Raw genomic sequence first — 144179 nt, forward strand, 5'->3', positions numbered from 1 at the left:
GCAAGTTTATAAATAACCATATTCATAATTATGCATGGTTTTGAACAATCGGGACGCGCTGCTTAAAAGAAACCAGATGCCATGAATTGCATATATAAAACAAGCAATGTTCTGCGCTGCTTGAATTAAACCACCTTGTTTGCCTTTGTTCACCAGCGAGCATTAATATCTGCATTTAGCCATACTGTTTAATTTCAAGCTGAAGTGCTCGACAAAAAACGATTGATTTTTAAAGTAAACACCAACGCGTTATCATGAAGTGCATCTTGAAAGATTAATGGAAACATCAGAAGTATGTAATTTTAAACATTTCCTGTGAAACGCTCAACCAAATCCATCATTTCTAAAGTAAATACTAGCGCATATACAGAGAAAGCTTTAACAGTTTAAGTGTTTACTTTCAAAGCATTTCTGGCTGCATCACGCTCCAAGCTGCCTTCACGCTCGAATGCTCGAGCTAATTGAACAATGCCACTCTGTCTGGCCTTCATGCTCGAGTGCTCTGACTAAGTGAATAATGCCGGTTAACTGCTCAAGTTAAATAAATAATGCCGCTTTTCACCTGAAAGCTAAAAATCAACATAAGTCCACAGAATACATGCAGGGATAACGCATGTGTGAAAGGAAGTGTTTAAACATCGGTAAACTAATAATTTCTTCTACAAAGGACTGTACCTTAATTTATTTCACCAGTTGCCTTCTCTATGGTCCAAACGAAGTAGAGTGTCAGTGCAAACAACACTGAAAAAGGACTACAGCAGATACAATAAAGAAACTACATTCACAAGGAAGTGAACACTTTTCTCTTAGGACATTTGGAACACACAGAAAGAGGACTAAAACTTACAACAACACTAAAAAAAAAAATTCTCAAGTACATAAGCAATAATAAAAGTTTATTATTTTATTCAAATTGTTATTTTAATTTATTGTTTTAGATTATTATTTTAAAATTTTGCGTATTTTTTAGGAAAATGTCGGACCAATCTATGTCATCACCACCTCCCTTTTTAGTGTCTCCAGGGGAGCCGTCTATACCATGGTTACAGTGGAAGAAATTATTTGTAACTTACCTTTTGGCCATCGGGGGAGACAAATATGGTCCTGTTAGACGACAAGCAATCCTTTTACATCATTTAGGAGTAGAAGGTAGAAGAATTTATGAAGAAATACCAGAAATATCATTAGGTATGGGAGATGGCCAACCTACTAACATATACGATATGTCCTTGCAAATGCTAGAATTACATTTTAAACCTAAAACAAATGTTGTGCTTGAACGTCATAAGTTTTTTTCAAGAAGCCAAAAAGATGGGGAAGATATAAAATCATACATATCAACCTTGAGAGGGTTAGCAGTAACATGTAAGTTTGAACAGCTAAACGATTCTTTAATTAGAGATCAATTGGTGCGTTGTGTAAATAATAAAAAAATAAGAGAAAAGCTGTTAACAAAAGAATATAGCTTAGATGAAGCAATTGGTATTGCAAAAGCAATGGAACATACAGACATATGGATAAAGGAAATGGATAAACCGGTTAATAGCTTCAAGCAAGAGAAAGTGGAACTTATTGAGAAAAAGAATGACAACAAAAGTGACGCAAAGACTAATATTGACATTAAGAGAATATCACCCCAGTCGTCTAAAACAAGTTATCAACCAAGAGAAATCAAATGTTTCAGATGTGGTGCTCCAGGGCATATAGCTACTAGTCTTAATTGCGCTGCAAGAGGGACATTATGTAGAAATTGTGGTAAGAGGGGACATTTCTCTAGGATGTGTCGAACAAAGGGGATTGGAAGAAATAAGATTCAAGAGGTAGAAGATGTCTGCGAATATGTCGACGATATCTTTTTAATGGTTAATGTAGATCATGAAGAAGTTCCGGTAAATGAGGTCAAAGAATTGTCCAATACTAATGTGAAAATGGAAAGTACGGATGAATTAGAAAAGCCACACTGTAACATTACGCTTGATGGAAGGGAGATTAGAATATTAGCAGATTCAGGAAGTTTATACACTCTTGTGTCAAAAAATTCCTTTGAAAAGAATTGGTCGGAAGATCATAATTTGTCTATATGCAAATCAGACATCCGTGCAGTGGGTTATGCTGGAAAAAGAATAGAAATTCTAGGAATGTGTTGGATGACTTTAAGGTTTAAGAATGAAGCAGTGAGGGGAAGAGTCTATATTACGGACTTTGGATCAGATCTCCTAGGATGGAGACATCAAAAAGATTTAAACATCATCATTGATCCAAACGCCAAAGAACCAGTTATGGTCTTAGAAAAAACAAATGTGCAAGATGTATCTGAGGACGGGGAATTGTTTGATAAATATCCCAATGTGTTTTCTTCTAGATTAGGATTGTTAAAGGGATTTTCACATAAGATTATTTTAAAGGACAATGCGAAATCAGTAGTCCACAAAGTAAGAAATGTACCTAATTTGATGCTAGAACCTCTACGTCAAGAAATTGATAATTTATTAAATCAAGGTATCATTGAGCCAATAGAGGCCTCTGAATGGTTGGCTCCGATTGTAATTGCGCCAAAAGATGGAAAAAAAATTCGCTTATGTATTGACTTACGCGATTTAAACAAAAATATTTGGGTAGATAGGGAGCCTTTACCGAACATATCTGAAATGCTATCAACTATGGGAAAGGGACAAGTTTTTAGCGTTTTAGATATGTCAGCAGCATATCATCAAATTAACTTGCATGAAGCATCCAGGCACTTAACTTCTTTCGCCACGCCCTTAGGTGCATTCAGATATAAAAGGATGCCATTTGGTCTAGCATCAGCTTCAGCTGTCTTTCAGAGGGCGATGAAGAGTATTTTTGGAGACATAAAAAATGTATGGTGTTTTCAAGATGACATTTTGATTGCAGGAAGAGATCATTCTGATCATGATAGATTATTTGAAGAGGTAATGAGAAGATTGGAAAAACACAATTTAACTATAAAGAGAGAAAAATGTCAGCTGAGAAAGGGTGTGGTTGATTATTTGGGGCACGAAATAAGTACAGAGGGGATAAAACCGAAAAGAAGTATTGTTAAGGCTGTGACTTTGGCACCAGAACCCAAGAATAAGGATGAATTGAGGTCATTTCTAGGTCTTGCAGAATATTGTTCAAAATATGTTAACAATTTTGCGGAAACTGTTGAGGCCTTAAGAGAAATTATGAAGAAAGGTGTCCCATTTGAATGGTCAGAGAAATGTAAAACAAGTTTCGAACTGGTAAAAAAGAAAATTTCTGAAGCACCCACGTTAGGACGGTTTGAAGTTGGTGGGAGAACGTTTTTAACCACAGATGCTAGCGGTGTTGGAATCGGGGCAGTGTTGTCTCAAGTAATTAAAGGTGAAGAAAAAATTATTGGGTTTGCAAGTAGAAGGCTGCAAGGCGCAGAGAGGTCATATTCAGTGATAGAGAGAGAAGCGTTAGCGTGTTGCTGGGGTATGTGTCATTTCAAATTTTATTTATGGGGTATCCCGTTCAAAGTACGAACTGACCACAAGCCCTTACTATATATCTTTAAAGGAGGGAAAGGTTTGGAAGGAAGTGTGACACCAAGAATCTCTAGATGGTTACTATCGGTCATGGAGTTTAACTATGAGGTGGAATATGTTAAGGGAGAAAAGAATGTGATTGCGGATTGTTTATCGAGGATGCCTTTGGAGGAAGATTTTGATGAAGTATGTGGTGATGTAAGTGGTGATGTATGTGGTAATGTAGGAGTGTCTGCTTTGTTGTCTGAAGATTGGAAGAGAGCTATGAAGAATGATCCGGTGTTGGAAAAGGTAAAGTTGAGAATTGTTCAGGGCTGGAATGTGCATGATTGCAAGGATTCAGATTTGATAGAATTCTTTAAAATTAAAGAGGAGTTAAGTCTTTGTGGTGACAATATTATGAGAAGATGGCAGATCATACCTCCAAAAGAGGTAAGGAAACAGATTTTGGAGATAATTCATGAGGGTCATCCAGGTCAAGGGATGTCTAAACGCAGGATTAGAGAATCGTTCTGGTGGCCGGGGATTGATAGTGAAGTTGAGGCCTTGGTGAAAGATTGTCAATTTTGTGTGAATAGTGACAAATCAAAGATTGTGCGTCAACCTCCTCTAGAATGTTCTAAGTTTCCGTCAAAACCTTGGGAAAAATTATCCATGGACTTTATCGGTCCGGTTAATAAATTAGGAATGAGGGATAGATTTATCTTAGTCCTAGTTGATTATCATTCCAAGTGGTTTGTAATACAGACCATGGGTGAAATTAGTACAAGTAATGTCATAAAATTTCTTGAAAAGGTTTTTCTGGAGGAAGGATTGCCAGGCAGTATTGTGACTGATAATGGGGTGCAGTTTGTATCTAGAGAGATGGTAGATTATTTGAACAAGTTGGGAATTGTACATGAGAGAGTGGCTCTTTTCAGACCACAGGCTAATGGTTTAGTGGAAAGAACTAATCGAATTGTTATGGAAAACATACAATTATCACTTGCTAATGGATTGTCATGGAGAGAAGAATTGAGAAAAATGATGTGGATGCACAGGATTACTCCACATTCTAGTACAGGAGTAGCTCCTTTTGTGTCACTTAAAGGAAGGGAGCCTGGGAAGAAAGAGTGTCCTGTATGGCTGTGCAAGAAGGAAAAGATATGGGTTGATCGGGAGGAAATGTTGAAAAAGGTGCAAGGGAATCAAGAAAGAATGAAAGGGTTATATGATTCCAGAAAAGGTGTAAAAACAGTCTGTGTTCAAAGAGGTGATTGGGTAGTAGTGCGGAAAAACGAATGGGTTCGAAAAGGAGAAAGCAAGTACCTTGGGCCTTTCCAAGTTAAAGGTGTGAGATCCAATGTTGTCGATTTGGAAGATGGCACAACTTGGAGTTTGGGGAATGTTTGTAAAGTACGCCAACCATAGAAACGTCAGTGACAATCTGGAGTTAAATAGATTTAGTCATGAAATTAGAGTTGTAATGTATTATCTTATGCTGTGTTTATTTTATCTTATCAATCTATGATTTTATTATTTGTTGTAAAAAAAGGAGATATGTAAAGATTTCTAGAGCTGATGTCATGGGATGGTTACTTAGCTACAAGAAGAATGTAAAGGAATGGAGGTTCCGAGGTTGGCCAGTTACTGAAGGAAAGAATTGATATGATGAAGATGCTTTATGCTGGGATGCTGAGTTAAGAATAAACCTGCTTAAATTACAAGAAACCTGTGAAGGCTCTTCTTTTCACTTAGCCCTTGCTATCTAACTAGGAAATTGAAGGTCTACAATCCAATATCCTCTCTGAGGTCAGGATCAAAAAAACTTCTCTCTGTTCCTAGAATATACAAAGCTCGTTCTGGTGGCAGGGCTTTTTCATACTTGTCTCCCTTGTTTTGGAACAGCCTTCCCCAATATCTTCGTACGGAAATGTCCTTTTTCCGTTTTAGAAAGCTCATGAAAACATTCCTCTTCCAGTTCTAGATAGTCCGCTGTTGCAAGCGCAGAGATACCCTTTTGGGTGATTCAGCGCTATATAAAATTATAAAATCAAATCAAATCAAATCAAGTACACAAGGACACACGTGCTTATGTCACATATTCCATGGCAGGATAGTCACCAAAGGGGGGGAATAGCCATTGACATGCCTTCCCAGGACAGGGATAGCCACTCACACTAACTGGAGCCTGTAGGGGATATAATGTTAGAAACATAGACTGGGGTTTGCTGGGTCCAAAGCCTCTCACCAAAGCTGCGGGAGCATCAAGCTGTCAGGTATCTTTGAGGGACGGGCAAGGGCATTAAAGGGCCGTAGTGCGTGACACAACATTTGCAGGGATACAGAAGGGTCCCAGCGGATCCACCAAAGGGACTACAGCGAAACATGTGACACAGAACCTCGTAGTCCGACACCATTACCGGTGTAAGTATCAAGGGCCACAGGTGGATAGCAGGGGCCGGTCGAAGGTTCGGCATGCAGGGTAGGTTGCGTAAGTTGTCACTTCACGAAAGGGTGCAGTGTCTAATAATGGGCACCATACACTTATTCCCTCAAACCCTTTGTGACACCATTTCTATGTGCACCAGGGATAAATTGAAAAGAACCATGAAATTGTCTTGTCACTGTGGTGAAGTAATGCACCCTAGAAGAAGACCACGAAGACCACACGGTGCAAATTAGCAACCAGTTGGGGACAGGTGAACTTCAGTGGTCTGAAATCACCCCCGGCTCCCGTGGCATGTAGCTCGCTCGGGGGAGGCGATGGAGCCTGCGGGCAGGAGGTTCATCTGCGCTATGCGTAAATTCACTGAGCAGAGATTTGGCTTTATTAAACATGGGTGCTACACGCCAAATTCACAGGGTGTTTTGAGGACGATGGGGTACATCTGTCCAGTATAAGCATGGACCTGTTTCTTGCTGGATAGGGGAGAGGCCCTATAAATAGCAAGTAGGAAATAGTAAGTAGGAATGCCAGCCTTGGTGGGGGCCCTGGCCGTGACGGTCGCCACACCCAGGTCTGTGGCGGAGTTACAAGGCAATCCAGAGGCGGAAAGGTACTCAGGGGTATCCTCTTCAGGAGCACAAAGGGTGGGTGTGTGAGTAAGAGGGTGGACCGATGGTTCACTGGAAGTAGGAGGGGCTATCCCCTCACCACAACCGCTAAGCACCAATTGGCTAAGGCCACAATGCAAGTTGGCCCATCAGGTGGTAGGCCGCAAGGGGCGACGTGCCTTTGGATCGCCTGTAAGATAACCCACCATGTTGGCATATTTTGTATGCTAATAAACCTGCAGCAATTTTTCCCACCAAAAAGTTGTCTTGTCTGATTATTTATGTTACATGTATGTTGCTGCGGGAGGGCTGGTGAGTGTTGCCGATATTGGCACTATGCCCGGGTTAAAGTGAAAGCGGGCGTCCGGGTTAAAGTGAAAGCAGGTGCCCGTGTTGTTGTTGAAAGCAGGCGCCCATATGCTGCCTGCAGTAAGAGAAACTCATTAATGAAAGTAGTGCTCACAGACTAAAGAAGGCGTACCGTGTAACAACCGAAGTAAAAGGGCCAGTTGCCATGGGAGGTCACAAATGAAGACAAGGCAGTACTAAGGAGGGACTAGCTAGTCTCTTTACTAATCAAAGTCAGCATCTACGAAGGACAATGAAACAAGCCAATGAAAAATATGAGCGGAGAGTGGTCGGAGCTTCTATTTCATACTCCACTACAACAGGTCTCGCAGAGCAGCACACACGTGCTGACTCAGGCTCGACCTAAAAAAAAAAAAAATAATAGATCTGTTTGCATATATAGGGAAAGACCAAGCAAAGGCTTTATCTCCCCACAAGCCTTGTTCCAAAAGGATAAACTCTGTGGCCACCATTGGGGAAAAAATGGGAAGGGGTTAATGAGGAGAATCAAGCAGATTATTTATGTTTAGAGGTCACGGAGAGGGACTAGAGATGTCAGCAATGTGTACTCCTCCGCTATCCTTAGTCTCATAAATTGTGAGTACCTGGTCAATGAACCCCCTTAGTTTCTTCTAATGTGAGTCTAGCACCCCCTCCCTCCCCTTGGTGTCTTCAATGATGTGGCAGATATTAATTCTATCTTTTCTATAATTATTTGTTTATTTTTATTTAGAGGGTTTTATAAAGCACGAACATGATCTAAATGAATCAGAGACCTGTACATAGGAAAAGATGGTTTTGGTTACAAATATAAGCACAATACAACTTTTAAGCCATCAACACAATGCGAGGGAGACATTGAATCAATTTTACTAACTCTGTGCCCAAGTACTTAGATTGAGGTGGTATGTTATGTTACGATGTCACTGCTGGTTGTGGTGATGGGCTAAGGCATCCAGTGATGTGTCCCCACCCAGATGTTGCATTTGACCCCTTCCCCACGGCCCGCATCTCGAAACTTTGATTTGCCTGCTGGCCCCCCTGGGGTGATATCTCTGCATCGTGATTTTTGTTTACCTGTGCCGTTCCAGAGGTTCAGGTGCGGCTGGATGGGGAGGGGCCTGCGGGCCCGACCTGCGACGTCCCCCGAGACCGGGCCTTCATTGGGGACTGAGTCCATGACGAGAAAATACGTAAGACATTTGCAGCAGCTGCGCACCATCCCTCTGCAGGCAAAACACCCCTCTGAGCGAGATGACCCCTTACCATTCACCTCCAGGGAACTTTTCCTATGCCGCCGCCAGCGATCTACCCCTTCGTCCTCTGGGAACTCTGAGACCCTGGTTCCTGGAGGAGGCAAGGAGGCTTTAACGGCGGCCTACCTCCTTCCGGGTAGCGGCATCACTATTTGACCCTGTAGCGCAGGGCCCCCCTAACACTGGGATCCTGCTCAAATGCCCAACACTCACTACTGCTGCTGGAAATGGGGAAGATCTGCGGACTTTGGAACTGTCCCTTCCACCTCTCCTCTCACCACTCTTGACCTGTGGCGTGCTGGAGGATGAGGCGGACGGCGTTTACCAGAAGCACCATAAGCGATGCTCTTGATGGAACTTTGATGATGCCCTGTGGGCGGAAACCATAACTGTCTGTACCTACCGCGGTGCCCGAGCAACCTTGGCTGATACCCGGTGGAGCTGTCCTATGCAGCTATAGAGGAGTTTGGCTCTGGTTCACCCCTCAGCCGGCACCTACCCAGCCGGACATCGGACATTGTGTTCCTCACCTTCCCGTTGCGTTTCCTACCTTGCATTCCTTACCCCTGTTTACCATTTCCCCTCTACCTTTTCTCTCCCCATAAGACGTGTGAACGCGCAAATCACTCACATTATTGTGTAATCTCATGTTTTTTTCTCCTATGTCTATACTTGGCTATGTAATTATGCAACCTGCAACTCGCTGATCCTCATGTAAAGAGCTCTGATACCTCCGGGTCTGGCCAGCTCTATGTAAAACTTTGCAAGTAAATAAAATAAATAAATAAATGTAAAGCTGATTGGTGACTAAGGAGCTGGACGAAGCCCATTTCCTGTTTCCTGTTCCAAGAGGCTACTATAATGATCTGCCATGACAAATGCAACATCTCTGTACCACACTCCCGGCCAACCTGATCTGTGACTGGGCTCTCACCTAGTAACAATGATAAAAAACATAATATTACTGAACTGCATTGGGTCCATTTGGTGACCGAATAGTCACAGCGGGAAGAATATGAAGATGAATTCTCAGTCCTTTAGGTCTCGTGCCCCGAAAAAAACTTATGGAAAAAACTGGGAATGTTGGGCATCCCAAACAACCTGTTGAATGCCATTAAAGAACTGTAAACAGATACCTGGTCCCAGGTGATAATAGGTGATGGCAGACGTGTAACAAGGAAAATAGACATCCACAATGGATTAAAACAGGAGTGTGTGTTAGCTCCAAGCCTCTTCAATTTGTATTTATCTGATCTTGAAGAAGGACTCAGTGAAGCGAACAGCCATCATCCAACGCTAGACAGAGAGGAAATCAGGTGCCTGCAGTGCGCTGATGACATAGTGCTTTTAGCAAAACCCCAATTCGGCTTTGAAGCAGCATGAATATATTAGCTATGTACATGGATCTGCACGGGTTAGAACTACATTTTTTCTAAAACAAAGGAGGTGCTTTTAGTGGATGCCAAATACAAAAAACATGCATGGTTTTTGGACAGAAAAAAAGTTGTGTCGTCGCCTCATACAAATATCTGGGATTTAAAATTGAGAGAAAACTGAGTTATAAGAATCAGCTCCTAGCAATGAGGGCCAAAGCCCAAAATCTCATTTATGGTTTCAAATTATGAAAAAGGAAATTATGCTGTCCATCCTACAGCCACTTACTACCTGTCCTGGCTGCACAATTAATGCCTTCTGTCACATATGGTTGCGAAATTATGAGGGGTCACAAAATCTCAATTATAATAACATCTAAACAAAGGTTTATAAGAACGTCTTCCTCATTCAGCAATCAGCACCACCGGCTCAAGTCCGACTCGAGTTAGGTTTGACCAATAAAATATTTAGGATTTAAAGTGCTTTTATTAAACTATGTGGAAGGCTCAGAGCATCCACAACCGACTCTTTTGAGCACCTGTGCTGGAAAGAAATAGAAGCTCAAAGAGAAAATAAAAAGCAGGGTTCCTGGGGCTGCTATTTAGCACAAGTTATTGAGGATCTTTCTGCTCAAGAAATTTGGAACTCCGGCATGGGGAAACTGGCCATAAGCAAAGCAATTAATCTGTCAACAAAACTCCTGTCTAACATAACAGATGAAAACAGCTTATAACAAAGACGTCATGCCTGGATGGTGATTAAGTCATATGGTACCAGGCATATCTATCAGCTTACTTCTCAATCAACTCAAAAAATCAATTCAGGAATTTATGCTTTGGTGTGTGGGAAACAAAGGATCTGACCCCCTCCTGTAAAGAACAGCACCAAACCCAAGACTGCAGATTGTGCAACTACAAACACGAATCATTAGCTCTTATTCTCTGTGCATGTCCGAAGTTATTAAAAGAAAGAAACACATTTATTAATATGAACATACGAACATGAAGAGAAGCTGTAACCACCTGGTTAGGCGGGTCTTCGATTCCTCTGGTATGCAGGGGGGTAACATTTATAAATATATATATAAAGGAAATGGGTTGTGTTCCAGAAGAAAATCAATCAATCTAAGAGACTGTTTTTATGATGAAGATGGATTTCATGATGAGGTCGATTGTCAGGGTTGCAGCACTTTATGGACTATATAATCTGGTCTTGATTTTATTGAGTGTAGAACAATGACCAAAGATTGTTACTAATGTTTTTCATAGGCCGTTTTAAATAATGCAAATTAAATTATATGGTGTAATGGTTTTAAAAGACCGAACATTTGAATACATTTGACTATGACTATGAAAGTTGTTGAATGGACAAAAGGGACAATTAATAGGTAATTGCTTCACTATCATGAAGACATTAATAATGGGATAGACTATTAAAAACAGTTTAAGCTTCTACTCACTTGTTTATTAAAGGCTACCTGAAAATTCCACAGTGAACACTTGCTCTCATGCTTTAAAGATTCTAAAAGATGGAGGCACTCAGTGTGTGAGTTAGAAAGGTCTCCCCCGCCCACCATTCACCAGCTACTTGTCCTTGAATAACCACTGACCATCTCAAGACAAGTTAAATCTCTCATTGATATGGATGAGGGAAAAGCTTCTAACACTACTGTTCTATCTAACACTGCGGAGCATCACATGAGTCTGTACAACAATGAGATAGATGCTAGTTTAGCCACCCTGAGGCTAGACTGTAAAGCTCTGGTAAGGTTACTCATGCAATGTGGGTAGGGGTTTGTTGGGAGGGCTGTTTGGGCGACTATTAGTAGATCATGTGTGACACAGGGTTTTGTTAGCTAAAATACTTCTGATCTGACAGAAAAGCTTAGTGGAAAGAGGAGGGTCAAACTGCAGACACAACACATTTGACTGGGGTAAGCCCGGGATGTAAGATTAGACGCGTCACAAGGCCCGACTGGTGATTGCATAACTCAATAAGAATAAGGTGGATATTGCATTAATTGAGGCGGTACATGCTGCTTCTGTTGCGGTTAATCATTTTTCCAAAATTTGGAGCCCATACCTCTATTTCTATTCCTCAGTCATTAGGGAAAGTACTAAGTACTAAGATCGCCCCGAGCCTCGGAAAACTCCACCGTGCTGAAAGGGCATACTAGAGCCCTCTCTGAGACAAAAATAGACTTTAAAGGTTGAACTCACATGCCTTTCACAAATATCTCTCAGGAATAAGGCCAACTTCTTACAAACGAGTTATGACTTCTTAAGGGGCGAATGGAATCTCTTCACTCTTTGCAGGATCACCTCGATAAATTTGTTGCCTTATCCAGTATCTGAAATTAACTTTCTCAATGTGACTAGGAATCAATATAATGAATGAGCCTTGAGAAAGTTACGTATAGTAACGAGTAACGAAACACGTGTTGGCTGATCTGGCTGCTTTCATACTGCCACTACTTTGAAGGCTCTAGGATTAGGACCTTTGCTTTGGCAATTGTACTTGTTCACAGTGTTTAAAATAAGAAATAACACAAGTGAAAAAATGTTCTATGTATCTTTAGTCACCTTACTATGTACTATTTTTATAAACTTTTTGCATTGTTTTGAAAACTTTGGATTAAAAGACAAAGTTCTATAGAAAACATGTCCATTTGATGCTCTCTTCTTTTTTGACATAACGCTTGTGCATTTGATGCTTTTTCCCCTGTGAGACAATTACATGTAAAAGTTAATGAACTGGGTTCCCTAATTGGCCATTTATGTAGTAGATTATTATACTATAAACTTGTGTACATTAACTGTTAGAGTGCCAAGGTATAACTGTTTTAGAATCTGAGGGAAATGGCCATATTGGTTAAATGAGGCTTACGGTTTAGGCCTCTGGACACATTCTGTGATGGAGAGGACCGGTGCGTGGTTGTTCAGGGGTTGTTGGGTTCAGCACGCATTACATTGGTCAACACATATGGGCCGAACTCTGCTGTTACTGTTTTTTTTTCTTTTTCTTCACTAAAGTTAGAAACAGGCTTGTAACCTCTCCCTCTCGCTCTGTAATATGTGGAGAATACTTTAATGCTACAAGCTGATTTGGATAGTACTCGCAGCGGGTCCAGCCGACACACTCATGTGCAGGGAGATCTATTGAATATAATGCATCAGTACAAACTGCTAGACTTGTACTGTGTTAAATGCCCCAAATCCAGAGTATTTAAATTCCATTCTGTAGTACATGGAATATCTTCCAGGATCGATTACTGGTTAGGATCTAGAGATGCGATTGGCTAGGGTGAAACTATAGTACATTTACCTAGGACTTTGTCTGATCATTCTCTGATTCTGATGGTTTTGACCTTCGCCAACTGTGCGAGGATACATAGAATGTAGCGGCTGCGACCCTCTGAGCTGTCAGACCAAGTCGTTAAACAAGCCCATCAAGTGATTTGAACCAGGGCTCTGTTACCTCTGTGGCCACGCTGTGGGAAGTGTTTAAAAAGTGATATGGGGTGAATACATTTCTAAAAGTCATGGGATATTAGGTTTGCTGTGAGATACAGTTATCATTGCTAGAGTGAGAATATGGGAGTTCTTCAGACTACTGTGTTGCTTTTAATCCCCTGAGCCCTTAACAGTGGCACATCAGTTCTTGTCATTGAGTCGGCTTTCTGCTTTTCTGGGGAGACGTGTTAACAACTCCCAAAAATGGATACAATAGGGATCTTCACTAGAAGGTGTTACAGGTAGACATTCACTTTAGGCTCCCTATCACACTACGTATCCCACAATACATCAGAATAGCGGTCCTCTTGTGTGCCTTCCCAGACTGTTTTGCGAAACTCAGCTGAGTAGCATGGCTTATAAGCCAGGAACACCCGCCCCTCTGTGCTTGGCTTTGTTTCCTGTTGAAGCCCCGCCCTGTTCCTGATTGAAATACCTGTTTTCGAAATCCTTCTAGTTACACACCGTTGTGTGTTAGTTCTCTGTGTTAATTGACTCTTGGACTCTGGCAATATCTTCGATACCTGTCTGTGTCAGTAAGACTCCCCAGGGGTAACTGCGCGAGGACGTGCTGTTCTTGTGCATTACTTGTTGTTTTTCCCGCCACAAGGATAACGGATATCGGACGCGAGATAGATCGCGTTTCATGAAGCTGTGGCCATACCTGAGAGAAGCTTTTTACAATAATTGGTTTACCTCTGACACCATTAATCACGCATTGTTATATCAGCTAGTCTATTTAATGACTGCGATTGGAAACACTTTTTTCATTTGCTTAATCCATTTAGACAGTACAAACACTACTTCATCTCATATTGCACATTATTAAATACAGAATACAGTGACAGATATTTACATTTATACAGTGACTTCGTGACGTATCAAAAATACCATTGCAATGAATTTGAAAATAAACAAAAAGTCAATTTTTCATGTGAAACAATCAGAAAGTCAATTTTTGGTGTAACATTAGTCGTTTGTCCGATATAGATTGTCTATAAGAACTTTTGGCTGGTTGGCTCCTGTAGTCCTTGCTATAATTGCGGTCCTGGGCAGAGTCAATTTCAAGGCTCAGTGAATTTATGCGAGCAGACTTTATTTATTTTAATATGTATGCTCGATGGGGCACTGTTTTAAATTCATCTCCCCCACTAATGCTTTTGATCTCTGCTTTTTTTGCCAACGCGTTTCGACCTTTGACAATGGGGACCTATATCTTGTTTGTAAGGTCGTCTTCAGGGCTGGTGTATAGTTGAGATCGGACTTGTCTCTCTGAAAGGACAAAAAATACGTCTACTTTACTTTTGATACGGAATGGGGATGTTCTAAATACATTAGTTTTGTGTTAACTTACGCTCTTCAAACGGGTATGAAGACTTGTTCTTCTTTATCTGCAATAAATGAATGTATTATGAGTGTTGTGCCACTCTTGGATAACTGGCGAATATTTGGTGGATATTATCATGCAACTCCTACCTTGCCGTTCCGCTGGTGGGCTGCCGGCTCGAAGGATTGATTTATGTTTTCTGATCTGACTTGTTTCTCTCTGGGGGACGAGAGATAAAAAATAAAAAAATTACTGGTTTATACCTGGCGTTGGCGCTTTTGCCGTGATGCATTGGTGAGGCTATGATTTATTGCTGCCTCCTTTCTGCGATTATTTCTAAGCTGATGCGGCTAGTTTCATATTAAGGTGGATGTATTTTGCCAAATCGCGATGTTATTTCTGCAAAGCTCTCGATGGTTATAATTGCATTCAAGGCGATATCTGCGCTTGCAGAACTTTATGGAATTTAAAGAGCCCGCAGTAAGGGAAGTTTTGTCCCATCTCCGTAATTTTTTTGGCGTTCCCGCTTTGCGCGTCTTCTTTGATAGTGTTTGTACTTGCTGGCGTTCCCGCTTTGCGCGTCTACCTTAATGCTAGTTATGCTTGCTGGTTCGTACCTTTTTCGATGTAGAGTTTCTTCTCGATTCGCTGGAAACTGCGGCGTTGATTTCGCGGTCTCTGCTATTCTCACGTTTCCGGCATTTTCGAATTGCTTCAAAGACGTTCTTTGTCATTGGTTGATTTATGTCGAGGTTCCGACGTGGTTACGTTAAGCGTCGTCATAGTTACCGATTTGTTGTTTACAGAAGCAAAAAGTTTGAACAAAACTTTATTTGTCGACTGCAGGTTGAAGCATCATTGTTGTTCTTTGAGGGAGAAACTTTCTTAGTCTCAGTACGTTCAATGCGATCTTCGGTTGCTTCTGTCCTTATTGGAGGTCTGGGGCGCATCTTATGGCGACAATCAAATTTGTGGTGAATTATTCCCATCTCCGTAGTCAAGGTTACGGAGTTGTTGTTTACAGGAGAAAATTTTTTTGAAATGAAACTTTATTTTCCGGCTGTAGGTTAAAGCATCGTAGCATCCTGCACATTTGATTGGTGTTGGTGATGTCGGTTGTGTGTCCACAGGTGGTATTATGGAAATGGGGGAGTATCGTATGTAACTCCTATTGTACGATGTGTGCTATTTCCGTCATTTCATTCAGTCCATTATCTATGGTACCAAGGAACATGATTGTTTTTGCTTCCATTTTGGATAAGGTTGCGTCGACGTTTCTTCCTTGAATGTGGCGTAGAACTGTCCATTTGAGCTCATTTGGACTGTGGTTTTTCTCGATACAATGGGCTACCATGGGGGCATTCTGAATTTTACATTTGATTCTTGAGCGGTGTTGGGAAATTCGATTTTTCACGGGTTGTGTGGTTTTCCCGATGTACGCCAGTGGGCATGGACATAGAACACAATAGATGACATTATTGGTGTTACAGTTGGTAAAGTTGTCGTGAATTATATATTTCTGCCCGTACTCGAACTTCGTACCTTCCACTGTGCTTTCGCAGGATACACATGTGCCACATTTTCTGTGTCCTTTTATTGGAGGTAATGAAAGCATGGACCTCAATGATACTCCTGGTTGTTTATAGGTTGTATTTGCACGTACCAGTTTTTCTCTTATACTGTTGTTTTTTTTTAGAGCAAAAATTGATATCTGTGTGAAAGACGGAATGCCTTTTATTGTGTCCCAGTTTTTTCGGATAATTTTTTGCATCTCGGTTGTTCTGCTTGAAAAAGTCGTGACGCATACCAATTTAGATGTTGTTTGTTCCGGTTTCGGGGATAGGAGGGACTCTCTGGGCGTGTACCATGCCCTTTTTAATGCCCTTTTGAGCAGTTTTTTGGGGTAGTTCCTTTTTAGCAGTTTTTCCATTAGGAAGTTGGCATTTGTGAAGTAGTCCTCTTTTTTGAAGCAGTTTCTCCTTATTCTCAGAAACTGACTGGACGGTAGATTTTCACGTAAGTTGCGTTGGTGAAGAAAAATGGGTATACAACAACAACCCATACGACGGCCATATAAAATTATGGCGCCGGTACATCGATGATGTGTTCATGTTGTGGAGAGGCGAGATACAAACCTTAGAAACATTTGTGATATGGTTAAACAACAGAAATCCAAACATTCAATTCACTATGAACTACAATAAAACAGAAATGAATTTTTTGGATCTCCTAATAAGACACGAAGACGGTCACCTCTACACAACACTATACACTAAAAAAACAGACAGAAACACCTTTCTCCATTTCTCAAGTTTTCACCAACGCAACTTACGTGAAAATCTTCCGTACAGTCAGTTTCTGAGAATAAGGAGAAACTGCTTCAAAAAAGAGGACTACTTCACAAATGCCAACTTCCTAATGGAAAAACTGCTAAAAAGGAACTACCCCAAAAAACTGCTCAAAAGGGCATTAAAAAGGGCATGGTACACGCCCAGAGAGTCCCTCCTATCCCCGAAACCGGAACAAACAACATCTAAATTGGTATGCGTCACGACTTTTTCAAGCAGAACAACCGAGATGCAAAAATTATCCGAAAAAACTGGGACACAATAAAAGGCATTCCGTCTTTCACACAGATACCAATTTTTGCTCTAAAAAAAAACAACAGTATAAGAGAAAAACTGGTACGTGCAAATACAACCTATAAACAACCAGGAGTATCATTGAGGTCCATGCTTTCATTACCTCCAATAAAAGGACACAGAAAATGTGGCACATGTGTATCCTGCGAAAGCACAGTGGAAGGTACGAAGTTCGAGTACGGGCAGAAATATATAATTCACGACAACTTTACCAACTGTAACACCAATAATGTCATCTATTGTGTTCTATGTCCATGCCCACTGGCGTACATCGGGAAAACCACACAACCCGTGAAAAATCGAATTTCCCAACACCGCTCAAGAATCAAATGTAAAATTCAGAATGCCCCCATGGTAGCCCATTGTATCGAGAAAAACCACAGTCCAAATGAGCTCAAATGGACAGTTCTACGCCACATTCAAGGAAGAAACGTCGACGCAACCTTATCCAAAATGGAAGCAAAAACAATCATGTTCCTTGGTACCATAGATAATGGACTGAATGAAATGACGGAAATAGCACACATCGTACAATAGGAGTTACATACGATACTCCCCCATTTCCATAATACCACCTGTGGACACACAACCGACATCACCAACACCAATCAAATGTGCAGGATGCTACGATGCTTTAACCTACAGCCGGAAAATAAAGTTTCATTTCAAAAAAATGTTCTCCTGTAAACAACAACTCCGTAACCTTGCCTACGGAGATGGGAATAATTCACCACAAATTTGATTGTCGCCATAAGACGCGCCCCAGACCTCCAATAAGGACAGAAGCAACCGAAGATCGCATTGAACGTACTGAGACTAAGAAAGTTTCTCCCTCAAAGAACAACAATGATGCTTCAACCTGCAGTCGACAAATAAAGTTTTGTTCAAACTTTTTGCTTCTGTAAACAACAAATCGGTAACTATGACGACGCTTAACGTAACCACGTCGGAACCTCGACATAAATCAACCAATGACAAAGAACGTCTTTGAAGCAATTCGAAAATGCCGGAAACGTGAGAATAGCAGAGACCGCGAAATCAACGCCGCAGTTTCCAGCGAATCGAGAAGAAACTCTACATCGAAAAAGGTACGAACCAGCAAGCATAACTAGCATTAAGGTAGACGCGCAAAGCGGGAACGCCAGCAAGTACAAACACTATCAAAGAAGACGCGCAAAGCGGGAACGCCAAAAAAATTACGGAGATGGGACAAAACTTCCCTTACTGCGGGCTCTTTAAATTCCATAAAGTTCTGCAAGCGCAGATATCGCCTTGAATGCAATTATAACCATCGAGAGCTTTGCAGAAATAACATCGCGATTTGGCAAAATACATCCACCTTAATATGAAACTAGCCGCATCAGCTTAGAAATAATCGCAGAAAGGAGGCAGCAATAAATCATAGCCTCACCAATGCATCACGGCAAAAGCGCCAACGCCAGGTATAAACCAGTAATTTTTTAATTTTTTATCTCTCGTCCCCCAGAGAGAAACAAGTCAGATCAGAAAACATAAATCAATCCTTCGAGCCGGCAGCCCACCAGCGGAACGGCAAGGTAGGAGTTGCATGATGATATCCACCAAATATTCGCCAGTTATCCAAGAGTGGCACAACACTCATAATACATTCATTTATTGCAGATAAAGAAGAACAAGTCTTCATACCCGTTTGAAGAGCGTAAGTTAACACAAAACTAATGTATTTAGAACATCCCCATTCCGTATCAAAAGTAAAGTAGACGTATTTTTTGTCCTTTCAGAGAGACAAGTCCGATCTCAACTATACACCAGCCCTGAAGACGACCTTACAAACAAGATATAGGTCCCCATTGTCAAAGGTCGAAACGCGTTGGCAAAAAAAGCAGAGATCAAAAGCATTAGTGGGGGAGATGAATTTAAAACAGTGCCCCATCGAGCATACATATTAAAATAAATAAAGTCTGCTCGCATAAATTCACTGAGCCTTGAAATTGACTCTGCCCAGGACCGCAATTATAGCAAGGACTACAGGAGCCAACCAGCCAAAAGTTCTTATAGACAATCTATATCGGACAAACGACTAATGTTACACCAAAAATTGACTTTCTGATTGTTTCACATGAAAAATTGACTTTTTGTTTATTTTCAAATTCATTGCAATGGTATTTTTGATACGTCACGAAGTCACTGTATAAATGTAAATATCTGTCACTGTATTCTGTATTTAATAATGTGCAATATGAGATGAAGTAGTGTTTGTACTGTCTAAATGGATTAAGCAAATGAAAAAAAATGGTTTCCAATCGCAGTCATTAAATAGACTAGCTGATATAACAATGCGTGATTAATGGTGTCAGAGGTAAACCAATTATTGTAAAAATTTAGTTCAGATTCCAGCCTCTGTCATTCCATATTGAATCTCCCCCAATTTCTCATATCTATACCTGAGAGAAGCAACGCGATGAAGTGTTGCTTAAAGTCAGGTCAATTCCTGCCTCATTTATCCTACCAAGTACTTCGAGACTCTGAGTTAGCGACATTGAAGTATCGCTAGGAAACGCTAACGACTGGAATGTACGCTGTACCTTTAAGACGCGCAGAGTGCGCGTGAAAGACTTCCGATAATTTTTTTTACTTTTATTTGTTTCCTCAACTGAGTACAAGTGTTCAGAAGCCACAGTCCCGAGCGGGGAACAGCGGATCTTCACGGATACGGGAAGTGAAAACCTTTTGGACTTTACCCGCCTCTCTTCATAGCCTGATCGAGGGAAAACTAAGGACAAGGTTCTCGCTTTCGTTAACTACCTGCACACGAAGAAGTAAGTGGACTGTTGCACGCTGAGACTCCGGCGACTTCGGGGCTCGCAGTATACTCTATCATGTGTGCTTATTAACCTGAAAACCCTGGTTCACTGCGACGCTGCTTTCTAGCTCCTGTTCTCCTTTAACGGTACTATTGTGCCTTGAACTCTACACAAGATATTCCCCAAGAGACGCTGCTGTACCTGCCGGATAGAGAATCCTAATTACGTCAAGATTTTGCTGGTCTCAATGTAAGTTTGTGTGGGTACACAAGGCTGAAGATTAGGAAAGAGTTCTTGATTGACATACTTTTGGTATTGATAGTGACCTGTCATTTTATATCTTTTCTCATTGCTGCAGGTTCCTTCATACCCTGCCATTCGCTGTAAACTCTGAAAATACAGGCTGACTCCCCCTGGTGCCGACTGACTGTCTCTTCCCTCCTTAGAGATACTGCCCCCTTCTTGGTGTTTACATAATCAAGGAGTGTGCTATCTCGGAGGAGAGAAAAGGCCTTTACTTCGCTCCTCTGGATTTTGGCAACATTCTGTACCTGCCGTCTGAGGCCTCGACAGAAGGAGGTGTTTTCTCCCTCCTTCAGGAAGCCACATGGATGTCTGCCCAAAAGGTGAGCTTCAAAGCAGAAGCCTCCTTTGAAGGGCAAATGAGAAACACTTGGGAGAGAGGCTGCTGTATTGTCTGGGGGAGAGGCTGACACTAGGGACAGAAAAAGGGGAAAACAGTTGTCAAACCAGTTTTCCATGGGAGTGTAGCCACAAATCTGGGTTGAGCTAAGAAGAGCTGGGAGACAAGAGGGGAGTTCTGCTATACTAGGAGTGGGCAGAATGGTGCACCCTAGGGTAGCCAGATGCCACACTTCCCAGAAAGTGGTTTTCAGATAGTAGGAAACCTGGTAGTCCATTGGCTACCAACAAATTACGACCCTGAGGGCATTTTCCGAAGATAATTAGAGATCCCCACAGCACACTCCACTCAGATCGCGACTGGATGGGAAGAAGGATTGCCCTGCTGCACCCAGTTTCCAGCGAAGGTATGCTGCACCGATGTGGACTGTACTTGGTGCCTAGCAAAGGTGAAAGGACTGTACCTGCTGTGTCCGACTCATTGAGAAGTTGTTTTCTGGGCCCAGCCAAAGCAAGAGGCTCCAAGGATCAGTCAGCTGACCTCCTATTCACAACACAGGAACGCAACAGATAAAGTCTACTAAGGGTAAGTGATAGCCCCGATCCTCAGACTGCTGTGCCTCGTCACAGTGGAGAAGGACCCTACTGTCAGAAGTTGCACCCGAGTCTGCTGGAACCCTCGAGAGGATCTTTTTCAATATGGTTTGTAGAAATACATAAAAATGTTCTTTTTTTTATAAATTGGGGTCAGATTTTGAGTGTCTCAGTTATGTCATCCAATTATTTTGGTGCTTTTTTAAATGCTGCTCAGAGCCACAGCTACCCAGGCGTGAGCAAGCATTTAACAAATGAAATCTATTGGTCCTAAAAGGGGTTGGTTAGTGTATTACATGATAAGGTTGCACAATCATACCATATAATACAACCCATTTTCTCACAACCACACACCAACATTCTATTACATCCTTCACTGTCAGCATTCCAGACACCAGATCAGATATACAGGGAATGGGAACACAGGATACAACACACATTCCAGACACTGGCACAGACATATAGGGAATGGGAGCTTAGGCTACGAAAAACAGGATCAGCGGCAGTCTGGGCTGTACGTCTTTTCACAACAGGATGGTCCCTCTGCCAGACACGCATGATTCCCCAAAAAAAGATTAGTTAGGGTACCCCTGAAATACAGAAGGATCCAAGTTCAGGTGAGAGTCTTATGCATCATTAAGATGCGTGGAACGCATGCAAAAAGGGCAGAGGCACTTACATACAGCCCCGAAGAAGGCCCCAGATGTGTATGGGCTCTTTGTGAGAGCTGAAACATGTTGGCAAGAATCTGAAGTGATTGAGACGATAATGCTCAATTAGAACTCAGTACCTCTATTTTAATAGACCCACGGTACCCTACTAATAAATAGCAATTCAGAACAGGTATAACCATGAGGTTTTTTTGGAACCTTTTCTTCTTTCAACTGGATCCCTGCTTTATCTAGATGGATATTTTATATAAGAACTTCCATTTGTGGTTCAGTTTGCCCTGGTGGTATTACCCTACCAGGGTGAGGATAAGCGCAGATGAAGAAGCGTGCCACTATTTAGTGGGTGAGGCATCTATTTTAAAATCTTTGGATTTCCCGGTAGGATCTCTAAGTGGTATCCTTATATTTTTCTTCTTTGGAGCCTGGTTGCTGTTTTGTGTACAGATATGACTTTGGGAGATTGCAACTAGGTTGGTCTTCTCTCACTCTCCCTGTGTGAAGTGAGCACAAGATACAACAAACATTCCAGACACCAGCTCGGACATACAGGGAATGGGAGTAATTCTAATTGCATTTATTTAGCGCTTATTATCTATGACGAGGCATCGAAGTATTTTTTGGCGAGTAGCACGTTACCTCGGAACCCAAAAAGGATTAGTGGTGAAGTAGTATAGGGAAATAGGAAATTAATTTTAGCGGTAGGCATGTGAGTCTGTTAGTTGGATTGAAAAGGATTGTGGAGGGATAGAAGAGGGAAGGGTCTAGAAAGTGTTTGTTTATTTGGAGATTATAACAGTAGGAGGAGGTTTGGGATGAGTAACGAGAGATGGAGGGCGAAGAGTCTCGAAGTGGATTAAGGAGAAAGATGAGGTATCAGATGAGTCTAGGAGGGGTACAGGAGGAAATGGTTTAGAAAGGCTTGTTTGGGATATCTGAATAATAAACGAGAGATGTTGCAACGGGGTAGAGGAGGGAAGAGTCTAGTAAGGGTTATTTTGGAGATCATAGTAGTAGAATGGGGTTTGGGATGAGTCATGGAGTGAAGTTGGAAGATATATTGAGAGAGGTATAGGCTGAGATATAGGTTAGTGCATTGGAGATACTGAATTAAGAGTAAAGTAATAAATATAAAGATAAGCTTATAGAAGGTATATATGTGTAAGAAAGGTAATATTTCTAGATTTTAGGTTATATTTAATAAACTCAGACTTTCAATCGTTGATGCTGAATTCTAACAATTTTAGATAAATAGTCACGATAAAAATGTAGTTATTTATGCATTAACCTATATACAAGTTAAACTTGTACAGACTAACAGAGAAGGATGTGCCACCTATTGTTTTTCTTGTATGTTGGGATTTTGAGGCGAGGTGCCAATCTAGACCAGAGGTTCCTTTGTTGAATGTATTTATTTATCGAATTTTATATAGCGCAAACTTGACCCGAAGTCATCGGAACGCTTTACAGAGTAGACAAAAGGAGGTAATACGAGTTACATATGGAATAAACACAGTTTCATTAAATAGATACAGGTACATAGTTACAGTGTATACAAAGACTATGGGTTAAGTAGTGGGATAAGTGAACCATAGCTGCTAAGGTTTCAGATTGCTTACGTGTTACATTTTCATAATTTCATTGTAATTATGAGTAACATTCAACGACTATGAGTGATACTTTCTGGTGAGCAAAATTCAAGCTTTGAAGATGAGGGAAACATATAAATATCAGAAATGAAACCCATTGGAGCAACGTGAAACGCTAAAAAGATCTTAAAACTGATGCAAAGCACCAGAAATGAAAGGGCACTAACAGGAGTCTCCTAGCTGTAAAGTTTTCATATTGCTTATGTGCGACATTTGAATGGTTTTAGTAAACTTATGAATGACATTCTGCTGACACGAGTGACACTTTCCTGCCAGGAAAACGAATCAATGAAGTCCCAATAAAAAGCGAAATATCCCAAATTGCCACCTTTAGAGCAATGAGAAGCACCCATTCGAAGTAGTCCGTTCCAATCCAGTCAAATCCTAACTCCATTGACAGCATCAGGTCTTTCAGCATCAGAAACTGCTGGTCCAATCCAGTATTAAAACCACACACAATTTCAGCAGGTTTACCCCTCCTCAATGCACTGTGACCCTTTATGTCAACGTTCAGAGCCAGCCCATCCAGTTTAAAGTAATTCTAGACACATTTACTAAATCCACTGTGGCCCTGCCAGGTCCATTCTAGCCCCAATAACCCCAAACAGAACCAGCCTGGTCCTGTCCAATCCTATTGCCAGCCTGAACCATCCAGCCCTGTGCAGTTCTGTTCAAACGCCATTAATAGTCACACAACCCATCCAGATCAAGCCATTCTAGCTACACTTACATCGCGAAGAACCAGTCAATAAGGTTGCTAACAGGGTGTTCTTTTATTGGCCTGACTAGAATATTAATGTCACAGCATACATTTTTTAAATCCCTTAAAGCCTTATTTTTACCTGTTGGTGCATACTTAAAATGGATAACATAAAATTAAAGAGCTTTAAAATGTGTTCCATGGGGCGTGTCCAAGATGGTGGTCGGCTAAGACGTCTTTCGTGGTCTCTCTGAAGCGCCGCAGACATAAGCTTGTCAATTTGCCTGTTGGACCCTCGCCCGCGACCCTAAGATGGCTTCATTGGAAGTAGAGAACGAAGTGCTCTCTTGCGGTGGGTGAGGTAGACTGGGACACCGGCTGCTGATCGAGACGGAGAGGGAGGACCAGATACTCATGAGCTGCTCACTGTGAAGCAGACTTCCGGAGCGGGCTCGACCTCCTCAGAGGCAGTTGCCGCAAGAAAGCCAGGAGTCTGTGGCCCAGAGGGGAAGTGCCGCTTCGGCCCAGGAATGTACCGACTGCGACACGGGGGGCTCTCCTTGTTGATGCATGGAGATACGAAGACCGGTCAAGGCCTCCCCGAGAGCGGGAGCTCTGGTGAAGATGGCCTAGCAGGTTCCTCTGCCTTTGGAGAGACGGCATGGCGGGTGTGACAACTGCCCTGGGACCTGGAAGGTGAGAGCACTGGGAGTCACACTGCACCGTGAATTGGCCCAGGATCTTACCCTTCTTCCATTGTGCCGAGGAGAAGCCCTCACCACAAAAGACTTACACTGAGTCCCTGCAGCCCGCAAGGAGGCACTACCGCACTTGCGGAACCTACAATAAGAAGGAAGGCGCAAAGGGACAGTGTGGGCCCACCTCGAGCCCCCTCAAGTCTTCACTCCCCAGAACCGGGGGAGGAAGAAAGAGGCCCGCGCCTCTGGGTCCAGCAACGAGGGACCAGAGAGAAGGAAAAGACTGAGATCGTTGTGGCTCAAGAGACAAAGAAATATATTGTCCCATATATGATAATAAATAAAAAAGGATTTTTTTTGTATTAAAATACCTTGGTATATAATAGTACTATGTTGTAACACTCGACTGCGTCTCGTATTATTCGTATAAGAACACAGGTTCTTTTCTCTGTCAGGTTGAAAGACACGTAAAGTCAAAATTAATTTCAGGGTTAAAAACCCTATTTGTTATTCTATACATATCCTAGTCCTTGTAGGTATAATTATACCCTTGTAGTATTATATCTCACTCAATTGTTCTAAATCAGTATTTAATTAAGAGTCATATAGGACATAGGGAGCCCCCCAGTGCTAGTTGTTTTCAAACGATAACGCACTATAGTTTAGTGATATCTATCTCATTTCCATGAAATTTGGAGGTCCAGTATTCATGGCCTCCTTGACTGCAACGAGTACTCTTAATATGGAAAAACATAGTTCCAGGTAAATTGTTGACTTCTTTTTGTTTTCTGGCAGACATATGAGCTTGGGACCATGAGTTGTCCCAAACAGATGAAGCTCTATGTCTTTAAGAATGCCATGAAAGACAAGGGAAATGTATAAATATTGTTGTTAGAATTTGGAGGTTGCAATAATATATAGGAATGAATTAATGCTTCAAACAAACCTTTGGCCATATTACCAAATCCCTACATATTCTTATTCTTTTTCCTTTCCCTTATGGCGTTTAGGGGCATATCATGGCCTAAAATTATGTGACTACCAAAATTGTAACTTCGCTTGCTTGTTCCTTCTACATTTCCTTTTTTAGCACTGGTTTTCTCATTAACAGAGTTTTTTATTTTAAAATTGCTCATAATCATAATACATAGGGTTGTAATTAGAAATGACTTAGCAAAATAAACGCTAAACGTTTGAAAACAACTAGCACTGGGGGGCTCCCTATGTCCTATATGACTCTTGATTAAATACTGATTTAGAACGATAGAGTGAGATATAATACTACAAGGGTATAATTATACCTACAAGGACTAGGATATGTATAGAATAACAAATAGGGTTTTTTAACCTTGAAATTTATTTTGACTTTACGTGTCTTTCAACCTGACAGAGAAAACAACCAGTGTTCTTATACGAATAATACGAGACGCAGTCGAGTGTTACAACATAGTACTATAATATACCGAGGTTTTTTAATACAAAAAAATTCCTTTTTTATCTATTATCATATATGGGACAATATATTTCTTTGTCTCTTGAGCCACAACGATCTCAGTCTTTTCCTTCTCTCTGTCTTTATAAAAATCAATAGGGACAGACGATCTCTTTCTGCAAAACTTGGACAACTTCTATACAAAGTTACTTGGTTGCCTATGCAAATTCCGATTAAAGGTAGCTATTGAGATAAGACCCATAGAATCTTTGATTCATTTTATCTAATAACTTTTCACTTTATAGTTCAGCTCTATTCTGGGTAATGAGCACCACATGTTTTTTATATAATTCTCACTACTGTTTTTTTTGGGTCTATCTGCACCTTTCCTTTTCTTTTTATATTTTTTGCTTCTAAATAAATTCACGCGTTCTAATGAACATGGTTGTTCTTTAGAACTCCATGTTGTTTTTTTATATACAATTACAAGTGTATTTTTCCTGTTTCCTTTAAGAGATTTTAAAGATATGGATTTTGAAAATTCTCTTTATTATGACATTATTTGCAGCCTTGAAAAAGTTTAAAGAAACGAAACACGTGTCGGCTGCCAGTTCAACGTATGGATTGTCACATCAAGCTGTTAAATCCTGATTATGTTGCTACAGTTTTTTAACTTTGTGACTTTAGATTTTGCGATATACTTATATTAAATGGATTCAGCAAGAATTATACTCATGTCGTGCTGATATTTGGAGTAATCATTCTAAACAATTTTGTGAATCAATAGAAAACAGAATAAGAGCGCCAAGGTTTAAACTTTTGTTTTCACGTATTCACTGGGTCCAATTGGGCTCTGGAGTTTTGGCACCTTAGGCAGTGGAGTGCAGTTATTCTAATCTCGAGGGGCACCAATACTTCTATGTTTATTTCTAATGCACAAAGAGAATAGATGTGCTACCAATCGAACCACCATTGCGATTTGTAATTATTGGCAAGATCCTAGTAGCTATCGACCTATCTCCAGACTACCCTTTCCAGCTAAGGTGCTGGAGAAAATAATAAATGCACAGCTCACGGCATTCATCTCTTCCATGGACCTCCTAGATCCCTCACAATATGGGTTCTGTGAGGGGCATAGCACTGAGACAGCTCTGGTTGTGGCGGCAGAAGTATTAAGAGCAATGCTGGACACTGAGGGTAAGGCCGCCCTGATTTTCTTAGCTCCTTCGGCAGCCTTTGACACAGTAAACCACAAAACATTAGCCAACAGGTTATCTGAGCTAGGGATAAGAGGCACCACCTTTAAGCTGCTGACATAATTTCTCTCCAATAGGACTCTTTCAGTAGAGTGCTAAGTTTTTTCGTCCGAGCAATTTAAACTCCCCTGTGTTGTGCCACAGTTCTCATCCCTGAGCCACACGTTTTTCAATCTATATGTCCCCCCACTGGCTACAATCATCAGAGAGTTCGGCTTCTCAGTAGTCTCAGATGCTGACGACACCCAGTTAGTGATGTCAGTTTCAAGCAACGTTGAAGAGACAGCTGATCGTTTTAATAGCTGCATGACACAGGTAAATATGTGGATGAGATCCAACTGCCTCAAATTGAACGGCAGAAAGGGGATGTAAACATTTAGAGAGACGGTGGCGTAGAAATCATGAAGTTAGGGACAAGGAAAGTTTCAAAATAGCTCTTATTGTCTACCATAAAAATATAAAAGTTGCCCAGGTAACCTTTTTAGCCTCACAGCTAGCACAGGCAGGAAATGTGTCCAAAACCTTGTTTCTAATCTTGAAAACCTTCACCAATCTCAAGGCATGGGAATCGGTAGAGGCTCCGTCCCAAACTTCATGCAATGATATTGATAGGTATTTCACTCAGAAGATAAATTTGATTTATGATAAAATTACCTTATCAAGGGGCACATTTGCCTCCCCAGCCGTCCTCTCAAGGGTGCCCAGTAGCACGCAGCTGCTAGATAATTTCCTCCCGATAACTCTTGAAGCAGTAGAAGCAGCTTTGAGATCGGCTAAATAAGGATCTCCCCTGGACATCATTCCGGCTAAAACTGCTGCTTCATTATCCACTCATTTGGTTCCATATATCACTCCACTTCTTAATCTGTCTTTGAAGGAAGGTTGACTACCACCTGAATGGAAGGCGGCTCAGATTATTCAGATCTGAAAAAATACTAAGGCCCCAATGGAAGATCTCTCGAATCTTCGCCCTATCTCTCTCCTCCAGCTCCTGAGAAAAGTCGTGGAGAAACATATTAATAAGCAGCTGTCTGACTATGTGGAAGCCACGGGTGGCCTCGATCCCTCACAATCTGGGTTTAGACCTAATTACAGCACGGAGGCCGCCTTACTAGTGGTCACGGATAACATCAGAATGACCTTAGATAGCAGCCACTCCACGATTCTGGTGTTGTTGGACCTCTCCGCTGCATTTGATATGGTCTCGCACCGGATCTTGCTGGGAAGACTGGAGGAGATAGGACTGAGAGGTGCAGATTTGAAGTGGATGTCCAGCGTTCTTTCCTCTAGATCTCAGACCATCAATCTTGGCCCTTACTGTTCACAGACTAGGGAAATAAAGAGGGGAGTCCCCCAGGTCTCATGTTTGAGCCCGACATTATTCAACATCTATGTGGCTCCCCTGGCTAACCTCTTGAGGACATTGGGCTTTGCCCCCATATCCTATGTGGTTGACAAGCAACTGCTGTTTTCTTTTAATAAATTCACTCCCTCAGTTCAAAACTCCTTTGCTTTAGGGATAAACACAATCTCTATCTGGATGAAGGACAACTTCCTCCAGTTCAATGCCGGAGAGACGGAGCTAATGCTCTTTGATGATGCTCCTTTGTGGTGGACACCCGAGTGGTGTCCAGAAGATCTCGGCGTTCCCCCTCAACCTAAGACTTGTGTTAAAAATGTAGGCATCCGTCTTGATCAGGCTCTGACCTTAAAGGTGCATGTGACTGCTAAGGTCGTCTCTTGCTTTCATGTATTGGGACTACTACGGAGAGTCTTTCCACTTCTCCCTGTCTCGTCACGTAGAACACTTATGCAGGCGATGGTTCTGAGTCGCATCAATTATTGTAATGCGCTATTAATCTCGGCGAATGAGTCGTCTCTGCAGCGCTTGCAGGTGGTTCAAAAAAACGCTGCATGCCTCGTTTTCAACGCTCCCCCTAGGGCTCCATCCCTCCCTCTTCTCCGCCGACTCCACTGGCTTCCAGTTCGCCAGCGGGTGCAGTTTAAGATATGCAGCACGGTGTAGAAGATTTTATAATAAAGGCCCCTCTTACCTTGCTGAAAAACTCACCAGATACTCCCCTATTAGAACCCTCCGCTCTAGCAGCAAATCCCTTCTCAAGGTACCCCGGATTAAGAAAACAAGGTTAGGATGGAAGGCCTTTCTCACCTTGCCCCGTCTTATTGGAATAAGCTTCCCATACAACTTTGACAGTGTCCCGATAACCTTTGCTTTAGAAAGCGTCTTAAAACCTTTCTTTTCTAGCCTTTGGTCTTTCAGCTTAGACTGCCGTGCCCTTTCCACTGAGATACCCCTCCGGGGGTGATTCAAGAGCATTATAAAACCTATAAATAAATAAAGACAGAGGTTCTTTTGCTAGGTACTGATACCTCCTTTTGGTAACCTAGATAGTGGCCCCCCAGCTTGGGCGACCTCCCAGTTCCAGTGCAAAAGGTGAAAAACCTAGTGTTCATTTTTTATGACAAACTGACATTCAAAAATCAGATCAGTACCCTCACCTCAATTATTTCTTTTCTTCCTAAAATGAACCAGGAATGTTCACCCTTTTATCCGCCAGATTCCCTACAAACCCTGGTAACTGCATTAGCCCTGTCCAGATTGGACTATGGTAACACTTTGTACATGGGCATCCAATCGCAGCATCTACAGTAGTTGCAGCGTCTTCAAAATGCGGCAGCTAGATTACTGCTGGATATTCCTAGGTCCCAGCCTGTCTTCCACCAGGGGCAGCTCCTCCACTAGGGCAGAGGAGTGTCGGCCCACTGCTTTCTCACAGGGCGAGAAAGCCAAAACATAAAATGGTAATAATTTTTGGTTATTACCATTTTATGTTTCTTTCCGCATTGCGGGCGGGCAGGGCAGGAGTGGTTTGCCTCTCGGGCCGCCCAAACCAGTCATGCGTACTCTGCACCTCTCAATGCAGGCTGCATTGCAACCTACATGGAGAACATGCAATCCCCTACAGCCCCTGGCTGAGCGGCGTCCCAACCAATCCCAACGCTCCACTGGAGTGTTGTGATTGGCTTAGGGGAGGGGAGGGAGGCTGCCTGCTACCTGTTCCTGGAGGCAGGAAAGCAGGAGCAGACTGAGCAGTGAAGATGCGGGACCCGGGCCGGCAGAAAGGTATTTTATTTTTTATTTTATTATTATTGAACCTCCCTTCCCCTCTTCTCCCCTCTATCCCCCTGCCAGCCATGAGCCCTGCACTGGCTCCCAGTGGACAAGAGGATCAAATTTAAATCCCAATGCATGGCTTTCAAAGCGCTGCATGGTGCTGGTCCTCAATTCCTGAAGAAACATCTGAACTGGTACGTGCCTTCCAGAAATCTAAGATCTGCACATAGTAAACTTCTACAAACGCCCAGGTTCAAGAAAGCTCGTTGGGGCTGAAGATGCTTTCTGTTAGGGACATCCAAGACACGGAACTCGCTCCCGGTCAGCATAAAGAACAGCCCTACGCTGCTATCTTTCAGGAAATCGATAGAAACCTGGCTCTTTGCCAACTAACATGTCATCTACTTTCACATTGGCAACCTTACTGGACTCTCTGGTATCAGCGCCTAGACGCCCCCAGGCATTCGTGTGCTTTATAAATGCACAAATTATATCAAATCAAATTATCACTCAGACAGCGTAGGCACATCCTGGGAGTACAGAGGGGCCACAGGAAGAGTGAGAGGAGAACATCCAGGCCCTACACCCCCACCGAGGAACAAAGAGTAAGCCAGGCAGGCAGTTCCCCGCCAAGGAGATCAGCATTAACAGGTCTGCGAGGCCCTCCTGCCGACACCTGCAAAGCCCTGTCCCGGACCGAGAGGGCTGAAGAGAATGAAACACAGGGGTGACTGTATTGCTCCCCACTTAGGGCTCTGCCTCGGTGAGGGCAACACTGCTGGTACTGGAGCTCGAAAGCCCCGATCTGCTCCACACTTGGGCCCCCATAAATAAGGTGAAGTTAAGGATACGGTAGGGACCACTAATCCGGCTCCCGCAGCAAGTGTGGCCCCTCCTGCAGAGCCTTCCTATTGAGCAGTAAAATGACAGTGGATAGAGCAAAAAAAGACGGCTCGTCAAAGGACATGTTTGGAACGCAGGGAGGCACAGCAGCAGAGGATAAACAAGCAGAGACGGGGGCGACAGAGCAGATTCGGATGACAGGGATGGCCCAGTAACTAAGTCCTTCCTAGAAACCCTTTTTGCTTCCCTACGGGGAGACCTCCAGGCTATGACAGCGTAGCTAGCAACGGACCTCCAGGAGGTCCGGCGTGATATCGAGGAGTTTGGCGACAGGGTAGCCGCTCTGGAGGACAGGGAAACAAGCTGAGAAGTATATTTGGAGTGGCTGCAGCTAGAGGTACTGCGACTCAAGGAACAACACATAGATCTCCAGGGGCATGACGAGGATCTGGAGAATCACCTCCCTAGGAACAAAATTTGTATCAGGGGTGTGCCATAGAAAGCGGAGGGATCTAACCTCCGGGACTATGTCACAGATCTCTTCCGCTACATCCTGGGACAAGCAAGTGAGGCTACCCTGCAACTAGACCGGGTCCATCGGATCGGACCCCCCAGACGTAAAACAAGTCCCCCATTGACATCCTGGTATTTGTGCACGATTTCCAAACAAAGGACTACTTTCTCAGCAAAGCTGGGAGGCGCAACCACTTCAATTCCGAGGTCACTCTACGGTGCTGTAATAGGATCTCTCCTGGATCACTCTACAGAAATGCAGGGAATTTTGCCAGTGACAGAACGCCTGTGGAAAACCAACCTTCCGTACTCATGAGGCCTCCCATTTTGTATAATTTTCATCTCGAAGGAACCCTATACCAAATATGATCATTCAAGGAAGCTTACACCCTGCTCCAAGTGGAATCGCCCGGTGGACCACAGGATTAGTCCCTTTGCCCTAGCAACAAACGGCTGAAACAGCAAGGGTGATGGTAAATCAGAACATAGCCAGATCCAGACACCATGTACAAGGAGAGACAAGCAGTGCTCCATGCACTATCAGGGGAATCTGCCCTTTCAAAGGCATCATGAAGCTTCGACAGCCCAGCTGAGGCTAGTCGCAGGAGAAGGTCTAGCGGTGGTCACAGAAGCGGCCATGGGGTACTACGAGACTGAAGATGGTATCCCTCATGCCCCGTTTACTTGGAAAGAAGAAATAGTAAAAGCATCTAGAGTTACAAAATGTGCGAATAACCAATAAAAAGGAAGGAGGGTTAGAAAGGAAAGCTCACCACTCATTGAAAGACGTTCATCAGGACTGCCTGTCCCAATGCAGCATCACTACGCATGGAGGTGTCCAAGCAGTAATGCCTTGTGAAGGTATGGGCACTGCTCCATGTCGCTGCTCTGCAAATGTCCTTGAGAGGCACTCCGGCGAAGACAGCAACTGAAGAAGACATAGCTCTTGTAGAGTGCGCCCGTACATGGTGACAATATTGGATCGCGCTGGCAATCCATCGAGCAATACCCTGCTTTGAAAGAGGGAAGCCCTTGCGAGGAGCACTGAAAGCGACTGAAAGCGACAAAGACCTGTGTTGATCTTCTGAAGTCTTTGGTACGTTGAAGATAAAATTTCAGACATCTTTGAACATCCAGAGAGTGGAGAGCCCTCTCCGCTGGAGTAGTGGGTCGAAGAAAAAAGGATTTGAGAATAACTGGTTCATTCAAATGAAAGTCTGAAGGCACATTCAGGATGAATTTGGGATTAGTTCTCAGAATCAAAGTCTCTCTTTTAAACTGTAAGAACGGTTCTTGAATAGTGAAAGCGTGCAGTTCCCCTACTCTTCTGGCAGATGTTAAGGCGAGAAGGAGAGCCACTTTCCATGAGAGGAATTTAAGGTCCGCCCTATGAATTGGCTCATGAGTTGAGTAAGAGCTAAGTTAAGCTGCCACAGAGGCGGTGGAGGCCTAACTTGTGGGAAAACTCTAAAAAGTCCTTTAAGGAATTGCTTTACAATCCTTGCCAACCAGAGGGAAGGTCCAGAAGAAGTCCATCTGAATCTAGAGATGGCCGCAAGGTGCACTTTGATAGAAGAATGAGCGAGACCTGATTTAGCCAATGCCAGAATGTACGGCAAAATCTGATGAGTAAGGATGAATCTTTTAATAGAGGCGATCCTAGTTGTTATCGCCCTATTTCCCTCATTGATTCTGCGGTGAAGGTGTTGGGGCGAGTGGTTTTAGGTAAAATAACAGCGTAGTTGGAGGACACCGATACCCTTTCATGCCTGCAATATGGGTTTAGGAAGGGACGAGGCACTATAGATCAAAGCCTCAACCTTCACCTATTAATTGGAAAATACACTATTGCCAAAAAGGGCACGCTATATTTCGCTTTTATGGAACTTTCCTCGGCTTTTGACCACGTGAATAGGTCCAAACTTTGGGGATTGCTCCTTAAACTTGGCATTGATAAAAATATTGTGTATTTTCTTGCTGATTTACATAGGGACCTTACTGCCACAGTCAGATATGACCGTTTAGGTAATTGTACGGGCAAGATTGGGATCACCAATGGGGTTAGGCAGGGGTGCATTTTAGCTCCCCATCTTTTTACCCTTTATATTAATGATTTGGGTGCTGTATTAACAGAGGCGTGTAAGGATATTCTTAGGGCGGGCAAGTATTTTATGCAGATGATGCCGCTTTAATAGCACGTACAGCAGTGGGGTTGCAAAGTCTTTCAAATTCATTTTCTAACTTTATGGAAACACTGGACTTAAGTGTAAATTTTGCGAAATCGCATGTCATGACTGTGGGCAGTAAGCCCAAAAAAGTTAAGACTATGCACTGTGAAGGGAATGTTCTCTCCAGGGTAACAAGCTTTCCATACTTGGGGGTTATTTTTGACGATCAGTCCTCCTGGTCGCCCCAATTAGTTGCTAAACGTAATGCTTTTGCGAGGTCCCAAATTTCCTGAGCCTCTTTGGATAGTCGACGAGACCTTGTACCTCCCTGCTTGTTTACGTAATGCATGACTGTCACGTTGTCCGTATGGACCAGGACAGAGGATCGTTGAATCCGCAGAAGGAAGGCCTGTAAGGCTAGATGAATCGCCCTGAGCTCCAACAGGTTGATGTGGAGTAGGCGATGCTGGGGCAGCCAGCGGCTGCTTACCTGAAGGTCTTGTAAGACTGCTCCCCAGCCTTCTAGTGAGGCGTCCGTTGTTATTGAGGAGACAATAGGAAGCGCCTCATCCACCTCACGGACCTCATCCAGCGATCGCAGAGAGAACCCATTCTCTTCTCCTTTGAGGCTGAAAAGGCATTCAACAGGGTCCATTGGCCGTATCTGTGTGCTACGCTCTGTCCGTTTGGGTTTGGGGATAGGTTCATCTCCTGGATGCTCTGCATCTACAGCCCTCCCAGGGTGACAGTTAGGGTCTGCGTCTTTCCCCATAGCATGTGGGACTCGCCAGGGCTGCCCCCGTTCCCTGCTCCTCTTCCCGCTTTAAATAGAGCCCATGGCGCAAAAGGTACGGGACAACCTATGGGTCTCAGGAATACAGCTTGGAGCAGACACGCACACAATTAGCATGTATGCAGACAATGTTGTTCTGTCCCTGACAAACCCAATGACCTCACTTTCATCTCTCATGGAGGAATTTGTGAAATTCAGTGTCATCTCCGGGTTCAAGGTGACCCTCCCCAAATCTCAGATCATGAACGTCTCAGTCTCTCCAGCCCTAATTGCTGCACTGCGATCAGAGTTCCCCTTTAACCCCTTCAGCGCTGCGCGGATTTCCGCGCGGTGCTGAAGGTTCTGAGCGCGGGCGGGGCCATGACGGAGCGGTTCCGTCATGCGCACAGCGCAACCGACGCTCATGACGGAACCGCTCCGTCATGAGCGTCGAAGGGGTTAAGTGGGCAACAGACACGATCCCATATCTGGATATCCTTTTGGCCTCCACGCCAGCGAGGACAATGGTGGCTCTACTATAGCCCCCTCTTAGATTAGACCACCAAGACGCTAGCTACCTGGAAACGCGCCAGCCTGTCATGGGCTGGCCGTATCGCAGCCATCAAAATTATGGTTCTGCCGCGTAGCCTCTACATTTTTCAGACCATACCTCTGACATTGCCTCCATCGATCCTACGTAACATACAACTTGCCATTAATCGGTTCGTCTGAAGCGGCAAACAACCGCACCTTAGTCAACAGCTCATCACTTAATCTAAAGCGGAGGGTGGTATGGGGCTACCCCTGATCTCAAGGTATTTTCAGGGCACGCACTTATGCTTTATTGTGGAATTAAACCACCCGTTATCATAAAAGCATTGGTCCTTTATGGATCACACTATTGTGGGAATCAATGTCTGGCGGAAGATATGGCTACTTTGCAAGCATAGGGGGTAGGAGCTCTACTCCTCACAGGTAACTGCCAGGACTCTGAAGATCTAGGATGCTGTAGCTCTTCGGCACAACTTCACAACACTTCCCTCGCCGATGACACCAATAGTTGACAATCTGGACTTCCCCTTGGGGTGTAGATCAGAGGTCTTTCAGCGCTGGCGTGAAATAGGCTGCATGCAGGTGGGCTCGCTATTCGACTGCAAAGGGATCATTCCCTTCGATCAGCTGCGACCGTACTACTCGCTACTAGCAACGGACTTGTTCCCATACACGCAGGTGAGACACTGGGTGTCCTACCCTGGCATTGGACCCGGGACATCTTGCCCAATGATCCATTTTGAAAAATGGGTCATATCCAAAGAGGGGGACAAACGTATTATCTCTGAGCTTTATGCCTTCACATCGGCAGACTCCAAACCCTCCAGGTTCAAGGGTCAGTTTAAGTGGCAGGAGGAACTGGAGTGTTCACTTTCCAGCAAAGAATTGCAGGACGTCCATTTCAGACCCCAACACAGCACATAATATGGCGGGCGCGGAGTTGGCTTATAAAGTTGCCTCTTATTGGTACCTAATACCTGGTCGAGTCCATAGTTGGAACAGGAATCGCTCAGCACTTTGCTAGCGGGGATGTGGGCAAACGGGCTCACTTCTTCATCTTCTCTGGAAGTGTCCCAAGCTAGTCCGTTATTGGGAGCAGATCCGGAATAATAACGATCAAGCTTTTAATATGGCCATCCCCCTCTTTCCTGCATACACATTCTTGGGTCTCTCCAACCCCCTAACCTTCCCCGTGTGATTAGTTAGGGGCAGACAAATAGCTCTTGCTCTAAACACAGTATGAAAAGTCAGTCCAGCATGCTGGGGCGCAGAGGTGATGCCTGCTCATTCCGCATGGTTAAGAAAACTGTGGGTGGTGCTGGCGATGGAGTGCATGTCAATGATGATAGATAATACGACAGATGAATATCCAGAATTATGATCCCTGTTCATTACGATCTTATCGAAGGAATTCAGAGAAGTGACCTGCCCATAATACCTGCAAATCCTGCGATTTGAGTCACAAAAGGTAAGGGAGTCCACTTAGGCCGCTGTCTGAACGAACAATATCCTTATTTTTGATACAAGCCTGTATGTCCCGGCAAACACTGGGATGTAGCCACTAAGGTGCAGAGGAGATTGGGGTGGGTGTTCATCCCTTTGTTGTGACTTTCCACTTACATATTTGGCCTCTCTGTGCCATTGGTTCACTTCCTAGTTGTTATCTCAGATATATAAAACTCATAACTGGGAGACACGCCACCTGCCCCAGGGTTGTAGGCATAAGACTGTTTACTACTTCACTCATGTCAGACGCTGCCGGCCAACGGTTGTAGGCGTGAGCTGTGGCGAAGCTTAACAGATCTAACTAAAGATACTTTTTCCCTAAAATGTGTTACATAGCTGTTTTAATGGTCCCTGGCTGATAAAGTAAACAAATGAAGCAAAGCAGTGTTAAAAATGAATACAGATTATCTTGTATGAACTCCACGTTATCATGTGCGGGTCTTTAAAACAGCCTATCTCACTCCATCTTGACCCATTCACAGCACAACTCACCAGGGACAAGTGCTGCCTAATGATTTACTGCCTGGATGGGAGCCAGGCAGTAAATCATTGGGGCGGACAGGGCTGATTGGACAGGCGGTGCTCTGCAGTGATGACTGCAGTGTGCATTACCTACCTTGCTTCGGCCAGTTGGGCGATCCATCGCTACTTCAAGTTCTGAGGCCTTGGACTGGCAGCACTTTTAAATGCCTCTTTTCATACAGCCAGCATGGACTTTCAAGGACATTGGTGCAGGAATGGAGAGAGGACGGATGATGGGGCTTTCAAATTGCTCAGCAAGCACACAACATGCAACGTTCTGATCATGCCCAATAGACTGCAGCCCTGCCAGTCAACACCTATGGGCCCGGGAATGCTTACGTTCATGTCGTAACATAACTTGCTGAAGACAGCAGCAAAGGGTTATAGACCATACCATTTCTGAGGCAGTTAGAGTTGAGAAGCACACCCGGAGAACAGGGTACGGGGTCTCAAGTTCTAGGCACCAGCATCCAAGCGCATTGTGGCTCAGCAAAGGGCATCTTCTGCACCACTGCAGCTAAGTGCAGAGGGACGCCGGTTCCTCCTTATCGCTGCAGGAGATTCAAAGAAGCAACACGACAAGCAGCAGAGACAGCAGCTTGTCTCTTTCAAAATCTGAGAATACTGGAATACTTGGCCTCAGCTTCTGATCTCAGCAGCCCAATCGACACAGTGACACTCACTCGAGACTCTCAGCAAGCGCTGCCCGTTGCGTCCGGTCCGCCGGTCTGAGCAGCGACAGCGGTCACACTCCGACTGCATTCATGGCTGCACCACTGACTCTCCCTCAATGGCTGCGCAGGTCCTAATGATCTTATGGGGGCCGCTCAGTGGGCCCGATTCACAGAACTAACTTAAGACAAAATCCTAAACTTATTACCATTTTGGTATTCACAGAAGGCACTTACTCATTTTGGTATTCACAGAAGGCACTTACTCATTTTGAGTAACTTACTCATTTTGGTATTCACAGAAGGCAGTCACTCATTGATGAGTAAGTACCTTCTGAAAATACCAAAATGAGTAACTTACTCATTTTGAGAAACTTACTCATTTTGGTATTCACAGAAGGCACTTACTAATCAATGAGTAAGTGCCTTCTATGAATACCAAAATGAGAAAGTTTCTCAAAATGAGTAAGTTACTCAAAATCCGTATGTAAATCCGTATTTGTAAAGCGCCAACTACTCATCTTTATGGGTCTCAAGGCGCTGGGGGCCGTCGTGGAAATTAAGTAAGCTATTGCCCAGAGTCACATGGTGCTGACCTGAGCTGCCGCCGGAGGCAGGATCGAACCGTGAATCCTGTGCTCCGAAGTTAACTGCCCAGGCCGCTGCACCACACCTCTTAATACCAAAATGAGTAAGTAAGTGCCTTCTGTGAATAGCAAAATGAGTAAGTGCCTTCTGTGAATACCAAAATGAGTAAGTGCCTTCTGTGAATACCAAAATGGTAGTAAGTTTAGGGTTTTGTCGTAAGTTAGTTATGTGAATCGGGCCCTGTGAGCTCAGCTCAGCAGCACCTGCAAGCTCCTGGCTTTGCAAACTGAATCTGCGCACGGCTCGGGCCTCGGCTGTTGATTGGCCAAATTAAGTCACAAGACTTGATGTCAAGTCACTGACTTTAGCCGCAGAGTGACTGACGCCCATTGTAGCCAACCCTGACTGGCCAGAGCGAGTTGCCTGAACCAAACCTCCAAGCCACAAAGCCTGCCGCAGCAATGCGCTGTCAGCTAAAACCAAATTACCAGTCAGTAGTACTTAAGCAGCTCTCCGGCTGGGAATCGGAGTAGGCGCTATCAGGAGTGACAATGCATTTCAGTACGGTGATGCGGACCACCACACTGGAATGCATTAGTTTAACGCCTGATGAGTGGAATTTCACAGGCCTGTTGAACAAAACAGTTCTGAGGTAGTTCTGGTAGAGTATAGTGAAGGTTGGGAGTGGAGGTACAGTTTTTCCTGAGGTAGTAGGTAGTCAAGTTCAGATTTATTTAGAGGGTCTGGTGGCTTGGCGGGGGGGGGGCGAGGTTTAGGAACTTGTTGAGAAGTAAAAGTTTAAGATTATTCTTGAAGTGTTGGAATGTCACATAGATCCTGTGGCAGCGAGTTCCATAGTCTTGGAGCATTTCCGGGAGAAGAAGCCAGTGCAAGATTTTTCTTTGTTCAGTTTGGGTAGAATCAAGAGTAGGCTGCTTGAGCTATGAAGAGGTCTCTTTAGGCCGGCTTAGGAAAGTTTGTTTGTGTGGTAGAGCGTTTTTTCCCTGTAGAGAGTTTTGTGTGTTATGCCGACAGTTTTGAGTATACATCTTGACTCTATTGGTAGCCAGTTGAGTTTTTTGAGTGTAAGTGATGTAGTCAAAGTGACTCTCCCCTGAAAGTAGTCTGGCTGCTCAGTTGAGTGTACCTGTCATAGAGGTGAAGTGTGTTTTTGTGGTGCCCGTGACTGTTGCGTTACCGTAGTCCAGCCTGGAGAGGAATAAGGACTGCACCACTGTCTTTAGGTCCTTGATGGGGACGAAGGGTTTGCCTTTTTTAAGGTGTTTCAGCATGTAGAACACACTTTAGGCTGAGGCATTAATATGCTCTTTCATGTTCAAGTTTGTGTCAAATGTAATCCCCAACGATTTGATTGAGTTAGAGACGGATAGTTTGCAGTTTAATGCAGTGAGGTTGTCGAGCTAAATAGCTACAGGAAAGGACTTTCTTTCCGTTGGATGAGGAGGAGTTTGGTTTTGTTGGGGTTGAGCTTGAGATGGTTGCTGGTTAGTCAGGATTGAACCATTGAGAGAGTAAAGTTTAAGCGATGGATGTCTTTAATTGAGGAGATTGTAATGTAGAGTTGGGCGTCATTTGCATACAGATGATACCCAATTCTGGCTTATTTGAGGACCATAATGAGGGGTTCCATGTAGAGATTGAATAGTGCAGAAGACAGAAATGATCCTTGGGGGAGTTCATGTGAGAGTGGTGTTGTTTGGAGGTGTAACTGTTTAGCTTGATTAGCTGTGAACACTGGTCCAGGAAAGAAGCAAACCACCGAAGGACAGTTCCAGTGATGCCTGCACGCTGAGAGGGTGTTCAGGAGGATACCATGGTTGACAGTATTAAAGACCACCGTGAGATCCAGGAGGACTAGGAGGCACACCTGTCCATCATCCAGAGATCTGTGAAGGCCATCTGTGATGTTCAGTATTGCAGTCTCTGTACTTCATCCTCTTCTGAATCTGGATTGGAAAGTTGTATTTTTTCAATGTGGTTGTTTAGTTGTGCAAACACAAATTTTCCGATGGCTTTACCAAGCAGAGGGAGGTTAGTTATCTGTCTGTAAATGTTAATGTCTTTCAGGGTGACATCTGTTTTTTTGATGATGGGGTGATTTGTCCGGGTTTAAGGTGAGGCTGACATTGAGAAACTGTTGATGATTTTGGTCCATACGGGGGAGATGATGTAGCTAAGACTTTTGACAAGTGCCGTAGGGAGGTGGTTGGAGATGTGCAATGTCAGCTTCATGCAGGAGAGTCGTTTTCTGAATTCTTCTTCAGGGAAACAGTCTAATTCAGTCCAAATTGCATATTTTTTCAAGTGGAAAAGTTTGTGGTTGGATCCAACCAATTTAGGGCCCTCAAGGCAGGGGAGTTGTGGGCTTGTGGCTTTACACGCAGGCGGAATCTAGAAGCAGAGTTCTGAATCCGTTGTAATCTTTTCATTGTTGTTAAAAATGATCTGTGTTAGAGGCTATTGGAGTAATCCTGTTTAGACAGTACAAGAGAGATAGTGGCCTGGACCTTGTGTGGAAATCCCAACTGGGGAAAGATGTGGTACAGAGTTTTTATAGTAATGAAGCTTGATATTGCTAGTTTGTCCACTTGGGTATTCATTGATAACTTGGAGTACATGATCATTTTGAGGTTTCTTACTTCCTTAGATACTTAAAGCTGTGTTCCCAAATCGTCAGGCCAGGAGGCGAGTAGGTCATCATATTTTTTATTGCCGCATGGGAGTATTTCTGTTTTGGGAGCATTCAATTTGAGATGGTGCCATTTCATAAATTGATCAATGGCTCTGAAGCAGCTGAAAATTTGTGAGCTTCAATGTCTTGGGCTTTCCAGTTCAAGGAGTATTTGTGTGATATCTGCATAGTTATAGCATGTGAGGTGAAACTCATTGATCAGTGCTGGTTATGACTACATGTAGATGCTGAAAAGCATGGGTGAGATGATAGAGCCTTGAGGGACACCTGCTTTTGTGAAGTAAGGCTTGGATGAGAAAGGGGGGAGTGGATGACATTATTTCTGTTTTGTAGGAAGGATGTGATCCAGTCGGGAGAAATCCCCTCTATGCCGGTGATGGAGCAGGTAAAGCAAAATTTTGTATACCTTCTCTATTTTGCATGAAAATACTAATGACGTAATCAATTTATATATTAATTTGAATTAACTGTGTGCTGTGATATATTAACCAACAACGTGCATTTTTTGTAAACACAAATTACATGCAGGACTCATTGCTATTTGCATAGCAGAATAACTCTAATAACTAATTGTGGTACACCTATTAATAGTAGTATGTGTGGTGATAGAATATTGCATGATTTATGTTGCTTTAGTGACGTTTGCGTTCCTGTGGATACCGAATGGTGAGTATTATTGCTTTAAATGTCGCTATACGCCAGGAAAATACTAATACATAAAGGGATTAGTGTGGGTTTACATTAGAATCTTCATTTCCGCATATTAATTATTTTGTGTTTTTTTTTGCTTAAGTTGGCATTCGGGCCTACCAAGCCATGACATTCAAAATGGAGTTCGGAAGTGGCCACCGTCTTGTGAGCACGATATCTTGTGAGCACGATGTCTTCTGCGCAGACTCGGATGGCTCCAAAGATCTCCAGGCATCCTCAATTCAGAGCACAGTGTTCCTGGTCAAGGATAAGAGCATGGAGGACTGCCAGATTTCAGTCAGTGAAATTACCCGGAGAAAACAATAGTCACCTATAATCAAGAATCAACAATGTTGCATGAGCATGACATAGACTGAGGATGTGACCAAGCAAGTTCTCTGAGAACCCAAGACAGTGAGAAACCTGGACCATATAAAACATTTTGCAAAATGGACCAATCACATTTCTTCTTAGTTCAATAAATGTTTCATGTTACCCAGAATTTTATTATACAAAGCGTAGTAGAATAGGAATGGGTGGCTTAATGAGGGGAGAGATACAGGTGTGGGGTGCTCGTCGTTAGTCGTTTGAAAGGGCCACCCTAGAGAGATTGTGTCCGAAGGAGTGTCCAGTACTTGCGTGATCAATTCTCTTGCACGATTGCTTGGTCCTTTGGATATCTTTGGGAATGTGCCGTGCTGAGCAAGAGAACTTTTCGGACTTATTGAATCGGGTCCTGCTTTCGATTGGGACGATTGAGCAAAGAATTTGGGTTAGGCAGAGCCATTTGAATTATAAAAGAACCCCTATAGCAAGAATAGGTAAATATAAAATGTCATGCAATTTGTGTTGATTGAAATTCAAACTTGATTGACCGAAATGCTAATTATATAATTGCGAGCAAGAAATTAGATAAACTAGATATTGATTAACAGATAATGAGTTTGTGGTTCTTCAAGTAGGTTGCTAAAAGGATTCAGAAGCTTTAATGTGTTTTAGCTGGTTCTAAATCACCATCAACCAGTCGAACTAATTGGTACATTCAACCAAGTGATGGAGTGCCTTGATGTTAAAGTTAGGATCCTATAGGTGTTGATGTAAAAATTTATATTCTGTAATAAATTTTCTTTCCCTATAGGTAATAAGGTACCTCCCCTCATGTCCAGCAGATACATCGTCCTCCTGCGTGCAGATTTAATGTAAGAAACGTATGAGTGTTGGTGTCATGGGCCCCATCAATGAATGCGTGTGTGAATGAATAAGTGCGGTTGACGAATCTGTGACGTAGGGAGGATTGGTAAAATTGCTTGCCCACCCTTGCCCCTTTCCACTGGATCAGTTTTTCTGGTAGCAGATTGATGGTTTTATTGCATTGGTTTGGTGATTATGGCTTATTGATATTGATTTCTGATTATTGGTTAGTGATGGATGTTTGGATAATTAATGATTTATGTTCTAACATTCTATGTTGAGTTGTGTTGCGTTCTATGTTGTTTTTGAAGACTTCTGGGATGTAGGAAGTTGGATGCCCTGTAGGTACATGGGGAAAACGTGTGGCAAGTGAAGTTGCACAGTGTATTGTCTGTTGCCCTGTAGGTACACGGGGAAAACGTGTGACGATTGGAGTCGCACGACGCATTGTCTGGGTTCGAATTGGTAACATCGTTGTGTGTTATCGTTACCATTCCAGCGGCTTTCCCAGTAAGAGGAAAGTGGTAACTGAGTGTCCCATGAGATCCCAGGAGGAGGCTACGTGCATGTTCCCTGGACCAGACAAGACACTTTATCATTTACAAATGACTTCCCTCCGTCTTTGCGAGAAGCCGGTGGAATGGTATTGGCAGGTAGATAGGTTTGTCAAATTATCAAAAGTACTGTGGACTGATTTGAACAGTCCATTTGACATAATTGTGCCAGCAGATCTATGGGCAAACTGTAAAATTACAATAGGTTGGCCTACTCAGGAATATCCTAGAGATCCTAAAACAGGTGCCCTTGTTCAACTGATTGGCCCCTCTGGAAAACAACTCCTCACCCAGCGGCTTGAAAACCTCACTGATGATTTGCCATGCTTAATACCCATTGATTGAGTCTGTACATTCATACAGATTTTTCTCAGTGGGGACTTTCTGATGCGGTTTTAACTCTCCCTTGCCAATAAATGCCTTGCTAAATTCAGTGCGGTCTTCAGGGTTGATTTTTGATGTCGAGTTAGCTCTCCATTTATTACAATACATTTATAGAGTTTCTCTCCTGTGTGAACATTCTGATATATATTTTGTTTTGTAATCGATCCCTTGTCACATTCTATTCATTAATAGGATTTCTCCCTAGTGTAGATTTGTTTATACTGCATTAGCTTATTCTTCCTGTGGAAGACTTGCTTAAACTCTGTACATACATTGGATTTCTTGCCATGTAGATTTTCGGACGTCGCTTCAGTTTTCCATTTATCATGAATGCTTTGTGGTATTCAGTACATACAATGTTTTCTCCCCTGCGTGAACTTCCTGATCTTGTATTACATTTTGCTTTGTAATAAATCCCTCGTCACATTCATGTGGTTTCCCCCCAGTGTAGACACGGATATTGCTTTAACTCTCCCTTTATAATAAATATCTTGTCACATGCGGTGCAGTTGAATGGTCACCCTCCATTTGGAATAAAGGTGTTGTTACATTTTGTACAATTATATGGTTTCTTTCATGTGTTAACATTCTGATGTATTTTTAAACTTTGCTTTGTAATAACTGCTAAGTCACATTCAGTACAGCCATATAGTTTCTCACCAGTGTGGAATTTCTGATCTAGTGTTTATCTTTGTATAGTAATAAATGTCTTGTTGCATTATGTACATTCATAGGGTTTCTCCCCTACGTGGACTATCTGATACTACATAAGATGCGACTTTCGAATAAATGACTTCTCACATTCAGTGCAGTTGAATGGTCTCTCTCCAGTGGGGATTTTCTAAATGTTGCTTCAGCTCTCCATTGGTTATAAATGCTTTGTCACATTCAGTGCATTCGTACGGTTTCTCCCCAGTGTGAACTCTAATGTTCCTTTAGCTCTCTATATTTGATCAATGCTTTGCCACATTCTGTACATTGGTATTAATTCTCCCCAGTGTAATTTTCTGATGTCGCGTTAGATCTCCCTTTGTTGTAAATGCTTTTTCACATGCTGTACATTGATATGGTTTCTCCCCAGTGTGGATTTTCTGATGTCGCGTTAGCTCTCCATTTGTTATAAATGCTTTGTCACATTCTGTACATTTATATGGTTTCTCCCCAGTGCGGATTTTCTGATGTCGCGTTAGCTCCGCATTTGTTATAAATGCTTTGTCACATTCTGTACATTGATATGGTTTTTCCCCAGTGTGGATTTTCTGATGTCGCTTTAGCGCTCCATTTGTTATAAATGCTTTGTCACATTCTGTACATTGATATGGTTTCTCCCCAGTGTGGATCTTTTGATGTTGCTTCAGGTTTTCATTTGTTATAAATGCTTTTTCACAATCTGTACATTGATATGGTTTCTCCCCAGAGTGGATATTTTGATGTCGCTTTAGCTCTCCAAGTGTTATAAATGCCTTATCACATTCTGTACATTTATATGGTTTCTCCCCAGTGTGGATTTTGTGATGTCGTTTTAGCTGTCCATTTCTTATAAATGCTTTGTCACATTCTGTACATTTATATGGTTTCTCCCCAGTGTGGATTTTATAATGTAGCTTTAGGTCTCTATTTGTTATAAATGATTGGTCACATTCTGTACATTGATATCTCTCCCCAGTGTGGATTTTATGATGTAGCTTTAGGTCTCTATTTGTTATAAATGATTGGTCACATTCTGTACATTGATATGATCTCTCTCCAGTGTGGGTTTTCTGGTGTTGCTTTAGCTCTCCAAGTGTTATAAATGCCTTATCACATTCTGTACATTTATATGGTTTCTCCCCAGTGTGGATTTTGTGATGTCGTTTTAGCGCTCCATTTGTTACAAATGCTTTGTCACATTCTGTACATTTATATGGTTTCTCCTCAGAGTGGATATTTTGATGTCGCTTCAGCTGTCCATTTGTTATAAATGCTTTGTCACATTCTGAACATTGATATGGTTTCTCCCCAGTGTGGACTTTCTGATGTTCTATTAGCTGTGACTTTGTAATGAATGCCATGTCACATTCTGTACATTGGTGTGGTTTCTCCCCAGTGTGGATTTTATGATGTCGCTTTAGCGCTCCATTTCTTATAAATGATTGGTCACATTCTGTACATTGGTATGATCTCTCTCCAGGGTGAGTTATCTGGTGTTGCTTTAGCTCTCCAAGTGTTATAAATGCCTTGTCACATTCTGTACATTTATATGGTTTCTCCCCAGTGTGGATTTTGTGATGTCGTTTTAGCTGTCCATTTGCTACAAATGCTTTGTGACATTCTGTACATTTATATGGTTTCTCCCCAGTGTGTACTTTCTGATGTTCCATTAGATGGGACTTTCTAATGAATGCCTTGTCACATTCTATACATTGGTATGGTTTCTCCCCAGTGTGGATTTTATGATGTTGCTTTAGCGCTCCATTGGTTATAAATGCCTTATCACATTCTGTACATTTATATGGTTTCTTCCCAGTGTGGATTTTATGATGTAGATATAGGTCTCCATTTGTTATAAATGCTTTATCGCGCATCCTGTGCATTTATATGGTTTCTCCCTAGTGTGGATTTTATGATGTAGTTTTAGGTCTCCATTTGTTATACATGCTTTTTCACATTCTGTACAATGATATGGTTTCTCCCCAGAGTGGATATTTTGAGGTCGCTTCAGCTGTCCATTTGTTATAAATGCTTGGTCACATTCTGTACATTTATATAATTTCTCCCTAACGTGGCGTTCCAGATTTCGTTTTAGCTGTCCAATTGTTATAAATGCTTTGTAACATTCTGTGCATTGATACAGCTTCTCCCCGGCCTGGGTTTGTTGATCCTGCCTTAGATTCTTCTTCCTATGGAACACTTTATTACATTCTGTACATTTATATGGTTTCTCCTCTACATAGACACTCTGATACTGCATTAGGTCTTTCATTACAAAGAAAACTTTTCCACAGTCAGTCAATCAATATGGTTCTTCTCCAGTATGATTTTCTGATGTTGCACTTACTGTCTCTAATAAATGTGTTTCTAGATATTCATACGGTTTCTCTTCTGTGTGTACTTTCAGATCCAGGTTAGCTCTTCCTTTGTAACGAGAACCTTATCAGACTTGCTTCAGTGTGTTATTTCATCAATGTATATGAGGTGACCACTAAGAGCCAAGTTCAGACCACATTGGGCAGTTTGGGTTTTCTGCTGTAGAAAAAGACTTTGGCGAGGCATTAGCCTTCAAGGGAAGAAATTGAGGTGCATTGTTTTTACATCACTTCATACACAAGTAATGTTTAATGCCGTCATCTTTTTTGTTCATTACTGCATTTATTGCACCTGTTGGGGAAAAAAAAAAAGAAAAAAAAACACTGGATAAGTTTAAATGGTGGGTCTATCACGAAAAGCTATTGTCATTTAACGAGACATTTAATTGACCACATAGACACGTGCGCTAAAGAAATTCTAGATTACACTTTCCATGTGTGGGCCCCTTCCGCCCATCTGCCCCGAAAGACCCATCGGGATGCAGATAAGAGCTAAATCACACCCAACACTTGCAGGGTCTGTAGCTCTCTAGAAGGAATACACAAAGGGGGTCGGTCACCTAGCCCAGATGTGTATTAGAGACAGGCTTAAAGGCACAAAGAGCAGTACAAGCAGAGAAAAGTCCACTTTCTAAAAGTAGCTTTTCAAAAATAGTAATGTTAAATCCGACTTTACCAGTAAAGAGGATTTATCATTACCATTGCAAAGATATGAAACACGAAAAGGCTACTCCTTTCCAATCAGGAATTAAAAGGTATTCTACGGATTTCCCAGTTCTAGCCAACGAGAGGAGTAGGCCTTACAGCAGTGAAAAAGTAATTTAACTGTTTGTCACTACCAGGACATGTAAAACATAGAAGCATATGTTCTGCCTTTTACTCACGTAGAGTCCTGCCCTTTGGGTTACCAAGGGCCTTCCTTAGGGGTGACTTATATGTAATAAAAGGGAAGTTTTAGGCTTGGCAAGTAGCTTTAAATGCCAACTCGATGTGGCAGTAAACTTCACACATAGGCACTGCAGTGGCAGGCCTGAGACATAGTTTCAGGCTGCATAAGTGGGTGGCACGGTCAGTGCTGCAGCCCACTAGTAGAAAATAGTTTGCATGCCCCGGGCACATGTAGTGCACTTTACTAGGGACTTATAAGCAAACTAAATATGCCAACTGATTAGGAGCCCTATGAGCCCATGTTACCATGTTCAGGGGAGAAAGCACAAACACTTTAGCACCGATTAGCGTGGTAACAGGTGCAAAGTCCTAAAGCCAGCAAAAAAAGAGCACAGAAAATGGAGGGAGGCAGGTAAAAAGTTGGGGAAAGACCACCCTAAGGCTGTCAGGTCTACGAGCCTTTTCCAGTGAATGGACCACACAACAAAGAGCATCACAATAATGGCGGGAAATATAATCAATTGCTGCAAGGTAGTCCTTTATACTATCAGAGAGCCCGTGATAGGACCCAGACAATAATCTGAGCATCTTTCACATAGCGTAACTCCAGAGATCAGAGGCTCTGACCAGAGCTACACAAGAAAAAGGAGGTTTACAACCACAGTAAACACACATTGGCAAAGTCAAGAAGTCTCACCTTTTAGACATATAGGCTTTCCCAATGCTGCACAACATCAAGAAAGAACAAGCATTTGCAACGCAATAGGTCTCGCATTTGTTAGAGTTGGAGCTATTAGTGTAAATATAAATATTTTTTACTTATGCGTTTAGTAGTGGATGGATCTGATGGCAATTATGTGTTATACAATTAATTTATAAGCAAGCGTATCGATTGTGTTTCTGGTGTATAGGGCTTACTGGGATACAGTATCAAGCAATCCTGGATTTGTTTTAGCAAATGAATACTATGCAGTTTTTAAGGACACAACAAGAATGCTTTATTACATAAATGGACATATTGAACCCAAGAGAATAAGAGTCACCTGATTATTTTATTTGTGGGTATTTAATAACGTTAAGCAGTATGATGGTGCTAATTTTACCTGGTTTTTAACACCCCATTGGATGGCTGCTATGAATGTGATGCGATTATCCCTAGGGGCCCACAACGAGCAGAATAAAGAGAAAATTCCAGGTTGTAACTAGTAGGTTTCTGCACAGACTAATGAAACATAGCCGGAGGTTGTACTCCTAGGATTTGCATGGAGACAGACTGGATGCATAGGCCTGGGGAGCAGAGACACGATGAGCAGGGCTACAGTGAGACAATGTGAGCTGAAGCAGACACAGGAATTACAGGTTATGAAGGCAGCGATACATAAACCAAAGGGGGTGCATTTGGGGGGTGGACACACATTGGAGCACGGGGTATCAACCAGGCATAAGGTAAGAAGAGGAGGATGAACACCTGTCAAAGCACAGAGACTGGGGGTGTATGCAATGGACACAGTGGAAGCGAAGAGGACTGGTGAGAGCTAGCATATTGCAGGGAGGCAGGGATACAGTGAGCACATACAACTGCGGAAAAAACAAAGTGATGTATCTCTGCGTGAACCCATTAGGATGTAGCAAAGAAGTGTCCTGAATTTTTACTCTCATCGTCCTAAATTTACACCAATGCCAGTTGGTCACCCTTGGTGATAGATGCAGAGCGCCTTGGTGGTCTTATGAGAGGGGGCAAAGGCTAGTGCCCGAGAGGAAGGAAAGGCTAGGCAAGCAGAGTGCTTTGGGTGAAGGAGACAAAGACAATGCTCCGGGGAGAATGGGCAGTGGGGATTGCTTCAAAGGAAGGACATTGTAAAAGAAAAACCCAGCGCTGGTGAATCACATTCTCAATGACATGGAGTCATCATGTAAACCTCCCTAGTCAGTAAAGCCTTTGAGGGTGGAGCCATGTCAGGATTTCACAATATCCACCTGAATCTTATTTACATGCGCTAATGAAAATGGGAACCAGAATGGGTGTGCAACCTTCTTTGGATGACCCTAATTTATGAACAATTAGAAAGCATTATCACTATGCTTCCACAAGAAGAGCAGGCATCTTTTTGATGCTAATAATCATATCCAAAATTAAACTCACATTTATATATTTTAAAAAAACAATGCTCCAACTAGGAAGGCATGTGTTATTGATATGTATTGAATGACTAGATTATTGTCTTATTATAAATACAAGCATTTTGAGAAGGCAAGCTGCCTGCCACGAGTGCTGGTTATTCCTTCCTCCTCAAGTGTCCCACACGGCTCTCCACCCGACTCCTGGAACTGGAAGGGATTTAGCGTATGACAACTCTACAGAAGGTTCATTTAAAAAAAGTTCAGTTTTTAACAAACCAGTAAGGTATAAGAGCCCACTTCAGAGAACGGAGCATACTTCAGAGGTCAAATGGCTCGAACACCAGTGGGGCCGACTAAGACCCTCGTTTCAAAGGTCATGCAAATTTGGCTGTGATAATACTGCTTCTATATCAAAAAGGGGGGGGGGGAGTAGAAGCGTTCTGGGGGCCCCACTCAGCTTCCGGATATATATCACTAAATCAAAAAGGAGTGGAGCCAAGAGGCCTCGAAGGATCTGGCACAGATATGTAGAAGACCCTCAACAGCCATTATCCGTCATTGGTATGTCTAATCTTGGCTGATAGCATCATCACTGGGTCTTTTGTTGGCCTTCACCAGGAGATCCTCAAAAACCGGTTAGGATCTAGCTTGTGCAGAATAGAAAATTTAAAATTACCTTTTTATCATGTGGTGCAATTTATTCTAAAAAAAAAATTATAGGGTAAGATTAAAAACGGTGGATGTGAAATATGGGACGTGCAATATGTCCGTCACATCACTTTTCCAACATGTTTCAACCTGCATGCGCCCTTGCCGGTTCGATGGCTTTCTTCAGGACCTCATTGAGGAGAAAAACGAATCCCCCTTTAAATTTCTTACTCATGTCAGGTGGAGTACTATGCCCTGGGCTTGGTGATACCATCCGGTATCAGCATTCAGTAATGGGGAGACCACACAGGAAGCTAGCATCTGCGTCACAAGAGTGCAGCCAACGCTTCTCTCAAACAACCCTAGGGGGAACTCCCAAAAATCTTAAAAGCAGAGGATAAATGCTTCCTTCGTACAAAAAATGTGATACCGCAGGATGCAGTATTTATTGGATGTAATATTACAACACTAGAGTGATATTTGGATGTATGAACGGGATAACTTATAAATAACATACGTTTACCACTATTCTGAATTCCTCAGACTCGGAGCGCGGGCAACGTGTCAATTCAAAGTCTAAAATAGGAATTATACTGTTTGAGAATAACACTTATTTTACAAAAGATAATTACATTCTATGCACATCATAAAATTTCATGAGAATGTTTATCCTTGTGGGAGAATGTACGTTCATCATATGACTGAGAATTAAAGATGTCATGTTTGTTTTTTATTCTCGGAGGGACAGATTAAGGAATGAGTAAGGGCGTAATCACACAACGTGAGGTAATGGAACATTTTTAAAAGCGTAAGAACATGCGGAAAACGGTCTGTAAATTGAAACATATGTTGTGCTGAGGTTTTTTTCTGCAATAGAAAAAGCCACATCTGCGCGTGCATTCAAAAGGGGACCATTTTTAGAAAGTCCAAGGTTTTTCAAGTTAAGCACAAAAACACATGGATTGTGTTCCGATGCCACCCTGCATTTATTTGCAGTTCAATCTCACCATTTCTCCCGTGCATTTTATGCCGAGGGAAATTATATTTTTTGGGAACAGCGCTTGGTATTTTCACACTTGACTGCCCCAGCCAGTCAGGCTTTTAACAGCCGTTCACAGCCTCCAGATAACTGCGCGGCTCAGAGGAGGGGGATGCGAGCACATCCCAGCCTTTGGTGGGCTGGGAATGAAGAGGGGGACCATGTGCCAGGAGCCCTGGCCCCCAAACTGCAGCCAGACGAGCCCAGTGGTAAGTAAGTGCAGGCAGACAGAGCGCACACAGTATACTCGTCTGCTGTTCATCAGTCCTGCAGGAGCAGTTGATGTCTAGACATCTCTTTGACACGCTACCGGCTCACTGGGGAGTAGGAGCATGGTCCATACCTGCCGTAGCTCTCTGGCCGAGACTCATTCAATGTTTACTCACAAGGTTCCTTCCCTGCTGTAGCTCGCTGGCCGAGACTCATTCAATATTTACTCACACTCTGCCTTGAAGCTGCTCGCGTAGCACTCACCAGGTTTGCACAACTCTGCCGTTATCCCAGCTGAAGCGGCGGTGCTGCTCAAATTAAACAAGCATTTACAATGCAATGGGAAACAGCCTTTACAACGAGGTAAAGACATCACATGCATTTGCCTCACATTTTTTTGCCGCAATTATACATTTACATCACATACCAATACCACAAATTTAAGGTAAGGTGGGGGTGTCTCCCCCCACAAATACATTGTTTTTAAATATAAAAACAATGAGTTGTATTGGAATGTGATGAAAACGCATAATCGCGGTAAACAAAATACAACCCAATGCAATAGGTAACGCATTTGCCAGCGTTTAAGCTATTAGCATTGTAAAGGACTGTGCCTTTTATTTATCTGTTTTGATAATTAACACAAATAAAAGGCATTGTCATTTAAAATGCCAAATAGCTCAGACTCTTGTAAATGCAAGACCTATACCATTTCAAAGAAGCACCCGCCATTATCCCGGGCTGCTTGGAAAGTGAAAGAGCACATGGTGCGCTGAATGTTGCAGGAAAGCATGTCGTGCCTGCAGTGTGAGAAACTCATTTACGAAAGTAGTGTTTACAGACTACATAAGGCATACCATGTAACAACAGAAGTAAAAGGGTAAGTCCTCAAGGAAGGTTACAAACGAAGACAAGGCGGTACTAAGGAGGGACAAAAAAGCCTGTTAACGAATCAGAAGTCAGCTTTTATGAAGAACATTGACACAAGCCAATGACAAATATAGGCAGACAATGGGCGGGGCTTCACGTCTATTCTCGAATACAGCATGTCTCGCAGAGCAGCACATGCGCTGCCCAAGCTCGACCTAAAAAGGCAGTTTTCCTTTACTTTGTTTAAACTGCACCTGCAATGGTGCTCTTTGACCTGCCTTTCACCTTGGCTGTTGGCTCTGGCAGCAGGCATCATATCACAACTGAACTGTAATAAGTTATTACTGTCTAATTGTGGCCAACTGCAATTAGAAAACAGATCTACTCTACTGTAATAATGTATTAGATTACAGCTGAGACGTCACGGTGCCCCCAGAAACATACTGTAGAGAATATGAAAGGCAGGTCGCTGGACAGAAATGTCGCCGCCACCTAAATAAAGTGAGACTTGACATATCCCGCTCTCTTTCTTCAGATCTTTTTCCCCTGGAAATTCTTCTCCAATAGCTGATAAGGATGCACTTATTGAAACACGTTTACTTACTGCACTGGTTGAGTTGCTATACGACAACATGAATATATCAAGGTGTTACCAGACATCATATAGACTGTTTTGATACTTAAGCTACATAACATGTTGGCGACAAGTGAAAAACAACTGATTGTTAATACTAAAGATCTCACATTTTACATTAAAAAGGTGCCACGAAAGTTTAAAAGAGCACTGAAGGAAAGAAGATGGAGTGCCTGACCAAGAACTACACATATGGGAGGGATAGTTTATTTATGTTAAACAGTATATTGCAAGTCACTGGGAGGTCCATAACTTTATCTTGCAATATCCTTATAACGTAAACCAGGGGGTATTTTATACCTTAAATTATTCACAAAGCATTCACACATTTCTAAATATGTTCTGGTATATTCGGTTACAAATTCCTTTACCACAATAAGTAGTTTCCGCCTTCTGCATGGTACAGGCGTGTACAGCACCCAAATAGATGAATGCCTCATATTAACAAAACCATACCACAGAATGCTTGAATCAAGTGTTGTTTAAAAAAAAAAACACAGATAGGAATTCCTTATAATGACAGCTGATTGACTCAGAGAGGAAGCTTCAGATCTTGAGGTAAAGCAAATGGACATTTACCATGTCAGTTATTAATGTAAGCAGGGGCAATTGAAGATGTGCCAGGAGGTCTATACACACACAAGTAAATAAATGAATAAATCTGCAGGTCTTCAAGAATAAGGATTCTTTTCATGGTTGCTCCTATTTATTTGCAACACTGTTTTCCTGCTAGTGAGAGGCTGATTGCACAAATGTATTAAGAGGGTGCTGTAATTAGCACACGCACAAATGCGAACGCTATGGGGATCGGTCCTCATAGCACGCTAGTCCTCATAGTGGTGTGCGTCTTGTTTGTCAGTGTTTACCAACACTGGGAGGAGCTACCAGTGTATGTGAAAAAAATAAAACACACACACACACACACACTAAAAATACTTAGATTTTGAAATGTACTGATTTGTGCAAAGAAGAAGAATCCAAAAATCACCTGGGTGCAGGTTTGTGTTTCTGCGCATGTTTTGAATGAGTCATGTGGAAGGTCAGTGAAGGCCCTCGAGGGAGGGCAACGCTGGAGAAGGATGTCAACAAGCAGCATCTCAGTCTGGCAGAATGAGTGACGTGCCTTGGAATTCCTGCCACAGACGCCAGAGTCTCACGACAACGAACAGATGGCCCTCTGACCCCATATGAATGGTACGGGGAGGCTACCAGCAGCGCAACATGAGAGACAGGGAGCCCATTACTGGAAGCTCTGTTTAGACATATATCTGAGGGACGCTGCAGGAATGCACAACAGCAGACGCTCAACGTCCAGCAAGATATCCTCACCCCAGTTCTTTTAATACTTGATTTTCAATCAAATATTGCCCGAGGCATCAGATGCCAAGTTTCCCACAAGGTACACCAAGCCAAACATAACAGCATTTAGATGAGAAGCAACACAGAGTAGCCTGTCCACATGTTGACAGCGTGCATACTATATGTCTCCCTGCTAAACTTAGGTTCATGAAAAATGAGAAAATTGATGTCTCTGACCAAGAAACAGCACAGAGAATAAAAGCCGAAAAATAACTGCAGAGATAAACCCTTGCGATTCCAGAGATACATCGGTAATTATTCTCCATTATAGCTATAAATCAAAAAGATAGCACCACAGAGAGGAGTCCATATTTACACGCCAGGCCGAGGCAGCAGTGACAGCATGTGGTCTCTTCTAAATTCATGCAACTGTCAGGCAAAATAAACTACACCCACCCTCCCTTCAAGCAAACGCACACAAGAAAAAGAAGCTATAGCAGACAGCATTTATTTTATGTGAAAGTGGAACAGTAAATCTTCTTTTGATAAATTTTAAATAAAACACAATCACTGTATTTGTATTCTAATTTATATACTGCTCAATCTTGGTGATAGGCGCTCCATAACAGATTCGCAATAGTAAATGTAACAAAAAATAGAATACGGATAAGCGTAGCCAATACCCTGATGGGTTATTACCAATTGTCTTCTCCACTTTCCCTTGCCCCCTCCCCATCAACCCCCTACATGTTGAAACAAGCACCCCTGTCCCTTTGAAGATCTTTAAACTATGGCTCCAGTTTGATCTTGAGCACATTTTAACAGCCATCTGATCTTGGTCGTTGATTGTGCTGCTGACATCACCATCTGATAAAAACAGAGCCTGGCAAGGAATCAGAGCATTTCCTCTAAGAAGCGCTTACCAGTAACATTACCCAATGACATATTCATATGTTTTGTAGACATGAGGAGATTAATCGGCAGCTCTGTTCAAGACAAGGAATGTCCTGAGCTGCCAAGTAATCTCCCGTGTGTACCAAAAATATGAAACAAATGTGTAACGTAGCTGGTGCTTTTGCAAAGCACTACGGAATGAAACAACAAGCCCAAAAGCGAGCTGCTGCTAATGCGTGGCTTGAGGCAAACAAAGAGCGACTCCAGAAGGGATCCCAAGAGCGAGAGGACGTGGCTCAGCAGTCAGAGCTGCAGACTTCGGAGCTGGGGATTCGTGTTTGAACCTCCGCAGTCGGTTCAACATCCTGTGAATTATCCTGGAAATGTTTTTCGCCCTAAAGTGCACTAAAAAAAAAAACAAATAAAAAGCACTGATGGATATTGGAGGTGGTGGCGGGGGCCCACACAAGCACTATCGTGGGAGGGGTTGGGGTGGAGAACACAGGAATATCAAGTGCACAGGCGAATGAGAAGTGAGCAGAGGCAGGCAGGAATTTGTTTTTTTAACCAATCCCCACCTTAGAAGGTAGTCCAAACCAAGCTATCCTACCAAAATAAAACCAATTGACGGCGAACTTCTAAAAGTGCCACAAATTAAATAAAGCTAAATAAAATTCAAGCAACAGAGCGGGAAGCACGGCAGGGGAGGCAGCAGTAATGTAACTGTGGCATTGAGATGGGAAAGGACTAACACTTGTACTTAAATATAAGCAGGTAGGGAGCTGAAGTTCAACCCAGACAAACAACAACAGAGCAGGAATTCAAGTAAAAAAATAGTCTCTCAAGAACAGATAAAGAACCATAGTGGAATGAGACCGTACTATGTCCCTGCTCTCTGAGAGGAACAGAAGAGAGAAAGGAGGGACAAAGAGGCAGGACTGACCACTAGCAAGCAGGGATTTTTGAAGGACGCTGACAGACAAATGAAAGGCAATGTCAAGAAAGGGGTTGGACTTTATGTCCATAGACCTATTGCAGCAGGTCTCGAAGAGACAGCTGAGCTTTCTAACTCGACCTAAAAAAAAGCATTGAGAGAGAGCGTGTCCTGCCTGCAACATCAGACAGAAGAAAACCAAGAAAATAGTGCTCCCAGGCTCTAATTAAAGCATACATGTAACAACCAAAGTAAAAGGGCCAGTTGCCATGGGAGGTTACAAATGAAGACAAGGCAGGACAAAGGAGGGACTAACAAACCTATTAACCTATCAGAAGCCATATTTACGAAGGACAATGACAAGCCAATGACAAATATGGGCAGGGCTTCAATTACATACTCCAAAACCGCATGACTCCTAGAGCCGCGCATGCGCTGCCCAGGCTCGACCTAAAAACATTAAACATTTCACTGGAACTCAAGAAATATGGCTTTCATCGCCATGACCATTCCTCATAATTCTGGTGAGATTTCTTGTTCAATCAACATTCCGTTAATAAAAACCTTAAAACTCTAGTCTCAATCAGCGCAACTTGCGGGAAACAGATTGAAGAATTTCTCCCTTCTAAATAAGGGGTGGGTAATTAATGAAGGAAACTTGGTCTAAAATTATTCGTTCTGGCAATAACATTTAGTATTGATTCTTCATTATAGATAAACAGGACAGTATGATTTCACTTAAAATTTTCAATAAACAAGCTGTCAATGGGGGTAGGGAGGGGAGCCTACTAAAAGTAAACAAACTCAAAATAAACGTGACTTAACTAAAAAAGTCACAAAGTGATGCCTCACCAGCAGACTAGACTACGGCAACGCACTCTTCACCGGAATAAACAAAAACCTCACCCGCAAGCTACAAAACATCCAGAACACCGCTGCAAGACTGGTCCTCAACCTGCCAAGACACTGCCACATCTCCCAGCACCTGCGCACACTCCATTAGCTCCCCATCGAGGATAGGGTCACCTTCAAGTTGCTCACCGACGCACACAAGGTCCTCCACGACACCGGACCAGCATACCTGAACAGCCGACTCAAATTCCACGCACCCCAAAGGACACTACGATCAGCCCAGCTCTCCTACGCCGTGGTCCCCCACACCAGAAAGACCAGATGGGGAGGCCGCTCCTTCTCCTTCCTCGTGGCCAGAGCCTGGAACGCCCTTCTGCTGCACCTCAGACAGAAAACATTGCTCCCAATCTTCGTAAGAAATCTCACAACCTGGCTTTTCAACAGACCCCTTCCTTGATGGACCGGAACCTGCACACCACCCACCCCCAGCGCCTTGAGACCCTTACGGGTGAGTAGTTGTGCTTACCAAACACATGATTGATTGATTGATGCCTCCAATATTAAAACACGGGCCTCATCACCATGCCATGGACAGTTGACAGAACATGGCAATCAGACCATCTCACACCTAAGCATAGAGACAGGTGGTGGCCAATGGAGTGTGTACCCAACCAGCCAGGTGATGGACAAACGTCCAACGACATAAACAGCAGAGAATGCATGCAAGCCATGACAAGAACACACCCCTGGTCCTCACAGCCAACCTACTGCTACGATTTATGTACACTACTCTCAAGCAATAAATAGCTTGGGTGGAGGGAACTCCATTAAACAAGTCTGACATCAAAATATGTGCTCCGAGTGGGAGTTGGGTACACCCAATATGTGCTCCGAGTGGGGGTTGGGTACACCCAATATGTGCTCCGAGTGGGGGTTGGGTACACCCAATATGTGCTCCGAGTGGGGGTTGGGTACACCCAATATGTGCTCCGAGTGGGGGTTGGGTACACCCAATATGTGCTCCGAGTGGGAGGAGGGTACACCCAATATGTGCTCCGAGTGGGAGGAGGGTACACCCAATATGTGTTCAGAGTGGGAGTAAGGTACGCTGACCGGGAGTAGGGTCGCCCATCACCCTCAGGCCTCACATAGCCTACAGTGTTAAGCACTCTGACAGTCACGCGAGTTACTGGATTGCTCCGAGTGGGAGGAGAGTACTCCCAATATGTGCTCCGAGTGGGAGGAGGGTACTCCCAATATGTACACAGAGTGGGATCAGGGTACACCCAATGTGCGCTTCGAGTGGGAGTAGGGTACACCCAATATGGGGAGAGCATGTAGCCTTACGGCTAGTGCGGTCGACCTCGAAGTTGGGGAAGATGTCTCTGGTCTAGTTCGCGCTATATAAAACTCTAAAAAAACAAGCATTTACAATGCAATGGTCTCGGCATTGGTAAAGTTAGAGCTATTGGCATTGCTCATGACAATGCCGTTTCTTTAAATGTTACAAAAACATAAACAAAAACAATGTCATGAGCAATGCCAATAGCTCTAACTTTACCAATGCCGAGACCATTGCATTGTAAATGCTTGTTTTTCTTTCTTTTAACCCCAATTACCCCCCGCCCAATTACCTGTGAGTCACGACTGGTGGTAAGGTACCTAGAATCCTAAAGCCAGCAACAATGAGGTCAGCAAACTAAGAGGTCAGACACCCAACAGTTGGAGGAAAACACGCCAAGGATGCCAGGTCTAACAACAGCACAAAGTGGTCCAGCCCAGGCAGAGAACAGAAAAGTGACACGTGTTAGTAGATAGGGCGCGTTCCGCACTCTCCCGTTCACTCACTGCACTCACCTGTTCACTCAGTGCAGAGACTTGACTCGCTGCTCTGCATTGCCTGAGCTCTTTGTAAGTCTGGACCATAGTCTCTTTCATTATATAGGATCTCGGGTGTTACAACCAACCCCCAGGTCACGGCCCCCCGAGAACACCCTTTCATGGATTTCACTGACGTTTAACGTAACCAGACGCCTCAAACTGAGTACAAAATCCCCTGAACAGGGGTGAAACGTAGATCCCCTGAATGGAATGCAGGACACCCCCCTCGCCCCCACCCTTCAAGGGATCCCTCCTTTTAGGATATGCCACTGCTGCAGGAGGGACAACATCCGGTAATTCTGGGCATATCCCCTGGGGCCTGATTCACAAAGGTGCACTGCACTTTAGTGTAAATGTGTCATCTTCTAGTTATTCACAAACTCTGCGCCCCCGCCCCCCATGCAACCCAAAGGTTATGAATATCTGAGTCATGTTAGAGTTTCAGGCCTTCACACCACATTCTGCGGGGGCGGGGGATATTTTTAAGATATGCCACTGCTGCAGGAGGGTGGGCATGACACCCCTCTTGCCCACCCCCAGGAGTGGCTGCATCCCCCCCCCTGCAGAGGGGCAGGTTCACCCGCTGGCAGAAGGGCAGGTGCACTGCAGAGCGAGATGAAGTCTACTACACTGTCTGCGCTTTCGTTTCACACTCGTGCCCCCCCCCCCCTCAGGAAGGGGCTGTGGTGGCTGTATCACGCCTGCTCCCCTCCCTCCCCCCCTACAGTGTTAAGCACTCTGACAGTCATGCGAGTTACTTGATTATCGAATGAACGCTGCTCTGATGCTTAATGAACCAATCCCAACATTACAGCCATGTTGTTAAACATATCATTTACGATTAGCGTCGAACAATCCAATGTACCTTGCTCTTTATTTTTACTGTACTTTCACTGCACAGTATTTCTATAGGTGCGGTGCATTTCTAAGCTAATTTCGATGTAAACACACCAATGTGTTATAATCCGGGAACACTGTCCGCAACTTCATCACGTGGTATACTAAGGGCCACCACTTTTGGGGGCTCTGGGGGCCACTTGTCCATTTCAACCCGAGTACCCAACAGGAGTGACAGTCTGAGCGTTGATATTTTTCAACTTAAATTGTTTATAGACATCTGAGGGAGATTCGGAATGTTACTGTTTAAGAATACTCTTGAACTGTTCTCATAGGGCTAGGCGCGCTACTAGCACCGGATCAGAGACAAGGTCCTGACTAGCCAGGTTAAAAACAAAGCAAGTCTTGCCGTAGTACAGACTGTCTGTTTAACTACAATTCTAACAGTCTTTACGTACCCACTGCCCACGTCTATTACTTAAAACATCACACTTCAGCTTGGAACATACAGCTGAAAACTGCATGAAGTACAACCACGGAACTTCAGGGTGAAAATAATTCAAGCGTCTGTGTTTGCCACCCCACAACTCACCTGCAGCAGATCACACGGCTCGCTCACCTCACAGCACTCCGGGCTGAAAATAACTAACCTGCCGGAGTCTGGCATTCAGGACTTGTGGTTGCCTCGCCATTACCAGCGACGTCAGAAGTGCGTCATCCAGGCGGAACGGTCAGACAGATAATTGATGTTAATGGCCGTCTGCTATGCCCCTTGGTTCAGCGCCCCTTCCCAAGGGAGGGGGGGGGGGGGATGTGGCTGGACCGGGCACCTTACTGGACCTCACCCCCCCCCCCCCCGAGCAGAACCGGCCTGGACCGGGCGGGGGTAAGGGGAGTGGAGGCAGGTAAGGGACGGGCAGAAGGACACTGGGTTCAACCCAGTTGTAAAGTTAAGCACAGGATTGTGGCTCGGGGGGAGGAGGGGGTATTTAACCACAGATGCGGGAGAGGCCCCCCTCTTCTGCAGAGGGGAGGGAGTTGGAGGGCTAGAGATGGAGGAAATGCCATACGAGGTGCGGGAGGTATGAAAGGAGATTGCATGCCCCCCGCATGGGCAGCGATGCATCAGTGTCTGGGCTGTGCCAGCTCGGGGACTGGTGCTCCCCCACCAGGGAAGGCCTGTGGGTGGGGTGACCAGATCTTGAGAACAAAAAACCAGGACATTTTGCAAAGATAGGACTACAATTTTACATCAACAATGCTGCGCAGAATGACAACTCTTAACAACAACATTGGAACACAGAAGAAGCACTAAGAAAAAAATAAAATGTAATTTCTAAAACCAGCAGCAGACCTGTTAAATTGCTTTCTTTTAACAGCTGCTAACTAGCACAACTTTAGAACACCCAATCTCACTTCTCACTAGTTTCAGTTGACCCCCTTTAAAACACGGGACATGAGCTAAAATTGCTAAAATCGGCCAGGTGAAACCCCGGGACTGTCCGGGCAAATCCGGGACGCCTGGTCACCCTACCTGTGAGGCTGGCTCTCCATCCGCGGGCCCCCTCCCAGCCCCTGCATCCCCTTCTTCTGTCGCCTTTCTTAGAGAGAGTGCGAGTGGGTGTGTGGATACAGTCTCAATGTAGTGCTAGAAGGTGGGGTTTTGTAGCGCTCAGAGGTTGAAGGCTGCAGCACTGAGCGCTTGGTGGAGTGGGGTTGAGATGCATGGCCCATGGCGGACTCTGACTTCCCCGGGGTGGGACGCGTCGACGCCTTGGTTCTGTGAAGTGTTTGCGTCAACTTTTTTGAAAATTATTTTGTAGAGTTTTTTTTAATGCATTTTTAAAAATCTAGCTTGAACTCGGCCCGAAGATATCAGGTGTCATAGCGCTTTACAAGAGCACCAGTTTCATTACAGATGGACACATTCATTTGTTTTAGGCACAGGGAGATTAAGTGATTTGCCCAGAATCACAGGATGTTGAGCGTTGCTGCCGAGACTCAAACGTGGTTCCCCAGCTTCGAGGTCGACCGCTCTAGCTGTAAGGTCTCATCCTGACTTGAGCTGAAGGCATTAGAGGGCTTCATAGAATTTGCATATAATCCATGACATGAGCTGTATTAGGTGTGGATAAAGACACAGTGACAATACGTAAAGGGCATGCACAGTAGACATGAGGGTACGTTGATGACACTTCTTGGAGGTAAGTAATGTTTATATATGTAAATCGCTAGACAGAGTTAAACCATCAGCGATAACAAAGGTTACATGAGGAGTAGACAAGAGTCCATAATAACAATAAATAGAGGAATTTAATCTTCGTTGTAGACGACGAACAGTAGTGTAGATGACCAATGTAAGGTCTGCGCTAACTAAGGTATGGTGGAGTGAAGGTGGGGAGAGCGAGGCTTTGTCCTACTCGAAGGTGGTAATGCTCAGATTTGTTTAGAAGGTGGGGGGTGGAGGCAAACAGTTTAGACTGATGCTTTAAGGGGGGAGTTTAGGTATTTGTCGAATCGAAGAGTAGCAGTTTCAGTTTCTTCTTCAGTGAGGGAATGACTGATTGTCCCTTAAATCTTGAGGTTGTGAGTTCCAAATTCTGGGGGCATTTCCGGAGAAAGAACGTGTGCAAGATTTCTCTCTCAAATTTTGCTGGAATAAGGAGTAGACAGTTAGAACTTCGGAGGGGTATCTTTTGAACAGCTTTTGTTAATTTATGTGTGAGGTAGATTGGGTTTTCAGTGTAGAGCGCTTTGTGGGTTATGCACACAGTTTTGAATTTAGCTCTTGCCTTACTTCGTAGCCAGTTACGATTCCTGAGAGCAGGAGTGATGTCTCTTTTAGCACACATACGCAGTGCGCTGCTGCCGTGTATTTTATTAAGAGTACTCAATGTGCCCCCATGGGCAGGTGCACGTCTTGCAGCACCTCACTCAAAAATGAGGTGCCCAGGTCTGTGCCCAGCAGCCTTGAAGAGCAACGCCTACTTCACCAGGGCATTCATTTATGCACCTTGAGGCAAATACTGTGCCCTACGATCGTGGCTGGTGGCTCCAGGGGCAATCTGCTGCTACCCACCTAGTAACTCCCCGGGCAGCTGCCTCGTAGTGCCTTACAGCAGCATTGCTCTGGAAGCGCTGTGCTGACAGGCACACGTGTTTGCTGCCAGCATTGCACACTTTCACTGATGCTGGTAGTGAGCAGTGGTGCACACAATTACGTGTTCTATCCTAATTCAGGGTTTAAATGACATTAAAGTTATGTACATGTGCCCTCTTGGGTTCATGGGTGCAGAGGTCGAAGCTGATATGAGGGAACCCCTCTGCTTGGCTCAAGGGGCCCTTGCACTAGTGACAGGCCCCTCACCTTGTGAATGTTCAGCCTTTGTTTTCTGAATGCAGAGACAACCAATGGTGTCAAACGTGAAGGCGATTAACTGAAAGCGCCTTTCAGCACAACTGATCCGGGCCAATGTGGGAACACATGTTGTGTGAGTGCTCTGTGCCCCAGAGGGCAGGTGCTTTCCACGCTTGTGTGCAAGTAGCAAAGGAATTCAGAGGCGAAACTACAGTCACGTCGTGTCCTCTGCAGGCCACCGTAGTTGGCAGAGGCGCAACTAGAGCCAAATTTCAGGGGGGGGGGGGCTAATTTCAGGTCACTGAAAGTGCACAGGTGCACTTGTCTAAATTCTAAATGTGTTTACATGTAATAATCATGGCTAATGACAGGGTTTTCAATATTGTAACACAGCAGCAGCTCACTAATACTGCAAGTAATCTGTGGCAAAGTTTTCAGATGACTGTATTGTGTTTACTTAATTTGGCGCATATATACATATAGCTAAACCTATAACAATCGTGTGCACTGTATTTAAATAAATGTGGAAAAATACTAGCTGCAATGCGACAAAGATAAATACAGATAAAATGACAAAAAAATAAATATGGATAAATACAGACGGAAATGTTATAAAAAAAATACCATAAAACCGGGAGCCCTAATTATTATTTTTGAAACCTAGCTTGGCCAAGTGAAACCACAGCCGCAGCTTTGCGATAGGAGCACCTGTTTTAAGTTCCGCCCTTACATATTTTTAGAGACATGTACAGGACAAGATGTTCTTTGTTTTCAACTACCTGACCAGTTCCGTGTCCTAGACATGCGGTCAAGCCACCTGCGTCAGAAAGTGCGGCAGAACAGTGTCATTGTTCTGCATTTTTGGGTATATTAGATCTAGCACCCCAATTAGAAGCCAGAACTCTGCTACTGTGTCTATCACATGCGTGGGTTTTCCGGCCGGCCATCTAATTTGGGACTTCTATGCCTTCTCTCAGGTGGTACATCCCAATTTAGATAACCCTTATTACCTTTTGATCCCTTCATTTATTCTCAGTTCTCACCCAATTCGTTGCATTTAATGAGACTTTAAATTGCAATTCTTGGATGGTCAGTTTTCTCATTTCAGGATTGCCTTCCAAGCACCTACACATTTATTGATAAGTATTTTGTGATTGATATTTCTGACTGATTGAACTATGATCATATTATTCTCTCTAAGCTGATGAATATATTTCTTTTGCTGTGTTGACTTGCTGAATAAAAATGTCACTTCAACTTTATTCCCTCATTTCACATATGTGTTCTTATTCTCAGATAAGCAGTGTTTCGGTGCCTTGTGACCACACCAGAAGGGTAACTTATTTCCCTTTAACACACCACAGTCTTTAGGTCTACTGAGGGGATGAAAGGTTTGACTTTTTATAGGGATTTTAGCATCCAAGAGGTACTTTGTGGCGAGGCGTTTATATGCCCCTTCATGCTCAGATGACGCTCAAGTGTAATCCCCAGGGATTTCATAGAATTGGAGTGTGATAGTTTTCAGTTTAATGCGGTGAAATTGTCGGGCCAGAGATCTACGGGAAAGGAGTTTTATTTGGGTTGGATGAAAAGGAGTTCGGTTTTGTTGTGGATGAGTTTAAGGTGGTTGGTTGTCAGCCAGGACTAAACTGTGCTATTTACGTGCTGGATGTCTTTAAATGACCAGATTTTTTTTAGGTAGAGTTGGGTGTCGTCTGCATAGAGATAAGCAATTTTGGCTTGTTGCTGGATCATTGTTCTGTATAGAGGTTGCATAGGGCTGGATTGACCCTTGGGGCACTCCTTGTGGGACTGGTGTTTCTTTGAAGTCAAGTTGTTAAGTTTGATTATCTGTAAGCGCTGCCTCAAGAAAAGATGTGAACCATTTAAGGATCTTTTCATTGATGCCTGCACACTGTGCGAGGAGGTTTATGAGGGTGTCATGGCGGACAGTGTCAAAGGCAGCCAATATGTCCAGGAGGACTAGAAGGCAGGCCTGGCCATCATTTAGGTATCTGTGTAGGTTGCCTATGATGTCCATTGCGGTGTGGGAATGGGATAAATTCTATATGGAACCCAGAATGAGGAAGCATAGAAAAAGGAGTAGAGTTTATAGTAAAAAAGTCTTGACCCATAAGACAATATTTGTATAAAAGAGTTTCGTCTGGATAGACGGAGCTGAGGTAGAATAGTAGGGGGAGGCGTGGGGCCAATATATGTCTTATAGAATCAAAAGAAACACTATGTTTAATTGTAGATTACAAAACATATACATGTTTAAAAACATCATCATATAGTTTTCATATGATGACGACAGCCAGTGTGCTTGCCTAATCACAATTTTGCATATTTCAAATACTTGGGTATGTTTGTCTATAGGCAGGTTGTATACAGTTAGTATTTGCTATGCTTCTCAGACAGTGAATCTTCCGCTAAAATATTGTGTTCACAGCCTGTGACCAGAGAAGGCTTATGTTGCTGTTGTCATAATTTACATATTGCATATCAAGAGTACAGCTATTTTTAGGCAAGTTGTGAACACCAAGTATGAGCCATACTTATCAGATCGTAAATCTTCTGCCACATTGTTGGATCCATATCAGGGAAGAAAAAGGGCAAAAAAGGGAGCAAGAGAGAAGGGGAGGTACATGATGATTTGGAATTGTCCATCTGGTAAATGTATCTAATTGCCCAGAGTGGTCACAAAACCACACAATTCTTCAACGGTATTGAGTCCATGGGTAATAGAATCCACCTGTCTATTCAGCGGAATTCTAGTCTTTGGAGAATCTCTGTAATATTACCACCTCGTTCCAGTATGGTGGCCACGTCGATCACCTGCCATCCGATCTCATCAGCAGTGTGGCCCATTGTCCGAATGTGTGTTACCAAGGGTGAGTTCAGTACTCTGCATCTTATTCTGCTGTGATGTTGACTGACCCGCACCTCAACTGGTTGCAAAGTCTGACCAATATACATCAAATGACAAGGACAATTGTCCAAACCTAACCTCTTGACTTTCAATAAAGAAAATGGTACATCATTCGATGGCAAGATCGGACTTCATTTCTTCAGTCACATGAGGGAAAACCTCACACATCCCCAAAAATTAAAAAAACGTTTGGGAGTAGAAGCTATCTCGTCTCGCATGCAAGTCTGGAAGGTTTGAATATTAAAACCATCCAGTAGAGACAAGCACTGGCAAGTATAAATAGTGACGCATGAAACAGCAATTGAAGCATCTGGACAGACCGTGGCCCCTGGGCCCCGCCGCTGCCACCATGAACACAGTCAGGCGTTTTACAAGGAGCGTGGCAAAATAAGATCGCCGTCCTGGGAATCTTTTACTGGACCAATAGAAGCAGCACCGAGCTAAGGCTACAGCCTCTGTATTCAGAGTGATCTCAGATGACATCAGCTCTGGAGATCACATAGGCGGCCTGCTTCTGGCCTATGAATATTTTACAGCCTGCTTAAAGCCTCCTGTAGGATGCCAGAAAATGGCACGGGGGTTAAGCCACCAAACGGCTGTGAAATTTGAGCTGGTAGAACATTGTGATGAAAAGTGAAGGGCCAGTTAGGAAAAATAATTTTGGTTTGGAGGTCTGGTGGGTGGTTTTCTATAACATGGGGAAAAGGGGTAAGGAGGGCTAATATATGTGGGGGGCATAGAGGTACTAGGCAAACTGGGGCAGGCACTACTGAAGGTAGAGAGTCAGAGTGGGAAGTCAAGCTTGGGGAAAGCAGAACTCTTTAACAAAGTGGGGTGTAGGGTGAGGAGGAGTAGTAGAAAGTTTTTAGCAAAATCAAATCCTACCACTGTATATTGGTTAGGTGCACGTTGCCCTGTGATGAGACGTAGGCAAAAGAAACAAGCATTTACAATGCTATAGGTGTCGCAATTGGGAGGTTGCAACCTATGGCATTGTAAACAAGAGTAAACAAATAGAAAAAACAAGTGGCCTGGCATTTTTTTCTATTTGTTTACTTTTACTACAATCGTGGCACCCGCGCTTTACCTTTAACCATGTTAAAGTAAAGCGCAGGTGCCACGACTGTAGCAAAAGTAAACTAATAGATGTTCCATTTGTTCACTTTTTCAACAATCGCGGCACCCGCGCTTTAGCTGAACATGGCCAAAGTGAAAACGAAGTAAATAAATAAGAAAAAGCATTACACAATAAGAAAAAAATAATTAAAAAAAGAGCTGTGTTATAGCACGGTACATGGGGGCCCGTGAAGCGCGGAATGAACACAGAGTGCTTACCCACATGTGAAAGATCCAGTCCGGGTGGATGGGGCCAAAAGGAGACAGGGCGGTAATAAGGAGGGACTAAAAAGCCTCACAATCGAAAGCCAGCGTTTAGCATGAACTATGATGCAAGTCAATGAAAAGAAGGGGCGGAGTCTACACTCCACTTCTGAAATCAGCTCGATTACAAGAAGCCTTGCAGAGCGAGCAGCGCACGCGCGCTGCAACGTAGGTCTGCGAGACCTAAAAATTATTGTCCTGGCCCTTTCTTATACCTCTTCACTAACATCCCTGTACCCCGGTTACAACTCTTCTTCCATACACTCTGCAGAATCCCAATACGACTGATCTGGGCAGGAGCTCGCCGCTCTATTCGGTGGGATACACTCACACTTCCCCCGGAATGAGGAGGCCTTGGAGTCCTGGATTTACACCGTTACTACTTAGCAGCCCAACGCCACCACACATCGCTGGTACCACTCAGATGCCCTGATACCTTACCGGCGCCCAGAGTGGGTGCTGCTGAGGTAATAATACACTCAGATCTTACCCAAGGCATACCACTAGACACTGAAGACATACAGACGGTATCACCCACATGCTGGCCATGGCGGCGCCTGCGACGTATGCTGGGGGGCGGCCCCCACTATTCCACTGCTATTCCAATACATGACAATCTTTGGCTCCCGCTCACCCGGGAGAAACTAGTGCAATGTACACTACACCGGCATAACTAATACACCAGGGGGGATCTGTTCCCATATAGGCATGTTACGCCCTTGGAGGGCCCATGGGAGAGGGACATGTTGTACATGGACTGTTTTATTTTTAGACGCCTTCGTAACACTCTGAGATCGCTGGTACCCACCTATCCACAACCCACTAAAGACTTCTCTCCGTGAACACTGACCATGGTAGACACCGAGGGAGACCATATGACCTCAAGAATATATTGAGCATGTATTGTATTGAGGCCTGACACTACAGGGCGGGTGCGAGGGATATGGGCAGCGGAACTAGGGGTGACGATAATTGATAAAATGTGGACATACTATTGCACACAAACGCGGAGCACACCAATGTCAGAGACACAAACTCTTACACTTTAAATTTCTGCACCGTTACTACCTATTGCCTGCTGCTATTACAACATTCAACCACACTAGGCCTGATAACTGCATGAAGTGCAAGGGGGAGGGAGCCGACCTTACTTCGACTTGTCCGGTTGTACGTGCCTATTGGGTAGCCGTGTTCGAACATAACTCTGCCATGACTGACATTGAACTCGTGCCCAATCCCCTGGTGGCACTGCTGGGCTACGCCCTCAATATATTATGTTCTAATTGCCGACTGGTCTCCCTGGCATAACTGCTGGGTAAGCGGGAGATAGCACTGCACTGGAGAAGTGCTTGCACGCCGGTTGGATTGGATTGGCTTGGGAGCATGAGCCGATGTGAGAGTGGGCGACGATTATGCATACTTCCAGTCTCTTGCCGCGTGCCCTGGGGATATTTGGTCACTTTTCCATGTCGGTCCATAGAGCCAGAAACTACTGAATAAGGCCCCACTCGATGACCGTACTAGACTGACTAATGTCCGATGTGAGATGTACCTGCTTGCTTCCAGATTACTACTACTATGACCTGGCAACACAGATATACCTGTGATGTTTAACTGACTATTGAATATTCAACCATTTAAGTTGTTGGTGATAAAATTATGTCTCTTTTACCTCTCCCTCCTGAATGATGTGCAAACATCTTGGTTGTTAATTTGTAAAAATCAATAAAGAAATACAAAAAAAACAAAATCAAAATTCTTCTTTTCAGAAATGTATAGCTTTCCAAGATCACCCATGTTTTTTAAACCTGTTTCCATCCCAAAATGCAAGTTGTTTAAAACCACAAAGATTAGGGAAATTGATTAGCTCTTTGAAAAATACAAAAGCTGTGGTAAAAAGGTTTGTTACAACACTGCTTGTTCCTGGAAGTTAAAATATGAAATATTTAATTGCTGCCATTTTTAGACAAAACAATGTTTTCTTATCCAACACATTTCCCCAATTACCCTAGAAACCAAAAAGCATCTTTATTTTGGCTATTTTCACAGTGGACTTGAGAGAAATGTTCAAACCCTGAGTATCTTTATGATCCAGAGGATGTTGGAAAAAAAAAGGAAGCACATTTGGCATGGATACTTTAGGTGGAAAACAGAGCCATGAAGGAGTAAGCGCTAATTTCCCCAAATATAACAAAAGAGCCAATCACAAGGGCAGAAAAGCCTCAGCAGCTAAGGGGTTGAAATGCCTCTATGCCATAACAGTGATGGGAGTGTGCAACAGGAAAGGTGTTGGGAAACCCTAAAAAAACCAACAACAAAAAAACGTGGGTGACGCAATACTAACGTATATACAGATATATATCTCTCGATCCTAAACAGACCTGGGTTTGTAAAGATAGTTTGCCAGAGATGTGGGCAGATTGCAGCTCACTACCCAAGACCTGCAGACCTTTCAGATGAACCAACCATATGCAGATTTGCAAGGTGTCTCCAAAAGTTGATGCCGGGTATAGGGTGATTTCTGATGCTTGTAGCAGTTCTGTTTCTTGTTTTACATCCAGGAATGACCCATCCACGCTTCCCCTCCTTCTATACATGCTCCATGCACATCTAGCTTCATTCATCAGCTATTTGAGAGGGAAAGATATTTTAATGCAAAAATGCAGTGGCAGCTGTCACCGAAAAGTACGGGTGGGCAGGGGTAGAAAAATCAATAACAATACTTATCTGGCTGCACGCCGCTACCTCAGTCAAGCTCCGTCCTCATCTGTTCCTCCCGGAAGCAGGAAGCACACAGGCTCCCCTAAGCCAATCACAACGTTTCTGTCACCAAAGACGGCCGGCCACATCATCATGCGCACTTGAATGCCCCAATCACTCCTCCCCTGCAGGCTATGACTACAGTCCCACCTCGCCCAGTAAACCTCCCTCAGTCAGGAAAATAAAATCATAATGCACAGGTGGCAAAATGCAGGGGTGGGTAATTCATATCGCCCGAGACATTAAGATCTATTGCAAGGGCAAGAAGTTTTAATTACTGTTTTGTCCGAAGGACAAGTAGGCAGTAAATTATGCTAAACTGAGCTGAGACCTCTTCAAATTGGCAGTGTGTGTCGCCCACAGTGTAATCATGTAACCCACGCACACATGACACAATTTACAGTAGGATGCAGAGAGCCTGTTTTCGATTACGGAGCCCGCCTGGGCTATCGAGCGAAGTCAGGTGAAATGAGTGATAAATGTCTCTGCTCACCACAGGTACCGACTGTAGCAAATGGTGAGGTGTGATGCAGGCGGTGATTGTTTACCGCTTATAGTACATGGGACACAGCTTTTGGGTCTAATACTCAGGAAATCACAGTGACGAGAGAGTGCACATGGAGTTTAAAAATTCGAGCTCTGTCTCTTGTGCGTGCGGGGTAAACCACGTAACTACACAAAAGATCTGAGACCTTTTTTCAATTAAGTGCAGTGTGTTCACAATGTAAAAAGCACAGCTTGTAGTTTGTGCAGTTCGGAATTTTCAAAACCAGCACATTCAAGAGCGAATGGTCTGTAGTATTTCCTTAGATCACGGGACGAACACGGACCTTTTCAGCTCAAGAACACTCCCAGCAATGGCAGGTAGGAAACTGGCTTCTCTCCTTCTTGCTTCTACCAGACTAACTTTATTCACCCTTCTGATCCTGCCCTCCACCCTTGGGCCTCTCGTGCTGAACCCAGGTCGCTCCCCTCCCCTCCCCCACGCTTGCAGTAAAGTACTCGGATTTCTTGTCATGCAATTCTTGGGCCCCTCCCTTCACACTTTGCTTGTCGTCTGTGCTTGATGGCTCCATCTCTACTGTCTCAACCAAGTCTACATCAACGCCCTTACTTTCCCTGTGGGGCTGTCGTCCATCCCACAGGCCCACCCCTATTGCTTTCATTTTCACGCGCCTCTAATTTCTAAACCAGTGCCTGCACTACGCTCTTTTCTCCCCCCTATGGCTCTGCATTTATTCCTTCACAAGCACCCAGGAATCGGAGGCCAGAAAAAGAAAACAGAAGGGGAAAGGCAGAGTTTGCTAGAAGGCAGGATTGCAGTGATATATTTACCACAAACTAAAAACCTAAGCCTTACTGTCTGCGATACGGTATCACCAAAATCTTGCACTTGAAACTAGGAGAGGCTTTATATACTGTTCTGTGCATGAATTAAAAGCAGCACTGGGGCGCTAGACTGAGGGCGTTTCTTTAAGTCAGGACAAAAGCCATCCATTAACATCTGCTACGTGATGCGACCTCACGCCGTCACAGAGACTATAGCCAGGGCCACTGGAATTATGGGATTGAACGTCTGCGGCGATTTTCACTTAATTATATATTTGCTGCATCTGCCACATAAACCATCATCTGCTGCATAATACCCAGATTTTAACAAAAACATTTGTTTCTAGCTCAAACGGTTAAAAAAGGTACTAAAAATGCGACGATGCGTTTTGCTGTGCAGTGGAAGCCTCTTTGCAAAGCTGGACTGGTCACCTTTCTGTTGCTTATTGCTGTATTTGGATGTTCAACCGATACTAATGAGTTGCAACCAATGCCCACAGGGTGTCACCAAGTTTAAAAATGATGAAATAATGAACTAATACAATTACAAAATGTGCTGCATTATGTTGCGGGGTCCCGCATCGCTTAGCGCTTTACCTGCTGTGGAGGTGCTGTCTTCCTTCGCTGCCACCCAGGAGGGGCTGGCTGCTACCGCTGTTGTATCCGGAGGCGCTGAGGAGGGTTTGAGGCACGACGCGGGACTCCGTGTCCCAGGAGCCCGTGCTCGGTTGTACCTGTGCTCTTTCCCCGCCCATCTGACCTGGCCTGCTACGTCCCATAAAAGTCGAGGCGTCAACCGCTACGCGGGACGCGCCGGACGAAGCCCGGACAAAGGGCGGGCCGTCTGTGGCCGTCCGGGGCCAAAGGAGGCCGGGCTGGGTCATATCCCTTACTTTTAACTTCCAAATCTGATTAAGGTGATGCCCTCGCCAGGACCACGTGAAACTCCATTAAGGGAGGGAGGTAGCAACACAGGGACACTGGACAACTACAAATCTGCCAAAGGAGACGCAGGCAAAGAAAATTCTCTGGAGAGACGCAGGGCGGAGCGGCGGCGCTCCATTGAATCCATGAAGAGCAGACCCTTGACAGAGATCATCCCGTATCCTATTTCCCAAGAGGAAGGTACGCCCCCCAATAGCTTAAATCCTCTGACTCTTGAGGACTTCCCCCTCTTATTTCGGGAAATTTCTAGTTCCCCTGGGTTGGTCCCTGGAAAGTTCACAGACACAACTCCTCCCACGACATGCGTTACCCGCGTTAATTTGGTTACCCAAACTCCCCCTTTGCATGCAACTAAGAAAAGTAAGCCAAAACAAAGTGTTGTGCTGGAGCTGCATAGGCCTCCACCAAGCAAACGTAGTAGGAAGTCAATGGAGGGGGAGGGGGAAAGCCAAACTATTCCATCTAGATTTTGGCCAAAAATATACAAACGCACTACAATCTGGGAGGGACAATGAGACTGTGCCTATTGCTTTTCCCTCCAAGGCCCCCAGCTCCAATATAGCTGTTACTAACAACGGCCCAGTGGCCAATACATCTAATATAAATCCCCCCCTCACATCTATAGGGAGTATAGAATTCCTACTTTGTTCCCTTCTGCAGCCCATTAGCGATAGCCTGAAAAAAGTGGAGATTAGGCTCACTCTACTAGAGACATCTCTTACTACCTTGAACACCTTAGTTAGTAAGCAATCTAAAAATATGGGACCTCATCTCCCCGCAGGAAACCCTCCTAAAATAGGAGTCCCACAGGGTGCTAACAAAGTCCCCCCTCAGAGCGTGCCTACTGTCCCCCCCCTGCAGCCATTAATGGCTATTTCAGTCCAGGCACCGCGCAATAACTCAACTCATAGGCCTTTACAACCAATAGACTTTGCCCCTCAAAGTTTCCAGACAGGGATTAATGGCGGCTACCAAGAAGCCGGCAGCGCCCCTTTAATCTCCCCGAGCCGGCAAGCCCCAAGACCACGGAGACCAGATCTGCCGCCAGAAGCTAATAGTTTAACGGTGGTCCTAGCAGGTGCTCCCCATCTAAGATCAGGGGAAAATGAAGACTACCAATCCCTAAAGAAAAAGGTCATTAAATGGCTAAATTTGAACCGACCCCTACCACCTCATTTCAATAATGAGATTATTATGGTTAGACGGGTCCCTTGGTTAGGGAAGACCAGAAAAACAATAATAGGGGATTGCATCTTGGTAAGTTTTAATGATCCGGGCACTGTTCTGCATATCTGTGAAGGAACAAATAGATCACTGGATTCCACTATTCAGACCCTTCCAGTATCCTTCTTTTTCCCCCCTATCCGCATGCACCATGCTCCATCGCAGGATGAGTGGATAAGGGTGGAACATAGACGCAGACATAAGGACTATGTACAACGCCCAAATCTCCAATTGCAGGTTACACCCTATTTTCATTTCAACCGTTTCAATTGTTTGAATGGTTTGGATGGGGTTGATTGACTTTCCGCTCACACGCCAATGACCCAAGATTGCGGCTCCTGTAGTCTTTCCAAGCCATCCACCCCGATTGTTGGTAAAACCCCTGGTACACTGAACAACCCAGTGTTCCTGGATCTATCTGCCCACAATGTTGCCAATGCCTCTGGAATATTGAATGAGCCAACACCTGTGGAGAACGGCTCCAGTGGACTTTCCGAACCATCGGTCCCTACTGTTGGTAATGCGTCAGAATTCCCGATTGCAGTAGAGTCTGGAACCATCTCCTCTAACCCCCCTGGCACGGCAACTAATACCCCTGAACATCTGAGGCTAATTTGCTGGAATGTTGCTGGATTGGCTAATAAACTGGGTGACCCGGACTGGGCAAATTATATCGAGACTGGAGACATATGTATGTTCCAGGAAACCTGGGCCAGAGAGGACTATGGTCACCAAGGCTACATGTCATTTTTCATTCCAGCGAGGTGGGAAGGCAAAGGTCGTCCGTCAGGAGGGCTTACGACCTGGGTCGCATCTCATCTGGGCTGTGTGGCAATGCGGTTGTCGGCTAACTCTGAAGATATCCTTGCGGTTTCACTATCATGGCCCAACCAAGCTAAACTTGTGTTTATTAACATTTATTCTAGGCCAATGGGAATTGCAAAGGAATCACCGACCATAGATGAACTCTCCAACTTTATATCTGACCTACCGAGTGATTCATTCTATGTAGTGGGAGGGGATTTTAATTCTCATTTTGAGCCACTCCCTGGCCTTCTGGACGGGTTATCATCGGAAGAAGAGGCCAGATGGGCAGTGCCTTTAGTGGAAGCTCCACCTCCGAAGGCTTGGACCCCACTAGCACTACAAATTACAGCCCTCACCCTAAAGTTCGGAATCAGAGCTTGTAATGGGTGAATGAAATCCAACATACCCAGTAAAACCACCTACAATAGACCGGGAAGAGAGTCCCGTCTGGACTATGTCTTGGCCCAAATAGTGAAGTGGCCGACAATCCAGGATTTTAGGGTGACGGAAAGGACCGATAGTGACCATAACGCACTTGAGCTTGACCTTGTTCACCCTGGCCCCCAAGCTCTCGTGACTAACGCGGAAGGGAACAACCCTGCGCTCCTCCTTGACAACAACAGGAGAAGGATCAGATGGGAGCACCTGGCTACAAGCAAGAATAAACTCCCCATGCTCTATGATGGGATAACCCCCATCTTGGAAACTGTGGGGTGCTTGGACACCGAGGCAAACAACAAAGACTCCCAGGGCAAATTGTACAAGGCTCATGAGGACCTCATAAAAGCTGCGGCACCTCATTTCACCTGCAGTTCACGAAAACTAAAAGGGGGGCGGCAAGGCAAAACATCATGGTATAACCTAGCATGTAGAAGGGCAAAAACAGAACTCCTTAGACTAATCAAGGAGGGTTTAGGGGGGGATAGCCTTAAACAAAGCAGGCGAGCTTACAAGAAACTCATTGCCCACGCTAAGGTAGAATGGGAGGAAAATCAGTGGGAAGAACTCACCAAGGCCCTAGCGACCCAAAACCAACGTCTGTTCTGGAGGATAGTGAACGGGGGCCGGGGAACTTACAATCGGCACTAGAGCCCAACATTGCCCCAGGGGTGTGGCAGGCTCACTTCCAGACCCTATACAGTTCTGAGCCGGGAGAATCTCCTGCCGCTGATGAGGTGGGCTGGCCGGACTGTGAAGGGGAGCCAATAACGCTGGGCGAGGTCACCGCTGCCATCTCAGGACTGGCTTCTGGAAAGGCGCCGGGACTGGATGGATTGCCAGGGGATATGTTTAAACAGGAGCCCACTGTTTGGGCCCCTTACCTTACCGCCCTTTTCAATGGAGTTCTTGGTGGCATGGAAATCCCTAGTACTTGGCTGGGGGCAGAGGTGGTCCCCATCTTTAAAAGGGGCTCGCCTCTCCTCCCAGCCAACTACAGACCAATCAGTTTAATAGACGTGGCACAGAAACTGTTTGGTAGGGTGTTGCTGAATAGGCTCCAGGACTGGATGGAGGAGGTGGGTGCCCTTAGTCCCTACCAGGCGGGATTTAGGAAGGGGGTATCCACAGTGGACCAGGTTTTTAGATTGAACCTGATCTATTGGAGGATAGCAAAGTTCGAGGGCGGTAGTCTGTACACAATTTTTGTGGACTTACGGGCCGCCTTCGATCTGGTGCCTAGGGGGAAACTTTGGAGCGTCCTGGCAGAGATGGGTGTTCCCCCGGACATCCTATTGATCTTACAGAGGCTGCACCACAATAATTACGCCCGAGTGAGGTGCGGGAGGCCGGGGGAACTGACCGATAGATTCCCTGTTGGCCGAGGGGTAAGACAGGGTTGTGTGTTGGCACCAACCCTGTTTTGCCTCTTCGTCAACGGGGTAATCGCCCATCTGAATGCCACTGACTATACCGACGCCCCCAAATTAAATGGCAGCAGGGTGCCCGCAATTATGTTTGCGGACGACACCCTGCTGCTATCCAAAACCCTTATGGGTATACAGAGGATTCTTGACTCCTTCGTGGCCTTCTGTACTGATAGGGGGCTGGAAATTAATGCGGCAAAAACCAAATTCATGGTTTTGAATCAGAGCCAAAAATTGCGGCCAAATCCGCAATTGGGAGCTGCACGGCTCGAGAGAGTAGCCACCTTTGAATACCTTGGTGTGACTCTCAACGAAACCATGACTTGGGGATCTCACCAGAGTAGGGCTAACCTCAAACTCATGCAAACCACTGGGGGTATCGCCCGGATGATGACTGGTTCATCATACCGTCCATTGGGGGCACTAATCCAGATATATAAGGCCCAGGCTAGGGGAGCGATAATGTATGGGGCGGAACTATGGGGCCACACGCCTTGCCGGAGTCTGTCACTAACGGAAAATAAGTTTATAAGACAGATAGCCGCACTCCCGTCCAGCACCCCGCTCCTCCCCTTGAGGCTTGATTTGGGTTTACGACCGTTAGCTGATGAAATAAGCCTGAGACCCATAGCATTCTGGCGTAGGCTGTGGAGTAGCAATTATCTTGCAGAATATCGGGCGGAACTGGTCGAACTTCTGAATCACCCAAAAGTGCTCAATATCCCTTGGGTCAAAAACATCCAAGTCACTTGCATGGAAATTGGGCCCCCCGATTTATGGACTGAGCCAGCGAAAGCCACACTAAACATCTTCAAAAAGTCCCTGGCTAATGTATATCACGAACACAAATTAGCCAGGGCCCAAGCCACCCAGGCAGAAGGGTCCTTATCCTCCGTGTTTCTGCAAAGCAAGGATCTCTATAGGTTCGAGAAGGTATTGGATCCTATTTCCCCTGTACTGGCCCGGAAGCTGTTTCTCCAATGGAGATACGGCACACTGCCTTTCCGGTCTTTTACAAGCACCTGGCCATCGGCTCCCACCACAAAGCAGTGTCCGGCTTGTGATGCTACGGAGGAAACTGACTTGCATGTGGCTTTCTTCTGCCCAGCCTACAAGGTAGCACGAAAATACTGGCTCCTCCCGCTGATAAGGAATATGGGCTGCAGGGAATATGCACCAATGTATAGGATTTTAAAATCCGATGTCTCTAGCCCAACTGTCCTCGCACTAACAAAATTTCTTACCAATGTTTGGCATACGCGCAACCGTATTCTAAAGGCGTTGGGTCCCTCTTAAAAATTTATCTTTTTTTTTTATCAGTGATTGTATATGTGTATTGTGTATTTTTTTGGCCAATGGCCGAAACAAAGATTGGAATTGGAATTGTTTATTGCTGCTACTTTGATAACTGTTGTTTAATAACTTTTTATCTCAAATGCTGAATTATTTATGTATTTTGTGTCTATGTATATATTTTATCTGTGCTTTTATGGTCATCGACCGAAATAAAGCTATCAAAGTATAAGTTACATAAATTTGCTTTTTCTTGCTGCATAATTTACTCAACCTTGCCACATAATTTTGTCCTCTCTTGCCACATAGTTCCAGTGGCCCTGGCTATAGCTCTGGTGTGACTGACAACAGGCGTGCCTGCAGCCGTTTCAATATCCCATATTTTACCTAATTTACAACAATAGCAGGGAAGTCTCTGAAAGCATTTCTTGTCCCTACTACCCCCTGCTAACACTATTAAAGTTAGGGTTAATAACACTGCTCCTGTGCGGTTTAGAAACTTACTGTTGTTTTAGGTAGCGCCTATTAAAAATGAGTTAACCTTTAAGCACTACTAATCTTGCAAGATTAGGAAATGGAGGACCAGAAAAATAAAACTCTTGCCAGGATCACACAATGTGGCTAAGTGGTGAGGAGTCTGGGTTAGAGGCTCAGTACCCTCATTTGAAGCTGATAAGCCACAGTCCTACAAGAGCCTGGTGCACTGCACACTAAGATAAGGCAGGTTTGTGGAATGGTTACCTCAAATGTACCGGGAGGGGTAAATAAATAAAGGTGCAGGTATGGCTGGAGAGTGTATTTATGCGGTGCTTTGAAATGGGCTTTTTAAAAGTGCACAGAGTAAAGTGAACATACTAATGTAAATGTGTCCAAATAAATCCTGCTTAGAGTAGATAGGTTGGCGAGGCCCTCTGTTGCTTCACAACAGCATGACTTGTGGCTGTCAGGCTGTAAATGCCCCTCTGGGCCTAGAAGTCTGTCCTTTGTGTTGTGCTGGCCTTCTCTACCCTGTGCCCTGGATTCTATATTACAGCTACATCTTGCAAGAGAGCGGTGCTTGAAATGGCACTACAGAGATATGGTCTGTGCCCCGAGGCATTGAGGAAGGATTGGGGTTTTTTGCAGTTGGAAAGTAATCACATGTAAAGCAAGTGAATACACAATGTAGAAAGTCCTATAGAAGCTGAGAAACTCAGAAAGAGCTAATGTTACAAACCTCTCCGGAGATGCAGCAGAACAAGTGAAATTGTTCTTATGCTGTGTGCTTATATTGGAAATCACAAAATGCCAACTACAGGGTGTTCCTTTGCTGCCGCAGACTATTTCTTTAGGATGCTTCGATAGAAATCTCTGGTGCATTAAGGATTATTGAGTTTTCCACATGCTCCAAAGGGCACTTCATTCCCTAATAATGCTTCTAGGACTGCCTGTGTAATGTTGGCAAGACTTCTACAGGATAGGCCTAAGTGTGCGCCCCCCCCCCCCACCCCAATCTTGCCGTTATGTATCACAATGTCACGGATGGAGTCATCCAAATGAAAACCTTACACACTTTCAGAGATGCTGCTTTGATCTAAGTGGGACTGAAATCTGAAGACCCGTCCGTTAGGAAAAAAGGAATTGTCTCCTACCCTTCCCAGGACCGCTAGAAAAGTCATGCTTTCCTGGAGAGGACACTAATCTAGACACAATCACAGATCGCATTCATATCCACCCCTGACTATTGCCTGAATCTCAAATGCTTTGCGGGAAGCAGCTTGGTTCTAGCCGATATGTGACTGCAGGAAGTGCACGGCCCCACCAGTCTAAGGAGCTGCAGCCAACAGGGGCACCCCCATCACCAGTGCAGGCCCTGTGGGGCTGACCCCTCCGTACAGGTCGGTGCCTCTCCCTTCCTTTACACGCCACTGGCTGATGCTGGCATTTGAAGGGAGAGGCACCGCATGCGCAGGGAGTTATGACGGGGTGTGCAGGGAGGGATGCCAGTTCATGCTGAAGTGGCTGTGGCACTGGCAGGGTGGTGCCACAGTTTGTATGGGCAGGGAGAGGGGCAGAGGTGCGCTTTGGCAGTTACAAGTCCAGATGGTAGGCATGTGCAGTGAGCGGACCGGGAGTAGACGCTGTGTGCAGTGAGGGATTTGGGGAGTAAAACAGGTATGCAGTGAGGCCTGGAGGAAGGAGTAGCAGCAGGTGGATACAGTGGGAGGCACGGGACTCGGTAGACGGTGTGCAGTGAGGGGCTCTGGTGTGCAGTGAGGGGCTCCTGGGTAGATCGTGTGCAGTGAGGGTCTCTCGTGTGCAGTGATGGGTTCCTGAACAGATCGTGTGCAGTGAGGGGCTCCTGGGTAGATCGTGTGCAGTGAGGGGCTCTCGTGTGCAGTGAGGGGCTCCGGACTCAGGGTCCGACCTTTAACACCAGGTCTGCCGAGTCCTGGGGTCCAGATAAGGGACAAGGCTCACCTGCACCTGTGTCGTGTCCTTTGAAACCAGGGCTGCGGGCGCCTTCTTCCGGCAACAAACTCAGCCCTGCCGGGAAGAGGAGCTGCGGCCAAACAAACTAAAGGGAGAGCCACTCCGGGGCCAAAAATGAGAAGGAGTGCGGCAAGTGTTACCTCCCCCTGCACTCTCAGCCCTGCCCATTGCTCGGAATGCCGCTCCACTCACCGCGCCCTTTATTTATTTTATTTAATGCGATTTTATATAGCGCGGACTTTACCCGAAGGTGTCAGAGCGCTTCACAATAGGCAAAGTAAAGATACAAGAGGAGAAGAATTACAAGTGAGCCTGTTACAAAAACAAACGTTACATGAGGCAATAGTGACAATTGTGCAAGTATCAAGAGCAAATAAAATACAAGAGGTAGCAAACGATACGTTACAAAAGGAAAAAGTGATGTGTGCAGGTCACAAGAGCACATAAAGTACATGTAGAGGTAAAAAAAAAAATTTGCAATAAATGGTAGACACTCAAAACACTAAAACAGTAGTTACGTTACATGAGGCAGTGGTGGCCGTTGTTCATGTATCAAAAGCAAACAAAATATAAGAGGTAGCAAACGATACGTTGTAAAAGGAAAGGTGCTGTGTGCATGTTACAAAAGAGTACAAAATACAGGTAGGAGGTATAATTCTGCACTAAATGGCAGACACTCAAAACACAGAAACACAAAAACACCCTGGGAAGGCACTTCTATAGGCATGGAGAACAGAATTTCCTATAATGGAAGGACTTCCTTCAGAAAACAGAGGGCTTGAATTAAATTTGGAAGTGTCTTTGAAGGAGGAGAGCTTTGAGGTCAGTTTTGAAGGCCTGGGAAGAGGTGGTGGTCCGAAGCTGAGGCGGAAGTGAGTTCCAGATTCTCACCGCGTTGCCTGAAAATGATTGGGCCAGCGATCTTTCCTTCTTGAAAGTGGGAGGTTCAAGCAATAACTTTTCTGCATTACGTGATGGTCTGGAGCCCCCAGAGAGTTTCAGTTTATTCACCAGGTAGCGAGGGGAGGAGGAGTGCAAGGCTTTGTGGGTGATACATGCAGTTTTGTAGATAGATCTTGCCTCTATGGGAAGCCAACGGAGGGTGGATGAAATGGGTGTGATGTGGTCGCTTCTTTTGGCCCCATATATGAAACGAGCTGCTGAATGGAGAATAGACTTCAGGGGGAAAAGGTGGGATTTGGGAAGGCCAGTAAGAAGAGAGTTGCAGTAGTCCAATCTGGAGAGAACCAGCGATTGGACCAGGGTTTTAAGGTCGTGCTCCGGGAAGAAGCGACGAATCCCCCAAAGAAGACGCAGTTGGTATCGAGCAGACTTTGCAATGGAATCGATGTGGGAGAGTTTTTTGTCGAGTATGAAACCAAGGGATTTTGCGCTCTCGACAATGATGGGCTTATTGTTCAGTAGATTGATCTGATCCATCCATGATTGCACTGGGGGATGAGAAAGTGAGGAGAAGAGGAGGAGGAATTCTGTTTTGGAGGGATTCAGGATCAGTTGAGGAGTTAACATCCAGTTTTGAATGGAGTCGAGAGTAGAGCTAAGGAAGGAGAGATCGTGAGTGGAGGCCACCTTAAGGTAGATTTGAGTGTCATCCGCATATAGATGATAGTGGATACCTGTTGGAAAACCACACCCACTCTCTGGAAGGGTGGTGGTGGTCTTCCGGACACACTGTGGTAGCTTGGCTCGAGTGGTCAGGAATCAGGCTCCGTGCTAAGCATACGACATACCCAAACAATAACCATGCGTGCATCCGTTCCAAAAACGACTCTACACCGTAAAAATTATGAAAATATCTTTCTTTATCTTCTTTTTCTCTTAGTTGCTGATTGGATAAAATAAATAACAATCACAATATACAAACTTTTTAGATAGTGCAGGTCAAATAAATACTGGCTTAATGATTCAATAAATAGGGGTGATCATAAATACTGAAGGCATAAATAAAAGTGAAATACATACAGGCAATTAAATATTCTGAGGCAATAAATACTGTAAACCAATAAATATTGTGCATCAATAAATACTGTGGACCAATAAATACAGTGAAGCAATAAATAGGTTAAATACAATAAATACAGTGCCCCTAATAAATACTTAAAAGCTGACAGTGACACTCATAGAATCAGATCTCTTTTGAATTCCTAAGGACTGATTTGGCCCAGGCACAGCTTGTGGGGATGTGGAAGGCTTGAGGGTGTCTACTCCCTGGCTTGGACAAGGCTGAGGCCTAAACTGAGGTAGATCAAGGGGGGAATACCAGAGACCTGGCTCTCTCTCCACACAACCTCTCTAGGTTAGTCCCAGCTCACCCCTGGCACAGTCAGGTTGGTTCCAGCACCTCCGTAGCCCCTTAGAGCAGTCTCTCAGGTCTCCACAGGGCCTTAGGCGCCCTCTACTCCACTTACTGCCCTTTTTCTGATGCTCCGACGCCGCTGGAGTCGTGTCGACGCCGTGAGGCGGTTCCGGTTCGATGTCGGCGGCCTCGGCACAATGTCAGTTCCTGACGACGCCGGTAGGCGGTTCCGGTTCCGATGTCGGCGGCCTCGGGCAGTCTTTACTCGATGTCTACTTCGGGCGGCTCCGGTCCGATGGCGACCTCGGATTCGATGACGTCGGCCGGCCTTGCCTCGATGTCGACTTCCGGCGGCTCCGGAGTGCGATCCTCACTCCCGACCTCCGGCACGATTCTCTCAGGTTCCGGCGACTCCGGAGTGCGATCCTCACTCCCGACCTCCGGTACACCTCACCTCGGTCTCCGACGACTCCGGAGGGCGGACTTCACTCCTCCGATGACGCCGCTCACTCGACCTCGGGTGACTTCCTCCTCGACCTCTAGTATTCCTCACGACCTCTGACGGCGCCCTCTCTCGACCTCTGGCGGCTCCGGGTACGACGTCTGCTTCTCCAGTCAGCGCCGCTTCTCCACCTCGGGCTCCAGGGCTCAGGCTACTCGACGTCGGACTCCAGGGAAACCAGTTTCCAGGTCAGGATCTTGCTGTTCTCTGTTTCTAAGGCCTGTTCCTGCTGTCCAGGTCCTTAGGATGGTTTTTCTGGCTTCTTCCCACACAGGGCTCCAGGCTGGGCTCAGTCAGTAGGGACTAGTATCAAGGGTGGGTTTATGGACCCCACTCCAGGCACAAGTTTCCACCCCTGCTGCTTCACTCCTTCCTCCTTCAGGTTTCTGCTGCTCTCTCTTCACCAGTCAGGTGCCAACTGCCAGCTCCAACTGCCAACTCTCTGTCTTAGCTTCCCAACATTCTAAACCGCCTCCAACTGTCACAGGGTTCTGGAAGGTGCTGGTAGGTTCCAGTGGATGCTGGTGATGTCACAGGTGGCCACCATTTTGTGCTTCAGGCCCTCAGACAGAAGTTTCAGGGGTAGGTAAAATGGCTCCCTGAATCTGCAGCAACACTAAAAAATCTGGTGGTTCCCAAAAAGGAAAAATTCAAACAGGGTTTGAGGCAAAAGTGGGACAAAATAAATAATGATGAGGAGGGACCACCCAAAGGGCTGACAGGTCTAACAATACCAGATTTACTCAGGAGATTTCCCAACGGTTCTAAATAGAGATTGAACAGTGTGGGTGCAAGTATGGAGCCTTGAGGAACGCCTTGACTGACCGCTACAGGAGCTGAAAGACTGTTCGCTATTTTGATCATTTGGGATCTATCAGAGAGGAAGGAGGCAAACCATCTGAGCACAGTGCCCTCCATGCCCATTCTCTGTTGAAGAGTGTTAAGGAGAGTGTTGTGATTGACAGTGTCAAAGGCTGCAGAAAGGTCAAGATGAATTAGAAGACAAGACTCCCCTGAATCGAGTATCCGCAGCGCGTCATCAATCACTAGCAGCAGGGCTGTTTCAGTGCTGCAGTTTTGAATGAAGCCGGACTGGAAATTGTCAAGAAGATCATTTTCCTTGATATGGCGAGAGAGTTGTTTCGCTACACATTTTTCAGTGATTTTCGCAAGAAAGGGTAGGTTAGTGATGGGACGGTAGTTGTTGAGGTCGTTCGCATCAGCGGTGGGTTTTTTTAAGCAGAGGGGTGACCTGCCCAGTTTTGAAGGAAACAGGAAGGGAGCCTTGACTGAGGGAGAGGTTGACCAGAGTGGTCCAATAGGAAAGAGAATGGGTATAGAAGTCAATGGCACTAGGGATGGGGTCAAGAGAATAGTTAGAGGGCTTTGTATCGAGGATGCATTTAATGAGGGCATCGTCAGAGATGGGGTCAAAGTTTTGCCAAATGATTTAAGGATTTGCGCTCCTCTGTAGGGGTAGGATGAATGACCTGATCTACAAGTGATTTCACCTTTTCTTCAAAGAATACAGCGAATTCCGCTGCTTTCTTTGTGGAATCCTCCAATTTGGAGGTTGGGGGAAGAGCGGTTTGGGTTCTTGATGAGGTTGAATAGTTTTTTGGGTCTATTTTTGGCTGAGTCAAGGAGGGATTTGAAGTGCGATGCTTTTCCAAGGAAGATGAGCTTGTGGTACTTGGATCTTGCTGAACGAAGCGTGGCCAAATTTTCGGTGGAGGGCGCTTGTCTCCATTGTTTCCCAAGGGCTCTTAGGAACTTCCTTTCTTCATTGAGGGATTTGTTGAACCAAGGTGCTGAGGGAGTGGGCCTTTTCTTTTTGCTTTGGAGAAGAGCGACATTATTGATTTCGACTGCAAGGACTGTGAGGCATTGGGAGGTGAGTTCGTTAACATCTAGGTCCGGGTCTAGCCTTGGAAGTGATAGCAAAGTAGAATCACAGAGGGTACTGAGGTCAATATTTTTAGTGTCACGGAACCAGGAAGTAGCCATCTTAGGTTGGCCGAGAGTTATAGAGTGTGATAGGTGAAGAGAGAATGGGATGAGGAGGTGGTCAGACCAGTCTACATGAATAGAGGTAGCGATAGTCAGCAAGCCTGCTTTAGAAATAACAAGGTCCAGGATTGAGCCTTTAGAGTGTGTTGTTTCTGTGCAGTGTTGGATAAGATAGTTTGCAGAGAGGAAGGTGGCCAGCAAATTCGCATAGGTGTCTTGAGGCGAGCCCCAGTGGACGTTGAAGTCACCCACGAAGATCTGATTGTCACTTTGCGAGTATTGGTCGCTGATGCAGTCCGTGAGTTCCTCCATAAACGAAGGGCTGCTACCAGGCGGGTGGTAAATAGCATGGAATCGGAAAGGTGAGCGGTGGTGCAATTGAAGCTCAAGAGATAGGCATTCAAAAGTGTGGAAGGAGCTGTTAGGAAGAGCCTTAAGTTGAAGGGAGTTTCTAAAGATGACTGCAACACCTCCCCCAACTTTGTCAATTCTGTCATTTCTAAGTATAGAATAGCCTGTGGGTACAAGGAGATCAAACAGAGTGAGCGGTATCGTTGAACCAGGTCTCTGTGAGGAAGAGCAGGTCAATATTGTGCAAGTTGATGGTATCGGAGATTTCAAGTTTGTGTTTTATTGCAGATCTGCAGTTGTGGAGCAAACAGCGCAGCTCTGACGCAACTGTTTTGGTAACGGGGGCACTTGGGCTATGAGGGGTGATAGGGATATTGTACTTATATGAGGGCGCTCGGGAGGGTTTAGGTGGGCGAGTGGTTCTGACAGAGGAGTTGGTCGGAATAGTGTAGATAACAGGGTTACTGGGAAGTGAAAGTGAAGGAAGGGTGGCGTTCGAGTGCTTGTGTGAATTTGCAGACGACAGGCTATGCTTAGCTATAATGGGGTGTGGGGGTGAGGTGCATCTCGTGTAAGGGTGAGTGTTTGCTAAAGGAATTTAGGTGTATGGAGAAGTCGAGATCTTGGAGCTTAAAACTAAAATGGTAGCTTCAAGTTGGGAGATGGCGGTGATTAGAGAGCCAAGCTTATTTTCCAGAGAGAGTAAGGAAGAGCACGGCATGTTGGGTGGCTCGATGGAAACAGGAGGGGGTGCACTAGGCAGTGTACGGCAGGGAGATGTGGGGGAACGGGAGGGGAGTAGGGGTATAGGTTTCAGAGGTAGGGAAAGGTTTTGGATGAGAGCAGGAGTTGGTGCGCCAAAGGTGAGAGGAGAGTTGTTGTTGGCGTTGCAAGAAGGATAGGAATTAAGGGCAGAATTAGGGGGCGAGAGGAGTGGGGTGGTAGGAGAGGGGAGGAGTGTGTGGCGTCATAGGGATGAAGGAGGTTTGGAAGGAAGGGAGGGGAGGGGGTTGGATAGGTCCTGGTAGCTAGGTGAGGTGGCTGTGAGGGAGTGGGTATCAGGCAGAGTGGGGGGGATTGGGAGATAGGGAAGTTGAAGAAAGGAAGTGATTCTGCTCGGTCCGAGGGAGGGAAGGGGTTACCAGGGGGGGAAAGGGGGTAGCACAGCATTGCTGGAGGAGAGTGGGGGAAGGAGAGAGATGGAATGTATATGTGGGGAAAATCGGGGTACATAGTGAGGGGAGGAGTGGGAGGAAAAGCAGAGAGGAGGAGGGAATAAGGGGAACGTAGGGAAAACTGACAAGGGGAGAGGGCCGAGGAGAGGTGGTCTAAGGAGGGGGGTGGCTGGAAGGGATAGGGGGGGGGGGGAGGAGATGAGAATGGAGTGCCGGGACGGTGCAGAATGGACGAGGAGCGTGTTAGCTAGAGGTAAGGCTGAAGTGAAGAGGGGGGGCATACTGAGGGGGGGGGGGGGGGGGGAGAATGGGAGGGGAGGTCCGAGGGGAGAGAAGAGGGTCGACCTGTGCCTCCCAAGGATGCAGCCTATTGGAGAGTGGGGGGGTCAAGGGAGGAGAAAGGGAGTAATTGGTGGAGCTAGATGGAGAGTCAAGGGATAGCCCAGTCTCAGGGGAGGGGAGTAGGGAAGGGAAGAGGCGGTCAAAGAGAGAGAGAGAGAGAGAGAGAGAGAGAGACAGGTGTCTTTGGCTTGGATCATAACAGTACCGTTGTTATAGAGTGAGATAGTGAGGGAGCCGTTAAAACCCGCAGAGGGGGAAATTTTTAGCTGTTTCCCATGAGGGATAGAGGAGGAGGAGGTGACGTTAAAGGAATAGTAAAAGCTGGTAGACCAAGAGGGTATGTCGTGCGTGAAAAAAATTAGATCATTTTTGAGCCCCCCATACCGACCATTGTAAAACTGATCGACAAAAAGGGAATCAGGGAAACATTCAATGGTGTTATGCTTGAAACGTTTTGCTGCAGCTTTAGTCAGGTTAGAAGGGTAGATGATTTTGTAGCAATTAATTCCAGACTTAATTCGAGCGGTGGCCATGTTGGGAAATTGTGGAGGAGGAGGGTGGTGGGGGTAAGGGAAGGGTGTTACTAGGAAGGTGGTGGTGAGGAGAAGTATGAGGGCAAGAAGGGGGGCGGAGCTAGCCGGCGGCGATGGCGGACGCGTGAGTGCGTAGCTCCTCGCTGAAGCCCTCATGATCCGTCCAACGATCCTTCCCCACGGCACTGCCTAGCTGGGAACGCGGGGGAATCCTTCCTCTCCTGAGCGGTACCGCTAGTGGTGCCCCCCCGACTGAATTGGGGGCAGAGTGCGCTGCTGCGCACGCCGAGGCTGTGACTTGCCGCCGCGGCCGACATCCCCGGCCTCTCCTGGAGGCGTGTCCTCCGTGCGTGCTGTGGCGGCGATATTGAAAGTGGTCCCGCTGGAGCGGGCCTGTCCCTGGACACCTCGCCGGACGACGCTACCGCGGGGCAGTCGACCCCGACAGACGGAGCTGGCACATACGACCCTGACGGCGGCGCAGCGGAGCTCCTGGGCGCCTGGAGAGCCGGGCCGGGAAGCGGGACGCCCGTGACGGACGGCTGTGGGGTGCCCGGAGGAGGAGTCCCTGGGAGCGTCCCGGGGCCCCGGAGACCAGCTGTGCGGTGCCGACGCTGGCTGTGGGGGCCCTACGGAGGTGGTGGCCGCGTTGCCCCCCCCCCCCCCCGATCTCGGCAGAGACTGGAGACCGCCCCAGGTGGCGCGAAGAGCCCGGAATTGCCCTCTCGGATGAGCCCTTGCCTGCAACACTGAGGTGCCTGGGAGTGGTGGAGAGACTTGGCCTAGTCGCGGCACAGCGCACCGGAGGCGGGTGTGTGTGCCGACGCGGTGGACTGAGGTCAGACGGCTGCGGGCTGTCCCCCTGCCGGCGCCGGCCTGTACCTGTGGGTGTACCCCACATACGAGGAGTTCCGGGGTCTGATAGCCTCTAGGGCCTGCGGTTGGTGCCCGGACCTGGGGGGAGAGCCAGACTCGGACCGCCACCATGGGGAAAACGGACAAGTCGCAGCCTAAACTTTCCTTCGACCCTTGCAAGGCGAAGGGGCCGGCCGCGGGGGAGGCGGCGGCGGGCGGCCCTGCCGCGGACGTGCCGCGGACATCCGAGAAATGCTGGTGGCGATGGAGAAGGGCCTTCAGGGCAGCCTCACGGCAATCGACGCTAAGCTGGATGCGCTCACTTACCGGATGGACCACATGTCGGAGCGCGTGGACAAGAACTCGGAGCACCTAGACATGGCGGAAAAAAGAGTGTCCCACGTGGAGGACGCGCAAACGGAGTGGGACGCGGACAGGAAGCAACTCAACAGACTGCTGCAGATCATCCAGGACAAAGCGGAGGATTTAGAGGCCCGCTCGAGGAGATCGAATATCCGCATCACGGAGGTTGCGGAGACAATGCAGACCGGGAGGATGGAGCTATTCGTGGAGAAGCTACTGCGGGCCCTGTTGGGGGAGGACGTGTTCTCTCCCATGTTCGTGGTCGAAAGGGCGCAGCGCTCGCTGGGGCCGCGCCCGAAACCTGGAGCACCGGCGAGGCCTATAATTGCAAAATTGTTGAACTACAGAGACCGGGACGTGGCCCTGTGGGTGGCCAGGGAAAAGGGCAAGCTCCAATTCTAAGGTATGGACATTTCCATTTTCCCCGACTTCACGGCCAGGGTGCAGGACGAGCGCAGGCAATATACCCCATACAAAAAACAACTCTGAGAATTAGGCCTTGACTATGCGATGCTCTACCCTGCGAGACTGCGGATCAACCGGCAGGGCCGTTCCCACTTCTTCACAGATCCGAAGGAGCTGCAGCGATCCTTGAAGGACTGGTCAAAGGAGCAGCGGAGCGACCAGCGCAGCCACAACGACTCCACGGACGAGACCTCACGTCTGGAGGACCAGGACTAGCCCAGGGTGGACTGCCGGACTCCGGGTACAAAGGGGTGGGCTGCCTTTTGCCTGCTGAGTGGGGGGTTGATTGTGGCCTGGACTGCGGAAGGGACATTGGCGCTATCCGACTAGCTGAGTTTAGTGCGGTCACCCATGGCGAAGCCGTTGCTGCCTCCCGGTGAGATTTTTCTGATATCTTGGCCTAGTGGGAGCCTTGGGGGCCCGGTGGTTTAGATATAAGGTGTGGCGACACGTGGTGCCTGCTCGGAGGTTGACATGCGTAGTCTGGCTCCTGGGGTCCTGGGAGGGCCCCCCCGGGGCGAGATTTGTTCCCTGCTTCCCTGACTCTGATGAGTGTTTCCCCGGGGTGGGGGGCTGGCGGGCGGCGCGGCCTGAGTGTTCTCGTTGCACGGAGTGTCTTCCCGGGTTCCTCGAGGGAGTGATCAGAGTTTCTACCCGGGTGCCATGGGGTAGTGGCGACGGGGCCACCCACGTGGGGTGGTGTACGAGGGCAGGGCGAGGTGGGTATGCTTTGCCCGGAGGTGCTACCTAATTGGGAGTATTTGGCGCCCGGCAATCTCTGCCCCCACGCTGCGGCTTTCGGTGGTCCCTGCTGGGGCTGCTAGGGGCAATGTTACTGAGTGATGTTTGTGGTTTAGAGGGGTGGGGGGTGGGAGTGGGGTCCTGTCTGGCCAGGTTGGGGGAGGTCAGCTGTGGGTGGGGGGGGGATTGCAGTTGGGGGGGGGGGGGGGGGGGGGGGGGGGGGGGGAGTTCGTGAAATGTGGGGTGGAGGGGTAGACGACGGGCTGCGAGACCTGTGTTTTGATGTGTTTCCGGCATATTGGGGGTGGAGGACTGAGACTCGCCTAGTCAATGACCACCGGAGTAGAATCCCCCCTGTGAGCACGGATGCAGTGTGGATGTTGCGATGGCTGCCCCTGGAGTGGTGAATGGTGAAAGTGATGCTGGCACTCTCAGTGCGCTTACCTGGAATGTCAGAGGGCTGAATGACTTCCGTAAGCTCCGGAAAGTGCTCAACTATTTCCGCAGGCACCGCATTGACCTAGCTCCAATACAGGAAACGCACCTTCCCCTTGGGAGCAAAATGCTTTTGGCACGAGGCCTGGCGGGCATCAGTGTGGCGGCCGGCTTTACAACGCACTCCCGGGGGGTGGTCACTTGGGTAAACCCGACCTCCAAATTGAAGCTGACGGTGCTGGAGGCTGACCCTCACGGGCGGTATTTACTCGCTAGGTGTACAGGGCAGGGTCATGACCTGGTGGTGGTTAACGTGTATGGTCCCAATTGCGACGATCCAGAGTTTTACGGCATGCTGGCTGCTCTTTGTAGGCAATACGCCCCTGCCAGAATGGTGTAGGGGGGGGGGGGGTGACCTCAATTCTATATTCGACCCGTCGGTAGACCGCTCAGCGGGGACGGTGCGGCGCCCAGCAGCTGCGGCCATGCATATGCAGGCAGAGATGACTAGGCTCGATCTGGTTGATGCCTGGAGGCATGGTCACTCGGGGAGGGGAGGCTTCACGCACTATTCTGCGCACCACGACGTACACACTGGAATTGACTACTGGTTGGTGTCGCGTTCCCTGCTGGCGGCGTTTAGGGGGTGCATAGTGCTCCCCCGTATGCTGTCGGATCACTCCCCACTTCTCCTAACTTTTGACTTTCCCGATTAGGAGGATACCTCCGTTCACCTGGCGCCTGCCGCCCTATTCGTTGTTGGACGAGGTTTTCAGAGGATAGCTGGCGGAAGACATAGAAGCGTTCTTCGATAAGAACCTGGGCTCAGTGCAGAGCTTCCACACACTGGGATTCGTTCAAGGCTTACATTCGCGGCATGGCTATGGCCAAACACTCTAGTGTCCTTAAGTGCATCCGACTGCGAATGCGGTCCATTGAGACGCAGTTTGAACAGCAACGGCTGCGCTCTCCAGCAGCCGGGTTCGAGACTAGCATTAGTGAATTGGTCACGGAATACAACAGCGAAGCAGACAGAGAGGTGAAGCACCAAGGGCAAGTATGCAACCGCCCGTACCTACGGGGAGGGTGAGCGTCCGGGCTCGTTGCTGGCAAAACTACTGCGTATTAGCAGACGGCCCCTGGTGGTGGAGGAGCTCGTCACCCCTGCAGGCACAGTCCTCACAGACCAAGAGGAGATTGTTGCTGAATTCAGGGAGTTCTATGCCGACCTCTATTCCTCTAAGTCGTCCCAGATGGAGGAGGAAATAGATGATTACATCAGCTACATCAAAATGCCCTTCTTGTAGAACTCACAGAGGGAGTTTCTGATGCTGCCCATACAACAGGACGAGATCCGGGAGGCACTGGGGGGCATGCGGTCGAGCAGTGCCCCAGGCGCTGATGGGTTGACGGTGGCCTTCTACAAAGCATTCCTAGACTTGCTTCTACCGCACCTGATCACGCTTTTTGATGAGATAGGCCAGGAGGGGTGCATGCCGGACACTGAGAGAGGCACTACTTGTCACGGTTCTGAAACCCGGGAGTCCCCCAAACGTCTGCGGGTCCTACCGACCCCTTTCGTTGCTCAATGTGGACGCCAAGCTGTATACTAAGGTCCTGGCCACGTGCCTGGCTCTGCTGGTGCCGGAGCTCGTGGCCCCGGAGCAAGCGGGCTTTATCCCATCGAGGAACCTCACATATAACATTCATACGGTATGGGAGCCATGCAACATGTGCGCCCGGATTGCAAGGCTCTAGCGCTTTTCCTGGACATGGAGAAGGCATTCGACTCTGTCGAGTGGCCATTCATGGTGCGTGTCCTCCGTAAGGTTGGGCTGGGTGAGCCCTTCCTGCAGATGTTGGGAGCTTTGTACCAGCGCCCCACTGCTAGGCTGCGTATCGGGGACCGAGTCACGGACGCTTTTGACATCGGCAGGGGCACTCGGCAGGGCTGCCCCCTTTCCCCGCTCCTATATGCCCTGGTGGCGGAGCCTTTGGCCTGCGCTATCCGAGAATATCATAGATATGAGGGCATCTGCTTCCCCACCTATAAGATTGGCATTTCAACATATGCTGATGACACCCTCCTGTATGTCAGGGACCCGGAGGTGAATCTTCCCTCCATTCTCAGGGAGGTGGTCAGGTTCGGGGCGCTGTCTGGCCTTAAGGTTAACTGGAGTAAGTCGTTGGCGTTCCCTCTATCGCCGGTGACGCTGCCGTTCCCCATGGAGTACCCCCTGCAGTGGACAACAGACTCGATACGGTACCTGGGGATTCAGCTGCACAGAGACCCGGAGGTGCTCCTTCGGGAAAACTATGGAGTGGCATACAGCAAGTTAGTAGAGGACGTGGAGTCCTGGAATAGGCTCCCCCTGATATTGCTGGGCAGAATAGCAATCATGAAAATGGTAGTCCTGCCGAGATTCCTGTTCCTGTTCAATAATATCCCGATTGTGCTATCCAAGGCGTTCTTCAAGCAGCCAAAACAAACGCTTATTGCCCTTGCCTGGGGTGGCAAGCAGCCTAGAGTGCGATGGGAGGTGTTGACACTACCGTACGAGCTGGGGGCGCCGGACTTGGAACGGTACTACCGAGTCGCGCAGGCGGCGCATCTACATACGTGGATTCATGCTGACCCGGGGATCCCTCACGTGATCCTTGAGAAATTGTTCGCGGACCCGCTGCCCTTGCCGGCGATTGCCTTTCAGCAGGTGGGGCATAGGGTGGGCAGCCTGGACTCCCTTAAGGCCACGACTCACGCTTGGCGGGAGTTGGCGACAGCCCGGGGCAGCCAGATTTTGTACTCTCCGTTGTTGCCGGTGGAGTGGGCGGTGTGGCTCCCCCCGCTGCGAGAAAAGGGTGTGATACGGGCGCTGAGCAAGTTGGGCATTTCGCGGATGGAGGATCTGTTCGTTAACGGGGTGGCCAAGACGTGGGACCAGCTTGGATCGGCGCCGCCGATTCCCACGCCAGTACAGCGATTTCAGTTCCACAGAGTGCGAGCTGCGCTCTCGGTCATTCTGGGGCCGGGGATGGCGGAACCCCCGGAGGTTCTGGAACTCACCTATGTAATAAAGACCGCGGCGTCTGCCAAGCTGGTCACGACACTCAAACGACTGGGGGATCAGCATATACCGCACCGGTGCGGCGCAGCGAGACTTGCATGGCAAACGGACCTCAGCATGGAGATCACAGATGATATGTGGAGGTACTGCTGCGCCAGCACCAAGACGGTCTCATTAAATGGCCGGCACCGATTGGTGCATTTTAAATTCTTGCAGCGCGTATATTACACTCCGCAGAGATTGCATAGGTATGGGCTGCGTCAGTCTGCGGAGTGTGAGCGCTGCCACTACCCGGAAGCAGATTTCATGCATATGGCCTGGCGCTGCCCGGGGGTCGCCAGGTTCTGGGCAGAGGTTTTCCGGGAGCTCAGTAAGATACTGGAAGTGGAGATTCCCCCTAGCCCCGCTTTGGCGTTGCTGGGGTACTCTCGATCCCTCAAGCCGGCACTGCGTCGACTAGCGGACATTGCACTGTTAATAGCCAGGAGAGTGGTGGCGATTTGCTGGATGAGAGGACCTCTGCCCACCAAAAAGCGATGGGCCAGCGACATGTTGTATTGTAGTACGCAAGCAAAGATATACAGCGAACTGCTTCCGCCTAAAAGCCGCCCCAAGAATTTTTGGGGGCTGTATAGCGCGTCGTTGAAGCCAGGGGACCCCGAGGTGGATAGTCAGGGGGGGGGACACAGAATGTAGAACCCAGTGGGGGCGTGATAGCGGGGGGAGACGCTGACCTCGGTCGTGAAGCCGGGGAGGGGCGCCTGGGAGGCACGTAGTAGTACAGAATGGTAGAGAGCGCTGCATGCGGAGAGTGCGGATAGCCGAGTTCCTAGATCGACTGGGTCGGGTTCCCGACTGGACCATATATGGGGTGAATGCGCTGTCAGGATGATTGTAGACCGACTGAGGGTGGGCACTTTGTCTATGCGCGCCGGGATGGCGGGACGACAGAAGCGTGCGAGCATTTCAGAGACATAGGGGTTCGGCGGTGCGTGTGTGGTGAGTGGGGTGGGGGGGGGTTAGTGCAACGGTTGGAGCTTTCAGGGGCTACGCCAGAGATGTGGGTTGTGGTTGGCGCGTGGGTGCCTACGAATACCGAGGCCACACTATTGTAGAGCGGGGAGTCTGCCACAGATCCGGCTGTAGCCGAGACATTGCTTGGGTGCTATTAATTTATTGACGGTGGGAACGCCGCCGGTCCTCCGGGATGTCGGCTAAATGGCTGTGTAAGTGTGACCTCTACTACCAGCACGAGGACTTCCCCCACCCTCTGCGTTGCAGTATGCCCGAAGGGCGATTGTTCCTGTATTGCTCCTTTGTGTTAATAAAGGTTTTTTGAAATAAAAAAAAAAAAAGTATGAGGGCAAGAAGGGGGCACATAATCCAGACGTCGGGTGAAGGGGCCTGAGTTATGGTGGAGACAGGAAAGTGAGGCGATTAGGGATAGGTTATTACTACAGAACAGGGCTGATTCAGCAAAATAGGACTGAAGATGGAGTGGTGTAAGAGGAAAATCACTATTTAACATCATCCTGTGACAAACCACATTATGCACAGCATCACAATAGGCACCAAACGCAATTTGCACCCAAAATCTCAACAGTCTAATATTAGACACTTGCCTCCTAAGTATCACCCACATTATGGGCAAAAAGCACAGGGCAAAAAGCACATACTTTCACTAGCATAAACCAAAGTATGCAAGACAACCTAAAAATCATAAAAACACAATTTAGAGGTAGCCAGAACAGGGTCTGAAAATCAAACTACAAGAAATACATTTCCTAGCACCACAAATACACAATGGGGCCTGGCGCCCTACAAACCACCAGGACCCCCTGGTCAACTGGCCAACTCAAAGGGGCTCAAATGCCCTGTGCCCAGAATGTCGGGGCTGCTGCCAATGCAGCGAAAGAACAGCGTGCGTACTTGCGCAGACCTAAACGTTGCAGCTGGCACTAAGTGCTGCACAGCTGTGAAGCAATGGTGCAAGGAGTGCATCTCACTCCTAACTCAGACAGAACTACCTGCAAATGCCCCAAGAGTCTAGAGGAGGATAACTTTCGTCAGTTCACCCGTTGGGAGAGGATTTATCTGCTCTTATTGTGCAGCTGTTCCCACCATTGTCTCCAGCTTAATATATATATATATATATATATATATATATATATATATATATATATATATATATATATTCACTGAAAAAACCATAGGTTTCACACACGTTATAGTTAGGAATTAGCATTTAAAAAACCTTGCAAATTCACTGAAAAAACCATAGGTTTCACACATGTTATAGTTAGCGGAAATTTTACTGATAAAAAACCAATGAAATTCCCCCGTTATAGTTAGTGCAGGCAACTATAACTCACGCGACCGCAATCCTCTGCTGATGCTAATACTGTATTTAGACACTTATTTGCCCATGTCTTCTTCCATACATTTTTAGCTATACATATATTACAAATATTTTTTTTTCATAAAGACACATGTCATCAGCAGAAGATTGCGGTCGCGTGAGTTATAGTTGCCTGCACTAACTATAACGGGGGAATTTCATTGGTTTTTTATCAGTAAAATTTCCGCTAACTATAACATGTGTGAAACCTATGGTTTTTTCAGTGAATTTGCAAGGTTTTTTAAATGCTAATTCCTAACTATAACGTGTGTGAAACCTATGGTTTTTTCAGTGAATTTGTACGGTTTTTTAAGTGCTAAGTAACTTTACGCCATTCGTGGCGTGCGCGCCCACTTAACGCAGTTCGTTCCGTGCGCGCACGGTGCGCTTCGCGCACCCTGCGCGCACAGTGAGCACGCGGTGCGCTTTGCGCACCGCGCGCCCACTTTACGTAGTTAGTGCCGTGCACGCACGGTGGGCACGCAGTGCGATGACAAAGCAAGAAAGCACGTCAACAAATCTGTTTCTGCTTTCCTCCGTGACTATGGTATGGGTGCCATTTACCACAACAACTTGCGTTATGACATGCAAGACATTTATAGAGGAGATGGTGTGCACTTCAATGATGAAGGGAACAGAGTCTTCCTCTTGAACCTTAGACTCTGCATCGGTACTTACTTGTAGGTACCACTAAAAAATCATTTCATAAACACAACGGCTCTTTTTAGAGCCCCCTAATATCTAAACACTTAAATCTGATTTTCATTTTTTTTTTTTTCCTACCGTACGCTTACCGTACGCGTACCCCGTGATTTTTTTTAAAATCAATAAATGTTTTCTTTGTACTTTTCTGTCCTTCTTTGACCCCCTTACAAATGTTAGGGGGTCTGTAACTCTCCTCATTGCCCCCTTTCCTTGTTTTCACTCTTTTTTTTCAGAGTGAAATACACAAAATGGCGGCCGCCGCTTCCTGGTTTCGGCCGATTCGAATGTTTACTAAGATCTAACAGCCAATCAGAATCGCGCTTGCGCACGCCACCGTACGCTTACCGTAAGCGTACGGTAAGCGTACCGTAAGCGGGCTCAGATATATATATTGATTTAAAGGCTATTTTCTCAGAATCTACTGAACAGATTTACACCAAACCTACAAAAGGCACTTCCTTGACCTAGGGACTACCTCTGCCAAATTTTGAGTAATTCTGTTCAGCCGTTCGGGCTGTAGCTCGTTCTAAAGGTCCTATGGAAAAATGCATGGGAAAAACGCGTTTTGGGACCCCCCTTTTATCTCAGCCCCCGCTTGACGGATCCCCCCCGAGACTTTCAGGGTAGGAGCGGAGCGTAGCGCCCCACCTATTTTGAGAAATTCGCGAGGATTCGTCGACCGGCGCCAAAGTTATTCAAAATAGAATGTTGAGGTTTTCCTATGGAAACGTGGTCCTAACTATAACTACCTACTGGCGACCGCCAGTAGGCAATATATATATATATATATATAGCAGCAGACGAGAACAAAAAGAACGTATTCAGTCTTTTTACATTTCTTTTAGTCCTTTATCTTCAATTTCTACTGGTGTTGCATAAAAAGCAACCCGCGTGGTTCGTGCAGTACCGCATATAGCCCAGATAACTTCTTCAGGGAAGTATAGAAGAATGTTGGGACCCTGATGTCTCAGGCAAGAGAAAAATAATTGATGTCTTTAGTCCCTCAAAATAGAAGTCTCTTCAGGTATTGGAAATATAAATGATGTCGAGGCTGAGTACATTCAGAGGGATATGTCTGCCTCCGTCATGTGAAGTAACTCGAGTCTTTGAAGTGCACAAAACCCACTGGATAAATGTTCGAAAAACGTGACTCTAAAAAAGCATGTACAAAAATCCTTCTAGCCACAGGAAGCAACACTTATTCGGGTTGATAGCTGGGACGTACAAATCTGGCTGTGAAGGAGAGCATCAGCAGAGCCCTTTTTGCAGCAGGAGAGAGCATCAGCAGAGCCCTTTTTGCAGCAGGAGAGAAGTAAAGCGGGCACTACTTGATGTAAAAGCAAGTTTGACGCAAGGTGACCTCTCAATACTGCTTAACGCTGAGCTTCCGACACCGTTTTAGGAACAGCTATCAGTGACAACCATGTCGTCGTGGAGATGAAATTGGGTACACAATAAAGTGCTCCTCTTATGCATCAGCCGCTGTCCCAAGAGCAAGTGCCTTCTCGCATTTCCTTTAGCGCTCGGCACCATCGGGAAAATTACATCTCCTGCGTCGTCATGAAATCGCCATTTTAGGGTCAGGCGCTCTGCAATAACTCACCAGTGAATTAAAAAACAGTCCCTCCATGCAGCACGTCCCCCAGATTACTCACACTGCATCCACCTTGCGTGTAGAAACACTCAGCCTTCGCTCCCCATCACCACCGTGATCGAAATGGCATTCTCTGCAAGGCTATTGCATCCACCATTTTAGCATCAGGCCACAACAAGAAATAGACACTGCAAGCTTAATAATGGGCCAAACCGGTGTAAATACCTGAACAGAAGAATTGCCAGATTAAAACCTTGTGGATCGGTTGCCTAAAAAGGTAGTCCAGGTCATAATAGTCCACAGATGGATCCGAAAAGCCGTCGCTCGTAATCCGCCATTTTGTGCTACACGAATCACACTCGACTAAGTTTCCAACGTTGATTACTTCAAAAGGTTCTTAAAACTTCTTTCCAGGGCCGCTTGCTGTAGTATCCAGTTCCCATGGATACCCCAGAAGAATCCAGGCTCCGTCGCTAAGGCAACCAATGAGCTACCATTTGTTAAGACATAACATGCACGTCAGCGCCCGCCCTGGGGCCGCCACTCGCGTGAACCCGGACACTTTCCTTGTGTGAACGGGCGCCTTGTTTACTTCCGCGTGCCCCGGCGCACCTCAGGAGACGGCGCTACGCTTCCGTCAGTTTGAAGTTAAACTCCGCTGCTGACAGTAGACTCATCCAGTTACAATACCCGCCTTGGAACCGGAGGCCTCAGCCGCGGGTGCTGAGAGAGACCGGCCTCGGGGGCAGGGTGTGTACCCGTGGAGAGGAACCAGGGCGTGGTTACGAACGGTTGAGCTGCGTGCGTCCTGCCCCTGCCCATTGCCCCGCCTGCCCCTCCACTGACCGCGCAGTGTCCTTGTCCTGCCCCTGCCCATTGCCCGGAGTGCCCCTCCACTGACCGTGCAGTGCCCTGCCCATTGCCCTGAACGGCTCACCGCGCCCTGGGGCAATTCATTATCGCCCCCTTCGAAACCCATTAGTTTTCCCCGTAGGTAAGGCAACGCCCCTTAATACCACGAGCACCAGTTACATAACACAAGGGTACATTCATTTTTGTTAGGGGGAGGGTAAGCGATTCGCCCAGAATCACAGGAGATGGAACAGACGCCGAAACTCCAACCTGCTCTCCCAGCTCCAGAGTCAGCTACTCAGGCCCTTACGCCACAATTACATCGCAGACAGACGGGAAACAAAACCCCTCTCACTCTGTGCCTTCCCCGGCTCCAGTCCCCCCACACCGACAACTCACCTGCAGCAGATCACACGGCGCGCTCACTTCACGCAGCACTTCGGGATGAAAGTAACTCCCTGGCTGTCATCCAGGGCTTATGTGGTCGCCCCACCCCTGCCATTACCAGTGACGTCAGAGTGTGGCATGGGGAGGGGGCAGCCTTAGCACACCTTCCAATCACCCCCACCTCTTTCGGGTAACAGGTTTCAGGACGAGGGATAAGGGGCGGAGCCTACAAAAAAGTTTGTCGTCATTAAAAAACAATTCAGGAATTAGCGTTTAGATGTCATTAAAGATACAATGTATACATTAAGGCCGATCTTCTAACACGCCCCCAGCCTCCCTCACTCTCTGATTGACAGGAGTGAGTGACACCGGGTCATTTCGAAAAGAGAAACAGAGAAATGTTCGGCGGCTGCTCGGGGGGAACAGAGACAAGAAAAGCTGAAAACAGACCCAGAGAGCGCTTCCGATGCGGATATTTTACCCTCTCACAGCTGCAGCTCTGCCACGGACAGTCCAATACTCCTGGATGTGAGAAGAGGATACAAACAAGCATTGGCGCTGTGATTACAGTCTGTAAAGCATAGCTGCCAAGGGTTCAGATTTGCTGTGTGTGACATTTTCATAATTTCAGTGCAATTGTGAGTGACATTTCAATGACTACGAGTGACACTTTCCTGCGAGCAAAACCGAGCAATGAAGACGATTGAAACATATAAATATTAGAAATTAGACCCATCTAGGGTGACCAACTGACATGGGTGTAAATTCAGGACAGTGAGTGTAAAAATTCAGGACAAGGGGTCAAAATTCAGGACAAAAATTCAGGACAGGAGGTCAAAATTCAGGACAAAAGGTACGTTTTACAGACACATCAGAAAAGGTTGCGCAATAGTATATAAGTAAGTAAATAGACAGCTACTAAAGTACAAGTGAAAATAAGTTTACATTAGGTTGAGACAATTGTGCACTTCATGGTTTGTCAGTGTGCGCGCAGCTTTAAGCAAATGTGCAGGTCTTTTTGTGGTAACAAAACCGCCCCCACCTTTCCAGCTCCCAGAGAAAATGCCTTATGCCGGGTCCAGCCAGTCCGGCTTTGATACCACCCTCCAATGGTGCCCCTCATCTTCACATAGACCCTCTCTCATGTGTATTTAATGTCTTCTATAGTGCTAATCATCCCAAGTATGTGGGGCAGAGTGTCGGAGTGCGTTACAACACACACATATTATATAGAGACAATCACTTATATAAATGTGAAAGTCAATGTATAAGAAATGCTGCTTAAGATAATGGGGCTTACAAGGTGTAATCATACTTTCATCCATCATTCAGTCTTTCACCATTCATTCTGTCCTTCCCTCTGTTCCCATCCATGTTCATATTCAACCATATGCAAACCTATCCATCACGTATCCTTCCATCCATCATTTCACTCATCCATCCCTCAATCCACCCTTTTACTCATCCATCATCCATCCACCCTTTCACCCTATCCATCCGTGCACTCATCCATCCACTCTTCCACCTGTCCATCCATTCACTCATCCATCCAGCCATTTACATATCAAGCCATCCTTTCACTTACTCATTCATCCATCCAGTCACTCATCCTTCTACCCATTCACCCGTTCAGCCATCCATGTACCCATCCCCCTTTCACTTTCAATTCCCCTTTCACTTAGCCATCCATGCTTCCATCCACCCACCCACCCATCTACTCATCCACTCATGAATCCATCCATTGAACCTATCATTCGTCCATCCTTTCACTCATCCATTCATCCTTTCTCTCATCCATCCACCCTTTCACTCCTTCACTCATCTATCCATCCTTTTGTCCATCTACCCGCCCTTTCACTCACTCATCCAGCCTTACATCCACCCTTTCACTCATCTGTCCATCCATTCACCCTTTCACTTATCAATTCAGCAATCCTCCCTTTCACTTATCAATCCATCCATCATTTCACTTATCCATCCACTCATTCTCTCGCCCGTCAATCACCCTTTCACTCATCCATCAATCCATCATTTCACTTATCTATCCAGCCATCCATCCACCCATCCCTTCACTTACTTACTCACTTACCTTTTCACAATAATTATGAGACCCATCAAGAACTCCACCCTCGCTGTAGTTCCTAAAGCGAGGGGTGGGGTGGGGCAGGGTTCACTATGCCCCGGCCCTTAGGCAATCTGAAAAAGTGGAAGGCATGAGTCATGCATGATGCACAGAACCTGGACGTGGGGCGACTGTGACATAGTGTTGTTTCCAGAGCTTTAAGTGGGATGTAAAAACTAAGGGGGTCTCTCCAAAAGGGTGTTTAATGTAATAAAATGCGTGGCTTAAAACACATAAGCTAAAAATCTGTGCTTAATATAATGTGCCGCCCGACTGGTATTTTTGTTGCTTGTGTCATTGCATCCAGATATATAATACAACAAGTAACGTTACACTTGGAACAAGTAACGTTACAACTACAACAAGCCAGAACTATTGGCTTTGTCAATGGTTGTTGCATAAAATAAAAAAGCAGCAACCATGGCTGCTATACTATAACTATAATCCTTTCCTTTGAACTTCTTTCACCGCCTCCTTCGATTAACTGGATTCTCAGGTAGCAGCAACATGGGCGTTTTTGCACTTCCATGTGACAGAATGCTCTGCCTGGACCGAGGCAGGAGGAGGCCACCGCATGCTGTGCCAGCCCAGACTGCCCCATTGTCATTCTGTATGTGGCAATCAGCCCCACACAGAATGACAATGGGCGGGGTGGGGCTGCTCTTGCACTCAGAGGAGTGCGAGGCGGCCCCATCAGGGAGCTGAGGCCTCTCGCAGGGGAACAGATCTGTTCTCTGTAAGGCCTAAAATTACGGACAAAAGGCGTCCGTAAAAAGGATCCTCACGGACAACGGACATGAGGTCCAATTTACGGACTGTCCGTGAAATTTACGGACGGTTGGTCACCCTAGACCCATCTGAGCAACAAGAAACTCTAAAAAGATCGTAAAACTGCTGCTATACTCCAGAAATGGAAGGACGCAAACCAACCTGACACATGGACCCCAGACAGGCCACTTGTTACTGGTCGGAAGTCTTAGCCTCCATGCTGGCATCAATACCAGAGTGAGTAATAGAAATGCCCTTCCAGGGAAGGGTTAATCTGGAGCCCTCCAAAGCCATGAAAACCGTTTTCATGAATTCAACTGAAACAGCAAAGCTTTCAAAGCGCTGACATTTATTCCTGGATTATTTCATTCATATTGCGTCATATGAAATGATCCTGCTGATTATTCATTCACAGTTAGAACAATCCAAAGGTTGGTAAAGGCAGCTTGATAAGCGCCAGGAAGGTTTAACGGGTCTAGTGCCAATATCGGCCACACTCACCAGCCCTCCTGCAGCAACATACAGGTAGCATAAATAATCAACGTGTACACAATAAGGAGCTCTAGAGGGAAAGAAACCCAGGTCGCCCTCCACTCAAATAGTCTAATACTACAAAGACCTGGGTGTCAGAAGGTTTTTTTGCCATACATACTGGTTCTAGCCTTATAGGTCTTTTGTACTCCCCCTAGTCAGAAGGTCTTTGGGGGTAGTTGCCAGCTAGTTAGCTACCTTCACTTACTTAAAAAACAAAAAACGCTTAACAATTTTACTCCGAACAGTCTCGCAAATGATCGTGAAGGTGTCTAAACTCATGTGTAGTACACCTGGGGTTTCTCAATGTGATTAACTACTGAGGAAACCGTGAATAAACAAATAACTTTCAAAAAATGTGAGAGAGACGTGATGGCACCTCACGTGCGCAACCCCAATTGAGCCTGCTGGCTGGTACTCGTCAGCATTGCCCACTCTTCTCATCATCGGCAGCCATCACGCTCCAAAACAATAATAAAGAGGTATCCAAAAGATAAAGCCAAAACAAAACAAGTGGTGCGACTTAATAGTGAAGATTAAAAAGTGAAACAGGTACACCCACTATAGGTTCAAACTTTATTCCGCCTTAGGAGTGCACCTACTTCAATGCTTAAAAAGGTTGCTCAATATGCATACCCTCCTTATATGCCAACATGTTTCATCGCCTGGATTCTTTTTGGCGATTTCGTCAGGGCAACAAACGTCGCATGGCACACGATAAGGACACTTCTTAAAATCACACTCGGAGACTGCCAAGAGTAAAAAGACATACACACATAACACTTAACTATGGTGTTCATCCCTTCTTTCTAGACCCATTCGGACTCTATTGCGTGTGTCTATGAATCATTATTCCCTTACCCTCGTGGAGCCTTGGCCTCGCGTACCAGCTCGATGAATGAGGTCACCAATAGGCTCCTTATGTGAGTCCTCGGGGTTTTTGTGTGGCATTCCACCGTAATGCCAAGCTGTTAATAATTTTAAACAATTGGTCAGAATATTCTTGTGTTCTATTCCAGCCTATTATATGATCTCCCTCGCCATATAGATATTCATATTTCTTCGGGTGCTCAAAAAGACTCTGAAGTCATGTCAGACTGCTTGTATTCTCTCTGTAATACAAATACCCTCTCTCATCGGCAGGCCAGCCCCGTTCTATCCTTAAGACTCACTAGTGTTCTGACTCGTTCGTAACCCGGTCTCTCATGCTAGCAGGCGATTGTCTCATGGCCTCTAACACTAAAACATTTGCAACATACTGGTGCCCTCCCCTCATACATCACACCTCCTTACCACCTAAAGCCTCACGGAGCTCCTTCTCTCCGCCGGTCACCGGTGTTGTGATCCCGCGGTCAATTTATGCTACCGCCCCCTACTCGTCTTCCTCTGCGCGTAGCTAGAATGGGCGCCATCTTGGAAAGGGGTGGTGTGAATGTATTTCCCGTCAGGTGTTTCAGTGCCTCGAGGTTAGTGCCTTTTTGCCGAGGAAACATGCACCTACATTTGGACTGTGCCGATGTATTGAACAGTGCTTTAAAACAGTTGTAACTTAAAACAAAAACTCCCCACATAAGGACCCCCTCATAACGGGGCAGAAACACGCGCCATCTTGGATAGGGGGGACTCGTGTGTATCTAAAGTTTTACTATTTAGCGTCCCAGATTGAATTTTGATTGCTCTGAGGTGATGTCTTATGTATATATAGTGTAATCTCCATCCCACCATTTATGTATATATAGTGTAATCTCCATCCCACCATTTATGATATTGTGGCTTACTACATGTATAGATGAGTCTGAAATAAATGGGAGGCGTTTATCCACATATATATTACTCCGGCGAATATGCTGCAATCTAAGTGACGCATTGGTCTAAAATGCATCCATGTTATCGCTTGTGGGGCATGATGTCACTTGACGCGTTTATCAATAAGTCCAAGAAGGCCCTTGCCCTCAAAAGCATAACAACACATCCTCGTCTTGTGGGTCTTTGTCAAAATCTAGGCACCGCAAAGATCTAAAGCCCTCTCAGGGTCCTTCAACACGATCACAGATAGGGTTGGCGGAAGCGAGGCTCGCTCGTTACTATAGATGTATCAGTGCTTTAAATACTCAGTATCTCGCCTTCCCCCATTCGATTTGATCGTTCAATCCCTCTCGGTCGGTCTTCTCTTGGAAAATCCATCTCGCTTCCTTTGAAGCCAAGATTTCTTCCACATTTTGAGGCTGGCCCATCATTCTCTCCAAGACCACCCAGGTAAAGGTGTGCTTGGTGTGATGGCAATGTTGTACCAGCTTTGTCGTTAACTTGCCTGCTCTAATGGTACTAAGATGCTCTTGCATTCTAATTTTCACCTTCCTGGTAGTTAGTCCTATATATTGAAGGTTACATTGGCAGGTTAATCTGTATACAACATTAGCAGTGTTGCAGTTGCTAAAATGCCTCAAGAACCAGGTTTTTCCTGACTTTAGAACTACACTTTGGGTTTTCTTCGTAAGTGCGCACACTGAACACGACCCACACGGGTGGTGGCCAGGGGGGATGGACGACTCAATAGATTTCTGTTCTGCTTTAACCCGTGAATGTACCAATTTGTCACCCAGGTTGCTCGATCTTTTAAAAGCAAACCTGGGTGGGGGCATCTTAAAGCCCTCAGTAGACAGCAACGCCCAGTGTTTACGGATGGACTGTCGGATCTTAGTGGCCAACGGGTCGAAAGTCATGACTACCGGGAGGCAGTCCTCTGTAGTTTTTTCGTTCTTTTGCAGCAAAACACTCCGGGGGGTGTTCAATGCCCTTTTTCTGGCTTGTCTGATGGTCTTCCGTGGGTACTGTCTCATTTCGAGTTTGGCACAGAGTTCTTTTGACTGGTCCAAGAATGTAGTGGTCGAAGTACAGTTCCTACGGTACCGAAGAAATTGACCGACAGGAAGATTATCCCTGAGTGCTCTAGGATGGTACGACCTATAGGAAAGGAGAGAGTTCTTGTCTGTAGGCTTTTGATGTACTTTGGAACATAGCCTACCCCCTTCTGCATAGATGTCTAGGTCTAGATACACTGCTGTGTGGTTGCTATAGTTCCATGTGAACCTCAGACTGGCATCCTGATGGTTAAGCCAGTTCAGGAATTGTAATAAACCATCCTCCGGACCTGACCAGACGCAGAGAATATCGTCAATATATCTCTTCCAGATACGGATGTTACTCTGGAAGAGATTTGACTGATGGTATTTGACATGCTCCTCGATCTTAGGTTCAATCCTTACTATGAGGCTCGCTGGGGCTGCTCCTGCTCTTAAATACTCTGTCATTAAAGCCCCATGGAGAGCTATCCTAACTTGCTTCTTCTTAGTATTACTGAGTCTTTCCCACTCTTCCCTTGCTGATGTTACATTGAGTAGGGGGGCATCAGGGAATAATGATGGACCCGATAGGATTGCTGCGATTTGTTCATCCGTAAATGCAAGGCAATTCCTGTCCATTTGCGGGGTAGAGGTCAAACCACTAGGGTACACTCAACAAGGAACAACTTAAGGGGATGTGAACAGTGTGCTGTGTGTGTCTATCTAAAAACGGGAAATCCTCAACAGGTATCTTAAAAAAGCTCTCACGGCTGATCCGCCGTTCACAACGTGTACACAATAAGGAGCTCTAGAGGGAAAGAAACCCAGGTCGCCCTCCACTCAAATAGTCTAATACTACAAAGACCTGGGTGTCAGAAGGTTTTTTTTGCCATACATACTGGTTCTAGCCTTATAGGTCTTTTGTACTCCCCCTAGTCAGAAGGTCTTTGGGGGTAGTTGCCAGCTAGTTAGCTACCTTCACTTACTTAAAAAACAAAAAACGCTTAACAATTTTACTCCGAGCAGTCTCGCAAATCAACGATCAAAAATGCAGATAAGGGAGGAGCTGTAGTAGTAATGAACACCATCGACTACGACACTGAAGTGTTGAGATTACTCAGTGTACGCCAGAACTATCGTCCATTAGCTCAGGATCCCCAGAGAGAACTGTTGGCGACCATTAAGACCATGGTGATGGAGGCTAAGGAGAAGAAATGGATAACAGCGAGAGAAGCCGAGTTCTTGGTTAATGACAAGCCAAGAACTCCGGCGTTTTACATTCTACCCAAAATCCATAAACCTCAACGTCCACCCCCCGGTCGACCAATCGTTTCGGGGATCCAGTCTGTACTTGAGCCTCTCTCGCAATTTGCTGATTTTTTCCTCAGGGAATCAGTCATCAACCAGAAATCATTTGTAAAAGATACCACAGCAATCCTTAATATTCTTGAAGGGTTGCAGTTTGATCCAGAGAATGAATTTATGGCAACCATCGATATAGAGTCACTCTATACCTGTATACCACAGGATGCAGCGCTGGTGGCAGCAGCGCATGCACTTAAGGCACAAGAGTGGTTCTATGATGCTCCACAATCTTTCATACTACAATGTATAGAACTGGCCCTCACACGAAATTATTTCTGCTATAAAGATACTTTGTATCTGCAGACTACGGGCAAATCTATGGGCGCTACGATGGCGCCGAGCTTGGCCTGTATTAATGTGGGCCAGTTCGAGGAGCATGTCATATACCATCAGTCAAATCTCTTCCAGAGTAACATCCGTATCTGGAAGAGATATATTGACGATATTCTCTGCGTCTGGTCAGGTCCGGAGGATGGTTTATTACAATTCCTGAACTGGCTTAACCATCAGGATGCCAGTCTGAGGTTCACATGGAACTATAGCAACCACACAGCAGTGTATCTAGACCTAGACATCTATGCAGAAGGGGGTAGGCTATGTTCCAAAGTACATCAAAAGCCTACAGACAAGAACTCTCTCCTTTCCTATAGGTCGTACCATCCTAGAGCACTCAGGGATAATCTTCCTGTCGGTCAATTTCTTCGGTACCGTAGGAACTGTACTTCGACCACTACATTCTTGGACCAGTCAAAAGAACTCTGTGCCAAACTCGAAATGAGACAGTACCCATGGAAGACCATCAGACAAGCCAGAAAAAGGGCATTGAACACCCCCCGGAGTGTTTTGCTGCAAAAGAACGAAAAAACTACAGAGGACTGCCTCCCGGTAGTCATGACTTTCGACCCGTTGGCCACTAAGATCCGACAGTCCATCCGTAAACACTGGGCGTTGCTGTCTACTGAGGGCTTTAAGATGCCCCCACCCAGGTTTGCTTTTAAAAGATCGAGCAACCTGGGTGACAAATTGGTACATTCACGGGTTAAAGCAGAACAGAAATCTATTGAGTCGTCCATCCCCCCTGGCCACCACCCGTGTGGGTCGTGTTCAGTGTGCGCACTTACGAAGAAAACCCAAAGTGTAGTTCTAAAGTCAGGAAAAACCTGGTTCTTGAGGCATTTTAGCAACTGCAACACTGCTAATGTTGTATACAGATTAACCTGCCAATGTAACCTTCAATATATAGGACTAACTACCAGGAAGGTGAAAATTAGAATGCAAGAGCATCTTAGTACCATTAGAGCAGGCAAGTTAACGACAAAGCTGGTACAACATTGCCATCACACCAAGCACACCTTTACCTGGGTGGTCTTGGAGAGAATGATGGGCCAGCCTCAAAATGTGGAAGAAATCTTGGCTTCAAAGGAAGCGAGATGGATTTTCCAAGAGAAGACCGACCGAGAGGGATTGAACGATCAAATCGAATGGGGGAAGGCGAGATACTGAGTATTTAAAGCACTGATACATCTATAGTAACGAGCGAGCCTCGCTTCCGCCAACCCTATCTGTGATCGTGTTGAAGGACCCTGAGAGGGCTTTAGATCTTTGCGGTGCCTAGATTTTGACAAAAACCCACAAGACGAGGATGTGTTGTTATGCTTTTGAGGGCAAGGGCCTTCTTGGACTTATTGATAAACGCGTCAAGTGACATCATGCCCCACAAGCGATAACATGGATGCATTTTAGACCAATGCGTCACTTAGATTGCAGCATATTCGCCGGAGTAATATATATGTGGATAAACGCCTCCCATTTATTTCAGACTCATCTATACATGTAGTAAGCCACAATATCATAAATGGTGGGATGGAGATTACACTATATATACATAAATGGTGGGATGGAGATTACACTATATATACATAAGACATCACCTCAGAGCAATCAAAATTCAATCTGGGACGCTAAATAGTAAAACTTTAGATACACACGAGTCCCCCCTATCCAAGATGGCGCGTGTTTCTGCCCCGTTATGAGGGGGTCCTTATGTGGGGAGTTTTTGTTTTAAGTTACAATTGTTTTAAAGCACTGTTCAATACATCGGCACAGTCCAAATGTAGGTGCATGTTTCCTCGGCAAGAAGGCACTAACCTCGAGGCACTGAAACACCTGACGGGAAATACATTCACACCACCCCTTTCCAAGATGGCGCCCATTCTAGCTACGCGCAGAGGAAGACGAGTAGGGGGCGGTAGCATAAATTGACCGCGGGATCACAACACCGGTGACCGGCGGAGAGAAGGAGCTCCGTGAGGCTTTAGGTGGTAAGGAGGTGTGATGTATGAGGGGAGGGCACCAGTATGTTGCAAATGTTTTAGTGTTAGAGGCCATGAGACAATCGCCTGCTAGCATGAGAGACCGGGTTACGAACGAGTCAGAACACTAGTGAGTCTTAAGGATAGAACGGGGCTGGCCTGCCGATGAGAGAGGGTATTTGTATTACAGAGAGAATACAAGCAGTCTGACATGACTTCAGAGTCTTTTTGAGCACCCGAAGAAATATGAATATCTATATGGCGAGGGAGATCATATAATAGGCTGGAATAGAACACAAGAATATTCTGACCAATTGTTTAAAATTATTAACAGCTTGGCATTACGGTGGAATGCCACACAAAAACCCCGAGGACTCACATAAGGAGCCTATTGGTGACCTCATTCATCGAGCTGGTACGCGAGGCCAAGGCTCCACGAGGGTAAGGGAATAATGATTCATAGACACACGCAATAGAGTCCGAATGGGTCTAGAAAGAAGGGATGAACACCATAGTTAAGTGTTATGTGTGTATGTCTTTTTACTCTTGGCAGTCTCCGAGTGTGATTTTAAGAAGTGTCCTTATCGTGTGCCATGCGACGTTTGTTGCCCTGACGAAATCGCCAAAAAGAATCCAGGCGATGAAACATGTTGGCATATAAGGAGGGTATGCATATTGAGCAACCTTTTTAAGCATTGAAGTAGGTGCACGCCTAAGGCGGAATAAAGTTTGAACCTATAGTGGGTGTACCTGTTTCACTTTTTAATCTTCACTATTAAGTCGCACCACTTGTTTTGTTTTGGCTTTATCTTTTGGACACCTCTTTATTATTGTTTTGGAGCGTGATGGCTGCCGATGATGAGAAGAGTGGGCAATGCTGACGAGTACCAGCCAGCAGGCTCCATTGGGGTTGCGCACGTGAGGTGCCATCACGTCTCTCTCACATTTTTTGAAAGTTATTTGTTTATTCACGGTTTCCTCAGTAGTTAATCACATTGAGAAACCCCAGGTGTACTACACATGAGTTTAGACACCTTCACGATCATTTGCGAGACTGCTCGGAGTAAAATTGTTAAGCGTTTTTTGTTTTTTAAGTAAGTGAAGGTAGCTAACTAGCTGGCAACTACCCCCAAAGACCTTCTGACTAGGGGGAGTACAAAAGACCTATAAGGCTAGAACCAGTATGTATGGCAAAAAAACCTTCTGACACCCAGGTCTTTGTAGTATTAGAGCATAAATAATCAGACAAGATTTTTTGGTGGAGAAAATTACGGCAGGTTTATTAGCATACCAAATATGCCAACGTGGTGGGTTATCTTACAGGCGATCCAAAGGCAAGCCGCCCCTCGCGGCCTACCACCTGATGGGCCAACTTGCATCATGGTCTTAGCCAATCGGTGCTTAGCGGTTGTGGTGAGGAGATAGCCCCTCCCACTTCCGGTGAACCATTGTTCCACCACATAAATCACGCCCCCCCTATGAGGGGCGGAGCATTCAAGCGACCCCTGTTTGTACAGGTTTCCAACCGCCCGTAGGACAGACGGGGTGCCGTCGCACCCTAGGGTCCACCGCACAGACTTCCTGGGGATATTCGGCCTCAGCACCCTTTGTGCTCCTGAAGAGGGTACCCCTGAGTACCTTTCCGCCTCTGGATCACCGTGTAACTCCGCCACAGCCCTGGATGTGGCGACCGTCGCAGCCAGGGCCCCCCCCAAGGCCGGCGCTCCTACTTACATCCCGCTATTTCCAGGACCTCCCTAGGTCCGGGAATAACAACTCCATGCCTATTCTGGACAGATGTATCCCATCGTCCTCGAGACACCCTGTGGATTTGGATGGAAGCAACCCATGTCTAATGAAGCCAAATCCCCTCTGCTCAGTGAATTTACGCATCGCGCAGATGACCCTCCAGCGCGCAGGCTCCATCGCCTCCCCCACCGAGCTCCATGCCATGGGAGCTGGGGGTAATTTCAGACCACAAAAGTTCACCTGTCCCCACTGGTTGCTAATTTGCACATTGTGGTCTTCGTGATCTTCTTCTAGGGTGCATTACTTCGCCCCACTGACCAGACAATTTGACAGTTCTTTTGGATTGTTCCCTGTTGAACATAGTAATGGTGTCAAAACAGGTTTGAGGGAATATGTGAATGGTGCCCGTTATTAGACACTGCACCCTTTCGTGGACTGACAACTTACTCAGCCCTCCCTGCTTGCTGAACCTTCGACCGGTCACAGATGCCCGGTCCCTGCTATCCACCTGTGACCCTTGATACTTCACCAGTGATGGTGTCAGACTACAAGGTTCCGTGTCATATGTTTCGCTGTAGTCCCTTTGGTGGATCCGCTGGGACCCTTCTGCATCCCTGCAAATGCCTAGTCACAAACTAAAGCCCTTTAATGCCCTTGCCCATCCCTGAAAGACACCTGACAGCCTGATGCCCCCCGCAACTTTGGTGAGGGTTTTTTGGGCCCAGCGCACCCCAGTCTGTGTTTCCAACCTTTATCCACCTTAGAGGCTCCAGATAGTGTGAGTGGCTATCACTGTCCTGGCAAGGCATGCCAATGGCCTGTTCCCCCCCCCCTTGGTGACTATCCTGCCATGGGATAAGTGACATTAAGCACGGGTGTTCCTGTGTACCTGACGTATAGGAGGGGGAACAACATGTATGAATATCTGCCCTTTCTTGAGCAGTGGGAACGCCAAAACAATCATTCTTCAATCATTGAAGCCAACTATGCTATGACACCATGTTCCCACCAGCTTATTGCACCGCAACCCACTACTTAGATGGCAACTTCCGCAAATGCCTGGTTTGCTGGCTATAGGGCGGGTGTTTTTGTCTCAACTGAGCAACTGGTAGTATGCCCTTGTATACAGAGTGCACCTACTCTGCTGCATCGACCAGGCATTTGAACAGGCAATTCTGTTGTTGAATTGTGTCAAATAAATGAATGGGTCCCTCTGGTTTGTGTGACTGTATGTCTATCGTGCATCTTCCCCTGTGTGCCCTGTTATGATTTGTGTGTCAAGCCACAACCGCTGTCAGACTACTCTGCCCCCTATCCGTGCTACTTTATCAGATCAAGAAGTGTCATAAAATTAAATATATGCCTTCGATGGTTGGGGGCTTCAAATAATGCCTGCTCTCTTGAGGGAGAATGATGCACATTTGAGCTGGTGGCCATTGTCCAGATGTATCCACAAAATACATATACCTGTAAACTAGTACTACCGGCTTTGATGCTTCTGGTTACTTGCCTAAGACCACGAAGGCCCCCATATGGCTTTGTTGCCTGGCATCTCGGGTGTAACTTTGTCCACTATTTTGACAGAGTACAAATTAAGCGAGGGATCCTAAAGGAATGCTTGCCTTCCATCAGTTTGTGATATGGGTGTGGTATGATACCCCCGGGCCTGGAGACCCCTCCAACAATCTACCGTCATCTAAACGGAATAACGACCTTCACCCTAAAGGGCCACCTGGCAAACATACCGGGGGGAGTGAAAAATTGCACTCCTCCCCCCCCTTGGACTGCTAAACTACGGCAAGGAAACACAAAACTTGGTCATAAGATCCCCGTTTCCTAAAGTAAACAATAGGTGTCCTGCTCTATTAGCAAATGTGCCAAATGCACGCTGAACTACGTAATAAAGCCCCCCCTTGTCCTAATGCTTCGGGCCCACACCGTGGGGCTTCCATTGCCTTGGATTGGAACCTTTAACTGGCATTTTGCCTGGCCAATATGGACTCATACCCACAAAGCATTTGCCGTAAACTTTCAGCCACAACCAGCTTACAGGTGTGTATCGACACCCAACTTACTGGTACTCATTTATCGTCCACAGGAGGATAATGGCTGCCTGTGCCTGCTGAGCTCTGAACATGTGACTGTGATCAAGCACAGGCCCGAGCCCGTACAGTACCAGAGAGTATTACCCGTAAATTGCTGTTGTGCTGTGCGAGATCTCGGGATGTCGTTGGGAGCTCACTCTCTTGTTACATGTGGTTACTCATCCTGTCACCCAGGAGCTTGCCAACCTGACAGAGGGAATGTGGTAGGGTTTGTGATCCATTTGTCCATACCAACAGCTTAAATCTGCCCGGCCATAGGCAGCAGACTCAGCCAATCATTTTTAGTGAGTTCATGTAACTGAAAATGTCGCAACCATAGTTACATTTTAATTCAATACCACCTGTAGAACGATAGAGGAGAGTGGCCCTCGCCCCCATTCAGCCCCACAAACGATAGGCAATCGAGGTGCATCCGCATAGTCAAGGCATCTAAACTGCATCGCGAATGGCATCCTCGCCAGGCTCGAACCTGCACTTGCAGCTCGAGGAAACGTCCAACCCTGGAGGAGGCCTGCTCGAGGCCACAGTCCACAGTATCCGCTCTGCAAGCATGCGATGTCAAGTATGTATTATGTACAAGCCCGTGTTTTAGGTAGGATGAGAAAAAGGGGGCATGGCCAATGTAAATAAGGGCGTGGCATAACACACATACTCTAAGCATTTGTGCCTAGACTAGCGAGCCGCCTGACATGCGTTCGGATATATGAAATAACAAGTAACATGTCTACAGCAAGTCATGACTATTAGCTTTGTCAATGGTCGCTAGTTGCATAATGTAAAATATGCAGTACTGGCGATGGAAGACTGGACTGGGGCATTGTCCTAGTGATGAGGCCACCGCAAATTGCACCGCACTTTTGCCGCTGCCAGTGCCTGACCTTTCCCAACTACTAACCATCACACTGATAAGTGTGACAATTCAGACTGGTTGTTGGCTGGCAGGTATTAGTTGTTTTGAAATGTGTTGGATTATAAAGTGCCGGAGCCCGCATTTAAGTGCCGGGCCCGGAAAGCGTGTGTTCCACTGATGGACTACCCCATTAGGCATAATATTACGATGAACTGAGCGTTAACTGGAACGCTCCATTCGCCATTGAACGGACAGATGATTCCTCCCCACGCCATCGGGCAGACTCCAAAGGGCAAGATATTTCCACTGTTCAATTGTTGGTAAAACCAGCGTCACCTTTGCCGAGAAGAGACCATCCTTCAATCACGATTGTAATGATGTATCCTGCAACCAGCAGCGTGGATTTGAACACACAGGAAAACAAAGGGCAAGAAGGTATCTGCTGTCCTGCCCTCCAACAAGGGTAAGCTAGGGCGGGGGGAGGATCGAAACATGACACTAAGGCCTGGCCCGCGAGGCGACCCCCATGGGACCCCTCCCCCTAGCGATGCGCAGGATAAAATATATGGAATGGGGGATGGGGAGTGCCTCCACTGCTTCCAGGCATAGGGGTACCTTCCAGGGCGCAAAACCAGGACAAACCTATGCCACCACCGAAACTGCACCGGAGCACTTGAACGTGCATGCTGCGTATTGAATTTATTCACCCAACTGCATCCATCCTCATTGCAATGCAACCTTCAGTGAACAGCAGCTTGTAGAACTGTCACCTCAATTACTGGTAGCCTTAATCAAAGACCTCTGCAATAGTTAAAATACCTTGCTGTCTCACATTTCTAGAAACCTTTAAATTCCTCCACCAAATTAAATATCATGGTTTCAAGGAGAAAACGCCCACGGAAAAGCCCACCCTTGCCAAGTGCAACTCCACAAATCCGGTCTGTTCCGCACGCACCGGGCTGGCACCACCAATTCCTGGTCACAAAACACCCCCAGGCGCCATCACAAGAGAAGCCAGTTTAGGTCCGGCACGCAGCACCTTCCCCTCTGTGCTGATAACAGGAGGGACAAATGCCTCAGGCCCGACCTCATTAGAAAATCCATCCCCGGCAGATTTGACAAGGCGCTTGCTCTTTGGAACCGAACAAGTAATTCTACCACTCTATGTTCCTCATAGAGTATGTTGCACTGGTACAACCATGCATGCACTGTGAATCGAAATGCACGAGGCATCCCTGAGGGGCAAAACATGCATCCAACCATACCCGAACAGTGACGTGTAAAAACACGGGGAGCTCTAATGGCCCCTTTGCCTCCACAATGTGCGGACAGCGCGAAAGCCGCAAAGAGGCCGAGCCCCGCCCGCTAAACAGGCTGCATAAGCAAAAAATTTGCGCTAAACAAAGTTCTTGTCCTGAAGACCAAGTACAGATATATATTTTTTTTGCAGAGTTTTATATAGCGCGAACTAGACCCAAATCCAATCAGGTATCAGAGCGCTTTACATAGCACTAGTTACGTTACATTAGGACACACATTCATTCTTTGTTAGGCACGGGGAGATTAAGTGATTTGCCCAGAATCACAGGATGTTCAGCAACATTACTGAGACTCGAACCCAGTTCCCCACGTCCGAGGTCGAGCGCCCTAGCCGTTAGGCCCGGTCCCATATAGCTCCGAACACCGATGCGGCCCTAAAATGCTCCGAACATCACATCCCACCCCTTGCGAGGCCTCACCAGGGGACAAAGCCCATACCACACAACAGAACAAAAGCCAGCCAACGCGCATGCACGTGACCCGCGACTTGGCCTCTGCAAGTGATTACCTGGGGAGATAACTGTTACCCGTTTAAACCATCTATCCTAAATGCCATCGAGTACGGTGAAATCGGCTCATTCTTCCATTCATTGTCTCAACTTGTCACATTAGCACGATATTGGAATTCGCGAGCCGCTTTTGCCCGAGAGAGCAACCCATAACAATGTAGGGTGGAGGGAGTACCCCCACGATGCCCAATGCCTCCGCAACCCATGCCGGGACCCTTGGCCGGAGCTGCATCACCTGCAACACACGCACCACCAGGTCAAAGGGGCTCAGGATCCCGAGCCTCCGCCCATACGACCTGTGCCACCAGGCTCCAGCACTGCCAAATATTGAGCAGCGGGCAATGCGGCGCACACTACTAACACGGTCATCTTACTGCCACGGGCCGGGACCCTGAAACCTATTGCCCCTCATTTTGTGGGGTCCTCCTTGAGGTCGCTGCACCTCCCCCCCCGGCTGGGGGCTTGTAACGGAGGATTCAACAACTAGCCCCCCATGGGCTGAGGCGCCATTGCCAGGTCCACCAGGAGGCTGCCCGCCCCGGGCCTGGTGGCTTATGCCCGCCGGGGCTTGCCGCCTGGGTGGAACACGCTGCTTCCCCCCAGGGGGGGGGGGGAGCCTGCGCTGCGCTCTGCCCTCCCCCTGGCACAACCACCAACGCCGGGAACCTTGGTGCCCCACGTGGAGCACTGGCACCCTTAGCTGCTCCTGACGGCTAGGACCCCCGGAGGAGGGACGCGCGGCACCCACTGTCCCCAACCGCAGGATAACCAGCCTGGGACCTAGTAACCATACTTGGCGTGCCACAGACATTGTGAAACCCAGACATGGCGCTTGACCCGAGGCAAAAACAATTTGCCTCGTGGCCTGGCGGGGCGGAAGCCTCAAGGTGCCTGCACAATCTGTGCCATACGGCATCCCAGGTTCCCAGGCTTGACGCCCATGTGGGCAGAGGCCCCCGTAGGCTCTGGCTGGCCCACCCTCCTCTATGGAGGGGGGAGCGCCTCTAAACCCACAACCCGTTCGGGTGAAGGGAAAGCAGGGTGCTCATTACTCCGCTGGCCCCCTTTCCTCCAACCCTGGCACCCCCAGGGCCTGCGTGGGGCCAGGGGCAGCCCAGCGGAGAAGGCTGTGTCCAAATTAGAGATGACCAACCCCCCTTCCCTCCCAGGCGGCCCACAGCCAGGCCACCCTGCCCTGTACAACCCCCGGAAAGGGGGACCAGGCGCGGGGAGGTAGAGGGTATGCACTCACCGTGCAATTGAAGTCAGCTGCTCATGAGGGGCCCCCAAACGGCGTCAGGGGTGCGCCTGCCATACAATACACTCCCCCATGGCGCTGTGTAACACCAGAAGCGGGACTCCCTCACGCGACCTCGGGCAGCAGGGAGCGGGCAACGCGGTGTATGCTACTGCCCCCCCCCGGATATCTACACCCGCAGGCCGGCGGTAGATGGGGACAGACACTAGGCTGCTGGAGTTTGTTGCCCTTCCCCCTGGGGCACCTCGCAATGCCTACTGCCCCCACAGTCATCACTTACCAGAGCCCGGTCCGCCGGCTTCCCCAAACGGACCAAGGCGGAGGTGAAGCATTGCTTCCCTCGCTGTACTTCACTCCCACCACCCCCCCGCGCAGCCTCGAGCCCGCGTGAGCCCAATACTGACTGCACCACTGGGAGGAGGGCAGGGCACAAGGTGGGTCAGAACACCCCGGAGGAGGGTGAGCATGACTTGTACTGCCCCTCCCAGCCCCATCAAACAGCCCATTCCGGCCTAAGCCCTGAATACCCACGCAGGCCAGCTGACCTACCAACCCCATCCCCAGGAGCAAGGGGGGGAAGCACCTCTAATGCCAGTACCCTGAACGGGTGAACAGAGGCGTGGGTGCACGCTCTAAGTTCCCCCCCCCAGCACACACCATGGCCAGGAGCTGGCAGCATCAGCAGTGCTGGCCCGTGCATGCCATAAGTGCCCAACATCCCCCTCCCAGGCTGCCCTGCCCTGGACACTAACACCGATGGGGAGGCTGGGTGGGAGGAGGGGTAGTGTTGACTCCCGCGTGGCTGCTCGACCCCTGGCGGAGGAGGATGCCTCCAGGCACCCAATACCTCCCTCCCCCGCGACCGTCCCACTGCGGCCCTGTCCACTGCCCATGTGGGCTGAGGCCCGACAGGCTACGACTGGCTCGCAGGGGGAGCACCTCTAAATCCTCAACCCGAGACGGGCGAAAGAAAGCGAGGTGACAGCGCACAGCTGCCCCCCGTCTACCTCCTTCCTCAGCACCCACAGAGCCCACTCAGGGCCGGGGCAGCCCGGAGGAGATGCCCGTGTCCAAAAAGAGAGCTGCCAAACCCCCCCCAGGCTGCCCGCATCCATGCAGGCCACCCAGCCCTGACACACCCCCCATAAGGGGAGAAACCGGGCGGGTGAGGGGGGGGATGCACTCACCGTGCAACCAAAGATCCGCAGCTCCCAGGACATGTCCAATCGGCGACAGGGCGAGGGGACAAAGAGGCCGTCAGTTGGGTGGGGGAGGAATTTATACCTCTCCCCGACCCCACCCTGGCCGGAAGTGACGAGCGGGACCCCTAAGGGGTCTCTGTACACTAGGCTGCCCAGTGTGCCATCTTGAGACACTAAAGGGGCCGCCATCTTATGAGGGTCCCCTGCGGTGACTTTGTCGGTCAGCCCGCAAATCATTAGTAAGAGTATCCCTGATGCATTTTGAGCAGAGCTCTTCCTCAGGGGGAATTATTCTATGAAATAAAGAATGAAAAAGGCAGATGTATATCGGGATCCAAGAACGCAGCGGAATACATAAAAAGCAAATGAAGGAACAAGACCGGTGTGCGAGAGGGAAAGGCTATGGAGGTTCTAAATAAGTACCAGACAGAAAAAAGGTGTGACCTAGAATTAGTGAGAAAACCCGGTTAGTTTGTACACGTGCTGGTGGTTAAAAGAATGAATGTGGTGAGTACGTACCAGAACTAACAAACAAAGTAGGAAACAGTGCTGGTGACGAATCAATATACTGAGCGTCGTGAGCATCGTGAACAAGTGAAAGTGCATTGTCTATTGCGTGCAAGAAGGTACATGCAGTGCCAAGGAAATGGGTGAAAAAGCGAGAATAACGACTGAATCGAAAAACAATGTAGAACCAACGGTGCCGATGTGAGCATATAGTAGAATTACCTGAATTAGTAAAAAAAGTGAGGTGAACAACTTGCAGAGGTAGCGTACCTGTAAGATGAAAACCTGTGTTATCAAAATACATGCCGGTGTAGAGGAACGCCGTCTAGAGCATGGCGAATGTGCTGACTATAGGAAATAGCCATTACAAAAATGGGGTTACCCAATCATGGTCAGGGACCTGGGTTCAGTGTGATACAAAATACAATGGTCCTGGACCTCTATTTACAAATTGATATAAATCAAAAATCACAGTAGTAAGTAAAAACTGATTGAAGAGCCTGAATGAGTAAGCTCGCAGAAGTCAATACTTCACAGTAATTACTTTGAAGGGCAAGAAAAGTGCAACAACCATAATGCTTTATCATACACCCCGTATTTATTAATTTATATCAATAGGTGAACTGTTAAATATTCACTGCATTTATTTAGAGGCGAGAGAGGGAAATTAAGGTTGCTCCAGTGGGAACGTGCAAGGAAAAGGGGTGAGGGGTGCTCAGGTGTAATTAAGAAGTGAAATTAGAATCACAGAAGAATGCGGGAGAGAGTATTAAAAACCATTTACTCCTGGACTGGTTAAACATCCCAGTCCTCTGAAAGACCTGGTCACATCAAAGAGTAATCAACACCTTTTCAATACAGTTCATAAACACAAAAATGTTTGAATTGAATGGCACGTCTTAAAGTAGAGCTAATGATCCAGGCCACTTAAGGGGGTGCGTCGACGTTTCGACCCGACTTGGGGCTATGAGGGAAATTCGTGGCCTCAGCCTTGCGGGTCTTCTTCAGGACTAGAGGAGCAACCTAGATAGGTGTGATGGTTGAGTCCTACACCTGTAGGGGAGAGGGGACCGGGGTCAGAAAGTTGCACTAATGGAATGGATTTGTCTGATTAAATGCATAATCACGCTTACCAACAGTGTATGTGCGGGACGCGCGGTCATCAAGTGGAGTAAATCACAAGTGGGCATGTCCTTCCAAGGTTGAAGGTCATGGAGTGGTATTAATTCCACTGTGCTGTGAAGGAGGAGAAGATTATTAGTGGTAGGTCCTCCAAACATATGGTTGAACTACTTAAGAACATGGACAAGGGACCAGCTATTACAAGATTAAAATTACCTGGTGGCGATAAGACATCCAAAACATGTAGGAGTAACTTGATTATTTATTCAGCTTGAAAATGCGACTCCGTCCGTGAGTCCCATTGGGGCAGAGCCAGGCCAGTAAATGCTGAAGAGAAATTAAAAGAAGGGGGAGCATTTAGGGCTGGGAATTAAAACGCAGTGGACTCATCTGTAAAGGGCCAAGCGAGCCCCTGATTGAGAGTTTACCTTTATGTAGTGCGTGCTCGGCAACCGTCCTCCCCTCGTGTCGGCTGGAGACTGCACCGGTGCACCGCGAGGACGTTCTATAAGAAGTCCCGCTTGCGTGTGTTCCACGTTAGGTATGCGGTGTGCGTGTACGGGAGAAGAAGGAATATTGGCAGCTCGTTACCCAAAGTCTAGAAGGAATATCCATAATTGTAAAGATAGCGTGGGCATTCAATTAATTACATACCAAAATTCACATGAAGCTCCTTTTTGGAAATTGAACATTTGTTTTAGTATGACGAGGCAGATTACAATAATTAACTCGATCGTCCACATTTACATATATCACAGGCACATGTCAATACATAAATGTTCCAAAGCATCAAGTAACATCGTTATCATAAATTGTAAAACGAAAAACGTGTTATTAAAAAGTATAATGAAGCCGACAAGGCATCGGACATCAGTAATTATGGTACTAACTACAGAAATTAAATGCCTGTGATTATTAAGATACATATCCCACAATATACATGAGGCGCCAGGCTAGGCAATATTGAGGTGCGTAGGGCACATCGTGATCATAAATGTAAAGAGGGGAACACATCAATGTCATAATTGCAAAAAATGAAAAACGTGTTATTTAAAACTTAATGGGACATCAGTCATTATAGATGTAACTGCAGAAACATGACCATGTAAATGCCTGTGTGTTTAAATGGTGCATACCCCACAATGTACTAGAGGCCCCAGCCTGGTCAATATTGAGGTGCGTAAGTAACAACGTTATCTTAAAAGTAAACGGGGGACACATGGTGGTCAATTTACAAGGGTAGGCCCCGATGTACATTAGTGATTATACATGTAACTACAGAAAGCCTAGATAGTAATGGTTCCTGTGTTCTTAATGGTACACTACCTAGAACGTGTGGCGCCAACAAGGTTGAGGACAAGTAACAAACATCTGTGTGTGTGTTCTGTCAGGGAAGGGGTGGCAATAAAGCCTAAGGACAACCTAGGTCACGTATGTTGTATATAACCGGTAATCGTAAGGATACTAGGGTATCACAAGTGCTTAACCATTATTTAATACCGACACCTGTCTACTGATCTCCTCATACTCATTGAGGCCCTGTGATATGGTGTCAAGTGAATGTATCCACCTGCATTCCCGTGTACTGAGTATGTTGCTGAAGTTGCCACCTCTCGGGTTGGGTTTGGCCATCTCTATAACCCACCATTTGAGACTGTCTGGGCTATGTCCGAAGGTTGTAAAGTGGTCCACTAGCGGGGCACCCTGTACTTGGCATCTTATGCGGCTGCAGTGTTGTAGAATGCGACATTTGATTTTTTGGGAGGTTTGGCCGACGTACAGAAACCCACATGGGCAGATGATGGCATAGAAGACCCCTGTCGTGTTGCAGTTGCTATGGTCCTGTAGTGTGTAAGTTTGGTCATTGTGGGTAAATTGAGTGCCTTCCTGGGTTAGAGGGCAAGCCTTACATTGGCCACACCTATGGTGACCCTTAATGGGTGGAATACCCCATAATGTTGTTTGACGAGGGGTGTTTATTGTTGAGGTAATCATATTCCTGTTTGCTAAGAAGTCCCTCATTTAGTGCCTTTGATGTCATGTCCGCTATCATGTCACTGATCTCTCTAGTGTGATCTCCCCTAAGTCTCTCATAGTTTCCTTGAACTCCCAACTGTGATAGGATTTCCTTTTTGTAGTCCTCAGAGTTCTGGACCACTATTGCACCGCCTTTGTTGGCGGGCTTGATGACTATGCTGCTGTTGTTCTTTAGGGATTCTAAAGCTTCGCGTTCCAATCTGCTAATGTTGTATTTAACATACTGCCGGTTTTCAAGTGTTTTGGTAATGTCCCGCAACACCACCTGTTCATAGGCCAGGATTTTATGTGGCATGGTGTGTGTGGGAGGGTCAAATTTAGAGGGCGGTCTCAGACCACTTCCTGAAAAAATGGGATTAGGAGGTATCTTTTGAAAATAGTGTCTCAACCTTATTTTCCAGAAAAACTGGTGGAGTTCCACCTTCAAGTTAACCTCTTCAGTGCCCATGACGAGATAGTCTCGTCATGGAGCACGGTTGCGCTGTGCCCATGACGAGACTATCTCGTCATGAACCCCACCCACTAGTGCAACGCCCGGCACAGGAGGGGCAAAGGGCGTGGCACTGAAGGGGTTAAAACTATTTGGCATCGATGTCGGGACAAAAGATAGGCCCTTCTCCAAAATGTCTTGCTCATTGGGTTTCAAAGTGTAGTTTAGGATGTGAGGAACCTGAAAGCAGAGGGGACAGAGTCTGGGTCACTAGCCAGTGACCGAGGGCAGGATGGACCAATGCCCACAGATGTCGGGTGCTTCAGCTGAGTTGACTGGTTTCTTGACTCTTCAGCCACGAGGTCCAGGAGGTGTCGACGAGGTCCCCGAGCTGGATTCAAGTTGACCCACGAAGTCGGTCGAGTGCTGCGGTCTCGGCGACCAGATTGGACCCAACAAGCCTTGGCAACGGCAAGTCACTGTATATCAGAGAAAGGACTGCGGTGCAGACCAGCAAGGTCTAAGGGACTCACCCAACAAGGGTAAGTCAGGGCACATCTGGAGCAACCAGGAAAGCCCAATTAGAAGAGGAGTCACCTTCGTGGGGACCTACTAGCCAACAGGCTAGCGATCGCGAAGGAGCCTCGAGCGGTCGCACTTGAAAATGGCCCACGGGTCACTTGTGGAGTGGAGGCCAGCAATCTTTGGTGCAGGAGGTGCGCAAGGCTGGGGCTACTCTGAGCCCAAAGCACAACTTCGAGAATGTCCCAGAAGATAGTGTTGCTGCAAAAGTTCATGAAGTCCAGGGGTCACGGTTCCACGTCAACCAAGATAGCCACTGGCCTCAGCTTAGCTGTGGTCTCAGGGTAGCCTCGGGAAAGTTTGGAAATCCACCTCTAAGGATGCAAAGACTTTGGCATCCGGCGGGAGCTTCAGCGATGCAGACCGGTCAGTTGCTTCTTTGGTGCCTGCCAAGCAGGGGAGTCACTCCTTGACCCCAAGGGAGATTTCTTCCGTCTTCTAGTCGAAATAGAAAGTCGAAGGTCCAGGAAATATGTTGCAGAGTTTCGTCCAGGATAATCTAAAGTCGCTAGGACTCGTTTCTCATACTTATACTAAGTTTGGGGGTTGGTCATACTCTAGGGACACACCTATGGGAGGGTTTGGAAAGAGGGGTGGTTACACCCATTTCCTTTGTCCAGTTTCCCGCCAGAGTAGGAGCAGATAGCCCCTGCAACCGGTTTGAACTGGACTATGCACAGGGACACCAAGTGTGCCCCTAGTGCAGGACTTCAAAGCACCAGAGAGTGCTACCGCCCAGCCCCAATACACATCAGCCTGTCTGGGGAGGTGATTACACCTCCCCTCGACAGGAAACCTATTGTCCAGGCCTCCCCTGCCGGAGTTTCGGTCAGCAGCAGAAGGCCAGACCCGTGTCTGTGGCAGAGGCATCCATTTTGTGATGCCAGGGCTCAGGAAAGTCCTACCGGGTTTAGCCAGTGTGAACAGGTCTCTCCCTCTAGAAGGGTGGAATGCTACCCCCGCTGCCAGGACTGGTGGGGGGGGGGGTAGTTTTCCAAAGCGTTTGACACCAAACACTACATGTTTTGATGCAGCCATCCCAAAGTTAGCATTTACCGCGAGGTTATAATGCACTTAAGAGTATATGGTATGGCTGTATCACAGAACAGCCATAAGGAAGTATTTCAAAATGCTGCAGAGGGGCTCAGCTCATGCTTGGGCACCCTCTCACATAAAACCAAGCACTCTGCCTTCAGGATTGTCAAGGCCTGCCATAGGAGTGGCTTATAGGTTTATATGTGTCTGTATAAGGTAGTGATATAGGTAGCCTATACCACAGTAAGGGGTGCAAGCACACCCTTACCCAGGTTGCAGTAGCAGACCTGTGGTGTCATTTTGGTGTGCTTCCCAGGAGTGGCATAATACATGCTGCAGCCCCTGGTAGGCCTCTGAGGTACCTATGCCCTAGGTACATAGTATACCATATACTAGGGGCTTATTAGGCACTCCAGAATCCAATTAGATATGTACCTAATGTACATGGAAACCATTTTAGAGAGAAGCAGCTAGGCTGTGGTCCTGATTAGCAAGGCCACAGCCAGATTAAGGTCGAAAAACAGTGAAGCACCAGCAAAAAGTTGGGGTACCCATGTGAAGCAGATCCTACTCTCCTACACCCTTTATCACCCACAATGCAATGGTTTAGTTGAGAGATTGTGCAAAGCCGAATGATGTTGACCGCTCCAGTGAGGCTCCAGTAACATTTGCATGGGTGGTTTCCATTGAAGCAGAGTGAGTCCGTCGCAAGCTACGCTAACGTGAGGACAGGCCGGGAGGCTCCCCGCAGCTCGCAGCTCACCGCAGCTCGCAGTTCACCGCCGCGCACCAGAGAGGTTAAGCAGCTCAGCCTGTGCATCGCTGTACCTGTGCCTGTCCCCCGCTACCCCAACCGCTACTGTTGCCGCTACTATCGGCTCCCGGTCCCCCCCCCCGCAACCAAGAGGGCGTCACTGCGAGAGCGGCGGCGGAGCAGGGTGGAGCGGAGGAAAGCCGGAGGAAAGCCGGAGGAAAGCTGCGAGGGCAGTGGCTGCGGCTGTGGAAAGGCTGCCCGTACCCCACCTGACCTCGTCTGGACCCACGTGAGTGTTTTGGCTGCGTGTATGTCCTGAGGGGGTAGGGGGCAGGGGGCTACAAGAACCACTGAAGCGACGTGAGTCTCCCTACACTAGGGAGTGCGGGATCGGAGCACTGTGAGCAACAGGCTGTGAGAGCCTCCATAAAAAGTAGGCGTAGAGCGGAGCCCGAGTGGTGGCTGGGCCGCGCTAGACCCCCCCGCGGCGACAGGAGCCGCATCTGGAACCAGTTTCCGATCCTGGCAGCGGCAGGAGGAGCCGAGAGGGTCGCGGGAACTGCACTGGTGCCGCGCTAGAGGCAGGAGCCAGGAGCCAGTGCCCCTCGCAGCGGTAGGAGCTGCACTAGTGCCCCTACCATCGCTGAAGAGTCTCCCTCAAGAGGCAGGAGGCAGGAATAGCAACAGGGAGCGAACTAGTGCCTCAGCAGCGGCAGGAGGAGCCACGGGCATCTCCCCACCGGTGATACTGGCTGCGTTGGCGTAGCGCAGGAGCTGTCTGTGCCCATCCCAGCGGCTGGAGCCGCATCAGTGCCACTCCATCTCCAGTTCCTCCAAAAAGCTCTCCCAAGCAGCAGGTACCGCAGCAGAGAATACCCAGTCACTCTCAGCCATCCACTCTTTGTCATCCACGGTCACTTCTGAGCCCCTGGTCATTATACGGAGCATACTGATACAGCCACAGGAATGAGGTCGGGCAAGAAAAGAGGTCAGCCTGTGACTAAGCCCAAGCCTAAGGCCAAACAAACTGATGACAATAAATTAGCCAGCGGGAGCTTGGTCACATCCCCAAAAGGGTCCAGTAGTGGTTTAGTTCCCCAGGCCGGAGCTCATTACTACCATCTTCGTCAACCAAAAATCACATCAAAATTTCATTTTTTAAAAGACCCACCTTCATCTATCTTTTCATCTAGTGACAAAATCTTGGGCCTCCAAGACCCCCTCCTTCCCCTACCTTGCAAGGAATCACCAGCACCAGCGCCCTCACGCCATCAACACATCCCCTTTCACGGCTCCCTTGTCAACTAGCGGAAAAAATTACAAAAAGAAGCCCGATAACAGGGGTCTCAGTAGCATTGCTGGAGCAGAGTTTTCTGTTGAAAATTTATCGAGTTTTGAGCTCCGGTTTTGTCTATATGTCATGATTAAAATTACTGATTTATAATGACTAATTATTAGTTTTGTTAAAAGTTTTGACTAATCAACATTACTAATGAGAAGAAACAACTACACGTGGGATGCATATATGTTGCTTAATAATAATGTGCGGTTTTACTAAATGAGTGTTGTAGAAGTGCTATTTGTTTTGTGTTTATGCTTTTAAAATAACGTGTGCTTATGCTTTATTGCGTTGCAGAAGGCTAGATAATTACATACACATAAGGGTATTAGTGGGGATTAACACTGTTTAATCATTATGCTGTGGTAACGTTGTTTTGTGTTTCTTTTAATTAAGATGGTCCGTTTTGGCCTAAAACAAGATGGCTGCCATTTACAGCCTGCACTCGAGTGATTGAATTTTGGCGAGAGGCCTTGCTGAACATGGTCGAGAGTCACCTGACCACAGCTTCTGCCTGGGTAGAAAGTTTTCCGTGAGGACAGCAGCACTGGGAATGGTTCCAACTGTCCTTGGAAAAGGATAAAGCCACAATGAACAATAACTAGTCTGCGGTGGCTCTGCTAAGATATCAAGGAAGAACATTTACGAAAGATACATTTGCAAACTCGAGTTTCCTTCTTCCGTATTTTTATTTTTGTGATTTTTCCTGAGCGGAGGTTTCCTAAATGTAACCGAGTGGCATCCGTTCCTGCCCGCTCTGCTCAGCGGCTCAACGGATATTCAACATTTGTTTGTTACTTTTTATTTGTTTTTTTCCCTATAAATATGTTAGACTAGAGAGGGTCCGTGTCCATTGCTTGCATCGTGTTCATTGCGTTCATCGTGTTCTTTGTGGTCATTGTGTTTGGATTTCTTCCTGAACCTATGCTGAGGACGGCATTTCGAGAGACTTTACCGAGAGACCTGTCCTGACCTATTTAGCTAGAATAGGTAACTATGAGAATAATGATTTTGCTAATGATTGACTTTCATTTGAACTAATTTAGATAAATAAGCATTTGTTTGAATTACAGTGTTGGGTGGTTATTTCTTTGTGATTTATTGAGTTTTCACATGTATTTCCTATGTTTAAAATCATGACTCAGGACAATATCATTTATGGTCGCATTGACCTCGTTTAGATGCAGATTGGTTTAGGTTTTCTCTCCTATATTCAGTGTGGATAGAGTAATAGTGTGAATTTCAGTGTGATGGGCCCTAGCGTATGATGAGTGTATGTGCGTGCGACTGTAGGTTTACTCTGTCCGTGGAAGTAGGGAGAATTTATATGCGCCGATCTGCAGCAGTTTCCTGGTAGCAGTATGATGGTTTGATTATTGTCTTTATCAGATTAGATTGCTTGTACATAGGCTTTTGATTCATTGATTATTGATTGATGTTGGTATATGTACTAATACTATATGTTGAAGTCGTTGTATTGAGTTTTATGTAGTGCTTCTGGAATTTGGGAGCTGGTGACGGTTCCGTAGTAGGGCAGAGGGAAGTGCGTGCTGCTCTCGGGAAAGACGGGATTGTTGGAATTACCTGTACGTATGCAGGAAAAACGTGTGACAATTGAAGTTGCGCGTCACATTGTCTGGGTTTGGAATCAGTGACATCGTCGTGTGTTACTATTAGGGACATATTTTCGGTATAAAAGGAGTGCGTATGGTAGCAAAGGTTATCTGCGAAACTCTGGTCATAAGTCCCAGGGATCCGTAAGGTTCGCCGTTAAAGCTTATCGCGGGAGGAGTAATAGGTATTCTCTGAGCTTGTCTGAAGGACTGGGCAGAGGTAAGCGCTGCTTGGTTAATGTGTGTTATAATTCTGTAATGGGACAGACTGTTCGCTGTTCTCGGGAAAGGCAGGATTCTGTGTGCATGTGCTACATTTTCTGGTGTGAAAGTGCGTGAATCTATGAGCATTTAATTGATTGTAAAACTCTTTTGGAGCAGTCCTAGAGGAAACAGTTAATGGATGCATGTTAGAAGGGCAGAGTAGAGGGATGTGCTACTGTGTCAACGAGAGTAATTATTCCGTAGTGGAGCAGAGGTAAGCGCTGTTCTAGAGAAAAGCGGGATTCTTGTGAAAAAGATTTTCTTTGCTATTCTGTGGTTAGCGAAACAGACAATGGAGATGTTTATATGTTGTAACTAATAGATTTTGTAGAGTCTGAAACGAAGTCTACTAAGAAGGTTTTGTAAAGGAGGGGTAGACGAGTGACAGGAGACAGGAGCAGAAGCGACTGCAGCGACTGCTGACGTCATACAAACCGCGCTCTGATTGGGTAGTGGATCAGAACAGTGCTCGCGCTGGGATTGGTGTGTTAGTGTGAGCCGCACAGGGATTGGAAGGAGTACAGAGTGACGTAGACGCTCCAGGATTGGTGCGTTGGTGTGAGTCACGCTGTTATTGAACAAAAGATCGTACAGTTGCGGAAGAGACTAGAGAATATTGGTAAACATTAAAATGTATTACCAGCCGGAGGAAAAGAAGAAGAAATCCTTGTTTGGTAAAATAAAGAAGTGGTTCGACAAGGATAAGAACATAATAACCAGAGAGGGTGAATTGCTACCTCCAATGAGAACTCCTGCATCCTTCATGGTTGCGAAATATGGGTATCATACCTGTATTTGGTTAGATAACTGGGCTAAGTATACTAAGGAAGATGGTGTCTTAGCGTTCCCAGAACATGGTTCATTTAATTTGGCCGTGTTGAGAAATTTACGGGAAAAGATGATGTGTCTAGAGCCTAGACCAAGGCCGACACAGTTCGAGGCGTTGGTGGAATGGGAAGATGAGGTGCATGAGCGAGAAAAGCAGAGGAGTGGAGGCAATTCTAGGTACTTTTTTGGGAGGAAATATGATCGTGAAACTCATCATGATCGAATGAGGAGATGGCGAGATGCTAGTATGTCAGAGGGATTATATCCTATGAGGATAGTTGAAGAAGCGGAAGGGAGGGAAGGTGCAGCGAAGGTGCCTGACACAGAGGTGAGAAAGTATGGAGCTAATGATTATGAGGATGAGGTCTTGGATGACATGATTTACAGGAGACCACCTCCATATAGATCAGAACCAGAAGAGAGCACGCCAGTTACTACTCCAATAAGAGATACTTTGCGAATTATTAAAACTGAAGTTGTGACACCTGATCTGAAAAGTGATAGCTCTTTCACGGAAGGGGAGAGAGAGAGAAAGCGAGAGAGAGAGAATCGAGTCAGTGATGAGAAAACAAGAGAATTAGCCAGAACCACATCTGAACTGACTGAGAAAATAAGAGAGCTGACGAAAAATCTTGAAGCAGTTACGGTGCCTGTAACTATTGGTCCGGTAGTGCCTATTTTTGATAAGCAAAGAATGGGTGAAAATGGCTTGACGGTTCCCTATGTTGGAAATGGTTTGGTTGGTACTTGTTCTTTGGAGGAATCGGGAATGAGAACAGGAGGAAATAATTTGAGAGAGTCGAGACATGACACCTGTAGTGAAGGATTAGATGTGCAGCCTAATTCAGGATTGAATACTGGTTGTTTGGGAGGAACAATTTTGGAACCACAGAGGATGGCAGAACAAGTGGGTGCAGTGAAAAAGTCTACAGAAATAACAGCTGAAGATTTGAATGATTTGTTGAAAGTTCTCCAAAAGAAGGATAAAGATTCACAGGCAATTGATGTAGCCAGGTTGCGCATAGAATTGGAGGAGCTTATTGCAGGGACAATTCCTACAGATATACTCAAAAACCATCATGTGGACGGTTCGGACAGACGACTCAGGACACGGCGTCTAGTTAGAGAAGGTTTTATTTGTGGAAGTTTGATTTTGTGCTCTTTATCCAGTTTCTGGCGTCTCTTTCCCCAAGGGGTCGGCTTTCCAGGTCTTCTAGGCGTGGCGTGGCCAAGGGACGGGTCCCGGTGGTGGCGTCAGAGGACTCCCGATGTCGACCTCACCGATAGAGGGGAGACAAAACCAACAAAGACTCTGGTCAGTAGGGTGGTTAAGGTAAAGGACAAAACGGGGCCCAGGACGTGAAGGGTACACTCCGGTGCTCGTGTGTCAGTCTCCTACGCTCAGTACGACCGGGGTGCTCAGGAAAGGTAGTGCCAGTGAGGGGGGGGGGGGTAGAAAGGACCAAGTGCTTAAGTATTTACAGGTGCGGCGGCGAGAGGCCTTTAGGTTCTTTTTCAGCCTTCTCCCTCCTCCCGACCCAGCCCGTAAAACGTTCACGCACCTGGGTCAGCCACGCTCCTCCGTGGGCGCGGCTCGGCGAAACGTGGGTGCGGAGTCCTCCCTGCTCCGACTTCTCCTTCGACGTAGGCTCTCGTCTCTCCGACGTCCCCGTCGCTGTGGACTCTCTCGTCTCCGACCTCTCCGTTGTGGTAGACTCTCTCGACTCCGTACTCCTTCGCTCTCCTGCTTCGGCTCCGGTGTAGCCACACACCACGGGTCCGTCAAGCTCCGATCTTATTGGCTGTTCGACGACTACGTCACAGTTGTGGGCGTGCGCACCGGGTAGCTGATCCCAGTTAAAGGGGAAGACCTCTGATGCGGTTTCTTCCTCGGCTGTCACTCTCCACTCGTCTTCCTGTAAATCATAAACAACACTGTCCGTGACCTCCGGCACCTCCCACCAGTCCGCCCCATGCAATCCGGTGTCCCGGCTTGCCTCGTGACACTCCTCCACCACCGGATTCTCCCGATCGGGGAGAGGGAAGGTCCGGGACAAGTAGTCTGCACTAGCGTTTTCCTTCCCCTTTCGATGTCTCAAAGTGAAGGTAAAGGGCTGGAGGGATAGAAACCAACGGAGAACCCTGGGATTGTTGGAGAGGTTCCGGCTCATCCACTGGAGGGGTGCGTGGTCAGAATAAAGGAGGAAGGGACGGCCCTCCAAGTAGTAACGCAACTTGTCGGTAGCCCACTTGATCGCCAGACATTCGCGTTCAATTGTGGGGTACCGAGCCTCCCTAGGGAATAGTTTTCGGCTGATAAAAACCACTGGGTGCTCCACCCCCTCCTCCGTTTCCTGAGACAACACTGCTCCCACCCCGTGATCCGACGCATCGGTGTGCAAAATAAAGGGGCGAGAGAAGTCAGGGGATGCTAACACGGGACTCGAGGTGATGGTCCGTTTCAGTGAGTCGAAGGCTTGTACCATCTGGGTGGAGGGTCGGTGGAAGACCTGGGGGTGTACATGTTTCTGCAGGGTATCTGTGAGAGGGCTAGCGACTTCGGCAAAGTTGGGTATAAAGCGCCGATAATACCCTATCAACCCCAGAAAGGCTCTCATCTCCCTTTTTGTGGAAGGGAAGGGGGTGTTCGTGATGGCTTTAACCTTCTCGCTTTGTGGGGCTATAAGGCCATGACCTAAGACGTACCCTAAATACTTCACTTTGTGGAACGCCATCCGGGACTTTCTGGCATTGATATGTAGACCGGCGTTTCGTAGTGCCACAAAGATGGTGTGTAGGTGTTTAAGATGGGTGTTCCAGTCCGGGCTGAATATCACAATGTCGTCCAGGTAGGCTGACGAAAAGGACTGGTAATCTTGCAGGACGGTATTCATGAGCCTCTGAAAGGTGGCCGGGGCGCCATGCAACCCGAAGGGTAGCACCGTAAACTCAAATAAGCCATCGGGTGTCGAGAACGCCGTTTTTTTCCAATCCTCCTCTCTTAAGGGTACTTGCCAGTACCCTTTCGTTAGGTCGATGGTCGAAATGTACCTGGCATTTCCGAGTTTCTCGATCAGCTCATCGATGTGCGGAATGGGATAGGCGTCAAATGAGGAGATATTGTTCAGTGCCCGGAAGTCCATGCAGAATCTTATGCTGCCATCGGGTTTAGGTACCATCACTATGGGTGAGGACCATTCACTCCTGGAGGGTCGTACCACACCCAATCGTAGCATCTCCTGAACTTCCTGTTGTACCGCTTGTCTTCTTGCCGCGGGGATCCTATAAGGACGTAGTTTGATGATCTTTCCCGGGGTGGTCTCTATTTTATGTTCAGCGAGATGGGTGCGACCCGGTAGGTCCGAAAAAATGGGAGCGTGTGTTTGTAGGACCTTCATGAGCTCCGTCTTCTCCTTTAGGTTTAATTCGTCACTGATGGGGAGCTGTTGTAAAGTATCCCCTTCCTTTCCCTGGGTGGGAAGGGATAGAGAGGCTGTCTTCGGAGGAGGTCCTATCCACTTCTTCAACATGTTCATGTGATACACCTGAGTCCGACTGGGTGACAGCTGCAGCTTGTAGGTTGTTTTCCCAATGGCTTCAACGACGCGGAATGGACCTTTCCATTCATTCTTCAATTTGTTCATGCTGTTGGGAAGTAAGACCAGGGCCCAATCGTTCACTGTCAAGGACCGCCACTTCTTCCCTCGGTTGTAATAGGTGACTTGTTTTTCTTGACTTTTGGCCAGGTTTGAATACGCCAAATCTCTGAGTTTCCCGAGTTTCGTTTTTAAGGTCTGGGTATACTCTAACATCTCTCTTGTATCCAGCATCTCCTCCTTTTCCCAGGCCTCCTTGGTCATCTCTAGGAGACTGCGAGGTCTGCGTCCGTACAACAGCTCGAAGGCAGAGCATCCGAGGCTACTCTGTACCTGGCTTCTGATGACGTATAAGGCCAAAGGTAATAGCCTGTCCCATTCTGGTCCTTCCACCTCTAGCATTTTCTTGAGCGTGTTTTTCAGAGTGCCGTTATACCGCTCGACAAGTCCGTCCGTCTGGGGGTGGTAAACAGACGTACGGATGTGGCGTAGATCTAGTATGCGACATACCTCGTTCATGAGTCGAGAGATGAAAGGGGTTCCCTGATCCGTCAATATTTCTTTTGGGAACCCCACTCTGGAAAACAGCTCCAAGAAACAGTCTGCGATGTTCCGAGTGTTGGGGGTCCTTAAGGGAAAAGCCTCGGGGAAGCGAGTGGCGTAATCCACTATCACCAACACGTATAGGTGGCCTTTTTTTGTCCGTGGTAAAGGGCCGATGAGATCCATCCCAACCCTCTCAAATGGAGTCCCTATTATGGGTAGGGGCTGTAAGGGGACACCCGGCGGCCTACGGGTGTTCCTTCTCTGGCAAATCTCACACGCCTGACAATGGTTTTTGACGTCCTGGTATATCCCTGGCCAGTAAAAATGACGAAGTATGGTTTGGGTTGTCTTTTCTGTCCCGGTGTGTCCGGCCAGAAGATGGGCATGGAAAAAGAACATTATCTGTTCCCTAAAGGTAATAGGCACTAGTAGCTGGTGGGAGTCTGATGGAGATGCCTGTCTGTATAGGAGTCCTGACTTAATGATGAATCTGGGGTACCCCGGAGGATCTATCTCTACTGAGCTGTGGGCCTGTTCCCATGCATTGTACAGAGTAGCGTCGTTTGCTTGGGCGAATTTAAAACTACGGTCCGTAAGCCATGGTTCGGGGGTTAATAAGGCTGATGATGGTGGGGACTGCCCTTCGCTTTTTCGTCCGCCCTGCCCTGGGGTATGGAGGACCCGTCGGAACATCTCCAGAAAATCGGGGTTGTCGGTGCCTATAATGAGGTCTTCGGGAAGATTGTCCATAACCCCCACCCTTATGTGTGACTTCCACCCCTTCCCTGGATGTACGAGGGGGATAATAGCAACTGGGTAAGGCTTTACATCGCCATGCACACACCTAATGTGCACTGTTGCCTCGGGGACTAGTTGTTTAGGAGAAACCCATGTTCCTTGGATTACTGATTGTTTACAGCCGGAATCTAGGAGGGCCTTTAGGGGGTTACCGTTTACCTGCACACACACGTGGAATGCCGTCCCCAACTCCGCCGTATAGAGAATGGACTTGGGTATGTACCCCACCTCCATCGGTTCTTCCGTTGGTCTCTTTTTTTGGCACACCCGGGCTATGTGACCCCACTCCCCACATTCGAAGCATTGTGGACCCTTCAACCCGGGCATTTCGAGCCGTAGCTGTCGGTTCTTCGGCGGCTCCCGGGTTTCGGTCTCCGTTCCATGCGGTAGGGACTACTACGAGTCTTATCCCCTTCCGTTCCGAAACCCTTTGGTTGCGCTCTGGAAAAGGTGGTAGCCATTTCTACTGCCTGTTGTATGGTCAGGTGGCTATGTTGCTTCAGCCACCTTTGGGTGTGATAGGGTAGAGCCTCGAGATATTGTTCCAGGTAGATCTTTTCCATGATCTCCTCCTTAGAACTAACACTAGGTGTCAACCATTTATCGGCCGCCATTTTGAGCCGGAGGAAGAGAGTTTTGGGATTTTCCCCGGGAGCCCCTTTCTCCTTCCGGAATCGCACCCTATAGGCCTCTGCATCCAGTCCCAGATGGTCCAATATGATACCCTTAATGGTCCCATAAGGTGTATCCCCATTTGCGTTAGCCACCTGATAAGCCGCCTGGGCTTCACCTATCAGGAGCGGAGCCAGGAAGAAAGGCCATTTTTCCAGGGGCCAACTACATGCCCGGGCCACCCTCTCGAAATTAGTGAGGAAGGCATCAGGGTCCTCGCCGGGAATGTATTTCTGTAGGGACAGCCCGGAAGGGGTAGAGTGGCTAGGACCCCTGGGTTCCCGTACAACACCTGCCTGAGGTTCGGTTATCGCTTTTTGTAGTCCTTCAATCTGGGCTGATATCGTGTTTTTGAACACTTCACGATCCGCATTGGCGGAGGTCATTTGTCGTTCCACCGCCCATTCTAACTTCTCTTGTCCTTTGATCATATGTTGAATCAAGGCGTCCATCTTCACCGTACAGATGGTCGGGTCAGTGCCCGCATTCTCCACCACTGTGGACGGTTCGGACAGACGACTCAGGACACGGCGTCTAGTTAGAGAAGGTTTTATTTGTGGAAGTTTGATTTTGTGCTCTTTATCCAGTTTCTGGCGTCTCTTTCCCCAAGGGGTCGGCTTTCCAGGTCTTCTAGGCGTGGCGTGGCCAAGGGACGGGTCCCGGTGGTGGCGTCAGAGGACTCCCGATGTCGACCTCACCGATAGAGGGGAGACAAAACCAACAAAGACTCTGGTCAGTAGGGTGGTTAAGGTAAAGGACAAAACGGGGCCCAGGACGTGAAGGGTACACTCCGGTGCTCGTGTGTCAGTCTCCTACGCTCAGTACGACCGGGGTGCTCAGGAAAGGTAGTGCCAGTGAGGGGGGGGGGTAGAAAGGACCAAGTGCTTAAGTATTTACAGGTACGGCGGCGAGAGGCCTTTAGGTTCTTTTTCAGCCTTCTCCCTCCTCCCGACCCAGCCCGTAAAACGTTCACGCACCTGGGTCAGCCACGCTCCTCCGTGGGCGCGGCTCGGCGAAACGTGGGTGCGGAGTCCTCCCTGCTCCGACTTCTCCTTCGACGTAGGCTCTCGTCTCTCCGACGTCCCCGTCGCTGTGGACTCTCTCGTCTCCGACCTCTCCGTTGTGGTAGACTCTCTCGACTCCGTACTCCTTCGCTCTCCTGCTTCCGCTCCGGTGTAGCCACACACCACGGGTCCGTCAAGCTCCGATCTTATTGGCTGTTCGACGACTACGTCACAGTTGTGGGCGTGCGCACCGGGTAGCTGATCCCAGTTAAAGGGGAAGACCTCTGATGCGGTTTCTTCCTCGGCTGTCACTCTCCACTCGTCTTCCTGTAAATCATAAACAACACTGTCCGTGACCTCCGGCACCTCCCACCAGTCCGCCCCATGCAATCCGGTGTCCCGGCTCGCCTCGTGACACATCATGATGGAGAATTGTTATTTATGTGTAAAAGCATCACCTGGAGGGCTAAGAGTACACATGACAGGTTAAAAGCAATAGCGAGTGAACAAGGAGTTGACATGGATAAGGTGAAAGCTTTGCAGAAGTCTTACAGGATGGATTTCACCAACAAGGATATTGAAAATCTAAATGGTGCTGGTAGAACAGGACAGATTAAGGAGATGATTGCCTTATTGCGAAGATGGGGTGATGTAGAAAAGTGGAAGGATAGATGGTACAAGAAAAGGGAAGATTCAGTGGACAGGACATATTCAGCTTTCCCTGTGAGAGAAAAAGAGAAAACAGTGGATGCTTATCCTATGAGAGAGATTCCTGGAGGAGGATATGTACATGTCCCATGGACTAGACAGGATATTTTATCATTTACGAATGATTTCCCTCGACTGAGAGAAAAGCCCGTTGAGTGGTATAGGCAGGTAGACAGGTTTGTGAAATTGTCAAAAGTGCTGTGGATTGACCTGAATAGTCTGTTTGATATAATTGTTCCAGCGGACTTGTGGGCTGAGTGTAAAATAGTTATAGATTGGCCTGCAAAAGAGTATCCAAGAGATCAGAAAACAGGAGCACCAGATCCAGAGGTAATGAAAAAATACGAGCAGGTTATTGTGTTCCTGAAAAATAAAGTACCCCCGAAAGAGACAGACTGGGTTAAGATAGATCGAACACATCAGGAAGCAAAAGAATCAGTTCATGCGTTTTACGAAAGGCTGATACTGGCTTTTAAACAGTTCAGTGGAGATGAACACCTGGGTGACAAGGATTTGAGTCATTTTGTATACAGATTTGTATATGGCCTGAGACCTGAAATCAGTGAGAGAATACGTGAGCACACAGTTGATTGGCAGAGTAAAAAGATTGATGAAATCTTGAGACATGCAAAATACTTCAGTGATGAGATTGAAGCAAAACAGAGAAAGCTGAAAGAAAAGGCAATGTGGGCACAGGTGAAGGTTGCTGAGAGACAAGAAGCACAGTTGGTGGAACAGGCAAATAATCCAGGGAATAGACCCAGATAAGGAAAAGGAAAGGGAAATTTAGAAGAGGCAAAGAAAAAGTTCCCTTGTCACAACTGTGGACAATTGGGGCATTGGAGATCCGAGTGTACCAATCCATCATTAGTGAGTAATGAAAATAAACCCTTAAATCAACAGGTGCAGAACGAGGGGTGTAACAAACAGCAGCAACAGCAGAAGGTTGTCAGACAGCAGAGTCAAGAGCCAAAACCGCCCTTGACGCAGAATAGAGGGTCCCAAAAGTATAACCAGGACTCAGGATTCTACAATGATGAGCAGGTAAACAAACCGAGACGTTCTAACCTGGTACAACAGTACTGGTTAAAGAATGAGGGGAGTGAGTCTGAAGGGGACTATTGACGGTGCCGAAGAGAGGAGGAAGAGTGCATACTTGGTGCAACTCTAGAAATAGACCAGACAGGACCATTTGTAGATGGGAAAATAAATGGGGAAAGTGTTACTTTTTTGGTAGACACAGGAGCGACGAGATCAACTGTCAGGTCAGCAGATATTAGAAATCTTCCTCTCTCGGACGAAGCAATCCAAGTGGTTGGTGTAGCCAATACACAGATTAAGACTCGTCTTACTGAACCAGTAAGGGTGAGAATAGGGAAATTTTCAGACATGCACAGATTTGTTGTCTGTGACACTAGTCCAGTGAACTTGTTAGGTAGGGACCTATTGTGCAAGATGAATTGTACAATTTTTTGTACTCCTGATGGAATAGCTTTTGAGACACCAGATGAGGATGTTTTGTACCGGATGACTCTAGACAATAGAGAGAGTGAGATTGTTGGTACATATGCAGTGTTTAATCCAGATGATTTGCCTCAGGAGTTGAGACACACAGTGAAAACAGCAGTTTGGGATTTTACTGGAGAAGATGTGGGATTGATGAATAATGTAGATCCAGTAAAAATTTCAGTGAAAGAGGGGATTGTTTATCCTAATATTCCTCAGTACAGATTGACACCAGTGTTAATTGAGGGAATAACTCCTATAATTGACAAAATGATTCAACAGGGTGTTTTGAGAGAGATACTGAGTAGCCCGTGTAATTCACCAATAATGGGGCTGAAGAAACCTAATGGAAAGTTCAGGATTGTACAAGATTTGAGGAAAGTTAACAAAATTGTGGTGGCATGTTGTCCCATTGTGCCAAATCCTTCAGTGATTTTGTATCAGATTCCTCATGATGCTGAGTGGTACACGGTGATTGATTTGTGTCATGCTTTCTTTTCAATTCCATTGCATCATGACAGCCAGCCAATTTTTGCATTTCGGTTTGGCCAGCGTATTTTAGCATGGTGTCGTATCCCACAGGGGTATACAGAGAGTCCTTCGATATTCAATCAGTTATTGAAGAAATCATTGGAGAGTTTGATCATGCCTGAAAGCTCAGTGCTAGTGCAATACATCGATGACCTACTGGTGGCATCGAAGACGCGTGAGGCTTGTGAAGTAGATACCATAGCTTTACTGAATCATCTGGCAGATGGAGGGTTAAAGGTATCTCCAGCCAAATTGCAGTTTTGCAAGAAAGAGGTGCATTATCTTGGACACAATATTGAAAAGGGTCTGAGAAAGGTGACCGATGACAGGATCAAAATTATCAGAGGAATGAGAGCCCCGATGACCCAGAGAGAGGTGAGGATGTTTCTGGGGATGGTGGGTTATTGTCGTCAGTGGATAAGTAATTTCTCTTTGATAGCAAAGCCACTGATTAAATTGACTAAAAGTGAGGTGAGAGACCCATTGGAATTGGATGGAGAACAAATGGCAGCATTTGAAGAGCTGAAGAGCAGAATGTGTGAAGCCCCTGCTTTGGGAATGCCAGACTATGAAAAAGAGTTTGAGTTGTATTGCAGTGAGAGAAATGGATGTGCACTTTCAGTGTTAATTCAGAAACATGGACAACTGAGAAGGCCGATTGCGTACTTCTCATCGACACTTGACCCCGTAGCTGTGGGTTTGCCAGGTTGTCTGAAAGCAGTAGCTGCTACATGCAGAAGCTTGGAACAGAGTGAGGGAATAATAATGGGATATCCTGTAAGGGTATTCGTACCTCATGATGTGGCTATTCTTTTGACAAGAAGCAGGACTCAGTACATGTCACATAGTCGGCTGACTAAATATAAGAAAATCATTCTGGGAGCATCAAATGTGACTCTTGAGAGATGTGTGAATGTGAATCCAGCAACGTTGTTACCAGATGCTGATAATGTGAATGTTGGAGATGATGTTGATCATGATTGTTTGGATGTGCTTGATTACTGCACAAAACCAAGACCAGACATAAGAGATTTACCATTGCCTGAGAGTGATCATGTGTTGTTTGTGGATGGATCATGTCTAAGGACTGATGATGGTGTGCTAAGTGCAGCATATGCAGTGTATAAGGTTTCAGAAGTTATGGAAGCTTCGCCTTTGAAAGGAGTGAGATCTGCTCAAGTGGCTGAATTGGTGGCATTGACAAAAGCTTGCAAGATTGGGAAGAATCTGAGAGTGACTGTGATGACTGATAGCCAGTACGGATTTGGAGTCGTTCATGACTTTGGCCAACTTTGGCTACAGAGAGGTTTCTTGACATCGAGTGGGACTCCAATAAAGAATGCTGAAGTGATTGGGAAGTTGCTTGAGGCGATACAGCTGCCTAAAGAGTTAGCAGTTGTGAAGTGTGCTGCTCATGGACAAGGAGATGATTTTGTTACTCTTGGTAATCGTTTTGCCAATGACATAGCGCAGTATTGTGCGAAAAATAATCATTCGATTAATAGGGCACGAGAGAGGGAAATGTCTTTTTGTTCTGTGATGTTTACTAATGTCCTAGAAACGTGGGATGAAGTGAAACAGTTGCAGGATGAGGCAGGAAATGAGGAAATGAGGGATTGGATCAAGGCAGGTTGTGCCCCAAGAGAGACGGATCATGTTTGGATCTATAGAGATGGTAGACCAGTCATGCCTAACTCCATGCTGTCGACAATGGCAAGAATGTATCATGGCCAGGGACATCTGGGGAGGGACGCAATGATTAGGTCATTCAAGCAAACCTGGTACAATGCAAAGTTCAGGTTAATTGCAGAGAGCATCTGTCAAAGATGTTTGATTTGTCAGCAGTTCAATACTGGGAAAAAGACAGTGGTGAGTCTAGGAACAATAGGCAGAGAAGGAGGTCCTTTTACCAGAATGCAAATAGATTTCATTGAAATGCCTCAAGTGAACAAATTGAGGTATGTTCTAGTGGTAGTCTGTTTGTTCTCAAGATGGGTGGAGGCCTATCCGACTAGGAGAAATGATGGAATAACAGTTGCAAAATTACTGTTGAGAGAGTTGATTCCTAGGTACGGGTTCCCAGTGACAATTGAGTCAGACAGAGGTGGACACTTTTACAATGAGCTCATGGGTTTAATTTGTGAAGCATTGAGCATACAGCAGAAGCTACATTGTGCATACAGGCCAGAGGCTTCTGGCATTGTTGAGCAGATGAATGGCACAATAAAAAACCGAATTGGTAAGATGTGTTTAGCCACTGGAATGAAATGGCCTGATGTCTTGCCTCTAGTGCTGATGACTATTAGGTCTACTCCAGATAGAACCACAGGTTTGAGTCCGCACGAAATCTTAATGGGACGTGCAATGAGACATGCATTTGTACCTGTCAACAAGTTGATGACAATAACTGATGACATGATTTTGGATTACTGTAAAGGCCTGGCTGACGCAGTTCAATCTGTGTTTCACCAGGTTGGAGAAGACGCTACCACACTTGAGAAGAAGCAAGCCCATGATTTGAGTCCAGGGGACTGGGTGAGAATTAAGGTACACAGAAGAAGAAATTGCTTGGTTCCAAGGTGGGGAAGGCCGAGACAAGTTATTCTGACTACGACAACTGCAGTAAAGTGTGCCGGTGTGAAAAACTGGGTGCATGCGAGTCATACTCTGAGAGTTTCAAATCCAAAGGATGGGACTGGTAAAGAGTATTTTGAAGAGTCAAATTCGAGTGATGATGAAGAAACTGAGCCAGTGAGAAGGAGGAAGAATCCTGAAAGAGCTGAAGGAGAAAGAGAGTCAGTTGATTCTTTCTTTCCAAGAGAGGCGTCAGGAGAAACATTGAGAGTTTCAGGGGAAAGATCGGATTCTGTAAGAGTGCCTGAAGTTCCAACAAGCAGTGGAGAAGAAAGAAAAGAAAAGAGCAATTCCACAGGGACTACTCCTGAATCAGATGTGGAGGTTGAAAATCCACTTGAGATTACACCTGAGGAAGCAGGGTCAGAAGAAGATAGAGAGGGACAGATTGCGGAAGACCCCCGAGGAGGTGTAGGGAACACTTCTGATAAGCTAGGTGAAGGGACAAGTAGACAGCAAGAAGATTGCGTGTCGGAGACCCGAGGAGGGACAGAGATAGGGAAGTCTCAATCAGTGGTGGAAAAGACTGTGGAGCGAAAGAAAACTGCTGAAGAACAAGAGGCAAATGAGACAGAATCAGATGAGAGTGAAAATGAGAAATCAGAGGGTCGAGTTCTGAGAAAGAGAACTTGGATCAGAGAAAGAAATAATAAAGAAGTGAGACCAAAAAGGAGTGTAAGAGGTGACCTTTGGCCTAACAGGATAAAGCGGCTGAGGTATCTACTGACATGAGTGAATTCATCGAAAGCTGAACAAGTGAACGAGGTGTCGAGTCAAAATCAAGCGAAGGAAGAGGAGCAAAAGAAATCAAAAGAACCAGAGGAGATCAAAAGAATTAGAAAACCCAACCAAAAGTACAGGTCACCGGAATGGACTTATGTGGCACTGCCTGAAGGAGAAGAAGAAGAGGCAGAGAGTCAAGTCAATCCGGAGGCGATCTTGAGAAAAGTGGTTGAGGGAGAGGGAAAATCTGTTGGAATCCTGAAAGTTATCTTGACTGACATTGGAGAAGAGTCGGATGCACAGGATGTTGTTGAAGATCTGATACAATTTGATGTTGCTGAAGAAGAAGTGAAAAGTGATGAAAATCCAAATTGAGTGAACTAAAGGAGTCATTTGGAGAAAAGTGAAAAGAGAAAATCAGAAATTAGTTGTGTGAGATAATCTAGAGTTCTAAAAACTCAGTAGTGGAGTAGAGAGGCTAAGTCAAAAGACACTGCCAAAGTAGTAAAATGGCTAACACAGAAAATAATCAAAGTAGATGTGCCTTCTTGAAAAGATGGTGTAGAATGTGCTGCTGCTGTACTGGATTATTAATACTATTATGGGGTGTACTAGCTTTACTAGTTACTTTTAGAGTTACAATAGACACCTTTGGAATACATACTGAGAATGTGACTAATGTAGAGAAAAGTTCACAAAAAGTAGTTCCAACTAGAATTAGTAACATTTACATACATAAAGATAGGTCAATTAATGATTTTTCTAGCAATGTTTTTTCAAAGTTATTGTACGAATACGTAAAGACAATGGAAGTTAGGGATTGCTACGTCTGCATGCAATTACCTGCATCCGTTTCAGAAGGTGTTACTTATCACCATTTACCAGCTACGTATGGAATTTCATGTAGTGTGTTAAGTAGTGTTTTTTATTTGTTAGGGAAAATAGATTATGAGATGTCTAACAAAGATAACATTTTTGGGCAATTGCCTATGAACCAAAAGCTGAATCCAGCTAAAGAAGCTAACATTTTTGGTGAGATTTTTATTGAGAAAGAAGAATTAACATTAGATTACATTTTTAAAAACAATTTAACTTGTGGTTTGAAAGAAGAGGAGAAGGCTTTCCTAAACATGGTAAAGGAAAGGAGAATGAGCATGCATGAAAAGACAGGGAAATATAAAGTCAGTGAGACAATTTGGGACATTGAAATGGGAAAGGAATTGAAGAATGGAGCTAGTCCAACTTTAGCTTTAGATGCACCACAGAAGGGTAAACTATGCATTACCAGAAGGAAATCCCAATATGATACATATTTTGTTGGGACTAGTGAGTGTCATGATACATACTTCATTGCAACAGGATGGGGTTTTAAAGGTGGAGAAGATCCAGTTTTCCCAGGAGTATATAATGTTTGTGGAAACAAGGCTTATTACAAGTTGCCTGACCATTGGTATGGCACGTGTTATGTGGGCCTGGTCTTTCCAAAGATTTTCCATATAGATAGAATAGAAGATGTAGAACACATTAATTTACTAACACGTTTCAAGAGAGAAACTTGGTCAGAAATAGTGGGTGATATTTTTGGTGCTTTAATTCCAGCCGTGGGAATTTCTTTGAATGCATATGGGATTCGAAAACTGTCAACAGTGGTGGATCGCTTATCGACAAGTACCGCTGGAGGGTTTCTTTTGGTAGATACGGAGATGATTGCCGTACGTGCCATGTCTATGCAAAATCGACTTGCCCTTGATATTCTATTGGCCAAGGAGGGTGGAGTCTGCGGAATGCTGAAAGTTCAACATTGTTGCACTTATATTCCTGACGAAAGCAAAGACCTAAAGGTCTATATCAAAAATATTACTGATTTGCATGAAGAATTAGTACCCCTGGAAGCTGAAAGTATCTGGACTAAAATAGCTAATAAGATAGTTGCTGTTAAGAGTTTTATTGCTAAGATAGGTAGTACCTTTACTGGTAAAATATTATTTCCTTTGACATGTGTAATTGTTGCTTTATTGATATTAAGATTGGGGTGTTTGTGTTGTAAAAACAGGGGAGGGAAAAAGAGAATAATTAGAGGAAATATTGGCAAGAAACAAAAGAGATTAAAAAGAGACCCACAAGAAATAGAATTAGAAGAATTGAGGGAGAGTG

General features: G+C 46.4%; 1 pseudogene across 1 annotated transcript; it reads right to left on the bottom strand.

Annotated features, from left to right (window-relative positions):
- Positions 1 to 42569: 42569 nt before the first annotated feature.
- Positions 42570 to 99473, bottom strand: LOC146822365 (uncharacterized; annotated as a pseudogene). Its single transcript, XR_014963263.1, has 2 exons — positions 98849 to 99473; positions 42570 to 47592 (listed from the first exon to the last, which is right to left on the bottom strand). The product of XR_014963263.1 is annotated as an uncharacterized LOC146822365 (transcript).
- Between the last annotated feature and the right edge of the window lie 44706 nt (positions 99474 to 144179).

The sequence above is a fragment of the Triturus cristatus genome, chromosome 6, assembly GCF_964204655.1.
Source record: "Triturus cristatus chromosome 6, aTriCri1.1, whole genome shotgun sequence".
NCBI classification, from domain to species: domain Eukaryota; kingdom Metazoa; phylum Chordata; class Amphibia; order Caudata; family Salamandridae; genus Triturus; species Triturus cristatus.